The 117,692-nt window shown below is 38.1% G+C and overlaps 5 protein-coding genes across 8 annotated transcripts in view; 4 read left to right on the plus strand and 1 right to left on the minus strand.

Annotated features, from left to right (window-relative positions):
• Window positions 1-5, plus strand: part of LOC117599887 (tubulin alpha-1A chain-like) — a 2,605-nt gene extending 2,600 nt beyond the window's left edge. The window contains exon 4 of the mRNA XM_053227159.1: window positions 1-5. This exon is cut by the window's left edge and continues 1,215 nt beyond it. The gene's annotated coding sequence lies outside the window, so the exon portion shown is untranslated.
• A 7,165-nt stretch (window positions 6-7,170) lies between these two features.
• On the plus strand, window positions 7,171-19,075 carry prph (peripherin). Its single transcript, XM_026932892.3, has 9 exons — window positions 7,171-7,813; window positions 12,190-12,250; window positions 12,620-12,715; window positions 12,943-13,107; window positions 13,894-14,019; window positions 15,654-15,874; window positions 17,040-17,089; window positions 17,248-17,321; window positions 18,291-19,075. Exons 1-9 carry the CDS (start codon window positions 7,296-7,298, stop codon window positions 18,348-18,350), a joined length of 1,371 nt encoding a protein of 456 aa, XP_026788693.1. The 5' UTR covers window positions 7,171-7,295; the 3' UTR covers window positions 18,351-19,075.
• Window positions 19,076-29,487: 10,412 nt separating this feature from the next.
• On the plus strand, window positions 29,488-60,224 carry timeless (timeless circadian clock). Of its 2 annotated transcripts, none has more exons than XM_034314397.2 (30): window positions 29,488-29,796; window positions 29,967-30,101; window positions 31,993-32,146; window positions 32,679-32,793; window positions 32,880-32,942; window positions 33,168-33,269; window positions 35,345-35,500; window positions 35,708-35,841; window positions 37,352-37,439; window positions 38,263-38,439; window positions 39,038-39,255; window positions 39,351-39,454; window positions 40,088-40,257; window positions 41,546-41,668; window positions 42,602-42,753; window positions 43,405-43,502; window positions 43,749-43,872; window positions 44,266-44,467; window positions 45,589-45,728; window positions 46,189-46,274; window positions 46,927-47,047; window positions 47,732-47,814; window positions 48,431-48,579; window positions 48,675-48,900; window positions 49,000-49,068; window positions 49,456-49,574; window positions 51,795-52,038; window positions 52,186-52,231; window positions 57,683-57,762; window positions 59,240-60,224. In XM_034314397.2, exons 2-30 carry the CDS (start codon window positions 30,020-30,022, stop codon window positions 59,365-59,367), a joined length of 3,753 nt encoding a protein of 1,250 aa, XP_034170288.2. In that variant the 5' UTR covers window positions 29,488-29,796; window positions 29,967-30,019; the 3' UTR covers window positions 59,368-60,224. The 2 variants fall into 2 exon arrangements, with proteins under 2 accessions (XP_034170288.2, XP_026788701.3); XM_026932900.3 differs by having other exon boundaries at window positions 29,488-29,727.
• A 641-nt stretch (window positions 60,225-60,865) lies between these two features.
• Window positions 60,866-95,323, plus strand: LOC113538096 (transmembrane protein 198). 3 transcript variants are annotated; one of them, XM_053226953.1, is made up of 6 exons: window positions 60,866-61,319; window positions 84,411-84,628; window positions 86,887-87,161; window positions 89,554-89,857; window positions 90,097-90,245; window positions 92,502-95,323. In XM_053226953.1, the coding sequence occupies exons 2-6, from the start codon at window positions 84,475-84,477 to the stop codon at window positions 92,649-92,651; spliced, it is 1,032 nt and encodes a 343-aa protein (XP_053082928.1). In that variant the 5' UTR covers window positions 60,866-61,319; window positions 84,411-84,474; the 3' UTR covers window positions 92,652-95,323. The 3 variants fall into 3 exon arrangements, with proteins under 3 accessions (XP_053082928.1, XP_026788744.3, XP_026788743.3); XM_026932943.3 differs by lacking the exon at window positions 60,866-61,319 and adding an exon at window positions 66,671-66,956 and having other exon boundaries at window positions 90,097-90,177; XM_026932942.3 differs by lacking the exon at window positions 60,866-61,319 and adding an exon at window positions 66,675-66,956.
• A 1,326-nt stretch (window positions 95,324-96,649) lies between these two features.
• Window positions 96,650-106,871, minus strand: mmp19 (matrix metallopeptidase 19). Its single transcript, XM_026933006.3, has 9 exons — window positions 106,075-106,871; window positions 105,829-105,920; window positions 105,435-105,568; window positions 104,408-104,617; window positions 101,873-102,118; window positions 101,572-101,697; window positions 101,311-101,475; window positions 99,175-99,302; window positions 96,650-98,439 (listed from the first exon to the last, which is right to left on the minus strand). Exons 1-9 carry the CDS (start codon window positions 106,168-106,170, stop codon window positions 98,203-98,205), a joined length of 1,434 nt encoding a protein of 477 aa, XP_026788807.2. The 5' UTR covers window positions 106,171-106,871; the 3' UTR covers window positions 96,650-98,202.
• Window positions 106,872-117,692: the final 10,821 nt, after the last annotated feature.

Consider the following 117,692-nt stretch of genomic DNA (forward strand, 5'->3'; position numbering starts at 1 on the left):
ATTCATCATACATTGCATTATTCTAATTCTAATAAAAAAGCTCTGGTGATCTTTGTCTACATTTCTTTAATCCTACCCCCTTTTTTACCCTGTGTCAGGAAGAAACACACGCTTCTTCTCATGCTTTGTTGTAATACAAAATAGCATATCTGGCTGCTTTATTGCACCCCAGTCTTTATTATCTTAGTAAAATCAGTTTCTCTAACATATGGAAATTGTCTGCTAATCTTAAAGGAAAGGCCAGAAGGGGGTGGAGCCTTAGTACTGTTTCCCTGTTCATGTGTTACAATTGGGCCCAGTTCTAATACTTTCCCTTGCCATTTCCCCTTGGCTGTTAGTCCAAGAGATTAAGAGATTATTGTAGCCTTAGGAGCAGAATGTACCCAGAATGACTTATGACCTGCTGCAATTTCTTTTTAATTTCTTTTTAAACAGCAGTGAAAGAGTGTGTTTATGAATGTTAATAGGACTGATATAATACTTAATATGAAAATACATACATAACTTTCACATTTAATTTTATTCAGAAAGCTCATTGGTCTACTAGGGAACTGGCAAACTAGCAAGTTAGATTTTTATTTTTAGCTCGTTTCATGTTGCCTATTTCTGAAAGTAAAATATACCTTTATATACATAATTCCATATACAGGTATAAAATATACTTGGAATATACACAATGCCAAGGTATTAAACCTTGTTTTTATATTTGTTAACTGTCGTTTTATTAGATTGAATGCAGCCAAACTCATTTCAGTCCTTAAATACTATAGAAGGAAGATGGTTTCATGTTAGTAAAAGGGCAGATATTTTGACTCTCACATACAGATATAAAATCTCTTTTAAAATTAAATAAATAGATACTAATGGAGCATGAAAAGCATAAACAACATACAGTAATATGTATAAATGCAAAACAGATTTCACATTCGGAATTTTCACAGAAACGGAAATATTCATATTTGCGGCAGTCACTGATGTTATATAATTTTCAAATATATATAAGAGAAAAAAGTACTTTTTTGTATTTATGTTCTTTATAGTACTATTTAGTTAGTATCCTCATATTCATTACTTAATAAATCAAAGTATTGGAACAATTTAAACAGATGTATGAGCTGAGGGATCAATGCTCTGCGGTGAGATATATCAGGCTATGTTTTAATGGCTGGTAAAATGGCACACCCTACAATAAGGCATTAGTCCATCATTAATGAACTTCAGTAGCTAGACAATGTCTCCATCTAAATTTTTTGTTGCAACAAACAGTCAGGTCTGGAAGTATTTGGACAATGACAGAGTTTTTGTGATTTTGCCTTTATACACCACCACAATGGACTTGAAATAAAGGTATTTGGACAACTGACTGACAAGAAGTTAATTTACCAAGTGTGGACCATTCCCTCGTTACTTAGCAAAGTAAAGAGACAGCAAAAACCTTAGGTGTGGCCTGAGGTACATTCTTAAAAAGAAAGAAAGCACTGGTGAGCTCAACAACATCGAAAGGCCTGGAAGACCACGGAAGACAACTGAAGTGGATGATTGCAGTATCCTTTCCTTGGTGAAGAAAAACCCCTTCACAACATCAACAGAAGTCAAGAATACTCTGGAGAAGGTAGGCGTATCATTGGCAAACTCTACAATCAAGAGACGCCTTCATGAATGTAAATACAGAGGGTTTACAACAAGGTGCAAACCACTGGTAACGTTCAAGCAGCAGTAGGGCATCAGGATGGATCAGGCAGGTCCGGAGAGCAGAAGGAGACAGGATCACTGGTATCTCAGGAATAGCATGTGTAGCTCGACAGAGAGAAAGAGAAAAAGAGAGAGAGGGGGGAGAAAGAGGTTGGGGGAAGAGAGAGAACACAGATTATTAGGTATGGTCTTGTCATGTAATGGTTAAAGAAAATGTACATTGTGCGCAGAGTGTAAACAGGGACTCCGACAAGACTAGCTATGACAGCATAAATAAAAGGGAGAGCCAGAAGGTAACACAGACATGAGGGTGCCCTGGGACATAAAGCCATTCCACCATCAACAAACCTGAGTGAACGTGTGAGAGTGGCAGGATGGGGGCGGGGGAGGGGCAACAGCATCCACACATCCCAGTTTACCAAAAAAAACCTATGCCCTGAACCCTCCAAATCTGCATCTTTAAAAACTATTAACAAAAGGCTTGACTAAACAAATATGTTTTCAGCCTAGACCTAAACACCAAGACTATGTCCGAGTCCTGAATGCTAATTGGAAGGCTGTTAAATAACTGTGGGGCTTTGTAAGAGAAAGCTCTGCCCCCTGCTGTAGCCTTAATTATACGGGGTACCAACAAAGAGCACAAGACCATTCAGTGCTTTACAGGTCAATAGGAGTATTTTATAATCAATGCAAATTTTGACTGGGAGCCAAAGCAGTGTGGATAAGATAGGGGTGATGTGGTCAGATCTTCTGGTTCTAGTAAGGAATAGTAAGTCCTAATAAGTCTAGCAAGGCTGATGCACTAACTGGAGCTTGTTTACGCACCTACTGGAACATCCAGACAACAAGGCATTACAATAATCCAACCTGGAAATAGCAAAAGCATGAACTAGTTTTTCTGCATCGTGTATTGAGATTATATTTCTTATCTTAGCAGTATGTCTGAGATGAAAGAAGGCTATCCTAGTATCTATCCTAGTATTATTTACGTGAGCTTCAAATGAAAGACTGGAGTCAATAATCACAACAAGGTCTTTTACTGCTGCACACGATGAAACTGAAAGGCCATCTAGAGTTACTATGCAAGTATTTTTAGTTGATTCTTTTTCTAAAATAGCATGATAATATTGTTTTATGACCTGGTAAAAGAATAGGCATTAATCAGGAAATAAGGATGAATATCGCAAGATGCATAATCATGATGTAATGTCTGGATTAAGAACAGCATTATGGTAGACAATGAAATTAATGTACATTCAGGAATAATTATGTGATGGATAAGTATATTGTCTGGGAGCATACATTATATGACATAAAATACATGAATGTATAAGAAAGTAACAGTACCACCTACATAACTGTGATTACTATATTGATCGTTGTCTGCACAGGAAGAAACAGGACCCTCTGCTTGAATTATTGATGTGGAAAGCCGTAAGTGCTGAGCATGCTGCGATTTACTGTTAGTCACTGTAAGCGTTTGCAACATGTATGCCATGAATGCACTTTATACTCTTGCTAAATGAAATGCACCATGATAACCTCACCAACGTCCATAACTTTACAGTGGCCACAAATTAACCTGGAGGAAAGGGAATGATTTCAAGTGAAAAATGGTGTGGGTTTAACACTAAAAAGTGTGTAAACACAATTTTACTGAAAATCACCCAAGACTTATATACCTATAAACCCTTAAAACTATAACAAATGTACAAATCTTCACCTTATAGCTAAACACTGTAATGTTACCGGGCAGCCATCTTGGACAAGAGGAATATTTTCCTTAGCATAGTTTGGGAACAATCCACCACCTAGGCCCCGTCTCCCCAAAAGTTGTATATTATAAGCATGATATAGAATAGTTTAACTCTGGACCTAGATATATAGATTTGTAAATAGTTACTATCCTTTTTGTGCAAGATCTGAGTTGTGATATGCAAAATGTGACATGAAGATTTTGGGTGATTTTGGAAAAGATTTCCATTATTTGTTTTATTCATATACTAGTTTTATTAATATGCCTAATATTACTATATACAGGTACAGTTTGAATTGTCTTTAGGGTATTATTGTTTGTGTCTAAGTAAAACTTTTGTACTTTCCACACATATATAGCTTTGTGACACAACCCATCATTATAAAAGTTGTCATATTAGTTATTATGGAGTACTATACTATGGAGTTATTATAGTTATTGTAACTATAGTATACTAGACTGTAACTTGACCCTTGATCCTTAAATTTATAAGAGAAATGTATAGTGGAAAAGGACAGAGGAATTGGTGTTTGAGGAAATGGTGAGTAACAATCTCATAGGAAGTGTGTAGAAAGGAAGAGCAATGGAGCAGAAGAAGCTCATTTTCGGTAGAGCAGGTTTATTAGATTATAGCGTTGAACCCAGGAAATCAATTATACCACACAGCATAACGTGATCAGCACACTGGAACAGCACAGCTCTAAATGGAACTAAGGCGGACAGAAAGTAACCAAAGTGAAAGAATGGACAGACAATGGAGTCAATGTGTCCAGAAACCAAACAGCAGGAAATTCCAGGTCTAATATGGCTGCATCTAGGTGCATGAGGGCCAGTTTTTGCAATTTCAAATGTATTGTTGTCCAAAAGTCAGCCAAGTATATACATTTTAGTTTTTTTTTTTAAAGATCAATGAGAATTTGGGATAAAAATGGCACAAATGCAACCAATGTTTGTGCAGCATTTTAATTTTTCGCTTAAATGTAGCCTACCTTTATGCATACATTCTTACGAAGCTGGAGTTATGGTTGCATTCTGGCACATTCAGTTAATCATCATCATTCCATGGCAATATGTGAGACGGATGAACTAGGGAAGTGTGGGCCGGCATTAGGCCATTACTCACTTGCAATCAGGGTAGACTGCAACAAGAAGAATGAACTTATATTTATAGTAACATGAGAAGTGTAATAGGAAAGGGAAGATGAGAGAGAAAGATGGTTGGTTTTGTTCAACACTGCACCATTATTACAGCTAAAATTCAATTGTTTTATAAGTCATAAACAATATATTTTTACAACCACTGCAGTTGGTTGGCACACTTTTCATGTCTTTAGTGAAACATTTTAAAGTAATTGTTACAATCAATCCTTTCATGAAGAATGTAATCCTAAAACATTTATATATTTCCTTTTCAATAGTGCAAAAGTGCAACTGTTTTTGCAATGTTTATGCATTTCATATCTCTGCACCTTTGTGAATAAAGGCTTATCCTCAGTGTGCATTTAAATACAAGCATATGAAACGAAATGTATTCAGATAATCTGGGGCACCACAAACATGTCTACAGGTACTGTATATGTACAAAGAAACTGGAAATTAGTTTGCATCTGCTTATGTACAGAAATGTGTAAGAAAGACAGGTGAATAGATATAAGGACAATATAAGTACATATCTCTGTGTGTACAAAGTTGCTAGATAAATATATAAATGCAATATCTTTACAGCACATATAGTAAGGAAGTCAGCATGTCAGCCAGCAGTGTAATCTTCAACATAGTCGTAGCAACATGACAACAGTGATGATGTAAAGGTGCAAACAGTGCATTAGCAGCAGTGATGGTGGACATCCTGTCTACTTCCGTATGTTTTTATTAAAAGCTCTGAGTAACTTAATAAAGATCAGGATGTTTACTGCTGTAATATTAATACAGTGTTAATGATATCCTTAAATCAAAAGTGACCACTTTTATCCTGGGCCTCCTTCTAAGCCTCTTGTGATTTTTGACTGCATTCTCAGTCGAGGAAATAAGAACTGTCATTAAGCAAAAGTTAGTTCCCTTGGAAATATCTTGTGTTAGAAAAGAAAACTTATTATGTTATGATTTCTGTTTCACATCGTCTTTAGCCCAACCTATTTATCATTCCAGCTTAGCAAATCAAATGAGGACAACCTGTGCAAAAGCACCCCATTAGGGACCTTTTTTTTAAAGACTTATTGATGTTATTCATTAACAGTAGCTAATATGTTCCCTGCTCTTTGCTTCAGCTATTAGAAAATGAGACAACAGCTTCATTTCTATTGTAATGTGGATAGTTTTTGTATTGCAACTCATATAATGCTGTTCCATTGTCATTTTATTTGGAGCATGTTGTCTGTAAAACCAGAAGAAACAATATGCATATGATGATGTACAATATGGCATAGAGTATCAGGATGGGTCCTATTTTATAGATGGGCCAAAGAACAAAAGAATAGGTATCTCAAAATCTTGTATTACAAGGTACAAAAAAAACTGTCTTAGCTTTTAGACTTACAAATTCATTTTCCCCATCCCAGTCCTATCTTCCACGCAACCACAACAAGACAATTCTAATAAATCTACTAATTGCTAAGAACACTTTCCTCTTTAAAACCAGAAAAAAATTGCATGTCGTAACTACACACAACAGCATACCTAAATATTAAGTCTCTGCTACAAAAACATCAGAACACCAAGGCTGATGCTGTGCCTTTTTCCCCTGCCCTGTGCTCTGTCATACACATTTCCAGAAAAACACTTGCTCATGTTAAAGCGAATGAGTAAAACAAAGTAACAAAGTATATAACTGTTAAACAAATGATATACAATACAGTATATTTACACAGTATATTTGTAATATACCATGTATCTTTAATAATCCTTTTGCACTGGAAAAATAGTAAGCTAGTGTTTAATCTTGCACTCATTGTCATAAAGTGGGTATCTTAATTTTCATTATTTGCTTGTGATCTTTATCGGTACAGCTGCTTTACATCAGTTTTTGTGACAAGGATGAGACCAGAAAAGAAATGTGATACAGCACTTTGCAATCTGGTGCTCAGGAGTAGGATTGCAGAGTCATGCCTTATGCTGTGCTCTGAGAACGTCAATACTTTTCACTTTCACTCAAAGGAAAAGGAAGGACAAAAAGAGCTGTTTTTCCACAGTTGTTTGATGAATATATTTAATACCAAATGAAAAACAGTTGCTATCATGACTGTATTTCAATAACAAACCTTGCTCTTTATTGTTTTGTCTGGTGTTTTATATATATATATATATATATATATATATATATATATATATATATATATATATATATATATATATATTATTAGACATTAAAAAAGATCACAATTGAAGGAGAAGAGTTTTGTGTTGAATCTGTGGTTGCAGATGCTGTTAAAGCCAGCAGGGTGTGGCAACGGGTTCAGATATGATGTCTTAATCCAGAAGATGTTTAGGACTTGTGCCAGCAGCGCAGGACAAAAGGGAGGGGGTTGATGGAGGAGAAGAGAGAGAGAGAGGAGGTGAGGAGGAGAGCAGTGAGGAAAGAGAGATGAAGAAGAGAAGGGTTGTGGGGAGGGAGTGGCTGAGGCCATGTGGAAGAAAGATGGATGGACAATGGATGGAGAGATCGTGAGGGTTGGAAGGTTGGGGGAGGAGAGATGACTCACTCAGAGGTATAAAAGCCTGTGTGTTCCTCACACGGAGGTCCTATTGCTCCTGCTGCCCAGCTTCGTCCACTGCCAGACATCCCTGCACAGAAGCAGAAAGATCCTTGAGAGGGAGAACGAGAAGTGGTTTTGGAAAAAAGAAAGCCATCATGAGTCAATCGACGATCCGCACGTCCTACCGCCGCACTTTTGGTGGACCTACCCCTATGTCCGCCATGCCCTCCTACACCTCATACTCGTCCCGTTACCTGGGCCCGGCTCCAGCCGCCATGTCCACCCGGACTTTCCGGGTTCGCTCCAGTGCTCCAGCTCCGTCAGTTCCTCGTCTCTCCTATGACAAAGTGGACTTCTCCTTGGCTGATAGCATCAACCAGGAGTTCCTCAGCACGCGCAGCAATGAGAAGCAGGAGCTGCAGGAGCTGAACGACCGCTTCGCAAGCTTCATCGAGAAAGTGCGCTACCTGGAGCAGCAGAATGCCATGCTCACCCACGAGCTCAACCAGTACAAGGGCAAACAGCAGCAGGGCCAGCCAAATCGCGCCAGCCAGCTTTGCCAGCAGGAGATGAGGGAGCTGCGCAGACAGGTTGAGCTCATTGGGAAGGAGCGTGACCAGATCCAGGTGGACAGAGATAACATGGCTGAAGATCTGGCCTTGCTCAAGCAGAGGTGAGAGAGATCTGAGAAAGTTCTCTGATAGATCTGAAAAGCTTTATGGAAGTCACTGGGAATAGAATCATTGAATGGCTGAAGATGGCTCATGAACAATAGAGATTAAAGTATGTAAAATACTTAGTCAAACATAAAAAAAAATAGAGTTAAATAATAATTCTGCATGGTTTTTTCAGCCTTCTTTCAGCCACTTTCATGTACAAGAGTATGTATAAGCCATCCAAAGTATCTTAAAACTTCTATCCAGATTCTAAACAAGAACTCTGTCTTAAAGTAAACTAAAACTAACAAAATGCAACCTTTGAATTAACTTACGTAACCGAAATGTTCTGGCCAGATATTAAATATAATATTGAAATGTAAAACAGAAAAGTAATTTATATGTAACCTTAACCTCAGTTTAGGAGAATAAAAATGGTGTATAGTGTATAACATACATATGTGTTTACAAATAAATTCACCATGAATTCTGGGTAGACACTCGAAAAGCTAGGCAGTTTCCGGCAGGAGAGCAGACGCAGAAGTATTTTTCAGGATGTTTGGGCGTGGTCGTGGGAATTCTAGATGGTTCTGATATCTGCACCTCACATCACTGATATGCTCCCTTCTGATGCTCACACACACAGATGTTTGCAGACATACGAACAAACCCTTGGCGGCATCATATTTCTCAAAAGTCTAATCATTTAGGCTGTGTCTCAGATCAGACCGTGGGGCGGGTGTGGCACTGGGTGGGAACGGCAATGAGACAAAGGGAAGCTGTAACGTGCATCAGTTTCACATTATGGCCACTCTGGGAGTGTGGGTGGCTTTTACAAGTCAGAGGTGCTTAAATCGGTATCTTATGAATATGTGTTTACCATACATTATGCTACACTAACATCCAGCGTCAGCAGTAATCCAAGATAAGCGACAACCAATATGATTTGAATCTTATATACTATTTTAAGGTGCTATATTAGTTCCTATTAAGCACTTAACTGAACACATCATTGCAAAATACTCTGCAATATATTGTCCCTATGTTTCAAAATATAAGTAGAATTGTATATATTGTAAATATATTACATAAAATAAAATATATTACAATATATTTTAGTATATTACATAGTTTACCATGGTAGTATGTTACATACAAGAAAATTAATACAAATATATACTAAAACACCGAACAGCTACAATTCAGCCAGGTTAATCAAGTCCTGATTTAAAAACACCCACAAAGCTTACTTTCTTAACATTCTCTATAACACTATGACAGACTTTAAGGACAATCTAAGAAATTAACCATTGACATTAACTAATTAACTAATATCAAAGAAATACAAATAGATGGAACAAGGATCAAATAATATATCTACAGTCTTTGGGTATAAACTGACTTAAAGCTGTTGTCAGGGGTCAGCGAGGGTGTTTAGGGTGTGGAAAGAGAGAGAGAATGATGGAGACAGTAAAAAAAGGAACCAAAGGAAAAATCAATGTTGTTCGATATATGAGGCGCCATTATAGCTATTGGGTATCCTGGGCTCATGGGCTGCTGCCAGGTACCAAAATGAACAAATGGGCATATTCTTGCAATAATTAAATAAAAGGTCAGCCACAGCCCAGACACACACACACACACACGCACACAGTCTCACACTCACACACACACAGGCCACGCCCGTCTCCATCTCAGGTTTCATAGGATGACTCGGCCTGAGCTAAAAACAGCAGGCACACAGATAGCTCACAATATTAATAACAATAATAACAATAAGAAGAAAAAGAAGAAGAAGAAAAAGAATACAGTCACATGTTCAAAACAGAGAAAGAAAACCTACAGCTTTATATAAGAACTGTTTAAAGACAGAAATAACAGCAATGTCACAGCTAATCTTATTTCCTGTGTGATTTGTCCAGGGTAAGGTTCATGCTGTCTAGCCAGGCTTTCAGGTGTAGTTAACTCACCTTGATTAAATTGCTAAATTCACTTTTACGGGTGTCACCTCCACAGCATTCTTGATTTAGTGCATTAGCTCAGCTGGTGGCTTGACCCCAATTTTATTTCTCTGGGCCCAAATGCTTTTAGTGGCTGCTGCATTAGCTAATTGATCCTCTGGCTCCCGGCCATCTGGGACCTCATTTATTCAGGACAGGGACATGAGACAGCAGGACAGATGTGATATGACAGTCCTATTAAAACCTGAAAAACAACCAACCTGGGACCACCAATTTATTACCAGAAAGGAGGGTAAGTGGGGATTTTGTGCAGTTTTGTCAATGCACTATTTATATGCACACCTAGGTTTTTGGTGTGCATAAATATAGGAACAATTATTCGTCTATGCCACTTTTAACATGCACCACTTTTTTATTTATAGATGAGATGGGCAAATAAGCATTTATGCAATTTGTAAGGAATAAAATACAACATGGCATGCTGTTGAAGGAAAATAACCAACCAAAGCTGATTATTTTCCATTGACAGCATGTCCCAATGTGTTTTATTCGTCTTTATTCTTCTGATGTCTTTTATTCTTTGGCAATTTGCAACACTAACAAGTTTTTATTTATTAAAGAATGACACATCACATTTGTCATGTGGCATATCTAGTTAGTTCCGGTTCTCCATCCATCCATCCATCTTCCATACTGCTTATCCTACACAGGGTCCCGGGGGAGCTTGAGCCTATCCCAGGGGACTTGGGAAACAAACACACCCATTCAAACACTACGAACAATTTGGAAATGCCAATCAGCCTACAGCGCATGTCTTTAGACTGGTGGAGGAAACCAGAGCACCCCCTGGTCCAGTAATGTTATAATAGCTATTAACAGTCATTTCCATACCTGCCACTCTCTCTTGAAGTGAATACGACAAAACCAATGACCGTATACTATATGAGTGGATAACATGGCACAATTCACTCCCATTGTGCAGTTTTGAAGCCTTTTTGGCTTCTTGCGAAAGGTTGGAGGCAGATTCTGTTCAGTAGATACCTTGGAGACTGAGCATACACAGTAGATATGATAGGACAGGCTGTGGGTCCCGCTCTCACCCACCAGTGTTGGTGATGGACATGGTACTTGTACTTAAGTGCTTGTAAAAGATATTACCTATAGAGCAACTTAAGGTGGCACATCAGATAACTCAAAGTGGTGCGTGTTGGAAAGTGCATACACATTAATCAGGCTTGAGTGTCATGTCCAAACCGGTCAATCACCACATCAACCACGCCCCTTTATTTACCATCAAACAACTCCTATAAAACGCGTATATCATATATAAATGCATTCCCAAAATAATTTGTGGAGATGTAACTTAAAATGGAATTCTGTGTCCTTTCCCATTCACTAACATGGGAAGAGGGGGTTTAAAAATTAAACTGCAGCGAACCACTAGATGGCCTCAGAGACATTTTGGCTTCACTTTTGAATCTCTGTTATGACCTCCACCTATATATACAGTCATTGGACAAAACACAGCTTGTCATGTTACCAAGCAAGTGCCCTCTGTCCTGAAGACTTTCCAATGTCAGGTAATGGACAATGCACTGACACTGGAGACTCCTTGTCTTGTATCTCTGCCCCCACACTCTGGAATTCTCTTCCCAAAAACATACGTGATCTTTCTTCATTACAGGATTTCAAAACCCACCTTAAAACAAATCTTTTTCTTTCTTGTTTTTCTGATCTCTGACTGTAAGATCTGACTCATGCCATGGATTTCTTGTTTATTTCCTTTGTTCTTTGTCTGCTGTCATGTTTATCTATTTTCATATTGTAAAGTGACCTTGAGTTTGCAGAAAGGCGCTATATAAAATAAACTTATTATTATTATTATTATTATTATTACTCCTTTCATAAATGCTAAACAAACGTCTTCTTACAGAAAATGTCACCATTTCAACAATTACACTTTTTTTATTTGTGTATGTGGAGTGTCTGCTATACAAATCTCTGTGTAAGTTGTTACTATAGAAATGATAATGTACTAGAACAAGTGCCTTAATATAAACCTGTGACCTTTGATAACTAATATGTTCCCCTTACCACAAATGTAGTTGATTAGACATGAAATATTTGGTTTTCCACTGGACAGATGAATCTGATATGGGAAGTCTTTTTGGTAAACACATGCCCAGATTATTCTGAGTACATTTTTAAAAATTAATTTCTTTTATTAACTATTTAAAAAAAACTAACTATTAAAAAACCAAGAAAAACACCAATTTATATTGACAGTAAACTTCAATGATGGTGTGTCACAAATTATAACTACTAATACAGGTTTATGGCAGACTATAAATAACTAATAATGGCTGTATAATGTGCATATATAGCTGATAACTCTAGAAAATACATTGATTTACTTCCTTTATGTGCTGCAGGTTGGATGAGGAGACTCAGAAAAGACAAGATGCTGAGAACCAACTGGTCCTGTTCCGAAAGGTGATTATGACACACACACACACACACACACACACACACATTTATCTCACTATACTTGTGAGGACTATCAACTGATATAATTATTAATGTAGATATTTAATTCTATGCTACACCTAAAAGTAACCTTAAATCTTACTTTAACCTCAGAAAGCAAAAGAAGGTCAAAATTGTCAGATATTCCTATACCTGTAGGGACATACGGTCCCCGCCAAGACAAACCCCAGCCAACTCACCTCTGCCCCCCACCCCCCGCCCCAAAAAAACAACACATTAATTGCTAATTAGTGTGCTAATTCACTTGTGCAAAAAATGTGAAAAATTAATTTTGGGCTGCACTATTTATTTAATATTATTTGTGTGTACTTGCAGGATGTGGATGATGCCACTCTGGCCCGTTTGGAGCTGGAGCGGAAAATCGAGTCTCTGATGGATGAGATTGAATTTCTCAAGAAGCTGCATGATGAGGTAAAGTCTGAATTGAACGGAACTGAATAAAAGGAAACAATCTGTTACTGGAAAAATAGAGCAACTGAGGAAAAATAATAAATAAGTTAATTTAAAGGTGGAGGACAGAAGAAATGACCTACAATCTCAGCGTGAACAAATCATAATCAAAGCAAAATTAATCATTTATTATGTGAGTCTTGGAAGAAGAATGAAGAATGTTTTTTTTGTGTATCCTACACCCATAGGAAATCCAAGATGTGCAAGTGAGCTATGAAACCCAGCAGATGAAGATGGAGGTTGAGGCCACAGTCCGTCCCGACCTGACTGCAGCTCTGAGGGACATCAGGGCTCAATATGAAAGCATTGCAACAAAGAACATGCAGGAATCCGAGGAGTGGTACAAATCCAAGGTGAGGAGGAAGAAGGCCAACACACACCATGACAGGCAGTGCACAACCTCTTCTGAGGCACCACTAAAGCAGTTATTCAGTGTTTATACATATACAGGATACACACAAAATGCTCATTCATTTACTAGTTTTACCTCTCCCACATATGTAAAAAGGTCTCACATGCTGTCATTTACACACAGACACACACTATGCCCTCACACTTAACAGTCGCTCCAATCACATACACACAAGAAGCTCTCACATGCTCATAACTCTTCACATACAATTGTTTCATATTTCATACTTCTCCAATTCAGGTAAAATACTCTCAGATACACACAATGCTTTCACACAATCTATTTCATGCAAGCATAAAAAAATTCACATTCACATAACAACTATAAACAAACAAAAAATTCAAAATTTACTCCATTGCACATCAGAATGTCATGTACACATGAATCCTGATGTTTTTTTCTCGTGACATTCACATAAATGTGATAGATAAAAGCTAGTAAATGCAATAACATTTGAATAAGTATGGGAGTGTTTTGTACATTTATGAGAGGTTTATAAAATTACCTAAACAGAAGCCTGTCTTTTAGTAATAAGACTATGTAAGTGGGCATTTGTTATAGTTTTGAATCCAACAGGCTTCATAAATTCAAACTTATAACTCAAGACACTTTAATATGTTACTGTTAGACAATTAAAATGGCCTGGGTGACTGAAAACAATATACATAACCAGCGTCTTATACATGCTGGCAGCAGCAATCTAACTCTCTCTGTTCTTGCACTGCAGTTTACTGACCTTACCGACTCAGCCAAGCGCAATGCTGATGCCATGAGACAGGCCAAGCAGGAGGCCAACGAGTTCAGGAGGCAGATTCAGAGCCTCAACTGTGAGATCGACGCCCTGAAGAGCACGGTGAGCTCAGATAAGCTTTATTTCATCTCATGTGTAATTGTTCACTGCAGAGTGACACAGGTAGGCATTTTAAGTTGAGGCTGAACTTTCGAACAGCTTGCATGTGATGTATGCAATGACGTCATGCCAAATCCTATGCTGTTCAGATCATTTTTTTGACACGTGACAGTGTTTGAGCAGTAATTCATCTTATTCTATGTACCCAAATGTAGCACAACAATCATTTGTTGATAACCAAAATTCTTTTTTTTGCAACATCATGAAATGAAATCTGTAGAGGTTGAAAATGTCAGGCTACTAACATTAACTTCAACTGAGCATGACTATCATTAACCACAAATAACTACAAAATATTAGGATTATTTGGCATGTACAATTGCAGTTACACAGTCCTGAACGTAGGAGATCTCTAGTGAACTATGTACTAGCTCTCCCCACATTTGCTTTCTGGTCTCAGTTACTCAGGTGACATTACTCTATGGCTTTACACTATGAGTAGTACAATTTTGTGATGTTAAAAGAATCGATTATTGAAATAATTACACAATGTTCTCCTTATCCCAAACATACTCGATTAGCCAAGATGGTGTCCATGGTTTGCTACAAAGCCAATGTAGCAAACAAGTAAAGGAAGCCTCCAAAAATCCATGCCAAACACTTGCTTCAGATGACATTGTTAGTCTACATAATCTTTGATTCATGTTGTCCAAGATGGCTGGCCTATAACGTTACAGCATTCAGCTACGGAGTGAAGCTTTGTTCATGTTTATAGATTACAGTAAGCCACATTGTGTCCGAAACAACATCAGCACATCTGGGTGACATTACTGAAGAACTGGATATGGGTTGAGACAGACATTTTCTGAATGGGTTTTAGGTGAGCTAGATAGGCAGCTAATTATATATGAGATGCTTCTTTTTTTGTTTTGTTTTGTTTTTCTGCTCCATTGCATAGTAATAGGCTACATTTGCTGTAAAGGGAGATTGTGTAATTGAATTTGTTGTTAGATTATTTTTTTTATTTATTTTTTATTATTTTTGTAAATTTAATATATTTTTGATAAGGGCAGGGATATTATCATTTTGCATTTTGGTTTCTACATAATTATTCAGAAGTGCTAAAAGTTTCTGCCTAGAGATGGGACAGTGCACTGGTATGATGGTATACCATGATAAGGAAGTCTGAATTCTTTATATTATTAACATGCTTTAACAATAGGCATAATGACATCACAAAAATAAAACATTATTTCCAGATAGATTGCATGAAATATGACTATAAAAGAAAACATTGTAATTTTTTAGAGATATATGCTAGGCAAATAGCAGTTCCAATGAGTTGGCTTTTAAATAAAACTGGGTGTATTGTAGCTGTTCATCGCTGTTCTGGCTAGATCAAATGCATAGTAATATTGCTAATTTTGAGGTATCCACACTTTTAAACCATAAACTAAAACCTTAAAGCAGTGAGCAGTGATTCTAAAAAAATTATAAACAAAGAGGGCTAAGAACAAGCTTCTTAATCATCCCACTTTAAAAAAAAAAAAAGCATTTAATATTGTCCTGTAATCAGATATTGTATTGTATCATTTTATGTACTATTTCACAACTAATTCTACATTGGTGTGTCACAGAATGAGGCTCTGCTGAGGCAGATGAGGGAAATGGAGGACCAGTTTGGAGTGGAGGCTGGAAATTACCAGGACAGCATCACCCGTCTGGAGGAAGAGATCCGCCACCTGAAGGACGAAATGTCCCGTCACCTGAGGGAATATCAGGACCTGCTTAATGTCAAGATGGCTCTGGATATTGAGATTGCCACTTACAGGAAGTTACTAGAAGGCGAGGAAAGCAGGTAATTGATTTGAATGAAACTGAATAAACTTTATATATTTACAAGAGGGAAGTTGGATGCTAGAAATATTCACCAGCATCACCAAAAAAATAGAAAAGACCATACACACATAAATTATCGGATAGTTAATGGGTGCACCTTAAATGCTAGGTCTCGTCTAGAAAGTACACTTACTGAAACCAGCCCAAATGCTAGATGCACAGAATCTGTTCTAACAAGATTCCTTAATAATTTGCAGGTTTTCATGTTTGGTCAAGTTTGGTCTTGGTGACCAAGAAATTCCCATAATGCACTGCAAGTATAGGTCAGTTTTAAAAGAATACTTATTTTCAACCTGTTCTCCTCTACTGCATCTGTAGAGGGTATGGACGATTACCACAGACCAGTATTTCGACATGTGTTCTGTGATAAAATGAAAAATCCATGATGGAAGTCCAGTGTAGTTGCTGAGTTTAAAATTCAAGATTATGTAATGCAAATATTGAACTTTTGTTGAAAAAAGGTGAAAAAGGATGAATGACGCAGACATGATAGAGCATCTTACCCAAGTTGTTCCTATGGTATTTTATCCAAATATTTCAACACAAGACCAATATAGTACAAAGGAATTATGGCTACAGTTTTTCGTTATGTTACTACATTGGTAATGCATAACTGCTATTTCTTCTACAAATACTAAAAAAGTGCATAAATAATGCATAAATTATACAGATTTAGAGTTTACAAATTCCTTTGACTGAACAATTCAGGCAAGTGGTCTACAAATGTTTGGCATATGATTAAATAATTCTGTAATTAAATTGATAACATATCACTAGACATTGTATTTGATTGGTGTCTTTTATTAGCGTTCTTTGCTCATTTAGCAAGCAGCCTGTGAACCAGCTACTGAACAGGCTGCAATAGAGCAATGTTATGGCATTCTCTTTTCTAGCAGCTCTTCTTCATGAAAAAAGTATCTTTGTATACAGTGTTGTGCTACATATAATGTACCAAACAACCAGGTTCCTCAAACAGTGATTTGTTATATAGAATTTTAATTGGAACCCCTCTCTTGAACACGTAAGTTTGGGATGTGCCACATGATAGAAAAATGTTCCTCTTACTTTTCATACAGCAAACATGGCATATTTTTGTTATATTTATGCCTATTGTGTTCTTTCAGAATTGCTATTCCTGTCATGAACATAACGTCAATCGGTATGCGCAATGGCGGTAAGTCAGCAAAATTCTCAGCTAAATATTGTCTACAAACTAAGTTTTTTTTTCTTATTGTCTTTCTAAAATACTGCTCATACGAATGTATGATTTAAATGCGGTTAGATGGTTTATTCTTCTAGCTGAACCCCATGACTCTGTTTCTGATTGGATAGATTATGACCTGCCCGCTGATGTTGGACATGGCAAAAAAGTTGTGATCAAAACCGTTGAGACCCGTGATGGAGAGGTAAGACATCTTGTTGTGGATTCTTACTCAGTTTCAGAGAGGTTATGTATTGTAATGTCTGCACAATTCTTCATTAGGGACTTAAATTCCACATTATACAAGTGTCATATAAAGCCAGGTCAATGGATTGATAAAGACATCTTAATATTACTTTATATTACATCTTAATAAACTTTAGCTTTGATATACATCAAGTTTCTAGTTTATTAGGTACACCTTCTTTCCTTGGGCCAGTGATGGCTCAGTGGTTGAGGCTCTAGGTTGTGTGATCTGGGCCCTAGAGCAAGGCCCATAACCCTTTCTGCTCCAGGGATGCTATGCCATGCTATGCTAGGATAGGAAACTCTGACCACATTCCTATCAAGCTAAGATATACGAAGAAAATAATTTCACTGTACTTGTATATGTGACAATGAAGTCTGTCTTGCTTTGTTTTTTGTACCTACAGTATTTGGCCACTTTTTCAGGCAGAGAGGCTGAAACATCTGAAAGAGTGACTCAAAGAAAGGAACTAAGAAAGAGAAAATGAAAGGGAGAAGACAAGACAGAAAGACTCAAATAAACTGAGCTTTACTAGAAAAGAAAGAGAGATACTTATATGGGAGCGACAGATTGAGAGAAATGATTTTGAGCAAGAGAGGGACAGGAACTGCAAAAGAGACTGAAAAGGAAAAGGAGAGAGAGAGACATATTGAAAGAGAGAGACAGACCAAGAGGGAGTGACAGAGAAAAACAGAGAGTGAGAGAGAAGAAGGTGGTCCTGTGGTGGTCCTTTTCCACTGATAGGCAGAGTAGAGGGGGACAAACAAATTGCAAGGTTGATTTGATGACCTGATATAACGACAATTCAATGTGAAAAATGTAAGAAGGAAAATTTATCAGCTTCAGCTTATGAAATGTGGGACCAAACTTTACATTTTTTTCACAGTTTTGTTCAGTACTAATAGCATCATCCTGTTTCCTGTTCAGGTGGTGAAGGAGTCCACGAAGGAGAAAGACACCCCACGAGACTCTAAGGAATCTAACTGAGATGTTCGAGAATTGAGGATCCAAGAATGTGCAGGCTGGAGTGGGACATAAACAAAATATAAAGAATGAAATTTTTAAAGTGTTTAAGCCTTTAATCTGATATTCACTACTGATGGGGAAAAAATTAATATTAAGAAAATATTGGCATTCATTTTGACTCAATACTGTGATTCTGAATGGGGTGCATACTATCACTGCGCAATGGTGCTAACAACATAGCCTTAACCATAACATTTAAGCAAACTGTCAGATGCTTTCTATATCATCTTCATTCACACAATTCAATATATAACCAGTCAATACTCGTCATATACTGATAAAAAACATGGTTTTAGACCAAATGAAGTCAACCAGTCACCTTTTAAACACCAGTGGTGGCCTTTATTTACAGCAAAACTTTTTTACATCTTTCATGCATGTGAAAATTAAACCCATGGCAAGGCGGAAAGATATCCATTTACTCTGCTTTCTCATTTACCTCTATAGCTTAACATTTACCTCTATAGCTTGACATTGTGAGTAGTCATAATTTGGTGATATTATTCGTGTAATGTAAGCACTTTTGGCCTCACCAGGCAGCTTCAAATAGAATGTGATTTACTACTCAAAATCCAGGAGTCTCACCCCATTCACTTCAGTCTGAGCAAATGAATGTGAGTACTGCAGCCTTACTGAGAATGAAAAGAAGCTAATGTTTGTGGAAATAAAGCCAAGTGAAACAAAAAGTCTTGTTTATTTCACATACACTCACATGTCTCCAACATTGAGCAGTTAATAACTTCACTTTGATACTATAGACTTAAAGTTAAAACTCTAATGATTCTAATACTCAAGTTCCCATTACCATAATTAGCACTTTTTGACTTTATAGTAGAATTTCTGAAAGTTGATTTGTGTCACTGTCCATTGTTAAAAGCACTATATAAAGAAAATTGAATTGAACATTAAGGGCATAAAATGACTGTATATATGAATGGACGCAGTAACACTGAGTCAAAAGTGAAGTTAAAATATCTCTGAGGGCCTCTAGTGGCTGGCTGCAGCTGAGAGAAGGTCACCTAAATCAGCTTGTACCAACATCGATTGGCCTCATGTATCAATCCTTTAGTAAAGTTGTGTGTAAAACCCAACCAAAATTTCCACTGGATTTACAAAAGTTTCAGAAATACTGATTTTCTTCATACTTGCATGCATATGTTGATGAATGCCAATCACTCATAAAATTACCAGGCTTGTGCATGGCATACTTGATTTGCATTTAGTGACTTGGTGACATCCACAAAACTCCATAAAAGGCAAAGCTCACACATATGATATGACAAGTAAATACCTAAAAAAAAAAAAAGAAAAAAAAAAGACTTTCTCAGAGGTAGAAGTGAAAATTGTCCAGTTACTTCTGAGCCTGTGAAAATGACTTTTTTGTTAAACCCCATGAATTAAAGCTGAAAGTCTACACTTCAATCACATTGATTGCTTCATTTCAAATCCACTGTGGTGGTGTACAGAGGCAAAATTATGAAAATTGTGTCACTGTCCAAATACTTACAGACCTGACTGTATTTATTCCAGAGCCTTCAGTAAATATTGATTAAAAACCATTAACATATTCAATCACCTTTAGTGTAAAAATACAACATACATCAAGGTCCTCAAGGAGAATTCTGTCCATGGCCCAGGACATGCTCTGAGCAAGTTCACTGTCAAAATACATGTTTGAAAGTTAAAAAAAAAAAAGTCAAGATATTCACTAATTACAGTCAACCTATAAACAGGGATTGTAAAGAGGAACTACCTCACAAACCTATATGAGAGGAGCAAGGACAGAACAGAAAATAGTAAAGGCAGGGTTTAACAGGAACTGTCCCACCTTTACTTTTTCCATGGCTTTCTTCTAATTTCAAGGATGCACAAAATTTTGATCAATATATTGTGTTGTTGCAAGTAAAATGTATTTCTCAAATTGTATAGGATTTCACGAGAACAAAGCCAAAAAGGGGGAAAAAAGAAGACAGAATGTAGAACCAGGCTGAACCATAGACCATTAAAAAAATTTTAACATGCCACTCTGAGCAAAACCTATATATGGCAGTGTACATGCCATCACTAAAATCTGGGCTTCTCAGGGAATTGAGAAAATACAATTCTCTCAATTTTGGCTTCATGATCTGAAAAATTTCCATCATGTGTTAATTGTCAGGAAATAATGTCATAATAAAAACATAATGTCAAGAAATAGGAAGCAAAATGTTGCTGATTTCACTCTAAAATTTATTGTGTAGACAACTGGCATGTTAAAGTAATTCAACATCTAAGCAGACTCACACATAGCACCAGTGGCCTGGCACCCAAGATGGGAAGACCACACCATCCTTGCTGCTAATTTCAGGCTACAGCTGTATATAACATAAACAAAAACAGAGGTGAAAAATTTACTATGTTAGTAGACGTTTAAATTTTTTTTAATTGTATAGATGTTTTAGAAATTACACACTCACCTCCATATTCAACAGCTCTTAGTTTATACCCAGCTATATGGGCAATTATTTGTTGATACTGTGCAGAAGGGGCATGTTAATAAATTAGCATCTGCATTGCAGTGGTGTGGTTAAGGCTCTTGCCCTCTCCTCTTAATTGGGATGAGCTGAATAGACAAAAAAGGAGGAAATGAGGTGAAGAGGTGTCTGGATGTCTGGATACCTGTCTGTCTGCCTGTATATTTGTCCATCTGCCTCTCTCTCTCTCTCTCTCTCTCTCTCTCTCTCTCTAGCTGTCTGTCTGTCAGTCTATGTGAAATTCTCTCTGTCTTGCTGTTTGCCTATATGCCTTACATTCTAACAGAGAAGCCTTGGGCCACATTTGGCCCTGGACACCTGGGAAAGTCTTTAACTATAATAAGCGGAGAGAGGAAAAGTGAAAGGATGTGATGGATGCATGGATAGGTACATGAAACAATGGTAGAGTTTTTTATAAAGCATAATAAGCAGGGGGAAAAGGTAGACGGAAATAGAAAATGTTATACTACTGAGTATGCAGATATTTTTACTTGGTGTATTGTGTTACGTTGTATAATAGATACTGATATTGAGATTAATGTTGATCTTTATTTTTTAATCCTGTGTTATGCTGTTACTGCATGAAATAAATAGATTTTTAAAATCCTGTCACTGAAATGATTTAGCTGTGCCATTTGTAAGTATGCTGTAAATAAATAATGGTTTTGTGGAAGCGGGGGCGTGGTCGAGCACCGGTTTGTGAATGGGAGGCGGAGCCAGAGAAAGTGATCTTTCTGTTGGGATCTGTTGGGATGGGACTTCACCCTCTGTTCTGACCACCCTGCTGAAAAATATCTTATGTAGCTTCTGAAGGGCAGTACTAAATGAAAAAATAAGATCTTTAAACAAAATAATAACAATTTACACCAATCATCCTGTTCAAAAGTTTACATCCCCCTGGCTCTTATTGTATCGTGTTGTCTTCTTGAGCATCAGTGAATGTTTGCACCTTTTGTAATAGTTGTGTACGAATCCCTCAGTTGTTCTCAGTGTGAAAAGATGGATCTCAACATCATATAGCCACTGTTGGAAAGGGGTCAAATATACAGAAGGTGCTGGAAAACCAAATAATGTGCAGGACCTGGAGGATTTTTCTGAAGAACAGTGGGCAGTTTAACTGCTCAGGACAAACAAGGGACTCATAAAAAAAACAAACTTACTGGTTATCGCCATATCAGCAGCCAAAGGAGCAGCTTGTCCCCTGGGCAATGATTAATTTGAAAAACTGATAACCCTGTGCACAGTCTGTTTGTCAGATTGACAGGGTGCCATGGCTACTATTTTGTCTACATTTCACAAATATGAGCATGTTTTGCAAATTTAAATGAAAAACCTGTAACCTTGTTGCTGAAATGTCACTGCATAATTGTAAATCCCACGCTGGCAGGTTTTGGTGGACAGTATCACCGGTCAGTCAGAGATTAGCAGCAATGTTAATCTATAAAACAAATAATCGTGACATTTCAACATGCAAAATTGTATTGTTACTTCATAAAACCTATAGAAATCTATACTGCATCTTCTTACTGTCACCCTCATATTTTGTATTCAATTTCTGTCATTTGTATGCAGGTATGAACTCACCGGATTTTGATAATCAGACGTTGGCTGCATTAAGAGGACGCATGGCATATCTTATGAGATCCAGAGAGGTGATTTTGACACTTTCCTCTCCCTCTGTTAATATATATTTTTTTCCTCTTTCCTTCTTTTAATTTTCTATACAATTTTTATTTTTATTTTCCCTGAACCTATTTTTCTTGACATCTGTTTCCCCCTATGGATTAAGCTTGAATAAAAATTGGCTTAGATTTTGCCTCATTGGTTCTGTAACCACTGAGAAAAATTAAATTGTCTGCCTCCTCTTAGATCACCCTTGGCCGTGCCACCAAGGACAAACAAATAGATGTGGATCTGTCTTTAGAGGGACCAGCATGGAAAATCTGATACTGAGTACGTCTTTCTTTTGTCCAGATTTCAGGGCTTCGATTCGTGTTCCTCATAAACCAGGAGCTGATCTCTCTCATCAAAGCCGAGACAGCCAAGATGAACCAGCAGTGATTCTCAAATGCAGCTGATCAGTCAGCTCAGGCTCAGTTTTTTAAAATGTATTCATTTATCTATTTTATTTTATTTTTGCAACTTTGTAAATGCAGATTAACTGAAAAAATGAGACTGTGTTGTACAAGTATTACACTGTCAATTTTCCGTAAAATTGCTCCACCCTAACTGCCAAAATAGTTTAGATTATAAAGATTTATAATCTTTATAATTTGTCACAGCTGTACAGATCAGGGTGAGGTTACACATTCTAAATGCCTTAAACCTGAAGACGTAGCTCTTAAAATGAAAATGAACTGTAGAAGATTAATAACAGCCACTGAGAGATAAGGGTAGCTTTTAGTTACAGTAATCTCCTTTACACAACAAGCCCTTCAGTTCACACAAGTCAACATCTTTAGATGGCTGAAATGTGTTTCTTTAACCATTTGGCTCATCATCTTGTGGAAATCTCTATCTATGGCCAAGTCTGAACCTCCTGGCAGAGGTAACCAGGTTTTGGGCTGAAATATCCTTGTACGTAGCAGAATTAGTGATGCCACAAATCTTCACAAGAACCCCTGAGCCACCAGCCACAAAACATCCCCAAAGCATCAGTGATACACCTCTAGGGCTTTTATTAACAGTTCAACAGTTTTGAAACTTGACAACAACAAGAATCAAGTAAACTGTACAGTTCTAAAGCTGTGATCTTTGGGCTCTTTTTCCCTCTCCTTTACTGTCCTCAATAATTCTTGAGGTCGCTAGATGTAGTGGTGGTGGATCATTGATTTTTTTTTGGCTCGTGGTTCAACGATTGTTAGCATCATGACTTCTGCTATTTACTTCAGCTATTTTAGCCCAAACACGGTTGCCTGAAAAGGGTCTACATGCACAAACCTAAGAATATAGAAAAGCTTAAAAGGTTCTGCATGAAGGAGTGGACTCGGATCCATCTACAAGTATCTCCAGTTTTGCTTCTTTAATTTTGTTCTGAAGTTACTATTCTAACCTGGCTAAAATATATATAACCACCATTTAACATGAATCCAAACTGCATGCCAAACACCTTTAGATTACATTACTTTAGTGAAGTGAAGTGAAGTGACTTGTGGCCAAGTATGGTGACCCATACTCGGAATTTGTGCTCTGCCTTTAACCCATCCAAGTGCACACACACACACCGTGAACACACACTCGGAGCAGTGGGCAGCCTTTTTTGCTGCGGCGCCCGGGGAGCAGTTGGGGGTTCGGTGCCTTGCTCAAGGGTGGGTGCTCTTTTCAAAAAAAGCAGAATCCTATCCAAGACCAGATCTGAGAAGTGGCATTCTGTAACTTCTGGGATTTACAATTCATCCTTCCAGTTATAGCCTTCAGATGCGTAACTGCTGATAGACAAGTCGTAAAGTAAATGTGAATAGATCTGTCTGGTTTCTGACAGTGTGACTGTGTTATCTCTAAATACAAACTACTAAAATTACTTCTAACATTCGTTTGGTTGGACTTTATCCACTTGAATTTTAAAAAGGGTTTAAAACAAAATGAAAAGATCCACCGGAGTTATTCACATTTCTTACATTCAATAAAATCATTGCTTCTACAGGGTGTCCCAAAAGTCTCCATACATAGGGGAAATTAACACTTTTTAGCAAAATGTCTTCCAAAATTTTTCATACTTAGTTTATATAACATTTTTTCAGATAGCTTTTAAGAATGCCTTTGACAAAAGAAGAACGTATTGAAATCATTCTCATGGCTGGATCAGGAAGCTGTTGCAAGGTTGCGATGGACTTTAACAGTAAACATGGCATTCATGTCACACACGACACTGTTGCCAAACTTATTAACAAATTCCACTGATGAAGGCACAACTGACATGTTGCTGGCAGTCCCCTACATACAGAGACTTTTGGGACACCCTTGTACATTAATACGGCAATACGTAATAGTTATCGGACATTGTGCATTTATCACTGAAGTGTCCACTTATCATAAGCAAACAATGACTTAGAGATAGCCATAAAGCATTTAGTGGCTCATAAATAAGACTTATCTCAGATACAGGGGCACAAACGCCAATCAGGTCCTGCAAATGCACAGTTCCACTACATAAAAAATGGCTGTCTTTCAGTTTTCATACTCTGCTCTGTTTACTATATTCTAGCAAATGCATTTTGCTGGCTTCTGTAGTAACCTTTCAGCAACTGAGCACTCAGTACAGTAATGAAACACACTTCAGGCCAGTGGTTCTTTTAAATTTTAAGCTGTTTTTCCCCCCAGGATCATTTCTGTATACATAACAGTTGTTACTCACGTCTTCTAATAAATTATATAGGATTTAGCTTGTGTGTATTGGGTTTAGTGAATTACTGTAAGCACTACACCGCAAATCCATTTCAGGCTCGTTGGTTTTAAGAACTTCTAGAGATTAATATTGTCATGGCAGTGTTAACCTTCATTAGCTAAGATTGAAGGAATAATAATGTATGTATGAATAAAGCACATAATTTTTAATTTCACAAATTATGTAACAGCCTGTAATATATACATTACCCTCCAAAGGTATTGGAATGGCAAAGCCAATTTTTTTGTTGTTGTTGTTATTTTTGGTGTACACTGAAGATATTTGGGTTAAAGATCAAAAGATGAACATGAGTTAACAGATCAGAATTTCAGTTTTCATTTCCTGATATTTACATCTAGATGCATTAAACAGCTTGACAGAATATGACGCCTTTGGTGGCAGACCACCCAAATTTTAAGTGAGCAAAAGTATTGGAACATTTAGTTGCATATCTCTTGCTTGCAATAACTGCATCAAGCCGGCAACCCACTGCTTTCTTCTTTTGTGATGCTTTTTCAGGCTTGTACTGCAGCTTCTTTCAGTTGTTGTTTGTTTTGGGGTGTTTTTCCCTTCAGTCTCTTCTTTAGGAGGTGAAATGCATGCTCAATTTGGCTAAGGTCTGGTGATCGACTTGGCCAGTCTAAAACCACTTTTCTTCCCCTTTTTTCCCCTGATGAAGTGCTTTGTTGGGTTGCCAGTGTGTTTTGGGTCATTGTCTTGCTGCACGATGAAGGTCTTCCCAATACATTTCTCTGTAAATTGGCAGACGGAATGTTTCTGTAAACATGTGAACTCATTCTGCTGCTACCATCATGGGTTACATCATCAATAAGGATTAGTGAGCCTGTTCCAGAAGCAGCCTTGCAAGTCCAAACCATGACACTACCTCCACGGTGCTTGACCGATGAGCTCTTATGTTTTGGATAATAAGCATATCCTTTATTTCTCCAAACTTTGGCCTTTCCATCACTTTGGTAGAGGTTAATCTTGGTTCTAGAGCTTTTGTGGTTCATCTCTATATTTCTTTGCAAATTCCAATCTGGCCTTCTGATTCTTACAGCTGATGAGTGGTTTGCTTCTTGTGGTATGGTATGTGGAATTTCTCTATGTTTCTGCTGAGTCTTCTTCCAATGGTGGCTTGTGATACTTTAACCCCTGCCCTATGGAGGTTGTTGGTGACGTCGCTGACTGTTCTAAGCTCTCACAATGTTTCTGTCATCAACTGCTGTTGTTTTCCTTGGCCAACCTGTTCGATGTCTGTTTTGTTAGTACACCAGTGGTTTCGTTCTTTTTCATGACATTCCAAATTGTTGTACTGGCTATGCGCAATGGCTATGATTGATTTTCCCTCTTCTCTCAGCTTCAAAATGGCTTGCTTTTCTCCCATAGACACCTCTCTGGTCTTCATGTTGGTTTATTCTTATTAACAACAAATGCTGTCTCCACACTTGAAACACAGGGTTCAAACCAGCCAGTAGACATTCAGAACCATTAATTGTTTAAACAATTAATCTAACAGGGCAAACCAGGGCAACAAGAAACACCTGTTAGTCACATGTACCAGTGTTTTTGAAGTTGTTTAACACATGTAGATGTAAATATGAGGAAACAAATGCTGAAATTCTCATCTCATATTCTTCTTTTGATCTCAAACCAAAAGTCTTCAGTGTGTAGCAAAAACAAAAGAATTTAAAAAAAAAACTTTTTAAAAGTTTGCATATAGATAAGATGAAGGCTTAAGGAAGGGTTTGGGTATGTTTTGTGCACTTTGAAGAACAGCCCTGTGTGGAGCTCAAATCAGGAAACTCCACACTCAGAAGTGTGCCACTAGGTGGATTGACTACTGATGGGGCAGACACAGCTACAACAGCAGAGTCTGGAAAAGGAGACGCCAAAATGGCATACTCAGACAAAAGAATCTTCCTTACTAAATAGGGACAAATAACATATCACAATGGGAATAGGCTCCCGCACTATTCCCTAAGTTTATATATATATATATATATATATAATGTTAATGTTCACATCAAACATCAGATTGCGGTAAAAATGTGATCTCTGTGACTTTAACTGCAGCATTTTTTTTGGTGTGAGATGGGCTGGTTTGAATATTTCATAAACAAACACAACAGCCTCTAGAATTTCCACAGAGCGGTGCAAACAAAAAACATCCAGTGTCTGGAGGGTCTGCAGGCTGAAACACCTTGTTGATGAGAGAGATCAGAGGAGAATGAACAGACTGGGCTGAGCTGACAGGAAGTCTGTAGTAACTCAAATATGCACTCTTTACAACTGCGGTGAGCAGAAAAGCATCTCCAGAACACACAACACATCAAACATTGAGGTGGATGAGCAACAACAGCAGAAGACCACAACAGGTTCCACTGCTGTCAGCCAAGAACAAGCAGCTGTCATAGGCACAGACCCACCAAAACTGGACAACTGAAGATTGGAAAAAGACCAGGTGATTTTTATTCTACTGATCAACTGTCCACTTTGGGTGAGTCTGTGCCCATGTTAGCCTTACTGTGTGCCGCTGCTGCCCTCTGCTGGCTGCCGGCAGTGTAGTATGGCCTCTTACAGCTGTATTGGTTGGACATGTAAGGTTGTAACATGGAGCAACTACAGTAGTTCCAAAGAAAAATACAGTCAGGTCCATAAGTATTTGGCCAGTGACACAATTTTTGTAATTTTTCCTCTGTACACCATCACAATGGATTTGAAATGAAGCAATCAAGAAGTGTAGACTTTCAGCTTTAATTCAAAGGGGTTTAACAAAAATGTTGCATTAACTGTTTAGGAATCACAGCCATTTTTTTACAGAGTCCCTAAGAATCCCAGAGAGGCAAATTTATGAAAATCGTGTCACTGTCCAAATACTTATGGACCTGACTGTATTTTTCTTTGGAACTACTGTAGTTGCTGCATGTGGTCAATTCTTTGCCAAGTACAAATAAAAAAGTCTTCACCTTCTGCAGCCTATAAAAAATCCCTGCTATGTCACGTTCATCATCTTGCCACTTTTGTCAATCCAAGTGACCAAGATGTCATGGCAGGCATCTACTAGACATAGATCCACAGTCACATACTGTATGTAGTCTTCTGTTATGCTTCCTTATGAAGTCACTTTTCTGTAAATAAACAAGTCTTTCACTGTAAAATATACAGGCAAGGAACTATTTAACTGTATTGCAATAAACATTACTACCATACTTTTTACAGTGTGTTCAGAATGTAAGTTCAGTCAGTAAAGATTTTACATAAGCTCAGGGAAACTGAAGTCATTTGTACTACCAATTACTTTGCCCAATTAATCCACCAACATTCCCTAGTTCACTGGAAGCCCGGATCAGTTGAATTTCCTTTAAAAAAAAAAAAGATCTGAAGAAACCAGTAAGCTCAAAAAGATAAAGTAATGAGTAATGACACATTGACCATACAACTAACTAAGAAACACAAAGAGAGCCTGTGGCTTCGTACCTACAGCCAAATCACAGCCGTGCCAATATTCAGTATAACTGCACTCTTGCTTGTACAATGTTGCTTAAACATAACACAACAGTTAAAAGACAGATTTCTTTATTAATCTGATTAAAATTCACAACACACTCCAGGCTTGATTTCCTTTTCCTACCTCTGAGTAACCAGGATGGTAAACAGGATGGCAACATGAATACGGGATTTTGAATATTTGAAAAATGAATTGTTGAACCTGAACAGTGAAAAAAGCTTCATTATAGATGCTTGACTTTCTTCTTGACTTTTTCACATAGAACAATGTATATGAATACAGATGTTTGGTTTTCAACCTAATATATTAAATTCAGTTGTCTTTAATTTTCATTATTATGAATTTAATTGTGTATAATTTTCAATTTTAAGAATTTGATGTCTTTTAAAATTTAAATATTTTTTTAACTTCAAATCTTTTTCACTTTTTTGCTTCCATAGTTTTATATGTACTGTATTTTTGTGTAACATATACACATATATAATATGTATATATTTTTTATCATAATAATGCAAAGATCAACCTGGATATATACAAATATAAAATATAATAAAATTCAGTTCTCTATCATAAATAATAAACCCAAATAATACAGTTTGAATTCACAGTAGTCTGTACTATATATGTAATGTATAAAATTAGACATTTTACATATTATGGATGACGGGCCCTTTAAAACTGCGTCACTTCCGGGTAGCCTGTAGAACGCGCGCGCGTGTATAATATACAGTTTTGCGCGCGAGATATTCTGTAAGCTCGACCTGTTTGTCAGCTAAGCTACGGAAGGGTTATGGCGCTACAAATAACTAATAATTGTCCTTAAAAATTCGGCGGTGCCTCAGAAGTAAACGTTATAAACAAAAAGGAAGGCTGTTCTTTAGAGATATAGTGTTTAAAAGTTAGTTCGTTTTACTGAGCCACTTGTCTGAGGTAAGTTGTAATTCAGAGCTAAATGCTAACTCTGTATTCAGCGAGGCTGCGGTTCTGCTCAACTAGCAGGTGTGCTAATAACAGTCGTTTTTTAAGAGTTGTATTTATGCTCTTGTTCTGTTAAGTCAGTACATTTAACTTAGCGTGCATAAGTATGAGTGTCATTTACTCTACAGAGAAACAGTGATGGTTTTGAAGTCATGCGCTGTGGTTTGTGTTGTGGATGCTCTGCCTCGCAGCTTGAGCCTGACTTTCCCCGGGTGAAGCGCAGTGCTGTGCGGATCTGTGCACGATGAACTGTGAGCTGTTGGCCACATGCAGTGCTCTCGGGTATTTGGAGGGGGATAAATACCACAAAGAGCCTGACTGCTTGGGTGAGTCACATTTTGGAGCATTCATTTATGGGATGAAATTAGTCTCCAAATGCATGCACAATCATTCATGAACTTGATAAATATTGCAAATGCATCTTACTATCCACAAACAAATGCCTTACAATCTGAGTCTGCAAAATTCAGAATTAAATGAATGTGCAAATAGAGAGATATTTGTGAGTACAAATGTTCTCTTTTATACTAATGTATCATAATTTGCGCGTGCAACAGGTAAGATGTGTATTTGTGGATCACGTGACACGCTGGACTTCATTGACATCTTCTTTGAGTCCATTCTGTTCGGTTCATTTGGATTTTGAGACCTTCTTTCCGCAGGTTCAGCACTGCACGATCCACACACAACTGTGCCTAGGAAAAGCAGCTCAGTGGCATTCTCAGTGTTACGGAGTTGGTGGCACCTGCCTACTTGTGATTGATTTGAGAACAAGTGCTACTGGACGTTTTTGGCATCCTTCCAAAGACCCTCAGAAGCATCTAGTAAAAGCACTGGGGCTTATTCAGTGGTAGCTGTTTGTGTGGGTCGTGCGGTGCTGAAACCACGGAAAGAAAGTCTCAAAATCCAAATGAACCGAACAGGATCGACTCAAAGAAGATGTCAGTGATCCACAAATGCACATCTTACTCGTTGTATGCACAGGTTATGATGCATTGATATAAAAGAGAACGATTGTATTCACAAATTCTGTTTCTGTTTGTACAAATTGCTGCACATTCATTTAATTCTGAATTTCACAGACTCAAATTGTAAGGCTTGTGGGTAGTAAGATGCATTTGCAACATTTATCATGGATAACTGTGCATGCGTTTGTTCATAATTTTGAGACTAATTTCATCCCATGTTAAATCACATAATGACTTCCATGACAATCCATAGCAACTTCCTTAAAAGCTATACTTATCATATGTTTTCCTTGGAACACTCGGTATTAAAGAATATAACGATAAGGTTTGCACTGATCCCATTTTCGATTTTCGAGACAATCCTGATATCAAAGCTTTGAATATCGCAGATATCCGACACTGACGTGATCTCAATACCTTTATAGTAATTAATATGCCCCTCTGCAGTTTTGACAAGCATCACAAGTTTAATGGCAAGACAGTTTTCTGTCTTCTCATGCATGATCTGTGAAATGTCAGTCTATGTCATGGCTTAATAAAATAAAATACTCAGAAAAGTCAGACCACAAAACAGCAAATCCAATTAAATTCCAGTCCAGTGTTACATGATATGTGATTGCTGCATCTCAATTAATCATGCAGTAATGCATGATAGTAAAGCAACTATACAGTCTAAAAGGACAGAATATCAGGAACATGCAAAAGAACCACATTAAAATGACATGTCACTGACTTTCCCCATCCTCCTAGCATTGAAAGATGAAATGTGAAAATACGTGCATAGAAAGTATTTTTAGTTTTTATCAAATGTTTAACAACTCTTAAAAGCTCTGAAGCACATCACTGGTTTTGTAACGATAAAGTTGGCTTCTGATGAGGACTGAAGACAGTTAGATTCATCTGAAAGCAGTTTCAATCTGAATTTGACACATTATGTCCTAAAATTGAGGCTATAAGCAACAGTGACACTGTGCTTTCATAAATGGTTTATGATCGTGGCATTCTCCAGAACTCAGGCATTATTAAAAAAAAAAAAACAGCCGAATGAGGTAAATGTAACTTCCATCCAACTCAATCTGGCAGTGATATATAAAATTACTCTTCTCTATGGGAGTTTATGCAAATGCCTTGAAATATAAGTGAAAAATATTTTGGACATGTTTTTGCTAATTTTTGACTAACCTATGGTCTACATACAAAATCATTTCACTGCTTTATTTGTTTCTCAACCATGTGACCTCTCCCTTAGAGAGTGTAAAAGACCTGATTCGCTACCTGAGGCATGAGGATGAGACAAGGGACGTCAGACAGCAGCTGGGAGCTGGCCAGATCCTCCAGAATGACCTTTTACCTATCATAACACAGCATGGACAGGACAAGCCTCTGTTTGATGCCTGCATCAGGTATATTTGCCAAACCTGAGATTAGGGGATGGTGATATAGTGAAATGATCAGAATATGAAATGTCATATGTGCAATGTTGCATCAAAGATCTGACATGAACTTGGGGGTTGGGGAACTGAACAGGAGGCTAGAGGGGTGTCAAGTCCTAGTAGGATTAGTATATATTTTTACAGATGATTCATATGACCTGTAGATATGACATATTAGGGGAAAAAAACACTACATTTACCGTCATACTCTCTCTTCACTTGCAAATCACTACACATTCATTTAATTCTGAATTTCACAGACTCAAATTGTAAGGCTTTTGGATAGTAAGATGCATTTGCAACATTTATCATGGATATCTGTGCATGCATTCGTTCATAATTTTGAGACTAATTTCATCCCATATTATATGTTAAACTAAAGGCAGTTTAAGAGCACTTGATGTGTCTGAATGAAAGTCAATTTAAAATATGGTACCAAGTATGGAACCAGATTAGCCTGCTGAGAAAGTTTTAATATAAACCTGCTTACATTTGGTTACAGGCTCATGGTGAACTTGACCCAGCCTGCACTTCTCTGCTTTGGAAAAATCCCAAGTGACGCCACATTCCGACACCATTTCCTTCAAGTGGTGACTTATCTACAAGGATATAAGGAGGTAAGCCTAATTTCAGTAAAGAGCTCTAAATTAAAGGGTGATTATTTTAGTAGATATGAATGTTTATTAATCTGTTCTGCTTCTAGGCGTTTGCCAATGAGAAAGTGTTTACAGTCCTGAGTGAGACGCTGTATAATCTGCTGCAGCTGGTGAGTGTTGCTGAATGCAACCCAATATGGCCAGTTAACGCTGGCCTCATGTAAGTGAAGGCATCAGCAATTTTCCATCAACCACATAGAATTTATGTAGAATGAATGTTGGTGAAAAAAAGTAGGCTAGTTACTGGTTTTGAATGTACAAGAGAAAAATATCCATACTGCCCTATGTCTTGCTCTATCTCATTTCTTTTCTCTTCTTGTTTCCTGCTCTATCAGGATTGGGAACAGAGACAGGAGGAAGATAACTTGCTGATTGAGAGAATTTTGCTGCTTATCAGGAATGTGCTGCATGTCCCTGCTGACCCCACTGAGGAAAAGGTTAGAGTTAATGTGATTCAACTTGTTCTTGAAACTTTTGTATGTCTATAAGGCTGTATATACACTATATGGCCAAAATTCTGTAGACACCTGACCATAACACCCATATGTGGACCTTCCTCCAAACTGTTGCCGCACAGTTGGAAACAATTGTCCAGAATATCTCTATGCCTTAACATTACAATTTCCCTTCACTGGAACTAGGAGCCCCTACATGTTCCAGCATGACAACCCCTCTGTGGACAAAGTGGGCTCCATGAAGAATTCATCGTTTACCAAGGCAGAACTCAAATGCAGTGTTTCCCAAATAATATATTTCACAGACCCCCCTCCCCATCTATCCACATGGAGAAAAAAAAAAAAAAAAAAACACTCTTTGGTGAGTACAAAGATGGCACTGTTTGTCAGAGCACTTAATCTTTCTGGGTTTTTCAAAGAAGAGCTCCAACGCCTGTGCATATGGGACTGCCTCTGGTGCTGGTCTTTATTGATATACGCAGACATCCAGCCAAGTGTTAATTCTTACACAAATATGTTTCATACCATGCTGGGTGAGATACAGCCAATTCTTGAACTGTGGGATTTTAAGCCAGTCAGCACTCCATCCTGAGTTGTGATACTTGGAATCAGAAAATTATGCATTGGTATTATAGCATTTAAATGGTGGAGTTCTCCTTGCTCTGTCATACTGTGTCTCTCTCTGTGAATGGGATGCTTGGAACGATACTGCTTGGTCACCTGCACCTGCCTGTATCACACTGGTACCTGCTGCTTCTACCAAACTGGAACCTGCTGCTGTTGCCTTTCCCGCAGCACTCTCACTACTTACAGCTTCACTGACTGACTGGAATTGGGAACAAGCTTGAATCTTAGTTTGGTGTCTGCATTTCGTTTCAGTGTTGACTGCAGTTGTAACTCCACATCAAATTAACTGACGCGTAATTATTGAGGCTTATGCATTTATTTATTGCCATTTCACACTAAATGCTAATGTTGGCTAAGTTACCTGTGGCACTGTCTCTCTTCCTCATTCTCATGCCGTATTCTCTTAAAATATTTTTGAATACTCATATCTGCTGAGTAAACGCATGAAAAATTAGTAGTCTAACCTAAAATTAGTCTGTGTCTTTCTACCTGCCATAGCCCCAAAAGAAAACAACTTTGGTGCATGTCGTGCATGTGCATGTTATGTGTGTTGAAAACACTGTCTTGTAGCGACCAATGCAGCATTGCCACTTTCTTTCATAGAATATGAAGCTACTACCAAAGTCAAAACAATTACACAATAAGGAGGGAAAAAAAGGAGTTGCCTTACCTGGTCCGTGCTACTAAAATATCCACTGTGTCCGTGTATTCTAACGTAATACTGGAGAATCTCTCTCTCTGTCTCTCTCTCTCTCCCTCTCTGTGTTTCTCTGCAGCGCTTGTGCGATTGTCAGTAGACCTTTCTTATGATAGCAGAACAAACAGGCATGGGAGGGGTAGCGCGAGGGGAGATTGTCCACTGGTTTATCGATCGCAAATGGCGTTGCTCTCTCAGACAGATAAAGAAAATAAAAATAGAAAATGCAAAAATGGGTCACCAGATATACCTGGGCGGCCCACCCAAGTAAAGTCTATGTGTGGGAAACTAAAGTGGCCTGCACTGGGCCCTGACCTCAACCCCACTGAACACTTTTGGAATGAACTGGAACACCAACTTTGTGCCAAGACTTCTTGACGGACATCAGCTCAACCTCTGCTCAACCTCTTGTGTTCTTATGGCTGAATGGGCACAAATCCCCACAGCCACACTCCAAAATTTAGTGGAATGACTTCTCAGATGAGTTTAGGCTGTTATATGAGCAAAGGGGGGACCAAGTCCATATTAATGCCCATGGGTTTGTGAAGGGATCTTCAGTGGTCAGGTGTCCACATCCCTTCCAGTTTTCTTTGTTAATTCAGTGTGTTGAAATTAAACCTGTAATGATTGTCATTTAGTAGAAACATAAACAGTCAGTTCAAATTATTATCCCAGTTATTACACTTTAAATTGTTGTATCCTAATCCTCTGGCTTGATTACTACCCCATGCAGAATGTGGATGATGATGCCAGTGTACATGACAAGCTGCTGTGGGCGATCCATATGAGCGGGATGGATGACCTGCTGAAGTTCCTGGCCAGTGCACAAAGTGAACAGCTGTGGAGCATGCATGTGCTGGAGATCATCTCGCTCATGTTTAGAGATCAGGTTAGTGTTGTTAGTCGATTTAGTGTGCCAACTTGGTGTCCAGCTCTAAGATTGTTTATTGAATATTTGTTTTACTGAACCAAAGAATGTATGCTTTTGGAAGTTTTAAACTTTTCTGAATATATTTTGTTCTTTACTGCATGTTCTATTACACATTATAATGCTGTTTTGTGTTTGTCCTCTGTGTATCTTCTTTGCTCTCTATAGACTCCTGAGCTGCTGGTGAGTGCAGGACAGAGCCGCTCCACACAGGAGAAACAGAAAGACACACAAGAGCTAGAAGTTCTCAGACAGAAAGAGCAGGCAGAGAAACGGACCCGCACGCTACAGAGAGGAACCAGGTAAATTAGGATGTTTTGATTGAAATTATATTTTGCATCACATAAGCAATAAAATTATGGATTCTCCAGACAATATAGTGCCCTATGTTCAAACTGTAAGCAATTTGGGATTTACCCAAACACAGATAACTTCTGGAATGCAGTAATTTGAGCTCAATTGTCGGCTTCACTTTGTAATGACAATTCTTGATCAAAGAAAGCATCAGTCTGTTGATGTTTCCCTGAATTATTGCCAATGCAATACAATATATGTGTGTGTGTGTGTCCGTGTATAATATAAAATGTTTTTTGTTTTGTTTTGTTTTTTTTACACCAAATGAAATGTGTTGCTGCTTTAGGAAATCTGTTCGTAGTCAGAACAGAAAACACAAATGTATAATGTTGAGTGACATGCAAGGTGAACATCTACAAACTTTATTTTTAGTTTGTGCCTATTTTACTTTAGTCATGGAATAAGTACTGAAATGGGTACAACTCTTAAAAATAGCTTGTGTTTTTTCAAATGCATGGCTGATCTCAGTTCATTTGCCCCATCATCAGTTTACACTATTGATACAGCGCTGCTGCCTACTAGATACTGCAGTAACAAACATGCTTTATGGTTAATTGTAAAACTTCAGTGTTTTAAAGTGGTTTTGTGAACGATAATTCAAGTACTCTTTCAAACATACACTAACTGAACACTTTATTAGGAGCACTATACTAATACTGGGTAGGGCTTCCCTTTGCTCTCAAAACGGCCTCAATTCTTCATGGCATAGATTCCACAAAATGGTGGAAACATTCCTTTGAGATTCTGGTCCTTGTTGACATGATTGCATCACGAAATTCCTGCAGATTTTTCAGGTGCACTTTCATGCTGTGAATCTCTTGTTCTACCACATCCCAAAGGTGTCCTATTGGATTCAGATCCAGTGACTGGGAAGACCACTGAAGAACAGTGAGCCCATTGTCACGTTCACAAATCCAGTTTGAGACGACTTTTGCTTTGTGACATGGTTCATTATCATGCTAACAAGGCAGGTTGGGTCCATGGATTCATGCCGTTGGTGCCAAATTCTCAGCAGAAATCGGGATTCATCAGACCAGGCTGCATTTTTTTCTGTCTTCAGCTGTATAGTTTTGGTGAGCCTGTGACCACTGCAGCCTCAGCTTTCTGTTCTTGGCTGATGGAAGTGGAACCTGACATGGCTTTCTGCTGTTGTAGTCTCAAGGTTTGACATGCTGTGCATACTGAGATGCTTTTCTGCTCACCAAAAATGTACAGTGTGGTTATGAGAGTTACTGTAGCCTTTCTGTCACCTCAGTGAGTGTATCTAAAATATTTATGCAAAATATGCGTGAAGGCAGCAGTTTTCCCTCGAAGGGCTAATGAAGAACATTATAGTGTGGTGAAAAACATACAAGGAATTTACATTTGCTCACCTCTGCTTACATACACTTCTGTGCTGACACGCTGATTGCTGAGCTTTTGTGAATCTCATGAAGAGTCATGTTCCCTCTGTCTCAGGCACTCACGTTTTCGAGGCTCATATGTAGTCCAGGGATTAAAGTCTATTGGTGAGAAGGATGTCATTTTCCACCAAGGACTCCACAATGTGAGTAAATAACAATAAATATAAAGGAGTTGTTTGACCATATAATGAAATTTACGCAATAATCTTCTTTCTCCCAACTGTAGTTAACTAGCCAATACATATAAGAAATAGCTAATAGCTACCAGTTTATCATTGTGTAAACATGTCTTTATTACACACTCACTATAATTGTACATTATTATTGTATTTATTTAGTGTATATGGTATTTATTATTATTATATACATATTGCAGTCATGGATTTTAGGTGAAACTCAAAGTTGTATTACTCGCATGTTTACTACATTGTAACTACTTTTTAGTTTGGCACATTGTAGTCAGGTTTCCCACACAGTAATAGGGATTCTGTATAATAAAGTGTGTAACAGGTGAGATTTGGGGTGTGAGCTGTTTTGAATTATGAAAAACATTCATAATTTATATATTTCATTTTCTTTTTTTAAACTCATTTCTTTCTGCTTTACTGAAATAAATATTGAAAGGAAGAATAAGACAGCATTTATTGCCACATATACAAAAAAAAAAAAAAATTTAATTTTTAATTTGTCATTTTGATGTGAACAGTTACTTCTCCATAGTCTTTTTCAGTGAAAGTGAAACAGAAGGAGCAGCAAGCATGAAACTAAAACTTAAAAAAATCCTTTGGGTTTTTTCAGTGAGAATATTGTATGGGCTTTGGTTAGCATTTCTAACGGTTATGATCTTTAACTAATAAACATGGTTGCAACAGAAACAAAAATGTGTGTAGGATGTGAGAAGAAAAAAATTCACCAAGTATACGTATTATTTTCTTAACCCTAGTGTTTTCCTTTTTCCTCTCTCAGTTTAAGAACTATTCTCATGACTCTGGGAAGGCTGTGAGGCGTGTGCCCAAGCGTAAACAGACGGCTCGAGACACTGAGACCCAGCGCCGCTCTGTCCTGAACGTGCGGATCTTCCTGCGCGAATTCTGCATAGACTTTCTGGAGAACTGCTACAATAGACTTATGTACCTTGTCAAGGTGGCCACCGTTTCCATCCAAATAAAACTTGCTATCCTTTTTGTCTTGAAGTGAAGTACTGAAGTGAAAAGAAGAATGTTGTTTGCTATGAAAAATCTATTATTGAAACATTATAGACAGGAGAAATGTGACTAAACACTTCAGAGCCCAGTTTCGCAAAAGCATGGTAAAGCTTAGATCATCTAAACTGGTAGGGAGAGCGTATAATGTGACTCTCGTTCTACCATTTAGCAAAGATCTTTATGCTGCAAGAGTTTTAGGAAACTCAGCCCACATAAATTGGGACTAATGTTCCTAGTTAGCTAACCATATAAACCCCTGTTTTTTATTATTATTATTATAATACCAGCACATTATTACTTATGTTTGTTCTTTCATTATTTATTCAGCAGAATTGAGGTTTTTTTTTTTTTTGTTTGTTTTTTTTTTTGTTTTTTTTTTAAAATCTAATTGTTGTTCTGTTCAGCACTCATTCTGCCAAGTACACAAGTTTGTTTGACTACTGTCCTATGAAGGACATTTCTCTGTGAGACCTTTGATTCTGACTGTTTTCTCCTTGCCTGTCTCCTTTCTTTTTCCTTTGTACCTCTTTCTTTAGGAGTCATTAATTCGTGAACAGGGCCAGCAGCATGATGAGACTTATTACCTGTGGAGTCTGAACTTCTTCATGGCCTTTAACCGCGGCAATGGCTGCAGGCCTGAGCTGGTCTCTGAGACACTCTCCATCCGTACTTTCCACTTCATAGAGAAGAACATCACCAACTACTATGAGATGATGCTCACTGACCGCAAAGAGGCTACATCATGGTCTCGCAGGTCAGAATGAACACACTGTTCCTGCTCCATCACTTTTTAACGTTTAAATAAATTAGGTCAATTTTATTTATAATTAATATATTTTTATCTTTCAGGATGCATTTGGCTTTGAAGGCCTATCAAGAACTCTTGATGACTTTAAATGAAATGGATCGCTCTAAAGATGAGAACATCCGCCAGAGTGCAAATGTTATAAAGAGTAAGAAACCATAAATGTTAAAACAGAACATTTTAATGACTTTTAAAAGCCCTTTCAAGTGCATATTGTCAAGCACAACTTGGTTAGAAACAAGAAACAACTTGCTTTCACTGCATACCTTAAATCAATGTACTAGCCATGCTAGCTAATGATTACCATTTCAGTAGCATATTTTGCAACATGCAGGATAAATCTGTGTATCTACTTCTCGTGGTTTGTCATACTTACCAGTAACAGTAGTGTGTCTGAGCCAATTCTGCTACATATCTGCTTTCATGCGGAAAGAGAGACGTTAATGTCCAGTGATATAAATAATTTTATCATGATTAGGTGCTTGGACAGAATAATTAACGTCTGACAGGACAGCTACAGAGCAGTGCCTGGTGTATACACAGCGTTTCTTCTCCAGAGCTGTGTGTCTTTCTGGCATGTTAAGAATGTTTGGCTACTTTTTCATGATTTCCGCTTGCCATATATTGCTAGGTTTTATGTTATATCAGCAGGTGAGGTAGAGCAGTCAGGAAAAATAAGTTACTTCCTAATTTTCGCATGGTTCATTGTGTTACTGCAAAGTCCATTTTATGTAACTATATTATTTTGAGTCTCTAATAATCCTACCTTCGCTGCTTACAGGTAATATCTTCTATCTGATGGAGTTCAGGGAGATTTTCCTCACCCTCTTGCGGAAATTTGATGAGAGAATGCAGCCACGCTCCTTTCTGCGTGATCTGGTAGAATCCACGCATCTGTTTTTGCGAATGCTCGAACGTTTCTGCAAGGGCCGAAACAATCTGCTTGTGCAGGTGAGTACAATGAGGGTGGTAAATTCAGGGTGGTAAACTCAGTGGAAATCTCATCGTCCTATTGGCAGTTGAGAGGAATTTCAGAGTGGATAAAATTATCTGCCTTTTGTGGTTATTTCAAAAGAGCTGGGTTGTCATGCAGATACTTATTTCAACTTAATCTCCTGGCAATTAGTTGACATGAGAACTTTAATACTAATATGTATTAGTATACACAACAATTTTAAAATATTCCCAAATGAGTTCCTTTGTGCTTCTGTGTTTGTTGGTCTTCATGAAGGAGCTGTGGCCTCCGTTCTTGACAGTTCTAGTAAAAGAGGTCCATTTTGCAAAGCCAACACATTTTTTTAGTTTAAATCAAACTATTTTCACAGTACTGAATCTTGGCTGTACTGTGTTGACAGCTTTAAATGTATCTTTTATTGGTTCGTTGATGGCTTTACAAGCTATGTATTGTCTCAGATGCATGTACAAATGCAAATGAATGCATTTGTAAAAACTAGGGGTGTACTCACGATACTGGCTTCATGATTTTGAGCCGATTCTCAGAATATTCTGAACAAAATTTGAATGAAGCAAATTATGACTGAAAAGATTCTTTTGTTTTTTAAATTTCTGAAACAAAAACAATGCAAAACAATGTACATTTCTGTTTGTATAAAACTAAATAAATCAAAGAAAACTGTGAACAGAGGTTTAATATGTACTATGTAATATGTACAAAATGTATTACAGGTTCACCATATCTTAAAAATACATAAATTTATAATTTTGATTTTGACTGAATAAACAAGGTCTTTGGCCTGGGGAAAATGATTGACTGAAACATTGACTGAGCAGAAACAGAACTCCAGTGTCAGCTAAAATGCCAGATTTTCGTGTCCTTTGGTTTGAAGTGCTCTTTTTAACTATTATAACGTGGTCGTGTAACTGTATAATGTATAACACGTGTTGGTCATTGCACTCCACAGCTATTGGGCTACTGGATTTCACAAGTGCAGATCTCGCAGGCTCTCTGTGAAAGAATGCAGTCATGTGAGAGCTCTGCTCTCTCTATATTTTTAATTCTGTGTGCCAATTGTGTGTTTGAACACCTCTGGCTAAATCAAAATCAATCTCTGGTGTACAAACAGTGCGACTGCATTACATGCATAATTAACAGAATGCTGATTTCAGCTATGCACATTGTCACATTTTTGCATAGCAAAGCATTCTGTATCACTACACCCCTAGTAAAAACTGACTTGTTGCAGTTACTCATATTCTGTTTTCTCTCTCTCTCTTTTAGAAAAAGAAGACAAAAAGGAAAAAGAAGAAAAAGAATTTAACTGAACATGTAGAGAATACTCCAGAAGCACTGGAGGAAACATGGCAAATCGTGTCTCAGGAGCTCAGGGCCTCTGGCTTTCAGGTATGTCTTTTAAGCTTTGCTTCGTTTCTAAGTGTTAAAGTAGGGTGAACAAGTTTGTATTTAAATGAATGGGATAATGGACCATGATTGCTGATTCCTCTCTAGACATTAAGGTATATTTATTTATTTATTTATTTAAATTAAAAATTCTTCAAACTCACAGATAAACTTGGTTTTATAAGGTTCTTATCTTCTATCCAGTCAATGATCATGCAAGATGAACATGTGAGGAATGCAACATAGGCAGCCTTGCCTGGTCAATGTTCATGTTTTATTTACACTCTGATGGAAAAGAACAGACTTAAAGCCTCATTATAGCATGCTGGAGGAGAGCGTAACTTTTAGCTGCTGATGTTCTACATATACTCCGTGAGAGGTACAGGTACAGTACAGGTCTACTGTACTCACTCCTTTTACAATGTATACATGTTCTGGCATCTTACGCACAGCAGAAAGCTAATGTTGGGGATAACATGAGCATTAAATATTACTCATAAGTGATGTGCTTAATAAAGGGAGGTGTAGAAAGTCAGTTAGCAAACTTGTAAGACTGTTTAGTGTTTGCACAGAAACATGAATTGTTTAGGAACAACTTCAGTTAAAAGGCATTATCTTGTATTTTAGCTCTTAGAGAATACAGTGAGAAAAATAAAACCTATTGAAAAGCCTATATGATTATAATGTAGTCTTAATAGGCCCAAAATCTCTCTACTCAGCTATATCATTTATTAGAGATAAAGAAATTGCTTACTAAGAAACAGTTAGATAGAGCCTTATAAAACCAAACAGTATTTGATCTTACATAATAATTCTAATGGTATTTAGTGGATAAAATTTGGTGTATTTTATATTTAACTGAGTGAATTTCTGAGTGAATTCTGCATGCCCAAACATTCAATTATAACGGATTAAATAAAAAATTTACATATGCAGTTATCAGAAGCTCTGCGAGAAGGTGCTGTGCCCTTTGATGCTACTTCTGAGGTTCCTGTTACTGAGCAGCGGACTGAAGCCATGATTCGTATTCAAGATGCTTTGCTCGCCCGCACTGGGCCAGAAGCACTCGGGTTACTACGGGCTGCACGGTAAACCATGCCACTATCTAAATGACATCATTAAACCTGAGATTTTTTGGCCTGAGCTGCGAAATAAGACGATCTACTAAAAGTTTCTATCACAATTTTGTATTGTGTGTAACATGGACGATGTCCATGTTGGTCAGATTGTGTCTATGCAAGTGCACATGCACAGGTTTTGTGCTGATTCTGTAAACTAGCTAGTGCCTATTTAGCAAGCAAAATAGTAAAGAAAATGTTGCATAGTGGCATTTACCCTAAATCCAGAAATGGTGAATTTGGATTTTCCCTCTGGATGACAGTTCTGATTGTTGTGTTCTTGAAAATTAAAATTTTTGTCCAGTGAACAGAATATTTCTTTTCAAAGAAATCTGCTAAATAAATGTATGCTCCCAAAGTGACTCCACATTAAAAATGCAGCAGGCAGTTTTAATTCTGCGTCACATTCTCTTTGTTCTTCAGTAAGTTTATTGGCAGAGTACAAAGAGACTTTAGAGTTGTGTACATTATGTATTTTGTAAGACGTTATTGATTAATTTATGCATTTATTGACCATGTAAACATACTCCTTGATTACTGACCCATTTTTCTCGTACTCATGCTCTCTATTTGTGTATTGCCCGCTGAATACCTCCTTTACCCCTTTACTCGTATTCTCAGTGAGGTGTGGCCAGAGGGAGACGTGTTTGGTTCTGCTGAGGTAGAACCTGAAGAAGAGCTTGATCTTCTGAAGCAGATTCTCTTCGCTGAACTTCCCAGTAAGCTAATCACTAAATAAACTGTATCATCATTTCAAATCAGCCGGTACAGATAGAATACACAGAATGGTCTAGTAAAAGTTCCTGAAAAGCTTGTGTGGTGAAGTATGCACTTTGTGAAATTAAATATATATTTGATCTGGGACATAAACAGTAATTGGCTCTAACCTTACTAATTAATAAAATAAATTGTTCAGAAATAGCTATATTGAGCCTGCTGAATGTCTGTTCCTTTGTGTTATTCAGGACCAGCTCAGGCAGAGCCTGCAATGGACGAGGATGATGAAGGGGCAGAACTAGATGAGGAAGAAGAACTGGAGACTGTGCGCGTATCTGAAACGGAGTTCAGCTTTTTGGATTTTATCAAGAGGTGAGTGCAGACGCATTCGGAATTAAAGTTCTCAGTCACCATCAGTTCTGAATTTTGCCAAAAGTTATGCCTTTTTTTTTGTTTTTTTTTTTCTCCCCCCAAACTAAAGGACCATGCATGTGATTTGTGGAAAACTCATCTCTGCTTTTAAACACCAGATATGAATTTGTGAATTTTTGGTGTGCTTAGTTTAACGACAGCCTTATTGATTTCCATGATGTTTGGCACATAGAAGAGCAATAGGCAAGGTTAATATTTCCGTTTCAGTCAGTTTACTCAGTATAACACTTACATAATGAAAATACAGGGCTACACTTGCTCATAACTTGTTCTTAACTGCCATAATAATAATAATAATATGAATTTAGAAAGTACTTTTTTTTTTCTCACCAGGTTTGCAAGCCCAAACGTTGTTCAGCCATATTTGGTGTTGCTGCGCTCCTACTCAAAAAACACACCACATACCAACCACTGCATTGCCCGCATGCTTTACCGTATTGCTGTGGACCTGAAGATGGATGCTTTGCTTTTCCAGCTTTCTGTCTTCCACCTCTTCAATAAAATCTTCACTGACCCTGCTGCCTCAGCCTATAAGGTGGTTTACTCTAGAAATGCCTAATATATTTATCATATTTTACACCTTTACATATAACTTTACATTTACCTCATTTGGCTTTATCCAAAGCGACTTACGATTGTGACAGGATACAAATAAACAGTTGAGGGTTAAGGGTCTTGCTCAAGTGGCAGCTTGGTCGTGCCAGGATTTGAAATCATGACTTTCTGATCAGTAGCCCAGTGCCTTAACCACTGAATTTCTGTATGCCTAGCAAAAATCAGTCAGTGGCAATGTTTACATGCATGTCAGTATTCTGATATTGTTATTAGTATTGAGTCATGTAAATGCCACAATCCCATTGCCCGATTCAGATTTAGACAATATTCTGATTCCCCAAATACTGATTCCCACCCCTGGAATATGCCTGTTTTAATCAGAAATTTGTTGCATGTAAACACCTTATTCAGAAAACCCACTGGCACAATTCCCAGTCCGCAAGGAATTGTTGGTGCTAACAGATGCTTAGCTGTAGGCTAGGTATTTAGGAATGGCAACTCGGGCATGCTTACAACAACCATGCATACAGGAGCCTGTGGATCCGATGCCTGTATGCATATAAACCTAGTATTCGGAATATGGCTGCAACCCGAACATAGACCTTAAATGGAATTTGATGTGCATTTAAATGTAGCCAATATGCAGCTGTCTTGTATAAACTGCAATAATGTTTTTTTTTTTAAATAGTGTTGAACTCTGAAAGCTTGTCATTCATTTAATAAGGTTTGTGTTTGTCAGATCACTGCCACTAAAGTTTTCACTGTGGGATTATTGTTAACACAAAGCTAACCCTACTCTGACTGGCCTATCAAAAAAAGCAACAAAAGAGTCTATTAAAATGAGCCTAATGCATAAACTGTATACTTAATTTTCTGTAGAATAGGTCAAAGGACCTGCTAGAGGGCAAAAAAATGTCTTAAAGTCCACAAAAGTATGGTAAAATACTTTACAGGTCTGAATATTCTTTTAAATCATGGAGCCAGCTGATGGGGAGCTACTGAATCCAGAATTATCTTTGCTTAATCTACTTTGTGAAATGGTAGTAATAAGAAGTGTCCTTTCATGTGTCTCTCTCCTCTGTTTTCTCTCCTTTTTGACAGGAGCTGGTTACGTTTGCCAAGTATGTTGTGAACCGGTTCTTCTCTCTCACTGCCCAGAATAGCAAAGCCTTCATCGAGCTACTTTTCTGGAAGAATGTTGGCACTGTGAGACAGATGACTGAGGGCTACAGTGCAGATGAGTGAGTGTGTGTTTTTATGGATTTGTCCTCATCGGTATACAAACTGAACATTCGTAAATCTTTACTCTGTGTAGACCTGCCTTTTTTGCCTGTAATATTCAAAAAAAACTTTATTTCTTAGCATCATTTGACAAGACAAAGGAAAGGATCTCTCAAGCTGTTAGTACTACCTGAAAAAGCTAGTTTATTTTGATAATTTTTGCAAATGCTATTTTATGGCAGATAAGAAATGTTTGTAGAACATTTTGAAGACTGCTTTTGCTGATTATTGATAAGTGGTCTGAACTTTATTTGGACTCTTTTGGCATTTGTATTCCTTTACATAGCTTAAATTCTTATTTTACAAAGTAGTAAGTAATGTTGTATTAAATTATCTCAGTTTCTGTGTCTGTGAATATGACTGTTATTATGAATATGATTGCATAAAGAAATATAGCTTTTTTTTTCTTCTTTATATCAGTGATGGTGCTCAGAAAAAAGCCAAATGGACAGCAGAGGATGAAGAGGAGCTTCGACGGGTATATGAAGAATATAAGGATTCTGGAGGTGAGACTCCTTTTTCTTAATTAAATTACAAACATATTTGTTTTCCCCCCTCTCTATTATGTGCTATGTATTGCACAGCAAAATACCATATATAGTAGGAGCCAAATGTTGTCTGTTTATTTTTATTGTAAATAAATGCAAATAGTAAAAGCAACTGGTAGATAAAGTGACCTGCAACTCTGCCTTTATAAGGGCTCAGCTTTAATTAGCAGGTTCTGATGGTAAAATTGGTTGTTGTTATGGTTCTACAAATTTCTTGAAAAAGACAAATCACGCTGATAAAGCAGCAATAATGCTTATCTAAAATTGCGTTTATACAAGTGATGCTATTTTATAAAAGCAAACCTACAGTAGGCTGCTAGGGGGTGATGATCCTTTATAGAAAGTAATTTTGTGGGTTGAAGAGACAGAGTTTAAATTTACTCCTGTTTAGTGCTATAACAGTTAATAATATATAAACTGGGTCTAATGTAAAGTTATAGAGTTATTAAAAAAGCCTTGATTTAATATGTAGTTCATGGTAAAACTGTAAATAACATTATTGCTGTCTTTAATATTTAGAATTTGTAGCTCCTTAAAATCAGTGTCAATGCCAGTTTTCATATTGGGTCTTTGTTTTTCTGTGTTTATTCTTTGTTCATCTGTGTTTCAGTTCCTGACATTGTGGAGACCCTTCTGCCATTGCTCAGCACAGACCGCACCAGACGACAGGTTGTGATCCAAATGGTGTCTATGGGTTTGGTGGACAGCGTAAAGGACCTGAAGAAAGACAGGTATTTGGGCTTTGACCAGCTCATTCTGACAGAATAAAATATCTGTGTGGTAGTTTAGTTATAGACATCCCAACCTGATGCATTATGTGACAGACGTGACACAGTAACAGTACACGTGACTGCATCTATTACCAGGTTCAGTTATAACATTGCAGTGAGGTTGATTTGATGGTACTATTTTTACTGAGAATGCTTGTTTGATTAAACACAGAAAGTCACTTGCTCATGAGTTGTTACTTTTCAGACTTTTCAAGAACTACAGACAAGATTTTTACTGGTTGAAAGAAAAAAATAACCACTTCATTGATATTTGCTTAAAATATAGTTTGTCTTCAGATTAAACCAGTCCAGCATAATATCAGTGACTTGTATATTAAAAAAAAAAAAAAAAGTCAATATTCTGACATGTTTGTTTTATCACATTCATTTGGTCGTATTTAGAAGGTGTGCATGTCTAGACAACTTAGTTTGTCCTTTTTTCATTTTTCTCAGTTCATTGCTGCTCATATGAGTAATGTCATGTTAGGAAGTGCAGCTCATAAATTTAATTAATGCGCTCGATGAAATGATCAGACAGTCTTCTTCAAAATAGAGTTGATTGCATGAAGACAATTCATTAAAATGAAGACTATGTGATTGGTTGGCCTTGATTAACCACTTTCTCATCTTCTGTCTTTTATAAAGAAAAGGTACTCGTATTGTGCTCTGGACTGAGGAGCAGGAACAGGAGCTGCAGATGCTCTTTGAGGAATACAAGGATTCTGATGGCAAGTTATGAGCTCTTTTACTGTTTCCCCTAAGCTCAATCAGTTAACCCATATTAGCCAGTAAGTTAGTTTTCAAGTCTAATTTTAATTTAGTTTTGCACTGGAGGTCTAAGGCCAATGTTGCCAACAGATAAGGAGAGTTTTTAGGTACCAGTTTAGCACTGTGGTAACTGCATAGCTAAATCATCCTCAAGCCTCTTTTTGAAGTTGTTCAATATCTCAGACTTGATGTATGTGGTTTCTGACACTGACACACTGCTGTAAAACTAAAACATCCTTAAACAAAAGAATGTTAAAAGGAATTAAACATTGAACCTGGAATCAGTGCATTTTGTTAGCCTGTTTGAGATTACTTAACAGCTTGATTTGTGTTTAGATTTACGCATGCCATTTGCACTGTTCTAAACTATAAGCTTCGCTTACTTTCTAGCTACCTTAGCCTTGTAGTTCCAATGAAAAACTAAAGGAACAAACTTCCAACACCAAGAAAGTGTTGGAATAAAGTGAACCATTGGGGAACCATTGGAATAAAGGCGCAAATTTTAATTTTGAAAAAACTATCCAATTTTATTTTTTTATTTTTAAAATAAATTAAATATTTTTATTTTTTCAATAGATGTGCTGGGAAATATACTGAAGCGCCTGACTGCTAAACGCTCAAGAGCACGAGTCATGGATAAAATCATCAGCATGGGCCTGGTTTCTGAGCGCAAAGATCTATATAAGAAACGACAACGTGGTGCTGCTGGGAAAAGCCGGGGAATGGTAGAATCCAAACTAAATTGTTTTTATATTGATCCATATTTCTCCTTATCCACCTGCTTCTAGATAGGATTAACATATTCTTATCATTATGACAGACTGAGGAGGACTTTTTTGCTGACCTGAGTGGAGAACCCAGAGATGATATGATTCACATGGATGAGGAAGAAAATGAAGAATTGGAGGAAGAAGATGATGATGATGATGAAGAAGAAGAAAAAGAAGAGATTAGACCTGTCCGAGAAAGGAAAGTCAACAGGCGAGAGAGTGTTTTGGAAAAAAACCTCAGTGTGGGATCTATGGCTCAGAGCTTACGGGGAGAAGGTGAATACCAATAATGAGGAAAAAAGAACTGTTTGTAATAGGTAAATTTAGTCATCATGACAGTTTGATTTACACTCTGGTGTTTTTCACTGTAAACAGGCATGTCAGGGCCGATCTTGTGGCTTCAGAACTGCCTGAACAGAGCAGCAGATGATCGGGAAGAAGATGGTAATTATAAATTAAGAAATAAATAGTACATCAGTTCATCAGTCAGTCTATTTTAAGTGTTTGTCAAATGGAATTTGAAGTGACAAGACACTCAACGAACAGCAGCATTGTAGAAGAAGGTTTTGACAAGAAGACTATATAACCAAAATTCATGAACAAAAAATCACAAATGGAAAAAAATTAGAGTACAAATGGGTATTTTTTAAAACTATGTTTGATTTCATTTTTGTTCGTATTGTGTCTAGATTTGGATGTGATATTTTGCTTGTGGATCTAATTTTGTTTAATACTTATGGCAGAAAATTTACTCATGAAGCCTTCAGTCATTGATTTAATATTGTTTTTGATTTAAGATTATTGACATGAGTGACTTGTTGAATTCCTCAGGTGTTTCTCACCCTGTGGCACTGGTTCCTCTGACAGAGGAGAACGAAGATGCCATGGAGAACAAAAAATTTCAAAGGCTTCTTCGCAAAGTTGGCATCCGTGCACCAGCTGATGAACAGGTTAAACAGGATTTTAATTAGGATTTGACTGTTAGTTCCAGGTTCAAAACACTCAAGAGGAAGAGGATTGTTGTATACCATCACAGTGTTGTAGCTTTAATTTCTGCTTTTATCTTTTAGAGAATCTCCTCAGTGAAAGCCCAGTTTTAAGCAACACAATCTTTATTTTTTGTCCTGTAGAAATCTTTGGAAAGATACTATATACATTTAAAGCAAGAGAACTAAAAACCGAAAGTATTGGAATGGCAAGGCCAATTCTTTTGTTTTTGCTATACACTGAAGGTATTGAGGTTTGAGATCAAAAGACAAATATGAATTTATAGATCAGAATTTCAGCTTTCATTTCCTGATATTTACAGCTAGATGTGTTAAACACCTTAGAACATGGCACCTTTTGTTGAACCCACCCATTTTTCAAGTGATCAAAAATATTGGAACATGTGACTGACAGGTGTTTCTTGTTGCCCAGTGTTCCCTGATAGATTGATTGTTTAAACAGTTAATATCTCTGAATGTCTACTCTTGGTTTGAGACCTGTGTTTTGCCTGTGAAGACTGCATTTGTTCTTAAAAATGATAAACCAACATAAAGAACAGAGAGCTGTCTATGGCTATCTATTTGAAGCTGAGAAAAGAGGGAAAATTGATCAGAGCCATACAACAATTTTGAATGTCCTGAAAAAAGAAAAAGAAAAAAAAAGAAAGAAACCAGTGGTGTACAAACAACCAGACATCGAACAGGTCGGCTAAGGAAAACAATAGCAGTTGATGACAGAAACTTTGTGAGAGCTGTGAAGAAAAACCCCAAAACAACAGTCATTGACATCACAACAACAACAACAACAACAACACAGGGCAGGGGTGAAGGTATCACAATCCACCAGTCGAAGAAGACTTAGAGATCAGAAATATAGAGGCCATACCACAAGATGCAAACCACTAATCAGCAGTAAGAATCAGAAGGTCTGATTGGAATTCACAAAGAAATATAGAGATGACCCGCAAAAGTTCTGGTACCAAGATTAACCTCTGCTAAAGTGATGGAAAGACCAAAGTGTGGAGAAAGAAAGGATCCACTCATGATCTAAAACATACAGGCTCATTGGTCAAGCATAGTGGAGGTAGTGTCTTGGCTTGGACTTGCATGGCTGCTTCTGGATGGGCTCACTAATCCTTATTGATGAATAACTCTTGATAGTATCAGCAGAATGACATCAGAAGTCTACAGAAACATTCTGTCTGCCAATTTATAGAAAAAGGCATCCAATCTAATTGGGAGGAACTTGCATCATGCAGCAAGACAATGACCCAAAACACACTGCCAACACAACAAAGAATTTCATCAGGTGAAAAAGTGTAAGGTTTAAGGCTGGCCAAGCCATTTACCAGACCTTAATCCAATTGAGCATACATTTCACCATTATTGGTGAATTATCATTATTGCAAGCAAGGGATATGCAAGCAAATATTGTTACTTACTTTAATTTACTTAACTGACAATCTGTTCCAATATTATTGCTCACTCAAAAATTGGGTGGTCTGACACCAAAGGTGTGCCATGTTCCAAGTTGTGTAACACAACTAGATGTAGATATCAGGAAATGAAAGCTGAAATTCTGATCTATCGTCTCATTCATCTTTTGATCTCAAACCCAAATGTCTTGACAAAAACAAAAGAACTGTTAAATTCATAATAAATTCATAATAAATTCAAATAAATTAATTGTTGCTGATCAGCTATAGAATGCCTTTTGTGTGTGTTGTTAGTTTTGCACTGGGGCTATGAAGCTAATTTTGCTGCTGACAAGTAAAGAAAGCTTACAGCATCCATTTAAGGAAACCACTAAACCTGAATCAGTCCTGAATACCTTTTTCCACATATGCTATTATATCAGACTGTCTTACTCCTGTTTGGATTGGTTACACTCTCATTTATTGACTCAATCTCTTCTTGATTGGCTGCTGGCTTTAGGCATTCGTTATCCATCCCAGGTGCAAATATATGATGATGATTGTCAGTTGTTTAGTGTTACAGGCCAAAAATTTACGTTTTCATTGTCTCTCTGTGATTCAACTCCTCCCTCATTTTATAGATTGTCTTTATTAGTTGAGTTTTTTCTTCAACTATAGTCATAAACTTTGCTGAAATTCCCTGGTACAAATATTATGTTGTGTATATACCAGCTATTTTCATGACTGCAACTGCCTTGTGTCCTTCAAGGAGTCTTTCTGGAGGATCCCTGCAACTATGAGCATCTATCAGCTACGGTCAATTGCGGCATCTTTAGACCAGGCAGAGGAAAGCGAGGTCACAGTTCAAGAGGAAACTGATGCAGGGATGACAGTGAATCCTGAATTGGCACAGAACAACGAGGAAGGCCATGACTTACAGGAGCTCAGAGCTCAGGCGCTTCGAGCCCTGCTGCTGGCTCGCCAGAGGAAGCATTCCTCTGAAGACACAAAAAGTAAGTCTTGATTAGGCTTGATGAGTAGACTTTTTAAGATTATTTTAGTTTATTTTTTTTTTATTTATTTTTTTATTACAGTTGATTGTAATAGAATCTTGCCTGTTTAGTGTTTAATTTAACAAACTGTATTTGTCTCCTTTTCAGAAGATTCTTTTGATGTGGAGGCCACTTCTGAAAGTGGAGCACAAAGGTAGGTCCTTTCGTATCCCTTAAAAAATGCCTTTAATTTTCAACACAGTTTTAATAAAGGTCTCCAGAAAAGCCTGTTTTTATTTTAAATAAGTAATTGTATACATTGCTTATTATACAGTCAGAACGCTTTACTAATGTACACTTACTAAATGTACACTTTAATAAAATCCCAAGTTATGGGAAATAGGAAATTACACTCACCATCCACTATGGTGAATTCTAGAGACTGGTGTGTGTGAAAATCCCAGGAGATGAGCAGTTTATGAAACACTCAGACCAGCCCTTCTGGTACCCACATCCATGATATCTGATGCTGAACATTAACTGCAGCTCTTGACCTGTAGCTGCATGATTTTTTGCATTGTGGTGCTGCTACATGATTGGCTGATTAGACAACTACATGAATGTACAGGTGTTCCTAATAAAGTGGATGGTGAGTGTAAGTTATACCATATATTTAGCCATCAATAAAATGACAAGTTATTCACAAATAATGCACTCAGTTTGTACTGTCTAGTTCAGTATTAAGGACAATAGCTCTTTTGCACATACCAGGACAAATCTGATTTGTGTGTCTGCATTGCAAATTGACCAAATCTGATTTGTTTTGTGCTATAATCACATGGCATATCCACATATATTGTCGTTGTAACAACACAGACAACTGTACAATGAGTAATGCAGAGATGACAAATGTTAACTTTACCACAGACTGACACTTCTGAGCATTCTTCTGAAGCGTCTTCTTCAATGTCTACAGCCTCCAGTATCTGCAGCGCCTACTGAGAACACAGCAGTGGATAAGGATGATTTTCAAACTCCACACAATATCAATATCAATCTCTTTCCATGAGAGCGTCCACTTCGCATTTCCATGATGAAGAAATGGTTGATCCTTTGGGCCTTGACAAATTAGCCATTCACCCTGTTCAGCCCAACATGTTTTTCAGGCAGTCCTTTGACACAAATGTGTTTGCGATGCCACCATGTAATAACTTCGCGACAGAGTTCTCCAGTGCACTTACAAGTTCGAATGTGCCTAGAAGGAGATCAAAGACAGCCTGTCCTCTAGCTGATTCCATTGGAGTGGGTCGGGCACCCGAGACTGAACAGCCGCCGGCAGCATTGGTGGTGTCACCTGATGAAGCGCTAAGAGGCAATGTATGCTGTCCAAGTGCACAGCGTGGACGTACCAACACATTACTGATGAAGGCATATGAGACAGTAGCCTCTATAACTCGAGCAAAGGATGCAGTGCAAAGTCGTCAGCTGTAGACTCCTCGGTGCATCAGTTCCTACAGACTGCTCTATTGGCTGTGGATCATGTGACTTGTGAGCTTGGGACACTCTCAACGACCCTTCTAACAATTTGGGTCCAGGTATGGCTTGCTCAGGCAAGACCTTGATGGAACTGCCAATTGTACCAGGACATCTTTTTGGGCCCAATGTCTCCGTGGTGTTGGAGAAGAGAATGAAACTGTCAGAAGCTTCACGACAGCTAACTCAAGTCCAATGGGCAACCACTTTTAGGATGCCACCAGCTACAGCTCACCCACGCTACCCGATTCCGGGGCAGCTATTTCATCACCACACTGCTTACCTTAGGCCCCACAGTGACATAGAGGGGTTGAAGAGGCCCAGAGCCATCGCTCATTTCACAGTCCACCCCAGGTGTGACCACATCAGCGCCCCAAGCGCAGGTACTAAAGGCAGAAGCCAGCAGGATGATTGAGCAGGGGATATACTCTGCAGTTCTGATGCCGACCTCCCAAGTTTTCAGGAATTGTTCTGACATTTGTCAAAGATGTAACCAATTCAATGGCTCTTTCTCTTTTCTAGGAGCCATAGAAAAAGTTCCTCCTCTCAGTCAGTGGGACGGGTTTTACTCTACGTATGTCCTTGTTCCAAAGAACAAGGTTTCGACCAGTTCTACTCTACGTATGTCCTTGTTCCAAAGAACAGGTTTCGACCAGTTCAGGATTTATGACGTTTAAATGTGTTCCTAAAGTTACTTCCTTTTTGAATGTTACACACAGTCGACGTTTTTCTATCTGTGATGGAAGGAAACTGGTTCGCGAGTATGGACTTAAAGGATGCTTGTTTTCATGTTTCCATTGCTACACATCACAGGAAGTTTCTCTGATTCAGCTTTCAGAATCAAGTTTATCAGTTCAAAGCCCTACTGGTTGGTCTATCTCTGGCTCCTTGTGTTTTTACAAGATGAGTGCAGCCCTGTCTCCTCTTTGGACCAAGGGCAGGATTTTGCTGGAGCATATTCAGAGGCTGGGCCAGGGTTGTTTGGTTCCAGTACAGTCCATAACCTTCATACTTCTCTCACGATGTCTGGCACATTGTTGCACACTTGGACAGACAGTATTCATCACTTACTCACTCGGTTCTGACTGGGGACAAAACTTTATGGTGTCCTTCTGTAGCTAATGGCGATGTTGGCTGCTGCCACATCTGTGGTTCCATTGGGGTTGCTTCAACTCAGACCTCTCCAGATTTAGACCAACAGTTTACAGCTAAACTCAGCAAGGCATCGTCATCATATGATTGTTGTTTTTCCTGCTTGTGTCTGCACGCTGGAATAACTTGGCGTTTTTGAGGGCCATAATGCCACTGGGATTTGTGCCTTTCTGTTGGGAAGTGATCACAACCGATGCTTTGCTAACAGGTTGGGGGACAACATGGAACTGAAGGGGGATTGGCAAAAGTTGGTCACCTCCCAGGATCGCACAATCAAGTGGCAGATGCTCTGTCCAGGGATCTACTGCAGCCAGGGGAATGGAGGCTTCAACTGGATGTGGTGCAGTTGATTTGGCAGTGTTTGGCCAGGCAGAGGTGGATCTGTTCGTGTCGGAACTGACCACTCATTGCTGCTGGTGTTTTGCAAGGACCGAGACTTCCGGTCCATTGGGACAGGATGCGTTAGCTCACGAGTGACCGAGTTATCTGTTGTATGCGTTCCCTTCTTTTCCACTGCTGTGGGAGACATTACACTGAATACTCCTTTTTCAAGCACAGAGTACTCCTAGTGTCGCCTCGATGGCCAGCTAGGTGATGGTTTCTTCTGCATCTGAGTCTGTTACAGGGTGAACCATGGCAGCTTCCCATAAGCTGAACGGGTGTGTCTGGCACCCGGATCCGACCTGTCTTCAGCTTTGTGTTTGGCCACTGGGTCCAGTTCACTGTTAGTGGATTGTGAGCCAGCAGTAATCAATATCATTGCTAATGCTAGGGCTACTTCAACATGACAGTTTTATTCTGCTTGTTGGAAGATATTTTCCTCATGGTGTGGGGATCAAGGAATTGGTCCTGTTCTCTGTGCTGTACTGAAAGTATTGAGTTTCTTACAACATCTGTTAAACGACAACAAAGCGGCTTCTACTTTAAAAGTGTATGTTGCTGCGATATCTGCACATCATGTCCCAGTCGATGGTTCTTCTTTGGGGTCTCATAACCTTGTTTGTAGTTTTCTGAAGGGAGCAAGGCATTTAAAGCCTGTTCGTTTAACTCCCTTTCCTGTGTGGGACTTGCCGTTTGTACTTGAATTCCTTAGTACACCACCATTTGAACCATTGGATGTTGCGGATATTAAGTGGTTGTCTTTGAAAGTGGCGTTTGTACTGGCCGTTGCCTCCTCTAAACTTGTGAGTGAGTTTCACCCACATGCTCTGTCAGTGAGTGAGTTGTGCTTACTGTAGCTGCCTGTGGATTCCCTGTCCAAACAGAGACTGTCACGCTGGATTGTTGAGGTGATAAAATAGGCATATGGTAAATCTCATCAGCCCTTGCCAGATGTTATTTGCTATTCTACCAAGGCTGTCTCTTCATCTTGGGCCGCTTTCTGGGGATTTTCCTTGGCGGATGTCTGCGCTGTTGCTACCTGGTCTTCTCCGTGTACTTTTGCATGGATCTACAAGAATAATGTGGCTGCGTCCCATGATGTGAGCCCTGCAGTTGTTCTGGAGCAACCTGGATGTTTTTAGCTTTATGTGTCTTCCACTAGTGCTTAGCACCACCTCTGGCATTCGGGAGGAATGAAACAGAACGCTGGTTATATATGTAACTGTGGTTCTTTGAATTCCAGATGACCGCCAGATGAGTTCTTTGTCATTCGGAATGTGCAAGAAAGCATTCTGAGGCTGGGCACTGAGCTACTGCTGCTTATATCCTTGCGGTTCGGTCTGCATCGTGACGTGATTTTGTTATATTTTCTCGACTTCTCCACTAATGCTTAGCACCACCTCTGGCAGTCATCCGGAATTCACAGAACCACAGTTACATACGTAACCAGCGTTTTGCAGGGGGGAGGGCTCCATTAAAGGGGCCAGTTACTTTACTTTTAAGGTGAAGGCATTAAGAGGCAAAAGTCAGTGTTCTATCTCATTCAACATTCTATTCATACAGCTTTGTTTTCAGTTACATTTTCATTATGTTCTGTATACTACATTTTCTCATGTTTTATACAAATAGATCAACAAATGATCACCATTCAAGGCCTTGTTATTTAAATCACTTGTATTCTCCAGTTTTTATGCTTTTTTGCAAACAGACCAACAAATTCATCCAGGTTCAACGACTTTGGCCTCCTTGATGCAATACTTGGTACACCTAAATTGTTCAGTCTAGTGGACCTGAGATAGGTTTTCACCAGTTTTAGTGCAGAAAAACTCTACTCACAAGAAGCAGTACTAACTGGGATTGAAACAGCTACTTGGCACAGTTTGAAGTGCCAAGAAAAAAAAAAGAAAACTCTTTTTGTAAGCCTCAAAGATGTCAGCTGTACGACAGCTCTAGAGGGTCTAGGCACACCATTCTGTATTTTCCTCAGTCTCACTCCCAGGATCTCCATCTGTCTCTACCTGCTCCACTGTATCCTTGCTGTCTGAATCAGGTTCTCCAACTGACCATTCTTCTTGCTCTTCCTGACGGTCACTTTGGCTCTCTCCCCACCTGGCTCTATCTGACTATCTGGCTGATTGTCTTTGTTTTGTTGGAAGAAGTACGATATCACCTTTCCTTTTCATTTTGGAGAGAACTATAGAGCATTCAAACAAGTGTCACACCACCACCACGATGGGGTTTCTGCGTTAGTTAGCCAATGTTACACATACATGCATACACTTCGTAATGCAACACATTCTCAATAACTTAAATTAATTATTTAAGAGTCAACTCTTTATTTGGGGTGGCTGCAGTGGGGGCCAAGCTTGTTGTCACAGGGGCACTGGCCACCCCCTTTGTGCATAGTGGAGTATTCCTGGTATTTGGTGATACACTGTCTGATTTGCTGGTGGATATACAAATTGTTTGGCATGTTGTTTTGATTTTGCGTGAAGCTCATCCTCTTAGTCTTTATTTAAACCTATTGTGATATATTCATTAACTTTGCTTTTTGCATACTTTGTTCCAGTCTGGATAACAAGACCTTTCTGTGTTCTAGTGCTGCTGCTGTTGAAGGTAAAACATCAGGGAAGAGGAGTCGTGTGTTGGACAGTGATGATGATGATGAGGATGAGACAGGTACTGTAAACTATCTAAAAATCCAACATGCTGACTTTCCATTAGCTTTCAAACCATGACAAATTCTTAATTTTGCACATTATTTTGATTAATATGACATAAGAAAATGTATTGCAGCAGGATAAGGAGATCACAAAAAAAGCCATATGCAGAGCTTTTTTTTTTTTTTTTATTTATTTATTTTTTTTCCCTCCCATCTGTCACTGGCAGTCCTCTAGCAGGTAGCCACTGCTCACACTAGATGATGACTATGATGAGCATGCACAGTACAGTTTGATGTACCAAAAAATTCTCATTAAATGGTTGCTTGGGTGAAAGCAATGGCTAAAAAGTTCTGAATTGAAAAGATCAGATTTATGTGATTTATGGCCAAAGTTTGTGAACACCTGACCAATCACACCCATATGTGCTTGTTGAGCATCCCATTGCAGATTTAGTCCCCTCTTTGGTGTTCTAATAACCTCCACTCTTCTGGCTGTCTAATAGATTTTGGAGGATGGTTGTGGGGGTTTGTCCATTCAGCCACAAGAGCATCAGTGAGTTCAGGCACCGATGTCAGGTGAGGAGGCCTGGCATGTAGTCAGCATCTCAAAAGTGTTCAGTGTTCAGGTGTTCAGAAAGAGCTTTCCCCAAACTGTTGCCATGAAAGCATACTAAAATGTTTCTGTATGCTGTCACATTAACTTTACCCTTCACTGGAACTAAGAGGCCTAGACCAAAGCCTGAAAAACAGCCCCAAAGCATTATCCCTCATCCACCAACCTTTACTGTTGGCACTGTACATTCCGGTAGGTAGCATTCTCCTGGCATCTGCCAAACCCAGATTCGTTCAGAATCAGACTGCCAGCTAGTGACGCATGATCTCAAGAGAACTTGAGCTCTCAAGAGAACACGTTTCCACTGCTCAACAGTCCGGTGGTGGCATGCTTTACACCACGCCAACCGAGACTTGGCATTGCACATAGTAATCTTAGGCTTGTGTGCAGCTGCTCAGCCATGGAAACGCATTTCATGAAGCTCACAGTGTTACAGTTCTTGTGTTAATGTTGCTTCCAGGGGCAGTTTGGAGCTCTGTAAGTGATGCAAGAGAAAGTAGGCAATTTTTATGTGTTAAGTGTTTCAGCACTCAGCGGCCTGGCTCTGTGAGTGTGCATGGTCTACTGCTTCGTGACTGAGCTGTTGTTGCTCCTGCATAATAATAGCACTTACAGGTTTAAAGTTACTGTGCTCTCCAGTATGACCCATTCAACGGCCAATGTTTGTGTATGGAGATTGCATGTCTGTGCTTGGGTTTATGCACCTGTTAGCAATGGGTGTGTCTGAAACACCTGAACTAAGTAATTAGGAGGGGAGTCGACATACTTTTTGGCCATATAATGCACTGAAAAAAAATCAGATCTGTCTTAAAAGCAAAAAAATTTTGGTTCCATCATGTTTTGTGAAATATGTCCTGGTCACAGCTGCTGTTCTTTTGCAGGTGAGGCCTCTCCTTCTAGAATGAACGTTGAAACTGAGGGAGGCAATCAGTCAGACGAGGAAACTCGCTCTGCTCCTGCTAAGCGAAGGCGCCACAGGGTGCTGAGTGATGACGAGGAAGACGACTAGAAGCTTTGAATTTGGACCAGCCAGCCACCCCCCAAGCACTCCCACCACCAACTGCAGAAACACACACAAACACCAACCCCAACAAAATCAGTGACTCCATTCAACCAGTTCACATTACAGTCCACTTTTGCACACGTTTGAACAATTTAAAACTTTTGTTTGTTTGAGCTACTTTGGGTTTTATGTCTGGAGTAAAGCAAAAGTGTGGGCCTGATGCTGCAGATGTAAACAGCTTGGTAATCTTCACGTAAATCAGATTTAGATATTGCTTCTTGAAAGGAAGACGTGGTCTGAAGGAAACATCTAAATATAAGGACTGTTTTCTTTGCTGAGAATATCCACAAGCTGTTTGGAGGTGCAGTTTTTGTACATATAAAATTGTTTCTAGAACGATAATAATTTAGAATTGGGATTCTTGATGGTGTCTTAATTTCAGACTTTGGAAATGTTGGTGGCCACATTTGAGCTCCACCCTCTAGCCTCAACAGAACCATGCAGCTCTGCCCCAGAACACATTCAACGCATTCACATGCACATGTACTATCTGGACTTCAGCAAGTGTAAAGGTTTAATACATTCATGTCATACAATTAGCACTATTCTACATCTCTACATTTTTCCTTGACTTGATTTCATATCCTTGTTTTGCCTCAAGAATTACCACTCTGGGCAGCAGAATCTTTGTTGCAATAAATAATTGTCCCTGGTTTGGTGCTGGTTATAAAAATGGTTAGTGTTGGAGATCTTATCTTTAGTGCTTTTGTTTTCAGATTGTGTTCTGTCACTGTGGGATAGATTATGCTACGGTCTGCATCTGTTGAATAAAGTTTGATTAAATAAATATAATTTACAAATTGTGTACCTAATCATACCATAAAATTCGGACAGTCATTTACAGTGGTGAAATGAACCGGTGTAATGTTTTTGACCCTGGCTAACTGAGTTTTCCTGGTTTTCTGAAGAAACATTACAGGCCTAAAATCATGATCAACATTGTACGGAAGGCCTGAACCACAAAATGTGAAATTAAGTGCTATGTCATTATTTTAATTTGTTATTTTTACTTAACTACTTATTTTGACTTAATATCTTATTATTTAGACTTGACATGTTATTTCACAATTCTCATTATTTTGACTGAATAACTATTTTGACTTTGATATCTTATTTCCACTTATTCATTACTGTGATTTAGTAAGTCAAAGTAACAAGTAATTAACTGGTTATTTCAACTTAATATGTTATTGTGATTTGATAGCTTACATCAGGTTGCTGTCTTGTAATTTTGACTTAAATTGTTAACTTAGTTTAAACTATTATCTCATTATATTTTTATACATTATACATTTTTTGCTTTAATTAAAATATCTCACAATAAGACGATTCAAGGCGTCCACAAAGTTGTACCTATCAGTTCCAATGAAGGACACACGGCCTCTCGTACTTCTCAATACATTTGAAATAAAATCAAAGATTTACATCATATTGTTAAAAAGTTGAAAGTGAGCAGATGTATCTCCTCTTGGCATGTTCTCAAGTTTACACTACAGCAAAGCATTGTGTAGATGCAGAATAGCAGAGAGGAAAAAAGGACAGCTCTGTTTCTAATCAAAGGCGAGGGTCTCCTGCTGGCTCTGCAGCTGTGGTGGGCCGAGTCTCATTCTCCACATCTGGATCCAGTTAAGCACTTCTTACAAACACACATCCGGTCAGACTTTCATCCCACAATTGCGCTGTGGAGCATCCATGAGTGGGTGTGTGAAGTGCCAGAGAGGGAAGGCTCTCTAAAAACACATGTTTGAGTGCCACTGTGAGGGAGCCCCAAGTGCTGGGAATTACTTTCACTGCATTGTTTAGGCTGTTGCTATGTGCACAGGAAAAAACTGGGGACGCCGAGGCTTTTTGAAGACATACCACAATCATGACTCATCTATCTGAGTAGCTTGGCTCTTGTAAGTTGCTTTTTTTGTACTACTCTGGTGTATTACTTGCACCAAGTGTGCTCAGTGTGTTGTCAGGCTATTGTAACTAACAAGTGATCAAAACTGTTTTTTGTAAATACATACTCAAATTTTCACATGGTTGCTTCGAATCATTAAGGTACATCTCATTTTTAATGTATGATTTTGTAAAATAGAATAGCATGTTTCTATGAAATGAAGTATTTCATTTTTATAGTCTGCATCACTTCTGGATTTCTGGTGTAATGCTGTGGAAAAGTTGATTCATTAACCTTAAACTTGCACTCTGAAAGCAGTGTGCATACAATGCCCTCCAGAATTGCAGTAAGTGATTTTTTGAGCTCAAACATACAGGGACATTATATCATTTTATTAATGATATTTTAATGTAAGTAGTGCATTTTTACCCCTATAAAACACTGGTTTCAAAATTCTCCGCACCCTTGCGATTCATATTTTGTAATGCTTGCAACAGAGAGCAGTGGCAGCTGGTGGTTTTTTAAAATAGGGAAAGCATGTGTCTGTTATTGAAGTATATATCTGTATCTGTGTGTTTTCTGTTTTATCGGTTTCATCTGCTGGTCTGGCCTCCTGTTTAATTCTGAGTCTCTCCAGTTACAGGCTTTTCCAGAAATGTATATAGTGGATTTTTAGAGTCAATACTACATTGATCTGTGTGTTTTCTAAGGATTCAAGTCATTTCTCATGTTGATTTTCCAAAATCAAGACTCCATAGACTCCTAAAAAGCAAGGCACATAAATGGATCAAATAAACTAAATTGGTTCTATATGATATTGGAGCTGAAAGTTATTACAGTATGTAGTATGTATGGGTTACATCATTTTGACACGTTTACCTTTGAGACATTGGGGAGAGGCAGGGTTTAAGAAATGTGATGGGAATGAGGAGGGAGGAGAATTCTCTTTGAGCTTAGTCAATGTTGCCTGATTGAGCAAATTTCCTCCTCATTGGGCAATAATTACTTTGCACTGATTAGTTTTGGGGTTGCCAAAAGCTTCCTGCCCTCTGTCTGCTCACTTGGATTTTCAGTGGGAAAATTTTTTTTATGAAAAATTGTTTTTGCCATAATATATACATATAACAGTTGTATATAATATGATTCAATTATGTGATTTGATAGTAGGATCTGGGCCCAGTACCAAATGAAACACACTCATTTTCACTAAGAGGCTTTATCAATGGTCAATCCAGAACTTATCCCAGGAACACTGGGCATGAAGCAGGAATGCGTGCTAGTCTATCACAGGGCACCATGTACACACACCCTAGGGGCAATTTATCTTCACCAGTCTGCCTACTGGCATATTTTTGGGAGCAAACCAGAGATTCCAGAGGAGCTCCACAGGGACATGGGGAGATCATGCTCAGAAACTCCACACGCACACAGTAACCCAACCTCAGGATCAAACCAGGAACCCTGGAACTGTGAGGTAGCAACACTACCTGTTGCACCAACCCACCACCCTGAAACTACCTTCTTTACATAGAAACCAACTCCCTTCTCTTTAATCTACTCTTAAGGTCAAGACTTAACCAGGGTACGTTTGAGACTACTTCTCTAAGATGGTCAATGCTGAACACAAACCGTTAATTTGTCTTTGGCTTCCAGAGAACTTAGATGTTTGCTGCACAAGTGCAAATCCTTTAGCATGGCTCATTAGTTACCATGAAGTGATGAAAGGAAATGATCTGAGTCTATTGCTGGCTTTGGAGCAGGTTGCCATTAGCTCCAGCCGTAGTCACAAGCTATTACACAGATAACCCCAAGGTGTGCATGAGGTGTGATATGTGTATGAGTGGAGAAGAAGGAAGGGAACGTATATTTATCAAATACTTCAACATATGATCAATTTGTGACTTTGTTGATGTTGTCTAAGCAGGTATCGAGGTGAAACAGGAGGGGCAAAACATAATCCAGGCACACACTTGGCCTGAGGATGCTTCCAGACATGTTTTTCTACCATGATTTGTAGATATGGATAGAGCAAAAAAAAAAAAAAGGAAAAAGAAAAGAAGAAGAAGAAGGCATTCTGAAGTTTAGAAAAGCCCTGGCACTTAATTTATAGTTCAGATAACAATGAACCTTGATTATAAAGTAATAAGTAAAGGACTATGGGTTAAATGTGAATGAATAAGATTATTAGTCAATACAATTGCTATAAACAGATGCAGCCTATTGTGGAGTATCCTGTGAGTGGAGTATCCTGTGAGTGTTCTGTTGTTGTTGTTGCTGTTGTTGTTTTTAGCATGTTCCCAGTTACACTATATGGCCAAAGGTTTGCGGACACCTGACCATTACACTCATATGTATGCCTTCCCCAAACTGTTGCCACAAGGTTGGAAGCACAGTATTGTATAGGCTTTGTATTCTGTAGCATTTAAAATTTCCCTAGCTGCAACTAAAGGGGCCTGTGCACAAAGCGAGGCCCATGAAGACATAGTTTGCCAAGGTTGGAGTGGTAGAACTCGAGTGGCCTGCACAGAGCCCTGAGCCCTGAGATGAACTGGAGCGCTGACTACGCACCAGGACTCCTTGCCTGGCATCATCGCCCAGCCTCACAATGCTCTTGTGGCTGAATGTGCATATTCTGACAGCCACGCTCCAAAAACTAGTGGAAAGCCTTCCCAGAAGAGTGGAGATTATTATAAAAGCAAAGGGGGACTAACTTTGGAATGGGATGTTCAAAAAGCACATATGGATGTGATGGTCAGGTGTCCAAAAACGTTTGGCCATATAGTGTACCTTTATTCTTTTTGGAAAGTGTTTTCAAATCACTGCAACACAGAGCACAGAGTAATTCATCAGGATGCAGTAATAGTTGTATTTCATCATTCTGACCACCAGATGTTACTAGCGTGCACTCTGTTGGAAAGCTTCGAATAATAAACCTTTTTAAGTTTGCTCATGTGGCTGACACATTTATCCAAAACGACCTACTAAAAACAAGATACAGCTGAGGATTAAGGATCTTGTGTAAGGACACAGATGGTAGTTTGGTGCTGGGATTTGAATTTGCATCCTTCCAATCAGAAGCCCAAGGCCTTAACCACTGAGCCACCATGTCTCCTTTTTAAGATAAAGTTGGAAGGAAAGCTTCGTTGTTTCAGAAAACCTCATTTTTGCCATCACTAGAGTCTAGCTTAAAGCTTTCCAGAATCCTTATTCACATGATGAATCTGCTCACCATGTGCTGCCGTATGATCTCTCTCTGCTCACTGCTTGTGACTGTTTCTCTGACATTTACATAGATTTGGTATTAAAATTAAAGTCTTCCCCCTTCATGAAACCTTTACCTGGCTAGCGTCACTCCATGGCTGCCCTCATTTGTGTTTACTTGCCACACCCAAAAACAGATGTCCATCATCCAGCCCACCATGCAACTTAGCTAACATTATCATTACATAGTCAACTATTTGCATTAAAGCAAAATTACACCCGGAAACACATTAAATATGTTTATAATGAAATATATGTGATGTGCTTAGTGATTATGGTTGGTGTTGGTGTATTTTTGTTCTTCCAATATGTGCTGTGCGGATCTCACGGAGGATCGAGAAGTTAGCACAGTTACAATGGCATTTAGTAGGGAAAAAAAATTGAATACACAAGAGATAATTATTTCATGTTTTTCATAATTAATAATTATTATTTCATAAATACTTAAATATTGGTTGCATTAGAAAGACAAGTAAAGGCATTATGGATAATGTGTGCATTTATCTTATTTTCAACAACCAGACCATCCTTGTTCCTGAATCTTGGTTAAGTATAAAATGCTGAAATTTATTGTGGTTATAAACTCTACTTTTTGGTCAATAATTAAAAGCTGATTAAAAGTTCAATGCGCTGACTGGACTCACACACTCCATGCTGCTGTAGTAACACATACACTAAACCTCTTTCTCCGTAGGTGCATACCTTTGGGTTGGATGCATATAACCGTTCATTGTGACTGTAATCAGAATGATTTCATACAGATGGCTGAAAATCTTTGCATGTAAGCATAGCCAGTGTTAGAGCATCTCACATCAGATTACACTATGGTCAATAAACTGAATGGTGTCTGAAGGTGAAACATGATTGGCTGTTCCTTTTTTCCTGCAAAATATGTTTAGACCTTACTGTTTCTGTGACGCAGTGACCACAAGTATGGTTCCTGCTGTCCATCACGCCACAGGTACAAGCAGAAAACTAAGGATGATGGAACTCTGATCTGGGCTGTTCCGAAACACTTGAACCCACTTGTACCTCGTTTTGATATGCAAATAATCATGACGATTTTAATGAATATGCAAATTAGGCTGATGAAACATGATGGGCTCTTCTTTTTTCCTGTGAAACATGATTGGGCCTTACTGTTTCTGTGACGCAGTGACCTCAAATTTGGTTCCTGCTGTTCATCATGCCACAGGTACAAGAAATATATATTTTTTTTATTACCCTTTCTAAAGGGGCGGTCACACTAGATTTTGAGCATGCGAAATTTCTGCGAGCAACCGGATATGACATTACAGGGTTGGGGTTTTTTTTGGATTCAGACATGCTTGCACTGTTAGAGCAGTAAATATTTCAGAGGACCCTTGAAGCAATTACAAAATAATTTTGTTAAATTTGTTTCACTGTTAAAATATACCATCTGTTCCTGTATGCAGCAACACCGCAATTCAGGCAGCTTCTCTTCTGATGTTGATTTTGTATTCGTTTAAAGCTGTGTCGTATAAAATGCGATGGTGAACAACCGCTAAAATCAGTGCTTCCTCCATTTTGGATTTTCTGAAATCTTCTATTGGTCACACGTCTTCACGTGATACGAATTCACAGGTCAAAGTTCACCAAACTTGAACTTTGGAACGCAGCGAAAAGTGAAACTTCTTCGCATCGAGATCGTGTTTCCGCTCTCAAGCATTCGCATGCGTATTAATGAAAGTCAGTGGAACTGAAAAGTCTAGTGTGACCGCCGCTTAATTTACAGAGGGTCCCAGAACACTTTAAGCCATGTCTGACATGTTTTGATACGCACATGCTCAGGCTGTGACATCATGTGGTGATTTCTAACGACTTTTTAAGCACGCTAGCTACTTTCCCCTGAAAAGAGTTAGCAATAGCTTACTGCTCAGCAGGAACCCAGTAATGTTTAGTTTTATAAATGCTAAACTCTTTTTTTTTTTTTTTTTTTTTTTTTTTTTTTGGTGTGTAACTAAAATATCATAACAATAAACTATGCATTAGCCATATCCATCTTTCGACAGTATTTCATATATGATATTTTGGGAATGTTTTCCACTTTTGGGTCAAATTTCCAACCCGTCTTGGAGCCGGAGGTGATGAAGGCCAATCTGGCAACCCGGCTGCTGATTAGCTTAGCTGAAGCGCTGCATCCTTTCAAACCCGAAGTGGAGACGCCGAGTGGAAGTCTGTCAAACTTTTCCCACAGCAGACGTGGAGAAGAAATGAAAAGCCAACTATGTTGATTTTTAAACTAGTTCGGTGTCTCCTTGTGCTTTTGTAACAGTGTTTTCAGACTTTTAGCACTCCAGTTCGGGGTTAGAAGTAGCTTTTCGGCGTTTTCTTCCTCTGCTTTATCGATTACAGGAGCTCCACGTCGGTGAGTTTACGTTGCAGCCGTTAAAGTCTCTGAAATGAAGCCTGGACCTTATACTAAACACTTTACCATGTTTTAAATGGAATATTTTCCAAATATTTTAATAGTTACAAAACATTAGTTTTGTAAAATTCACGTGTTCACATATTTCTCTGCAGAAATGTGTGTTTAATTGTTAGAATCTGGCGTTACAGCTGTGTGCTTAAGCTATACAGTAAATATAAAAGCTTCAGTCATGTTTATTTACTTCGACATGTTTGTTTGTTTGTATTTGTATTTGTTTGTATTTTATATAGTTCCAGTCTTGTTTTTCAGCATTACATACACACTTCTTTTTTTTTTTTTTTGTAAACAATTTACTCAAACGTGCTGCTTATGACGTCATACAGCTGGTTTTCATGACTTCATAAGTCTGTTGCCAGCAGGACTGTTGTTTTTTTTTAATAGTAGTTATGCTGATATTATTTGTCTTTGCAACAGCAAAATAAGTGAATTCACTCTCTAACCAGGTTCTCTACACTCTCAGCTGTGTTTAGATGAATCATGACATTCTCGAGATTCAACCCGTGTAAATAATATTGGTGAAAGTAAGGCCATTCTTAATCCATGTGGCATCAGTGGATTGTAATATCATCACAATATGGCATTTTTAGTCATTCATGGTCCTCTAAGTGTGTGTCAGGATACCCTGTTGTGTTGGTCCAGAGATAATTTGGGGTTTTGTGGTAAAGTCACATTGCATCTCCAATTACATCCCCCTCCTTTCTCACACACACACACACACACACACACACACACACACACACACAGATGCAACTTCCACCAGTTGGCTTGGAGCAGATGGTCCTCACTGGAGGACTGTAGGAGAAACGCAGCCAGTCCGTCCCTAGCCGGAGAAAGAGGGAGAGGTCAATGAGGACTTGTAGTCAAAAGCAGATGTTGCTGTCATCCTCTCAGTCCTTTTAGTTTTACGTTTCGTTTAGTAATTATCATTTAAACTTTGATTTAATGGAACTGTCTGTGTACAAATCAAATTTGCACACATTTTCCGTGTATCTCAAATATACTCTCAATCAGCCAAATGCATATTTCCAAGTTCTCCTTTCCTTCCACACATGTGTTTGTGTCACACGTCTAACTGCTGAGATCACACACTCGCCTCATACGATATTTGATCCGCTAAGTAATATAATATTAGCTTTATTAAAACAGCAGTTTCAGGTTTATATATTTAGGATTGAAGGGTTTTCAGGTGTAAAATGGCAGCCCAGTGAAGTTTACAACTCAGTGATGTCGTTTATCCGTTGTTATAAATAAGTGTGTCTTACAGTGTCAGAAGCCATATAAACAGTCTGTTTGAGAACCTGAATAACTTTGAGGTGAATGTGAGTTCGACATTAGCGTCATAATTCCTGAATAGAGCTAATACGGTATGCTTAAGCGGTATGATTTTTTGCCATCGCTGTCATAAAACAATTGTTCATGAGCTCAGATCAGTGGCCTTAGAACACATACTGTGACTGTTTTTGATTAAAATCTGAGTGTGATTGCTGCTGTGACGCCCACTTAAAAGCCACCAACAGGAACACGGCATTACACCAACTTCATGAGACAGCTATAGATACATTAGTGGCAGTGGCAAAAACATGCTGACAGAAAGAAAAATGTCTTTACTACCTCAAGCACACTTTGAAGAATGGTTTTGTTTATGTGATCGGGTTTTCCGAACAAGCCCGGATCACGATGATTGATGATATGAGCAGAATGTAGTCATTTTCTTTAATCGCAGCTCTATTGTTAGAGGATCTTCATATATTGCATATTCTGACATGGAGAACACACAATCACAGTCAGTAATAGTATTTGGCCACGATTTTATTGTGATCATCTTGTATAGTTTTCACAAGTAAGTGTAGAAGACTGCTGAAATCACACAGTGTAAAAGTGGCTCAAGGCAAAATTGGGACACCAAACCTGTTTTCAATGAATGACTGCATATAAGGTGAACCAGAGTTCATTTTGGATCTGAAATGAATTTTTGTTTGTTGGTCACAGAAACTGAACTCACAGTTTTAGTAGAGTTTATACCCATGATATTTTATGATACTGACTTTTGTATTTTCCATGTTGGCCCGTATTTTAAGTGTAAATGATCCTTTGCAGCATTTCGTTCAGAATTAACTTTAGCATTCATCAGCACTTAAAGACCTTCATTTCACAAACATTTCAAGCAGGTTCTAAGAAAAAATACCATTCTCTAATACGAGGCTACCATCAACCCTTTAGTCTAATTCATTTCTCACACAGGAGCTGAAGACAAGCTGTGGCACAGGTTGTTCTCTTTTAAATGCATGGTTCCCATAAATGTGTTGTTATGCAAGACCGTATCCACTTTGCTTATACGCGTTGCGTCACTTTTTGGAAGTTTTGACATTTTAGATCTTGGCTTGGACTGCTTGACAAGGCTCCCATATCTTTGCCGTCATCATTCAAAGTTTGTCTTTGAGATATGTGATTTATTTCACGGTGCATCGGAGCCCAAAGGAAAAGTTGTGGGATGTTTTTGCACAAATGTGGTCGGGATTGAGATAATGTCAGGAGCAGACCGACTCGTGTGTTTGCCTCAATCTCTGCTTGATTTAAAAATAAAAAGCAATGGAAGTGACACTGCCTCCAGCAGATACAACAGTGTCTGCTTTCTGCACGAAAATCAGAAGCCTGTGCTGTCTTGCGTTATAACTGATTTTTTGTTGTTTTTCAAGTAAAGGTAGTGTCGAATATGAGAATCCATGAATTTTCATCAATAGCGTAGTGTGTTTTTCCGACTAATCTTTGCAGCACAAGATTGAGAACTTTAGAAAACAACTGTTGCCATGGTACTTCTGAACGTCTCATCTAAGAAACCTTCTCTCAGATGAAGTGCAGGGAAAGTGACTGGGATTTTGAAGTGTTTTCATTCCCCCGCTGTGTAGCAAGGCAGTTTTATAGGGTTGAGAGAGGCTGCTTTTTGTATTACAATTAGGAATGAAGTGAAAGTCTGGACACCCCACTCATCTGATGAATCAGGGATTCTCCATTGTGTGTGTCAGACGGTACGGGTGGGTGATGCATCCAAAATGTGTGGTAATTGTATCCATCTCATTATTAGGGATGGACTACATGACAAAAATATCATCTCAACACTTGAAGACATTCCTACAATACACAATATGTATCACGATATATAGGTTTGCTAAGAAACTTTCCTCAAAACAGTGATATTGCATTTTTAAAAAACAAACTAAAAAACTGTTTTTAATGACACTTTTCTTAATGTGTAAAATAATTATTGAATATTGAAAAGGAGGAACAAAAAAAAATTCTGTAAAAATCTTAATGATTCAATACAAAATTAACATCGAATCAGCTGTCTCTAATCAGTTTGTAATGATTAGTTAAAAATTATAAAAAGATATCATGATATCTGTCGTATCTCAGAAAAGTGCATCATGACTTGACAATTTATCACAATATCAAAAATGTTCACATCAATGCGAGCTAGCTAGCAAGCTAGTCGATGTGCTATAAAGTGTGTGTGGCTTCTTCAGGATCTATTTCTGTTAGCGGAACATTTGGCCATATTGTGTCTGAAATGTCACTTACTCGATATTAATTGTTGTTTATAGAACTGTTGTATAAAAGCAATATCGCAATTGCAATCATGCAATAGTGTTTAAGAATAGCTGTGCCAAATTAGCTAATGTTTTTATATCCTATTAAAAGATCCATATAAATCACTCCATATTAATTATTTCATTTGATAAAACTGTCTTATTTACACCAGTATATCACCCACCACCTGCAAGGTCTGCCGCAAATTGCATACTTATGTTCTATTCAAGACAATCTTTACTTAACAGATTCATTAGTTACTTTAATTTAAATTATATTAGTGAGCTTGTTAAACGCTTGTTTAGCTCTCTCTTGCTTCGTCACTCTATTGCTGTTAAAATGAGTTGTTTATATTTCCATCCCCGAGAGCACACTGAAAGCTCTAACAGATAAGGTAAGATCATATGCTATGTCAGGGCTGCTCACACTTCTGTGACAAGAGATCTTGTGAAATATGCACATACACTCTAAATTTCAAGTTTGAGAAATTATTTTGAGAGATTTGTTTTTATTCAAATAATGTTATGCAGCTTGAACTCGACAGAGTGAAAGCTGTGAGTCTGGGACGATTTGTTTTGGTTGAGTTGTTTTGGGTTTTTAAGTGTTTGAAAGTGCGCTAAAAAACACGAACTGAATAAACGTGTGCCCGGAGCTCAGCAAAAATTCTGACTGTCTCCCGAGTCTTCCTCCACACTCTCACACATCAGGGTTCTATATTGATCTATTAAGAAGATTGACCAGTGGTTGTCTTGCGATTGAGTAGTCAATCGTGATCGATGTAATGAGCACCACTGTGCTATGTTTTAGGAGTTATTGTGTGCTCTTTGCGGCACAGAGCGCAGGTCTGCATGACTGTTCTATCAGATCCAGGGCTTTGTTGCTTTCTATAACTGAGTCTATTGTTATTTTCTTTGCTAGCTTTGTGTCTATAGATGGACTAAAGGCCTGAGGCAAATATAATAGCTTGCAAGCGAAATATACATTACACAGCTAACATGACTTAACATGCTAACATGGAATAGTCGTTCTGTCAGTTTGCCAGTGTGTAAATGTATCCTGCAGTTGAACATTTGTGAATTCCACATGAACTTTATGTGCAATTAAAATTAAAAAAAAATTAAATACTTTAAGAAATAAGCATTCATGCAGAATAGAATAGTACTTCTGTATTATTAGTCCCCCATTGTTTGCAAACTTATAAGATCTTCAACTTGACTGATTTTCTTAATGTCATGCTGTTGCATCCTAAAAAGTTTTATTCAAATATAAAGTTCTTTGTTTGGAATGCTTCTTCAGTATGCCATGCCAGGTTTATCTGTCACAACCAATTAAAAATATGTTCCACATAGAACAGATAAGATCATTTGAACAAGGAGCCCACAGTATTGTCGATAAGGCCCACAATGCAGCACAGCGTGATGTGGATTCCCAAGCCCTATAGGAACCACAGTAGAATGAGTCAATCAGAACTCGTCAGTAAGTTGCGGTCCATGTCTCCCAACAGACAGTTTTTCCCCCTGGCTGAACAGTGTGGTTTAATTAAACTAGTGGTTTTCTCTCACTGCAGAACTGCTGCTCACTGGAGGTTTTTTGTTTTTTTGGCACCATTCTGTGTAAACCTTTGATTCTGAAATGCGTCTAGCACCAACAACCATCCCACAGTCAAAGTCACAGAGATGAAATTTCTCCCCCATTGTGGTGTTTGATGTGAACATGAACTGAATCTGGTCATCTGTGTCTGCATCATTTTATGCATTGTGCTTCTGCTACATGATTGGCTGATTGAATAATTGCATAAAAGTACAGGTGGACAGGTGTTCCTAATGCAGTGGTTGGTGAGAGTATATATTTATGTATTCATGTATATACATATGTATCCTTAACTATACCAAAGATTACTGCATAGTAAATATTGCGTTAGGTTATAGCATGTAATTTGTGTAACAGCTCTCATTCTCCTACTTATCGTTGTTGCTCACTTGAGTCCAGATAACTGAATCTTTCGATAAGTTTCTCCTGTCTTCCTGTTCTATATGATCAGTGTGATAGTTTTATTGCCACTGCATTGATTCAGAACAGTGTGTATTGGGCAGTCGTTATTCAATGGAGCCGGGTGTCTGTTGCGAAAGGGATCACAAAAGACTGAAGTCCCAGTGAAGTAGGTGTGGCCTCTGTCTGTGTCAGTCCCAGTGAAGTAGGTGTGGCCTATGGTGCTGTCAGTCCCAGTGAAGTAGGTGTGGCCTATGGTGCTGTCAGTCCCAGTGAAGTAGGTGTGGCCTATGGTGCTGTCAGTCCCAGTGAAGTAGGTGTGGCCTCTGTCTGTGTCAGTCCCAGTGAAGTAGGTGTGGCCTCTGTCTGTGTCAGTCCCAGTGAAGTAGATTTGGCCTATGGCCCTGACTGTCCCAGTGAAGTAGGTGTGGCCTATGGCCCTGACTGTCCCAGTGAAGTAGGTGTGGCCTATGGCCCTGACTGTCCCAGTGAAGTAGGTGTGGCCTATGGCCCTGACTGTCCCAGTGAAGTAGGTGTGGCCTATGGCCCTGTCATTCCTAGTGAAGTAGGTGTGGCCTATGGCCCTGTCATTCCTAGTGAAGTAGGTGTGGCCTATGGCCCTGTCATTCCTAGTGAAGTAGGTGTGGCCTATGGCCCTCTCAGTCCCAGTGATAGTCCCAGAGTTATTGAAAGCGCTAACACCTGATAATAATTATGGCACCTAAAAGGTGTATCATGATGTTATTTCATGGTATTGATATTATATCTTCATATTACCCAGCCCTACCAAGGACCACATGACCAGGTGATATTTGAATGGTAGACCGTCCTCAGCACAGCAATGAAACTAACATGGTAGTGTCCAAGTCTATTAATCATGTAGTTCATTTATAGGTTTATATGTATTTTAGTGAATTCTACACCACATAGCTTGCCAAATCTCAAAAACAAGCATGACTATCCATGTTCTGGTTGGAGTAGCGTGTGTTGCTTCCCTATCCAGTAACACTACCTGGTAAAATAGGTTATTCTAAAGTTACTCTGGAGGTTATTGGTGGTGCCTTGATGGGCATAATTAGTAAAATACTACTTGAAATTATTTTTTGGATATTGTTATGTATGTATTTGTTACCCATATTTTTAGGTTTACAGCATTCCATGATGATCATTATATAGCCTTTTTATCACAGTATAATATAACAATATTGTAATAAAATGAACTTGTGTTGTAGTTATAACTGGATTGATAGTTCTGCCGCATGTTTTTCAAATTTTTTGTTCATGCTTAACCGGTAAAAAGAATTATACTGTTCTCTCTCAGAAGGACAAATGAATAAATGAGTAAATAACCTTAGAAGATTTCTTGGGATTTGGAAGCATAGCCTCAAAATGACCCCTACCTAGGCAGCCTAATCCTGAATGAAATAGTGTTGTGGAGCGTGGGGTCATTTCCCCTGCCGAGCTCTTTCACTCTGATGCCTTAGATTTTAGGGTGTGGATGCCATCAGGCAAGACCACCAAAATGATATTACAAATGATCCACAATAACAATATTGTTTTAAATATTTCTGTATAACCAAAATGCCTAGCATATATGGGCTTGTAGTTTCTAACTGTGCAGGCAGCATTTGGTTTCATTGGTTCTTTGCCTCCTCTTTAGTGAATTATTTGAACGGATTAATTTCAGATGTACTTTATGTAAGGCATAAAGCTTTTACAGGTGTCAAAGGTTTTTATACACCCATAACCTGCTCATCGTGGATGGTAGTCACGTCAGTGCATCTTTTCACCTCGACTCCTTTAGTTTCCTCTGTAACTGGTGTAGCTCAGCATGTCCGCACACTCACAGGTGTGTTTCAGACTGCTGAGCTTTTATACCTGAAAGTACAGTTAAATTCTGCATTCTGCTTGTGTGTTGAACATGTGAGTAAAGAACAAAACACCCTTTATTGTGTGACGTGTTTTGTTTCCTCTCATTTGCAGTAAGAAGCTCTCCAGTCTCCTCACAGAAAGGCCACTATTGTTCAGTGCTTTAGCTGCCGGGGGAATCGGGGAGATTGTGTGTGCGTGTGTGTGTGTGTGTGTGTGTGTGTGTGTGTGTGTGTGTGTGTGTGTGTGTGCGCGCGCATGTGAGAGAGAGAAGGGGGTGGACGCGTCCGGTCAGATTCAGCGCCCTTTACAGCGTATGACTCATTTGCATAATCGTTGTACAGTAAATACAATGTGAGGTTTTTTGGACTAAATGGAAATAAATGTTAAATATGTTGGGGTCGTATCACCCGACACCTGCGTAGGCCACAGGAATGTGGCCAAAGGAAAGTCAGTAAATTTTTGACTTTGAAATAGGTTGGTACAGTCAAAAGAATATGGACATGCGTGAATAATCGCTCGTACAGTACATTGAGATCTGCACCCTAGACCAGGTTGCTTCTTCAAATATTGTAACAATCATTTCAGTTGTTGACATTTGTAGCAGTGTGAGAAAGAGATACCTGTCCCATTCAGATCAGCATAAGAACAGCTATCTTCTAAGCTGTCCCTGCCTCTCCCTCTCTTTCCATTCTTCTCTTCTCTTTTCTAAAACAGTTTGTCACAGTGTCCTCAGATCACAGTCCAAGTAGTGGAGCTCTCTCTCTCACTCTCTCTTGCTCTCTCTCTCTCTCTCTCTCTCTCTCACACGCTCTGTCTTTCTGTCTGTCTGTCTCTCTTTCTGTCTGTCTCCCTCCCTATGCGTCTGTCTCTTTTCCTTTCTTCTGAAAAGGTTTATTCAGCAGTCATGGCCAGAGCCAAACTTTGTCTGTCTGTCTCTTTCCCTCTTTGTCTGTCTCTTCTTTCCTCTCTCTCTCTCTCTCTCTCTCTCTCTCTCTCTCTCTCTCTGTCTTACTCTCTCTCTGTCTCACTCTCTCTGTCTGTGTGCTTCTGTCTTTCTGTATGTTTGTGAACGAGTGATGGAAGAGGCAGTTGGAGTGTGTGCCAGCTCCTCAGTAGGTTTTCTCTATTCACTCTGAGGAACAATAGTGGCGATTCAGCGTTTCCTCCAGTCTGTAATAAACACAGCAGACAGCACAGCTCGTGAGGACACTCTCAAAAACATCTCCACTTCACACCATAGGCCAAATCCAGGACACACCATTAACACACCAAAGTTCTTCGTAGCACCAAGAGCACCAAGAGTATGCATTCACTTGTCCAATCCCATGTCCAGAACCCTAATACAGCTAAAGTAATGTAATATGGTGAGCTAGTTTGCTAGTTAAGAACATTTAATACTGACTAAAGGAAAACGAACGAGTATATTATCATTATCTTCTAACAAAGTTTTTAACGTACCACATAATGTTTGTGCCCTTGACAGAAAGACAGTCCATCGTTGGCCATGTATCAGCTATGAGTTGTTGTATTCTGTCCTTGTGAAGGAGATTTTCAAATCTACAAACTTTTTCCCTTGATATTTTTAACTTTATTTTTGCTGTTGTTTTTTTTTTTTTTTAGTGTTTCAACATACCTGCATTTAAGAAGGCATTTCTGATTCTGAAAAGCTTGACTGTTAGCTGTTATGCACTAATAAATTGGCCCAGTAAAAATCATTCTACTGTCAACCAGGTCATTCCTCAGCTGATTCAAAATGTTTTTTACTTGCTGTAGTTACAGCGTTAATGTGCTTCACATCACAGTGAACATTAGGTTTAAACATGGCTAAATATCAAATGAAAAAGTTTGTTTTGCAAAAATCAGTGAGAACTTTTGTTGAGCCAACTTTTCTGCCAGTCAACTGTAAATGAAAAATGAATAGCCCTCCACATGAAATCTGCTTGTCCTTGGTGTCTGGGCCACTGTTTTGTTTGCCACAAATGATACACCCTCTCAGTCCCTTTGGTGCCAGCTGTTGGAAAACCGTTTTCCCACCTGTTACAAACACAACCATCGTTTACTTGAACAATGACCAAGACCCTGACATTTTTCAGGACCAGTATTCAGTTGTTTAACATGCAGCCAGGTAGAGGTGGAGTGTTCACATCTATCAACTAAAGAAAAAGCTTGAACTTTGATGGGACTAAATGTACATGGGGTCTGTATCTTCTTACAGATGCTACTCTGGGATTTTATCTCCATCCAGATCGGTCTCCGAAAATTACAGGCCAAATAACCTACTGTTTTTCGCCAAACTCAGCAGTTGTCTCATAATTTTAATCCCTTCCGGATGCACGTCCGTGATTTTCTGTGCAGATATCACCTCTCTTTGGGAAAAAAGATGTTTGATAGCTGCTCCTTGTCATATTTAGTCTCTTAGAGTGAGAGAGTTTTATCACTGAAGAGACATGAAAAAAAAAGGAGTACAATAACCTGTTTGCATAAGTGTACACACCCCTTAACTAATATGTTGATACTAATACTTGAAGCAACTTTTGATTTTATCACAGCATTCCATCTTTTTGGGTAAGAGTCAATCAGTTTGGCACATCTTGACTTAGCAATAGTTTGCCATTCTTCCTCGCAGAAGTATTCTTACTCTGTCACATTGACTGGGCATCTCCTGTGCACAGCCCTCTTCAGGTCAGTCCACAGATTTTGATCTGGACTCTGGCTAATTCATTCCAAAACCTTAATCTTGTTTTGGTGAAGTCATCCCTTTGTTGATTTGGAGGTGTGCATCAGGTTGTTGTCATGCGGGAAGGAGAATTAGTGTTTTAGCAGAAGCCTGAAGATATTGTGCCAAAATTGAAAAATTGACTGGTATGTGGAGTTATTCATTATTCCCTCCACCCTGATTAAAGCTTAAAGCCCCAGTTCCAGCTGAAGAAAAGCAGCCCCAAGCATGATGCTGCCACCTCCATGCTTCACCGTGGGGATGGTGTTCTTTTGGTGATGTGCTGTTTTTTTGTTTGTTTGTTTTTTGTTGTTTTTGTTTTGTTTTTTTTCCCTGTGCCAAACATACCTTTTGGTATTATGTCCAAAAAGTTCAACTATTCCACATAGTTTTGGGAGAATGAATGTGGGTGTTTTTTTTTTTTTTTTTTGCACACTTTAGCCAGGCTTGGATGTTTTTTTTTTTTTTTTTTTTTTTTTTGTTAAAAAAAATGCTTCCATCTTGCCATCCTACCCTATAGCCCAGATATATGAAGAATTTGGGAGATTGTTGTCACATACAGGGAGCAACCAGTACTTGGCAAAAATTGCTGCAATTCTTTTAATGTTGCTGTAGGTCTCTTGGCAGCCTCCCTGAGCAGTTTTCTCCTGGTCTTCTCATCAATTTTTAGAGGGACGTCCTGTTCTTAGTAATGTCACTGCTGTGCCATATTTTCTTCATTTGTTGATTATTGCCTTTACAGTGTTTCATGGTATATCTAATGCCTTGGAAATTTTTTTTAACCCTCTCCTGATTGATATTTTTCAACAGTGAGATGCCGTACCTGCTTTGTACGCTCTTTGTGGCCCATGGCTTTTCCAGTTGGATGTTAACAAGTAGGTATCAGTGAAATCTTATAGGAACAGCTGTACTTTATTTGGGGTTAATCAGCCACTTTAATTGATGACAGGTGTATACTAATTAGTATTTAACATGAGTTTCAATGTGGTTGATTCTGAACACTGCCACATCCCCAATTATAAAAGGGTGTGCACACTTATGTAAATTGGATATTGGATTTTTTTGTTTGTTTGTTTTTCTTTTTTTCCCTAAAATGTTTGTTTGTTTGTCACTTGATTTTTATATGTTGCAATTTCACGAGGTGAAAAAGATTCTGACATGGTTTAACTTGCTTTTTTTTTTTACAACACAAAAACCTGCTGTTTTAACAGGGGTATGTAGACTTTTTATATCTACTGTAACTGGCTTCTTTTAGTTGCTGTGTGAGTGCTTATCAGAAGCAGTGTGTGAGTGATTCCAGGGTATGAAGTTTTCCCTCGCATGGTCCTCTCTTCCTGTTTAACTTCCTATGTCTGAGGGGAAAGGTTACGCAGAGCTGACCTGCTTCCTGCTTAGTGTATCCTGGGATCAGGAGAGGAGGGTCAGGGGTCACAATCAAAGTCACCTTCCTGATTATAGGTCAGAAAGGGTTAACGGAAACGTTCATTAACTATGTACCGTTTTAGACATTTTCCTGCCTTGGTTTCCACATCACATGTTGTAGCAGTATTAATATCCTGATGTTCGTGCAGTGCAGTGTTTGGGTAGCTGGTCATTCTTGCTAAACTCTTGATTAAAACAAGTATTTTATGCCAATCAGAATGAGGTGTAGCAAAAAACTAGTAGTGATGTCATGATCATGTTTGTGATTGGAAGTTAAAGGCTGAAGGCATTATAGCATTTTTTTTTATCTTAAAATTTCTTGCAATCTTGATATTGTTGGCTGTGGAGATGGCTTGGGGATCACATATGGGGAGCTGTACTGTGATGGCTTGGGACTGCGATTGCTGTAGTGGCTTTGGGGCTGCAGTTGCCACGAGCACCTTCGTACTCAGGACTCCATCAGTGGACAGTGGATAGATTTAAACCAACCAGACTTCTTGCGAAAACTGTGATGAATTTACTGGTTGCACATTTGCACTATTTGTCCAAACAGTACATAATAGAAGGGATTTATTTATAATCGCACTATCCGTTGCACCGAGATGAGGATGGGTTCCCTTTTGAGCCTGGTTCCTCTCAAGGTTTCTTCCTCTTATTGTCTCAGGGAGTTTTTCCTTGCCACCGTCGCCTCTGGCTTGCTCCTTAGGGATAAATTCACATATTTACAATATATTTTTTGAATCCATTTATTTCTGTAAAGCTGCTTTGTGACAATGTCCATTGTTAAAAGTGCTATACAAATAAAATTTAATTGAACTGAATATTAGCTGCAAAATTATGAACAGTCTTGGACATTCATATAGATACTCTGCTGACAGCTTAGTGAACCACTAGATAATGTAGCTGTAAAGATAAAATTAATTGACATTAGCTAGCTGACACATTTTCTGTGTAGTTTGAAATTATTGACTACCTCCCTGTTTCTGATTATTAGGTAGTTTTTAAATGTTGCCTTGTCTTTACGTGTTGTCTTTTGGCCAGCTTTCACAAAAAGAGTCTAATGATGTAAACTCAAATGTGCTGCTGCATAATGCATCTATGAACGTGATTCAGTTCATCTGAATAAACTAACTACATTTTTAACATCGAACACTCTTCAGTGGGACAGGGGACAAAAAAAAATTTTAGAAATGGAACTTCCTTGAATACCCCTGTGCATGTCAGCCCAATTTTGAAGGCTGCTGGTACTGCTGTACGGTCCTTCTATACCATGCCATTTGGATGAAAAGAGTTTCCGGAAACAAGCCATGCCAGATTTAAATTAAAGCCTATGGAGATGAAACAACTAAAAACGACATGTGGCTACACTCAGCCGCTCCCCTACGGCCTCCTCATGCACAAAACAAGATTTGAGCTAGACGGGAAATCTGTCAGCCAGCTGTTACTCTGATCCTGATTCTCAGGTGACTGTGTGCGCACTTCCTTTAGCCCCCGCAATACACAAACATCTACACATATATAAAAAGGTTACTCCAAAATAATAATGAATATGGGGTAAGTGGGCTCTGCAAGTTTTTGAACAGACTTTCAGTAAGTTTTGTTATGTTTGATCAGTCAGTTTTGTCTGGATCTCTGTGATAAACTCAAAATGGCTATAAATATACAGTTTGTCTGTGCAACTTAGTAAAATATATTTATTGGTAAAGTTGTTCAGAATAATGTTTTTCATTCAGGGTATGAATAATGGAGTCGAAAGTCCAGTTGGTTTTAATGGTTGCGGTATATTTCTGAAACAGCTAATCTGAACAGCCAGACTCTATAAATATATGGATTTGTACCACTACATTGTGTATTTGGGGATCTTGGGTAGGAGATGGCATTATCTTAGTGTCAGAGAATTTCCAGATTTAAAGCAATATGCCACAAAAAATGCCCTTAATGAGCTCATGTGCAAATGGAACATCTGATAAGCCAGCAAGAGCCAGATCTCAACCCGGCAGAACAAGACGCACAATGGATCAAGTTGCATGTAAACACTGTGAGTGAGTGGGGGTTAAAAGGGCTCTCTCTCTTTTTGTAGGGCTTGATGATCTCATCCTGTCATGATCCGATTACAATAAATTCATGTTTTCCTCAAAGAATGAACGGCCAACGCCTGGCTTTAATCTCTTTATTTCTCTCAGTTCCTCTTTCACTCCCTCTCCTTTAGTGTTCGCTCTCTTCGTGATTTGTATAAGAATGAGGGCTGAGTGGAAAATGAGAGCCTTTTTCTGGAAATGGAGGCGAGCTCTGAGTCAGACTCTGCTATCTTTTAGTCTCTCAACAATTTTTTTTTTCCCCACTACCATCTGGTTTTTATCCTTTGCTAGCAAAGGTGCTGCCATGAAGCTCGTACTAAACAATTGGGTACTTCTCAGTGGTGAAGAATTTGTTCATAGAGTATCCAGAACTTTCACATAAGCCAGATTGTTTAGTATGAGCTCTATGACTCCATCAGTGCCTGCATGTTTGGATGCAAAGTAAACAGTTATGAGAATCAACACTATTTTATTAAATGGCGTAATGCAGAAAACACACATACACCCCTGGACAAGTTCCTACTCCCTGGCTTTGCCTTACAAAGCAAGCCATGTGTGTCTCTCTCTCTATATATGGAGGAGAATGAAGCCATTATAGGGTGATACAAAGGCTTTGATCGCCGCCCATGACCCCGTCAGTTCGTTAAGCTGGATGCCTGCTGAGAAAGTGTGAGGAATGATTATGATTGGACAAGTGCACAGTGTTCAAAAAATGCCTGCCTCTCCTACTTCCTGATTGGCTGAAAGACATAATTCACTCGTATTTGAATTGGAAATGTGCACATTTTCCTAAATGGGTTGATTCAGTGGAGCAACTGTTTTATCTTTGATTTCCAAGAAGACATTGCAATTATTTAATTGTGGGCAAAAAAGTATCTCCCTCACCCCCAACTTTTCCCTACAATTTTACAGAATATGTGCAGCTGTTTAGAGAGCATCCACTGTCAGAAAATAGCTACCCATTGGCTGCCGTTATGTGTGCTTGTTGCTATGGTTACATCTCTAAGGGCATTATCTCACACTGTTCTTATTTCTCTTTATTCTTTTTACATTTCTATACACTGTACTTTATGAATGCTTCCTTCATGTATGCACTGATTTCTCTAATCTTTCTTATTTTTCTCTTGGTGTGTGATAACAATGTCAGTAGAAAAAGTGTAAAAACTGACTTGCCTTAAATTGTTTCTTGTAATAGTTACCAGGAGTATTGATTTATAACTGCGATTGAATATATCCATATGTAGGGAAATAATGGTGCAAGGAAACAAGAATCAGAAACAAGACTTTTTTGGGCCTTAACTTTTACTACTATGTTTATTGTCTTGCTGGTACTTTATTGGCAATCTCAAATATCACGATGCATAATGTATATATTGAAAATGCTGTCAAGCGTGGTATATATTTGCCATATGACCAGCCCCTAATTCCATAAATATTTCTCTAATCACTTCAATTAAATAAACGATTTGTAATAAACTGTGATGATGAACAGGACTGGTCAGGCTGGAGGTCATTTCATGGCATCAAGGTCAGTTGGTCAAGTTGGCATGACTTAAGCTTAGTAGTGGGTAGGTTGAGAGATTTCCTAGTGTTTAATGCAATTGGACATGAATATTTCCTGTTTAAAGTTTTAACCACATAAAGTATGTTGCCTGTTTCTTAATATTTTAAACAGTATGAAGGGTATTAAAAGCTTTTGAATTTGTGTTCTGCAGTTTAAAATATAAACCAAAGCAGTTAATCTTTGACAAACCTTACAAATTCAACCCTCTTTTTCGTTTCCTTGCAGATATTATCCATGTTCTTCCTGCTTCATTTTCTTATAAAGTCATTTTCACCCCAATTTGGACACCTGCCAATTCCTAACAGTCAGCTCTTGCCTAATCATGACAGCTGCCAAACAGTGAGGAGGAAGTCTAACATGTGCTTCCTCTGAGACACATGAAGCCAGCTAACTGCATCTTCTCAAACTGCTGATCATGCTGGTCATGACCTCCATGCTGTCACAGGGCAGTGTAACACACCTGCAGGAGAGCACTAACTGCCCTCACTGGCATAAATGAGCTCACAGACGCCTTTGATTGCCTAATGTCGCTATGATTTGACAGTAGAAAGACAATATGCCACTGGTATATAGAGTTGTGGAAAAGAGTGAGGTGTTTAGATGAGTTGTCCTTCATCATATTCTCAACAAGTGGGCGAGTGCCTGTGCAGCAACATAAGGAGTACCATACATGCCTGAATGCTCGACCCCTACGGTGAGGGGTTCACTGACTGTTATACTGCGGAGGCCATTTGCATGGTCTGGGTCACGGTTTGTCTCCTTAGAGTGAGAATAGAAAATACTTCTGACTGATCACTTTTATGAAGCATTTTTATCCTGATAGGCATGGTCTCTTCCAGGATAACTCCGCCCCATCCAAAGGAGACAAGGGCTCACTGACTGGTTTGATGAGGATGAAAATGATATAAATCATATACTATGGCCAGTGCAGTCAAAGGATCTCAACCCAGCTGAAGACCTTTGTGAGATTTTGGATGGGTGTGTTTTGCTGGTGGTGGAGAGAGTTGTTTAACATCAGTTGAGGGAATTGCTTGTGTTCATCCCTCCGGTACAGTTTTGGAGAATCTGTGCCTGTGCTCTTTGAAGCTGGTCTGGTGGTTTGTGGTGGCCCAGCACATTTCAGTGACTTAAATTTAGTGTTCAACTTTTTAAAATATTAATTGGGTGGAAAAAATTTGTGTGAAGTTTTTACTTCCTCCAGACAAGCAAAAGTTTAAGTTCCTGTTACATAAAACACAGCTGGTAACGACATTCAGGTGAAGACATTAAAACCATAAACTTCAACATTTGAGTTTTAACATTGTTCATGAAAATGAAATTGTAAATAAATGTGTTGCAATTTAATTTGAATTGTGTACTGAAATTAAGTGCACACGCACAGGAAATGCTGTTGAAAATACGTTTGATTTAGCAGTTTGTAATTAGCATTTGAATTTGAGTGAGTAAAATCTGTAATTCTGTGGCATTGTGGTGCGTGATGGGTAATCCATGTGTGGATGTGGGAGAGAAATACGTTATAAGGTGGCATTGTTTAGAATAGTCTCTCTGACTCATCAGCTGACTATAGCTGGCCAGGACGCAGAGTAAGCAAATATGTCCTCAAATTGCTTGTGGTAGAATGATGTCGGGTTCTGCAGACCACCATTGTTTTGTTTATACAACAACATCAGAAAAGTTTCCAAACTTCTCAGGAATTCTGGACTTAAGATTACACCTTTTTATTATTTTAATTAAATAATTTACTAGTTGTCCTTATGTTGGGAGTTCCCAATGATTTAGCATGCTATCAAGCTGGAAAAATCATGCTAATTGTTCTGGACTAGTGACATATCCTTATACTGACTCCCGCTGATAGGCCTCTCTTCCTACATGTGTGTGCGTGTGTGTATATGTATATATATGTATGTGTGTGTATATATATATATATATATATATATATATATATATATATGTATGTGTGTGTGTGTATGTATGTGAATATATATATATATATATATATATATATATATATATATATATATATATATATATATATATATATATATACACACACACACAACAAACACACACGTATATACATATATATATATATATATATATATATATATACATACTTATGTACACATACAAGTCTAATACACTAACAAAATTCTTTTTGTCTTCAGTCCCAATGACTTCAGGTCCATAAACGATCTCCTGCTTCGTTTTGGACACCCTTCTCCTGCGAAAATGGCCGACATGGCCGGGCTTGTCTCTGATGAGACAGTGAAGGGCCCAGGAGAGCTGGATCCGTGTCTGTCGGAAATCGACAGGAAGTATGAAATTGTCCCTGCTGTTATCTCCTCTACATGCTGCCTCTTTGGAATTATCTACTGTTTCTTTGGTAAGTTGAGATTCAAATATTTTTTAAGTTACTTTCAAGGTTTCCGAAAGTGCTACTGAAATCTGTTTAAAGTGGTGTTCACAGTTAGAGGTGTGCTGATGATTGCTTACAGTATATTCTGGATACTACCAGTACTGTGTTTTATTTGGAACAAGGGTCTCTGGGTAGTCAGCATTTTTAGGCAGTATTTGGGCTGCACTCCTGAAAAGGTGACATAAGGACAACTGTCTTCTAAAGTCTCTTATTTTCGGCAAACCTGCATTAAACTGCATTATTTGAGAAGGATATTCAGTTCACTTTGACCACTAATCTCGTTTTAAATGGCTAATGTGACATAAAAAGCATTTAACCAGCTCATGTTATTCAAACATATGTAACTGGCTGGTTAGCATTAGTAACATAGTAGCTTAAAGCCACCTGTTATGAGCATGTTTGCCATGCGGGCAGCTGTTTTCTTCTATTCACATGTGCATAACTGTTAAATGTAAAAACCGCATTCCGCATACAGTGCATGAGTGTATGGGGGACTGAAGGTGCCAGTATGAAATAAATTATATGAATAGATTAATAATTAAAATGTGAATTCTTTTGTGAATAATGAATCAAATTCTTAAATAAACAAATAAATATATTCCAATTTATTTATTTTTCAGCATTTAATTATTTCTGTTTTTATTTCACTATTTCATTCTGAGGCGTTGGCGTATGCCATGAAATAATTCAATCTGTCAACGTTATCCATGAGAGCTAATGGAAGGGCCTAAAGCTATAGTATTTTGTATTGTAGCTTTGTTTCTTCTCCCACATGCTTACTCTCACTCTCTCTCCTGCGACTGACTGCTGGCTTAAAATAGCTGGACTTTTGTCGAGATGTTGAGACCTGATGTTTTCTGTTGTATGTGAGTTGTTATATAAATACACATTCTGCCTAATTTTAATATTCGATTATCCAAAACAGTTCATTAATGAATATTAAAAGAAGGGAAAAGAAGAAAATAGAGTCTTCAGTTTGGCATAATGATTTTTCCACTGCAATTAAACTTTCCTCATGTTGATGGAAGCACTTGTGCAATATAGAGAAATAATGAACCTAAAAATTAACACAGCAAAAGCTTTAATGAATGTCAGCTTAGTATTTCAGCCTGTAGGCTTGCCGTAACAGCACACACTCTGATGATGGTTAAAATTCAAACTTTGTGTAAATTCAGTGTAGTAGTGAAAATCTCATTGGATTAATGAAGTTTGTACTCAATACCTGTTTATTGTAATCTGACAGCAGATATTTGCATATTATATTCACTAATAATGAATGATGACAGAAAAGAATGCTCTGTACTAAAGGAGCGGACGGTGTGCAGTGTCGCTTCTAGTGTAAAATGGGCTTAATCTGCCAACTTGAAGTAGCTAATTTGTCTCCATTGTAGTTTAATATGTTAATGGAGTCGTATTAAATGTTATTGTAAATGACTTGTCTCTCTTTAATCCCATGACAGTAAAAGAGGCACGCTTGAAAGACTTGTTTGTACACCCTGTTAGGACTGCTTTTTTTTTTTTATGTTTATCCATGTGGTTTTAGGGCATAAGGAATACCCAAATAGTGCTGTGCATCATTTAAATACTCAAATAATTAAATAAGAGTTTTGTTTATTACATTTAATATTTATTTATACATTTAAAATAACTTTCACATTGTAAGTAATGCACATAATTAATAGATATAGTTTATTTCATATTGACATATCTCAGCTCTGTGTGTGTGTGTGTGTGTGTGTGTGTGTGTGTGTGTGTTTATAAATACAGTTTTTGTGCTTTATGGGAACTAGTGCTGTTATTTCAGGGCAGTCACTTTTGTTTGACCTCAGCCACTCCCATTCATTTCAGTTAAATGAATGTGGTGTTAAACTCTCATGCAACTGGAGAACATCAAACCATGAACCATCAAACCAGAACTCAACTTTAGTTATTTTAAGTTGAGACTTGGATGAAAATGAGATGTTGTTTTACTGTTATGATGCAGTGCTTTGTTCATGTTGGCCTTTTCAGCCCTTAAGACACACAATTCTGCTGCAGTTCAAGGAAAAATCCATACCGTTATATTAATAACAACACTCATATTAATATACCAAATGTACAGAATACACAGGAACTGGACTTGAGAATATACAGCCAACATTTAGAATACAACGTAGCATATGCTTATATTTCGACCAAGCCTAAAATATTTTTTTCCAGCCATTAATATCAAATGTCTCTTGCAGGTTACCGCTGCTTCAAAGCCATCATGTTCCTGTCGGGTCTGTTGTTTGGCTCGGTGATTATCTTCCTGCTGTGCTATAAGGAGCGAGTGTTAGACACACAGTTGAGCATAGAGGCAAGTGCTGGCATTGGCCTGGGCATCGGACTTCTGTGTGGCCTCGTCACTATGCTAGTGCGCAGTGTCGGCCTCTTTATGACGGGCATCCTGCTCGGCCTGCTCCTCGCCATCGCTGGCCTTTTGCTCACACACCAGTTATTCACACCCAGCACCCCATGGGTAAGCACACAGTACACCTCGTGAAATATGCCAACACACTCTATACAGTATTTTCAACTAAGAACACACCTTAAGGAAAACTCAGCAGCCTACACACCCAGCACTCTGTAGGAATGGGCACGCTGTTCCTGTTGATAAGGATTGATGATTTAGTTTCAAAATTCGTGCCAAGCCTCTAGCTGTAGCTTGCTTACTATATTTTACACTTTAAATGACTCTCAGCGCTACACACCCAGAACTTTGTGGGTATGCATACACACTATACGTCCTAAAATATATTAACATAAATGTTGTTTTTTTTTTTAAATGAATTTGCTGCATACCCAGCTTTTCAGCTGAAAATAGTTCATTTGCTTATTTACATATAACTGAAATATGTAATTATCAATTTTATTAACTGTATACACTATTTCAGATATGTATTATCCTTAAAAATCAGCAGCTCTAAACACCCAGCACCCTGTGGGTGCAAGCACTATCCGCCTCCTGAAATATGTCAATGTTTATTTCAAGAAAAAAGTGTTACGTGTGTGATTTTGAGCTAAACATAAAGATACATACACCCAGCTCAGTGTAGGTTTTTTTAAACTAAAATAGGATAACATAAATTGTCTGCGTACATGATTTTCAGTTACAAATATAAATAACAATATATACTTTTCTGTTATATGCCAGTATAAAATTCTGTAGATACGTTAATATGAACAGAATGAACTGCATGCACTCTTTTCAGCTATGAATCCACCTTAAATAAATCTCAGCAGCTCAACACACCCATCACCCTGTGGGAACAGACACAATACACTTCCTGAAATGTGATCATGCCCTGAATGTACTGCAGATCATGTTTTTAGCTAAAATTACACTCTGGATGGGATGCCAGACCATCACAGGGCACACAAAGGGCGCACATAGACGCACACAGACGCACAATCAAAGGCAATTTAGTGTAGCCAATCTGCTTATCAGCATGTTTTGGAAGGTGGGAGGAAACCTGCACAGACACAGGGATAACATGTGAACCTCCACACAGAGAGTAATCTGAGCTCAGGCTTGAACCAGGGACCCTGTAGCTGTGAGGTGGCAACACTACCCATATGTGAGTGTATGTAGTTCCTTTTGGGCTGTTTGGAACTGTTTTCATTCAGCTTAAAACTGGTAAAACTGTTATGTTAATGTAGTTGCACTTTATTGGTGCTAACTAAAACGTAATTACATGCAAGTGTCCTGCAAATGTCTTCCAGTATGCAACTATAAATTCCTGAAATATACTGACGGTGCATGCAGCACTGTTGATTTCTATTTTAAGCGGCAAGTGTGTATGGAGACATTTGGCATATTCTTTGACTCCAAGATAGTTTTGTGTCTCATAGCTGAACAGGGTGGTTAGACCAGCCATTTCAAAAGGATTTTGGCCTCACATGTTTTGGAGATACACGTTAGGCCTTAGCTACATTCATTATTAATTGCTAAATTGACCTCGCTCTCTGGGTGACAGGGGTGGCATACTCACTCTCCCCTGTCAGTCACAACAAGACTAGCCAATCACCAGTGTCTGTGAGCTCATGTATGTGCTCAAGGGCAGATAGCACTTTCCTTTGAGTGTGTTACACTGCCCTGTGACCTAGCATGAGCAGCAGTTCAAAAGGATGCTGTTGGCTGGCTTCACTTGTCTTGGCAGGAGCATGTGTTAGCCTATACCTTCCCTGGTTGGTAGCCATGGTAGGGTGAGAACTGGCCAAGACCAAATTAGGGAGAAAATAGGGGAAATGTATACATCTACAATACCCAGGTGATTGTGGACACCACGTATATCACACAGGGAAACCAGTGTTGGGAAAAGCATGGAGGCATGTGAGTGTCATAGCAAGCCTGATGATGGCACACTTGGGAGTATATAGCATATTGCAGCTTGAGAAATACCAGATCGATCACTTATCAGTCACTTAGTGCTGGCTCTAATAAAGTTTCAAGTAATGTGTTGCACAACATTAAAAGAAGATGCCTTGGAAAATGAATAAATCCATTCATAACCAGCTTGATAAATGAGGCCCATTGATTTCCGACACATGTTAATGTAAACGGATTAATATAAACATGTTTCTATATGTACGCTTGAAAGGATTTGTTTACATTTTCCGTCATCGCACCTTTGTGTATGTTTCCAGCTCCACCTGTTCCCACATGGCCCTTAATAAATATTTTTAGCATTTTGGTTGATTTAAATATATACAGTATGAAACTGAATCAGACCAAATGGCAAATAAACTAAAAGTATAATGATAGGTGAGAAAGTTCCCAATGCCTCATTGTTATATAGTTACATATGATGTCCCACGCCTGATGTTTCTGTGTGTATTTAACATGGAATGTGTGTATGTGTGTGTAACAGGTGCCTGTAGGTGTCCTCCTCGGCACTGGCATGCTGTGTGCCGTTTTAACTCTTCAGTGGCAGAAGTTTTTCACCATCATCTCCACAGCTGTGTTTGGTGCTGCCATCATGACAGTGTGTGCTGATTACTTTGTGGAGTTGCTGATGCTGGTCACACACATTTATGATTGTCTGCGCCTCGTCCCTGCTCCAGAGCCACTCTGCTGGTACAGCTGGGTCATCCTGGGCATCTGGCCTATGCTCAGCATTATGGGAGCATTAGTGCAGTGGAAGCTCACAGCTGAAGGTTTTTCACACACTGAAGGTATTGTATGATACTACTGAAATATAATATAGTGTTAGATTATTGATTATAATCTTTATTATTTGATTATTAATTATAATTATAGATTACTGAATAGAAATTACTATTCCTGTATTAGATTACTGTATATTATTGCACTGTTTTTACCCACACTAAAATACTACAGCTCTTTTATTTTCAGCTCATTCTGTTACCTCATACTTGTTTGCTTATTGTTTTACTCTTCCTCTCTTTCTCAGTGATCATCAGCAGGAGGCAGAAGCGATTGCAGCTGATGAGAATAAGACAGAAAGATGTGAAAAAGGTGCAGCTGTCTGCAGGTCAGGAGGGGACGTATCGCCGTAAACCCACTCCTGTAAAACGCTACGCTGGAGATCTTCTAGCTCCAGTTAGTTTCAATAGAGCTAGACTGATTTATTTATTCTCTTAAAATGTGAATGTGTGAATAGTTTCCAGATGTTGGACCGTAAATGACCAAACTGGGTGTTCAGAATGTTCTGTGGTTGAGTTCATTTCAACCACCATAGCAGCGTTTAGCACTGAAACATTGTCATTCACTTTTATTTGTCCAGTTACTGCTACTCCATTAACATTAATTTCTGTATGTTACAAAATCTGTTAGAGGGCAACAAAAAGTGTTTGCACTTTTGTATGGCTAATGCAAAATCCTTTATCCAAACAACATGGTTTGGTATGTTAATCAGAGATTTGGTGGCAAGGGAAGAGATTTGTACACTGGCATTATTCAGAGGCTTAGGAGGATCAGAGCAGTCAAGGCCCACAACTGGCCAGTCAGGAGACCCATACTGTTAAAGAGATGGTTAAGTCAGAAAGGAAATGTAGAATGTAACCCTTTAGCCAAAATGTGGGTGATCAGACATCAAACAGGTTATGGCTGAGGTTTGCCATATATGGCTTCTTTAGTTTTGCACTAGAGTGACCAGGCTAATGTCATGAATAAGACAGGTTTATAGCATTCAGTGTAGCATAGTCCAAACTGGATGTTTAAATTATCTCTCTCTCAAAGACATTGTTTGGCTTATTAATAGTATTTGTACATATTCACTCACTGAGCACTTTATTATTAACACCTGTACACCTACTCACTCATGTGGCAGCAGTGCAATGCATTAAATCATGCAGATACGGGCCAGCAACTTCCAGTAATCTACACATCAACCATCAGAAAAATGTGATCTCAGTGATTTTGAGCTGGTTTGAGTACTTCTATAACTGCTAATCTCCTGAGATTTTCACACACAACAGTTTCTATAGTTTACTCAGATTTGTGAAATTAAGGAAAAACATCCAGTGAGTGGCAGTTCTCCTGATGGAAACGCCTTGTTGATGAGAGAGGTCAACAGAGAATGGCTGTTTCGAGCTGACAGAAAGGCTACAGCAACTCAGATAACCACACTGTACAGTTGTGCTGAGCAGAAAAGTGTCTCAATGCACAACACGTCAAACCTTGAGGCAGATGGGCTACAACAGCGGGAGACCACATCGGCTTTCACTTCTGTCAGCCAAGAACAGAAAGCTGAGGCTGCAGTGGGCTCACCAAAACTGGACAGTTGAAGACTGGAAAAGTGTAGCCTGGTCTCATGAATCTCGATTTCTGCTGAGGCACACAGATAGTTGGTTCAGAATCTGGTGCCAACGGCATGAATCCATGGACCCAACCTGCCTTGTGTCAACAGTCCACGCTGGTGGAGGTGCTGTAATGGTGTGGGGAAGATTTTCTTGGCACACTTTGGGCCAGTTAATACCAATCCATCATCGCTTGAATGCCACAGCCTATTTGAGTATTGTTGCTGACCATGTGCATCCCTTCATGGCCGCAATTTACCCATCTTCTAATGGCTACTTCCAGCATGTTAACGCACCGTGACACAAAGCAAAAGTCGTCTCAAACTGGTTTCAAGAACGTGACAATGGGTTCACTGTTCTTCAGTGGCCTTCCCAGTCACTGGATCTGAATCCAATAGGACACCTTTGGGATGCAGTAGAACGGGAGATTCACAGCATGAAAGTGCACCTGAAAAATGTGCAGGAATTGCATGATGCAATCATGTCAACATGGACCAGAATCTCAAAGAATGTTTTCAACATCTTGTGGAATCCATGCCATGAAGAGTTGAGGTTGTTTTGAGAGCAAAGGGAGGCCCTACCCAGTAATAGTATAGTGTTCCTAATAAAATGTTTGGTGAGTGCATATATTTTCATATAATAAGCAGAATAAATCTTTTTAGGCATTTGATACTATATTCTCATCCATATCACAACCAATGTACAAGTCCATCTTTGGGTTAAAACTCCTATTTGAGTCTGTTCAGAGTAAAACCAAATTATATGCTGAGGAAGAAAGTGTTTCTGGGTTCAGGATGGCTGCTTCTGGTGTTTGTTTGTTTGTTTGTTTATTTAATAGATAACTGTGTGTCGTGGAGTCTCAGAAACCACATAAGCAGATATGTTAATGTAACACAGAAAACAGGTCCAGGAAATTTAAAAAAAACAAAACAAAAAAAAAAACACAGTGGCCCAAACCGTCACTATTATCATAATAATAAATGTCCAGTTGCTTGTTTGTGTGTTTTGCACCAATTTTAACTCTCCTTGTTTGCCTTTGTCTGATTTAACCCTTTAGAGTTACCTGCAGAGTCTCCGGGAGCGTCAGATGGGCACAGGCACATCCCTGAGCAGCCTGAGTACCGCCAACCATACCATGGTGGATATGGATTATGATACTGGATCCACAGTTCCACTCACACACACCACAGCAGCAGCACGCACCTGAATATGAGCTGCATTCACCAGTGGTTAAAGAACTAACTGTCCAGATAAGGAGAAAACAAGATGGTACTTCGTAGTAAAGTCAGACGGTATGACTGAGCTTTTGTTCAGGTCCAAACGTCCACTGCCACGAACTGTTATTTCATCACTTTTAAAATCTTAATACAGCTCTGTCTGATTCAAATTAAGACTCAGTCATTCACTAATATTAGACAGTTAAAGTCATATTAATTGAAACCCGTAGGAGTGGTGAGCATTGAAGGATAAATTATATATCAATAAAAAGTGTATGTGAACAGGACATTTATATGTAGATTTTAATTTTACACAATGGATTTTTCAGACAGCTACACATCGGATCTGTCCCAGTTTTAAGGCTGCAATTTGAAGTTGTATACTTCAAATCTAGAAACCCTTAAAAATTTCCTAAAAACACTGTTATTTCCAATAGTTGCCATGCAGTGAAACTTAGTTTTAGGTGTGTATATGCGTCTTTCCATTTTGAAAATTGGCTCTGCCCACAGCCAAAGCAGAACTGCTCAGCTCTGCCCCTTTTCAGCAGGCATATGTTCCTGTGATTTCAATAGAGTGCGTGGAGTTACTTGTGGGAAAGGGTACAACTGCAATTCACCTTACAGACAACAGAGGGCTCTAAAACATCAAATGACTGAAATAAGTATCTGTTCTTGAACACGTAGGGCCCTCGGTATAAAATTGTGTGACAGTTATTTATAGCCTATGGGGGAAAAAGCGGTTCTGGATGGACCTGAACTCCGGACCTGACTGTATGGAGATATAAATTGTCTAATTCCAATCATTAGGACTTCAGTAGATCACTGTATATGGGTGTAAATGGACTTGGTAGGCCTTTAACATTAGTTGGCTCTTCAGTTGCCAACTAATAACCAGCAAACTGATTAAACAGTATTTATTTTTATAATGGCCTGCCCTGTCTTGTCACTTGGCCTCAAAATCTTCACTTGTAACCTGCCACTACATGCTGTTGTCTTTTTAGGTTTACTAAAACTCTTCCTGTGTTTCCCAGACTACAAGATGCTTTTTTGATCCCTGTAGTAGATACTGTGATTTATACAGTGAAATGACATAGTCTTCAAAGGTAGTTGGCCAAATTGTAGCCAAATGAGAAACCCCATTCTTTGCATGGATGAGAGAATGTTAGTGAAGTGCTGATTATTAGCGTGTTCATGTAATTTCAGCAAATACTACCAAAAAAAAAAAAAAAGTGTGACTTAAAGATCACTGGCCTTACTCTTAAGTGTGAAAGTCGTTTTTTTTTCCCTCCATTCCTTTTTTTTTTTTTAGTCATGTTAGTTTACAAAGTGATGTCATACAGTCAAGTTTCCAGCTCATGATTTACAAAAAACATGATCAGCTTTTACAAGTAGGATACTTACATTTATGTTGACGTGCCTTGTGCGTGATTTACTTCAGCCACTGATATGGACATCCTATCAAAATTTAAGGTACATCATCGTGCTTTATACAACAAAGCAACTTTGCAGTAGACAATACAATATTTTAAAAAATCTTTAATGTAGCATAAAATGATGTGAATGTGGGAAAAGACAAAGAGCATGGACATCCAGTATTTCTCTTTTTTTTTTTTTCCCCTCCTGCCTGAAAGGCCCACCTTATTGGTAATGTTTTACTATTTTGTTGTCGAACAGCAAGTTTTTCTATAGAGGCGTCTGAGAGAATGTTTATGGCTCTGCTTCAAAATCAATCAGAGCATTGTGAAATGACTCAAAAAGCATTTTGTGTGTCTGTATTTTAATTTGTTTTTAAACTATGGGGTTGTACAATAGTGTGTAATTGATTTACTCATGTCCGTAGCGTTTATCAGATGCATGTGTATAGTTTTCCACAATAGTGGTTCTGTGAACACGCTGGCAGTTTGATCAGCAGTTTTATTCTTCCAGTGCATTTTTGTATTAAGGGGAATGTCTGGACATGAGTGCAAGAGAAATGTGGAATCTGCAGTACGATTACTGTTAATACTTGCTAGAACATTTGTCGTACTAATTTCTCATATTTCTTTTTTACCATAAGATTTCTCCTAGGAGCTGCAGCTTGTCTCATTCATATCGCTGTTTATAATGTAATGAGCCTTTAGAGACTGTTAGTGGGATGGTGAGTTTCTGCACTTAAACCTGTGTTAATCAGTGCCTTTAGGTCAGATGAAGCTAAATGACCAGTCTATGCGCTTTCTGTTTACTGTGTTGTGTTCATCTTGTGTATAAGATGCTTCTGTGACCCATCTAGAAAGTGACAATTTGATGATTGTCACCCCACGTTTGTCTCTTGTAGGTGGGACCTGTTCAATATCCATGAACATGTCATTTTAAAACCATTAAAAATAATCTGTACAGAATAATCGATTGTTTGCTATACTAGACAAAACAACTAAATATACTACAGACATCTTTAACACATTTCTCTTGGGTTAGTTACAGGTACACACTAATGTAAATTCAGTATCTGAGTCTTGATTTGTACTGTGATTTGTATCTGTATTATTTAATTTTTAACAAGCTGTATTTGTTCATCACAAACATCATCTAAGTTAGTTAGGTTAGCATGTATATTCTTCATGTAAATCAGTCATTCAAGAGAAGATAACCTTTAAAACATTACATGTTTTGAATGCAGAAAATATTTTCTGATTATTCTGAAAATCTTATTTCTTATTCTTAAATCTTTCTCTGATAACAAAATGGTAGAAATTGAGACTAGAAACCTACTAAAACTGAGAGAGTACAATCAGAATTTAGATTTGTCACTTTACAGTCATAACTAATTAATGTAAGAATTTAGGAAAATCTCAGTTTGCTTTTTGCCCAATATTGTTACTGTCGCTCCACATGAACTTTGGAAGAATGGTTTCCTGTGGTTTTGCTACTTGCTAGAATGAACACCCAAACACTTTACAGCTTTACAGCTTGGACTGTCATTAAGAGTAGCCAATGTGGTTTTTTTTTTGTTGTTGTTTTTTTCATTGCTCAGTTCAGACAATCTAAGTCTGTATAAGTTTGTTTATAAGAGATTATAAACTTCCTAAGTGTTGCTGAGTCTCACTTTTGATGAGGAACTATACTGAGGAAGTCAGTATAGTTTATATCAAGTTTTGTTTCACTTAAAGCTTTCTGTGAATAAAAGTATGTGTAAAATGAAGAAATGTAGAAAGGAAAATATTCCTGCCAGACAGACACTGAAAGCTCCACAGCACTGTGGCTTTGGAGGTCTTATGGTTTGAGTTTATGTCGCTGTATGAAAAGGTCCGAAGTCCTCAAGCATACAACACTCACATTTTATCTGTTATTTCCTATTGGCCATTACAATGACCTCATGCTCTGACTAATTTTTGGGAGTGAGTAGGAGTGTGCAGTCAAAGAATGAAAGAAAAAACAAGTTAAAAAAAAAATAAAAATTAATGACATTAATATTAGCAACTGCTAACCATACTGTTAATAGTAAAGTACTAATAGTTCAAAAAATAAAAGCTATATAAAACATACCAACTTTTGTGTTTAAAGTTAAAAGATGGACATCATAAACTCACAAGGGAACCCCTTCCACTTACATTAAAAAAACTTGAATAATGGATAAATGAAACTTAAGCCAAACTCAAGCCAAACTTTAAAATCAGTATTTCATTGGACAATTAAGTATATTTATCTTACCAATTGCTCATGATAAATATTTAATTAGATAACAGTCTAATTAAGCAAGATGTAGAATGAACCATAAAGATAAAATCTAAATCAAATAGAATAATTTGTGCTCTTATGTTAAAATTTATTAGTAATATAAATGAAATCCTTAGGAAAACCGTCTGATTTCAAATCAAACTTGAAACAGTTCATTACAAGTCAGAAGCACAAAATTGGTCCATACAGTCAAACTTGTCTGGAAAGGAGCATGCTTTTTTTCCACCTACAAACATGAACATGTATGAACTAAGAAACATGGTCTGACATCAAATCAAACTGAAATGATTTATTACAGGACAGAATGACTAATCACTAAATTCCTAAAAGAAAAAAAACAAATGAAGCTTCATAGATAATGAAATGAAGAAAACCTCCCACCACCAATTTCATACACCTGTACAAGATATGCACATATCTGTAGATTTGTTGCATGTCCAAAAATGTGTACATTTATATAAGAAATTATAGGTCACAGATTCTTATGGACTCAGATGGCAAGACTTTTTTTTTTTTTTAAATAGAAGTCAGATGATTATCTCTGCAGAAAAGAGAAACAAAAAAAAAATAGCTTTTATACTGACATATCTTACTCCTGAGAAGTATGCGCAGCAGTAGTGGCCTCAGTAGTGCCTGCACTGTTGCTTATCAAAGTCTTTAAAATGTATTGCTATTTGTCCATTTTGGCTTCAGATGTGTGCATTGCTACATGATCTCATGGCACTTAAATGTAAAGTAAAGTTCTTCACTCTCTCAGTGCATTGACAGTACAGTACAGTCCCTGCAATTAGCAAAAGTGAGACTTCAAACTGAGCAAATAAACCCCTGCAACTGAAATATTCATTAATAATTATATTCTCACAAATCTAAGCAGGAACACAAGGAGCAGATATATACGCCTCCTCCTCCCCTCAAGCACCAGACCAAACATCAAACCCATGTATGATGGATGTTTCTTATATAACACTCTTTTGTGACTATAAAGAGCAATCTTTACATTTTCAAATGGGGAAAGAAGAAAGCTAGAAAGAAAGCTTAACACCCGTATGTAAACTGCTAAGAATAGACCATAATTGACTGAACCTAGCTCTTTATACACTACTGCAAGAATAAATGAAAAAAGTTGCTCATCAACTAAACATAAGTTCGTTATTGAGATAGTTTATAAGATATAAATTTGTCACACCTAACCTCCCTGATGATTTGCTACAACATTTATCACAACTCTCCAGTAGACATGTGCCAATAAACTGTAATAAGATATAACACAATAATTAACTTACACGACATTGCTAGCACTGACACTTCAAAATGTGGTCACTATATTCACATTTGATTTTGGAAAAGGCTGTCAACAGTGGCAGGTTTTTTGTTTTTGTTGTATTCAGGCATGTTTTCCACTAAAATGACTAACAAATGGGCAAACTGCCGTAACATCTGGAGCAGCTTGCCTACCATAAAAACAATGGGAAATGTTACAGTTAGAATGCAGAAGTTATACACATGCTAGATGATTTGTCCTGGAATTTGAATGACGATAATTTTTTAAAACACAGTATTGTGAACTATAATAGTTAGGCAAAATTTAATATTGGCACATGTCTACTCTCTAGTCTACTCAACAGACTGCAAGAGCGGGAAAGAAAGAGCACATACACAAAAGTGGACACACTCTTCCTCTGTGAAATTATTGAAAGTAAATCATGACAACATGGCTACACATCACACAACGTGTTTCAACAATGCTCATGTCCCTGACTCCTCTGCAGTTTAAAGCCTTAAGGTGTTAAAAGTCCTCTTTAACTCTTCATTCAACTCTCCACACCCTCAGTGGGTGCATTTCATCCAACGCACTCTTTTACTGAGTGGGTAACCCGAATCCACCATCAGCTGCTTGTTCATGCGCCAGTATTTATCATCTTTAAAGAAGTACACCTTGCCGTTGGTCCAAGTAAAGGCGGCGTCCAGGTTGACTGGAATGCCAGTAAATAGGTGGGAAATGGGTTTGGGGTAAATGCTCAGGTCGTTATACACCATTTCATCCCACTGCCAAAAACCTGAGCCCTGGGGAAAGACGTATAGTAATAAACCTTTAGTACAAAAGAACCTAGTACATAGGCTAGTGTTTAGTGAAGAAAATAAATGGAAAAATTGCACAAATGTTGATGAATGAAACAAGCTGAAAAAATGAAAAAAGCATAGCAACCAGAAGTAAGCACATGCTTGTATTAGCATCTTATATGAGCATTAGATAAATACTGTTTCCAAAATCTAAAATAGTTTGCATGAATATTCCTATTTACTAAAAAAGAAATACTGATAGGCTATAGTGATGCATTTCTGAGCACAAGTGAAAATTGGTTTTATGTATTTCACTCTAAAAGTAATAAAAGAGTATATGCTGAGCTATGTAGGAAAATGCTACAACTATGCATTATTCAATGAATAGGTTTTTGGGAAAAAGATGACTAAAATATCACACTACTAGGAAACTTATGCTTTTTTTAAAAAAAAAAAATTGCTCTGATACATCAGCGGCATGAAAACTCAATAGTGAATTGTATAGACAAATACCTAGCAGTGTGTTTGGGGGGAAATGAGCAATAAAACACTACCCTAACTTCACTCTGTAAATAATCACACTGAGTGGAGCTCAGACTCAGCTGAAGGCTCAAAGCCAGGGTGATTTTTTTTTTCCTGCCTGTAACATGACTGTCCCCTTGTGGTCATGGGTTTTATTTAATCAGATAAATCAGGAAGGAACTAAAAGAGACACATTTGCATGTTGCTTCACATTACCTTGAAGAAGACAATCTTTTTGTTCTTCTCAAAGTACAAGGCAGCATCAATGTTAGGTGGAATTCTGGTCAACTGTTTGGGGTAGCCGAAGTCGAGCCGGAAGTTTGTGTAGCGCCAAACTTTATCACCTGCAGAGGAGCAGAGAATAATCAGAAACCTGAGGAGTTGAGATACAGTTGTGCAATACAGCTCTGACTGTATATATGATTAATTTATCATAACTGTGCAGAACAATAACAAAAATGTGATATAAATTTTTTTCAACCAAAAGTTTATGTCTGTAAATCTGTATGTCAGTCTGTCTCTGTACCTACCTGCCTGTCTATATCTGTCCTATATCTGTCTCTTTATGCTTTTCTTTATCTATCTATCTGACTCTATATTTACCTATACTGTATATCTGTCTGTCTGTCTACATGTCTGTCTGCCTATCTCTCTCTATACTGGTCTGTGTATCTGTCTGTCTCTATCTGTCTGTCATCATCATGATCATCTTTCTTTCTGTTTACTTGTCCATCTATTTCTATTTGTCTGGCTGTCTGTGTCTTTCTACAGAGAGACAAAAAACTACATACAGTGTCTTAGTAAGGTTTTGGGCCACCACAAGCTGCAAGAACAGCTTCAATGCACCATAGTACAGATTCTTTAAATACATCTATCTATCTATTGGTATGTCTTGATCCGTCTGTCTGTCTGTCTGTCTGTCTGTCGTTCCGTGTGTCTATCTGCATGTTGTTCATTTTTCTAATCCATCTACTTGTATGGTTCTCTCTCTCTATCTGCCTATATATCTTTTGGACTTTCTTTTTAGTTCTTTGCCCTTTTTACCAGTTGCTCTATAAATCTGTCTATCTATGAAGGAAGCCCCTGGATCTTGCATTAGGATTTAACTCCGCTGTCTGAGTGTCCATGTTTATTCATTTTCCAATATAAATATTTCTGTTGCAATAAATGAGACCCAGCGCACTACAATCTGCCATCTCCGGATATTTAGTCAGTTATGAGATTCACGTTTTCTGTACTGACACATCTCTGAGTCATTACAGAGTTTACAACTGAGCATCCAGAAACACAGGATGACTCACATCTGTTAGTCATTATGCAGCTAAATTATAATGATATAAACTTCCTGAGATGCAGAGTTTGGGGAACACAGCCTGGCCATGTTTCCCATGGTACAAGAATTATTGACAACATCCCGTTTTATAGTTAAGCTGATCGGAACATTACTATACTTCCGCGTATATTTTTATATTTTCTGGCAGATTTTCTAAGAAAATAACAAAGATTTCTTTCTTGGTGAAAACATGTGAATGCCAGCGTACACTTACCACTAACAGCAATTCTTAAGTTATCACTGTAAAAAGATTTCTGTAATAATGAAACTGACAATATGTCATCCATGTACCAGTTTTTGATGAACGGCCAGACAGATATAACTAGGTTACACAAACAATAATATAGCTTTCTATCTTGTCTGACATCCCCTTCCAATGTATCCATCCATTTCCATCTTTCTGTCTACCTATCTATCTATCGACAGAAACACTAAAGTTCACAGGGAACGAAGGCTCACTGAATGGTTTGATGACTATAAAAATGATGTAAATCGTATGCTATGGCCTTCGCAATCACCAGATCTCCACCCAAATGAACGCCTGTGGGAAATTTTGGAATGGTGTGTTAGACAGCTCTATCATCAAAATACCAACTAAGTGAAAATCTTTTGGAAGAATGACGTTCATTCATCGAGTGGCCTGCAAAGAGCCCTGACTTCAACCCCACTGAACACCTCTGGGATGAACTGTTAATGTTGACTATGTCCCAGACCTCCCCGCCAGACATCAGTGCCTGACCTCACTAATGCTCTTGTGGCTGAATGGGCAAATCCCCACAGCTACGCTCAAAAATCTAGTGGAAAGCTTTCTCAGAAGAGTAAAGGTTATTATAACAGCAAAAGGGGGACTAAATCTGGAATGGGATGTTCAAAAACCACATTTGGGTGTGATGGTCATGTATCCACAAACTTGCGGCCATATACTATATCTGTCTGTCTGTCTCTAACTGCTGTTTGAATTATGCTATATTATAATTTCACTCTAAATGCAGTTATAAACAGCAGTGAGTATGTGGTACCTTTGAAGAAGTAAGTCTTGTTGGTTCTCGGTGAGTACACAGCGGCATTCAGGTTCCCTGGCAGGTCTTTCCACAGCTGCTTGATCTTTATTGGAGCATTATGTCCCATATCTGTGATTGTCCACATGTAATCCCCACTAAAAGCAAAGGTCTTCCGCCAAGGACCTGACAGAAACCAAGATGATATTTAACTGTCATTAGATCAGACTTCTGAACTGTAAATTTAAAATTGACAGTGTAATTGAGGGTTCAATTTCCTACCTAGCATTATGGCATCAAGTTTGGCATCACATGGATCTGGAACATTAACTTGTGGGAAAGGTGAGATGGTTGTGGGGCCCAAGCCATTAATGTCCTCGTCCGTGGTGGTACTGGAGATTCTTTTACCTTAATGGACAAAGTGGAATTTAGTCAGATTTGCCAGAAATTTGCAAATCTACTAAATGATAAAGATGCTGTACAAATGTCTGGGATTATTGTGGAAGAAATGACCATATGGATCTGAAGGTTTGAATTAATTAAATTTGCATTTATATGACAAAACGTACAATATTAACCTTACCATATAATGCCTGGATGCCTCTGATGTCGTCAGGGTGCAGTCTGAAGTTGACTTTGTAGCCAGAGTAGTATGAAGCCATTAACGCATCACTGTATTGAGAGTGACCCAAACCGAGCACATGGCCAATCTCATGAGCTGCCACAATTCGCAGGTTAGAGCCGTAATATTTTCCTTCAGTCCAGAGCTCGTCCTCGTCAAAATGTATGAGCCCTGATGGAGGGGCTTCAGCATGAGCAAGTACATTACCTACAGTCGGGATGAGATTAAATTGATTAACCTCAGGTTATGTTCAGGTCAGACTGAGCAGTTGCATTACATTGTTAGCCTTGATGATTTAGTTATACGGTGTTTACGGTAGTAAAATTCATTAAACAGGACTGTAATGCTTTGGGTTTACCAGTTTAAGAGCTCAGTTAATGTGGGAGATCACTAATGCACAGCCAGAACAATAAAATTTTCCAAAGTATGATGTATGTTCACACAGCGCAAAGACATCTCCATAGAAAACAACTATGTGCAAGATGACAGCTACACTTTTTTTTTTTTTTTAGCTAGTTGCACCACAGAAATTTTATAATTCTATTTTGTTGCAAATTCCAATAATATCCAGTAAAATTTCAATAAAAAATTTCTTCCACATGCTCACATTGATTTACAGTTGCAATTTCGCTATATTATTCAACTGTAATCTTCAAAACTCCTCGCACTGTTTACATCTCATTTTGAATTGCTTGAGTCGTTGTCATGGCAACAACATAACCCTGTCTTCATGCTCCCGATAGGGCTGGTTCTTGGCTCCAGCCCAGCAGCATATTGATCCTAGAACCAAACCTAATTTGCGAGAAATGAGTCGACGGCTGTGTAAATAACCACCTTGTGGTCATCAAGGTTAAATCAACAATAATAATTTGTATCAACCTAAGAACTAGTTTTCACTGAGAGTGTTGGGTTACAAATGTTGCCTATGTACTAGTTCTAGTCATCGTCGTGGTGAATCAAGTAAATCAAAACAGTCCACTTAACAATGGGTTTCCTTGAATGAGCTGAATCATTAAAAATTGAGTCACTGAATCAATGACTCTAAGGATTGAAAAATACTTGAGTAATTGTACTTCATTACTTTACTTAAGTATTATTTTGCTGTATTTCCAAGAACAAAAATACTTTTTTCTCCTTACATTTTTAGACTTTTAAAGTAATCATTACAAATCACGAAGAGTACATTTAAAAGTAGCAACATTTTGACTTTCACTTTGTACATTTCACTGTACTTTTTTTGCTGGATACTTCTACTTTTAAATGAGTAAGATTTTGATACCTTATCTATACTTTAACTTTCACAAGTATAATTTCTCAGTACTTTTTACACCTCTGATGACTCATGAAACTCATCACTACTGTGCACAAAGCTACCAGGAGCATGGGAAGGACTTTTGAGGCTCCATTTCCATTGGAATTGTTCATATTAATCATCACTGAGATTAAAAAAAAAAAAAAAAAGAATACGATTATACACTATCTAGGTTTGCGATGGGACTGACAGCTGCCAAGAAGTGAATTCGATGAATTAGACTATTGGACCTGTTGAGACTGTTGTGGTTAAAGGCCTTAAACAAGTGACTTTTTCCCTCAGGTAAGTTAATAGTACCCTTGTATGAAATGGCTTTGCTCTCTTATCCCTGGTCCTTTAATAGAGAATCTCAGAGGTTAGCCACTGGCACTAGCTTACTGTCTGAGCTCATCGTTTAAGAAACACTGGTTTTGTGGAAAGCAGCTAACTCTGGTGCTTTTGCATTTTCCAACCAAGACGTCTGACCGACTCTGAAATAATATAGTGCTACTTCTCTAAATCTTTGGTCAAATGGTTTTGTAAAATAAACCCATTTCAGAGACTTGTAAAACAACACCCTGTACCATTAAATTATGTTTTATTCCTCTTCCAGTGTGACATTTTTATGCAATCCCTAAAAAGAAGAGTTATATAAGATCCTCCAAAACATATGCGAGTCTCAGCAAAATTACCGCTTGTCTATGCATTTGCAAATTATATACAGAAAAATGTGGAAATTTTAATATATAGCATGAATGCACTTTCTAAAGGCCATGTGTACAGTTTAATGAAAAATAAAATAGTGAAATAAAATTTACACAATATTTCCCTTACAACAAATATAGCAGATCAGCTAATGTTGAGGTTTGCTAATGTAGCTTAAAAGTAAGATGTAACATTGTGTAAACTGCAGGTCTGAATCATCATATATTGCACATATTCTGCTATTATATTAACTGTTAATGTGCAAATGGTATCACTGAGTCAACCTGTGTCTTTTGAGGCAAGTGCGTAGCAATTTAAACATCTCAACTAGTAGTTATAAGCTTTCCTTACTTATTGTCTAGGTTAGCCTCATGGCTCCAGTGCGAAACTAATTAATTAAACTTTGTATTCAAAATATTTAACCAGCTGATCAATTTCAGTTAGGGCCAAATTGTTACTTTAAGTATGATGTATTGAGTTGGTTATATTCTGGGACATACCTCGTCCATCAAAAGGTGATAGGCAGCCGCTTCTGGCATGGAATGAGATCCTAATATCTGCACGCCCGTATTCAATCTCCTTAAAGCTTAATGGTGTGACATCACTCCAGTACTTAAAAGCCAATCTAATGGCCCTCTGGGTTGCAGCCTTCCCCAGATCAGGTGTGTAGTTATAGATACGATATGTCAGACTCCTTTTTCTCCAAATTCCTGAAAGATTAAAACAGCAAAAACTGACACTGTGGAAAAACTCCTGAAACACTGTGTTCTCTTTTTGGCAACTTCATAACTGCAGTTTTACAGTGCTCAGCTTCAAATGGACAAATCTGCCATCTTGAAAAATGTCAACAGATTAAAAAAAAAAAAAAGAAAAAGAAAAAGAAAAAGGCTCACATTTTTCTGCATGAGTCATTTTCATGGAATCTAGCATAGAGTGCTTCCCTAAATAGCTGTTTTATATACATGCCAAGATTTCACTAGCTGAGGGTGAATCTTGCTTTGAGAAAAAAAAACAGGCACACTTCAGCAACACTTTACATCCTCATAATATTTCATAAACACTTGTTTTTTTCTATCATATAAAGGTCTATATATACTATTATCAAAGACACTCCATATTTTAAGAGCCAAAAATGTTCTACCCTTGCACCTTTGATTAAAAGGTGTAAAATGCCATTTACCTCACTGACATGAATGTTATTTCTATCTCTCAGTGAAATACAAAGTAGTCTATTAACATTCATGTGGTGTTTTAATTTCTACAGGGAAGAATTGAGTGGCCATTTAAGACACCCATCACCTTACTTGTCCAAGGTTTCTTCTTTCATTAAAATGAAACGATTGCTCGTAACAAATATTTTATGTAGGCACCCTTCACAGGAAATGTTACAGAACATTCAAGATTCAGGTTAAAAAATGCAACCTATGTAAGAATCTACCAGTTAGGTGCCTTTTTTCTGTAGAAATGGCATGGGCCAGTTATAAAGAGAATCAACAAGCTACATAATCGACAGAAGATAATGCTTACCTCCAAATCGCCTGTATTTATTGGATTTTTGATTGAAAGGATCCTCAACCCCACAGCGTGGCTGCCTCATTTTCGTCACTGTGGCGTCGTCAACCTTTCCAGTAACTGCCAAACCTGACACTCTCTGAAAAAGACTGGCATGAACACAAAAAGATTTAGATAATTACTGACATCTGATATAATAAAAGCAAATTTTATGACTGAGTATTTTGTCAAATACAGGCTTTATTTATTATTTAATTTTCTACTATAATATCTTAACAAAATGCTCTGTTTAAATACTATAATGGTATTTTATTGATTCATTATGTGTCAATATTTTTTACGCTTCAATGCTAATTACTGTTATATTTATTAACTTCACTGGGAAATTCATACATGTTTGGTGTGTTACCTCAGGGCTTCTGTTATAGCCTCTTCACTCATGTCTACCTGTGAATCCTTGTCCAGTGGAGTGTCGAGGTAGCCAAACCGCCTTAGGTAAGTCTGGATTGCATAAACACATACAAGAGAGATTCTTATCCATGACATTCTAAGCATAACTGCTTGCGCAACTCATCCTCCAACACTCATGCAAACATTCTGATAATCATGTAGTAATGATATCCAAAATATTACATCTCTAAAATGATGTTCTCACCATTGCCTCAACGAATTCCATCTGTCTCTGCAGTAAAGAAGAGGAAACTGCATAGAACACAGTAAAAAGCAATAATGGTAAATGCAAGTTTTTCATTTTTTCAATACTCCAAAGTTGGACAATACTCCAGAGTTTTTTCGGTGGACCCAGAGAGCCCGTGAGAATGTGCAGCCCCAAGAAGTGAGCGGTTCCTCCAGAGGTTTATATGTTAAAGAGCGCAGTGACTCATCGCCAATCTGCTGAGCTGCAGTGATGCATTTCCTATGACTACAAGCGGTTATCCACTCCAAGGCATGAACAGCTGCAAAATGTTACAATCTCCTCGGTTCACTCCTCCACACGCTGCCTGACCAGCTGGAGAGAGCAGAAGTAAAAATGTTTTCTTGCAACACTTCCTGAAACCCAGAACCAACACAGCAACTGAGTTACGCATAGACTCTCTGAGCATAAAGCTGGTTTTGCACTGATTTACGCAAATGGTCCATTTCTCTTTGACGGAATCTTTTGTAGATCAGTTCCAGGAAACCTGAGCCAATGTTTTTTTTTCTGGCAGAGAAAAGGCAGGAAGACTATAGCGCCAGAGAGCTCTGAGAGAGATTTACTAGGGTTTGTGTCCACATGTTAGGACTTGCAGAAACATGGAATGGAAGTTCTTCTGTTGTCTGTTGCCAACTGAAGAAGTTATTTCCACACATTAAGCTCAGTCCACTGTGACTTCAGCTAAAGTAGCTGCCTTCACGTTGCTTGTTTGAGTTGGTCTTCAAAGCTGTCATTTCCATAAAGCACAGCTCCAGCTTCCAGCATGGAAATCGACAAGAAAGCCCATACTTAAACAAACTGAACTACCCAAGCGTCGTTGTTAAATGGGTTCCATATGTGACTTGTGCTATTATTTAAACTTCTCTGTATGTTAAGACCTGCAGAATAGCCGCCATAAAACCATAGCTGGGTTCGATCCACCTGTTCAACCCCCAAAAATCTGTGCTACTGCTCTAACAGAGTATAAACAGAAGCTTCTAGACTTCTGTTTCTGCTTCTAGAAGCTTCTTCTTCTCTTCTGTTTCTCTCATACAGTGCATGTTTTACTGTTATTCCTACTCAAATACCCTGGACTTAACTCATTAACAAGTCATGATTGAGTGTGTTAGTGTGAGGTAGAGCAGGAAAACACTAAAATGTGCAGGGGGACTAGATGAGCAGAATCTGAAGACCTATATTAACTTCCTGAAAGGTATGGTACAATTACCCAAAATTATATAATTATATAATTATATAGTATTATATAATTAGCTTTGTGGCAGATCCAGTTAAAATGTAATCAGACAGTTTAGATTTAAACCTCATCAAAAACAAAATCCAAATTTTATTTTGCAAATATGAAATGCCCCCAACCCTATACCCCTTCCCATGGTAATTTTGGTACACTGTAGACTAACAGGCCATTACATTTTATGTCAAAATAGCACACACATACACTGGGCACTCACAATGTGCATTGGCTCACCTATATCTTTCTCTGCCCCTATTATCCTGTCTCTGTGTCTTCTCCTCTCTCTTCCCCAGGGTGCCACAGCCAATGCCCAAAGAGCTGAAATGGGACCCAGGCATGTTTGTGGGGCACTTCCAGGCCAACTGCCCCTAAATGGAGGTGGATAAAATGCTCTGGGTCTCTGTCTTCCATGGCCCTCCCCTAATCTGGCAGCAACGTACAGAGTGCCGTTCAGTACAGTAAGGGGATATGTGGTGATCTGCTCACTTATTCGTTGGTGCCACTCGGAATATATGTGCCAAAGTCATCTTTTTAAAAAGGTGGTGATTAGTCCTCACCTTTTGCTGTAATTGATAGATGAGACTTATAGAGGAGTCACACAGTGACTGGAACAGCACTATTGTTCTTGTGCATAAGCCAGATGGGGTGATCTGTTTCTGTGTGGACTTCCACAAGAGGAATGCTGAATGTTTCCAAAGTTGAAGCCTGTACAACACCTCATACTGACAGACTCCTGGATCAGCTGGAGGCAGCTTGCGTATTAGACCCTGGATTTGACCACAGACTATTGGCAGTTCTCTTGACACCAAAGTCCAAGGAAAAAAGACTTTCTCCACAGTTAATGGTTTACAACAACTTATCACTCTTTTGTCCTGGGTGCTGGCTATGCTACTAGCAATGCTACCAGTTGGCCATCTGCATCTTAAGAAATTTTTGAAATGAATCACTGCTACTAAATTTGCCAGCCTCAGCATCCATTTTTCCTCAAACCCCGTGAGTCCACATTGCTACCGTCACACAATGAATCTAACAGGAAACTGGCCTGACTCACAGGGATGAACTCTCACCAATACACAGATAGGTCACTTTAAAACCACAGATTAAACATCTTTATTGTGTAGGAACAGAAGTGTATTTGAGAGCTTGATTTATTCCTGCTGATGGAATAAATGATGTATGTGGGGTGCATGAGTCACAGAGTGTTTCAACTTGAGCTGATTTTCCTGTGCAGAAAATAAGAGTGGTAATCACAAACAGGCAAGTCAATTAATTATGTCAAAAATCAAAATCCTTCTGCCCAAACAAATCAACTTTTGTGACCGTTTTTGGAAAACACGCATCTACGTTCCAACTGTAAAGCTGCTAAATCCTGTTAGATCATCAGATTCAACCTGGATAGGATGTCAGTAAAGAGAGCAAGATGTTACATAACAGACCACTTTTCAGTTTTTTTCACTTTTCTCTTGAGTTTTGCATGCCAAAAAAGGAAGCAAGTGCGACGGTGAGAATCTCCAGAATAACTTTGGTAGCTTCTCCAAGATGCTCAGTGAAACTCACCAGCCAAAACTGCACCTGAGACCTGAGAGATGTTTTTATTTAAAAGCCAAAGGGTTGTCACACCAAATATTGACATAATTTAGTTTATTACTGCTTTATGCAGTAAATTTATTTAGTAAAAGTTTTTTTTTTTATGTAGAAGCTTTTCATTTCATGATTTTTGAAGGCAACTTGGCTTTATAGTATTTCTTTGCATGTGCCTAAGACTATTGCACAGTACAGTAAGTCTTTTTACAGATGAAATATCTTGTACAGATGTTCTAGGGCCTTCATCTTAATGAATGATTACATACTGCCCATTTAGCTATAATATCAGTGCAGTGACATTGTTCTTTAATATATTATAAATAATAAACATTTTCCATGGTCTTAAAAATACTTATATACCCATCTGGCTGCAATCCTGGTCTAATGACAAGCATATTATGAATAATGTGCTGTTTGATTTTTTCCGTGAACTTCATAAACTTGGTAACAACCAACAAAGTAACCTGGATATGAAACTGTTTCTGTGTTTGAGGGAACCATATTTTAGAATTTTTTTTTTTTCTTGGCACAGGCAACTCTCATCTAATTCTGCACTCTTAAAAGTGCTTACTTAACAGCCTAAAAAATTGAAGATAACTTTTCTTCTGAAGATAATTTTCTTCACTTGTTTTGTTCTTTATGTTTCATAAGGATTATGACCTGTTTTCAAGTATTTACAGACCCTGATACAATCTAAAACATGGCCAGATACTAAAGAACATTGTTACTAGCAAATTTAAAAATCTACTGCAAAATACAGTAGATATACAATATACCATAAATGGCCAAATAGCTCAATCTATAGTAGAGGGTGATGGATCCTCTTTCTGAGAAATATGTTCAGGTCAGTTGAATAATGTCAATGTCTGTTTGTTATTTCTGTATATGTAATAAAATAACATGTAAGTTTGAAATTGACTGTACTGTATTGTTATATTTGGGTATGTGGAGCATATGTGGTAACTACTCTTCCGGTTTAGACTCAGAAAATTTTGGAAAAGCTGTTGGAGCTTGGAGATGAGTTGGAGAATAAGAATAGATTTTTAATCCAGCATGACAAGTCAACTGCCATCCCACACTCAGAAACATCATTCAGTTGCACCTACTGTAGGATGAGATCTTTGTCCATATACACTATACGGCCAAAAATCTGAACTTTCTCTTGGTACTTACTTATCCTCTATTTATTTTTGTCATAGTGAGATTTCATGCTGTGGCTTACTTTTTCATAATTAGGTTGATGCTAATTTATGAAAGCACATTACTGCCACACAAGAAAAAAAAAAATCCTCATCAGCATCTTATTATTACAAGAAAAGCATCTTGTCATTATGAGATAAATATGCTATAAAAACAACGTAACTGATTATGTTTTACAAAATTTGACAGAGTTTGTTCAAATTTATTTAATGCTTGGCTTAAACCACAGTGAGATTTTACTGTCGCTGAGCAGTAGAGCTACACTATATTGTCATTAGTATATACACATTAAAAGAATTCTCAAATTCCAACATTTACACCAGTGCAAAAACTGGTAAGTAGACATTGCTCTTAGACATTGCTTTATTTCTATCTTTATTCCTATCTGAATAAAACAGAACTTGCACAAAATCAAAAAGTCCATGGTTACAAATTACTGAATATTAAATGACTACAGTTTAGAACAGTTTACACAAAACACTGTTAGGCTTTAATTAAATCTTTCGGCCAAGAAACAACAATAAGATCTCTCATATACACACATTGAGCCTGGACCCTATTATCAATATTCTACACGGGATTTATATTACAGTTTTTATAGTATGCTTAATCCATATTACACACACACACGTGAGGGCAGGCCTCTTTTTGAACTGCTGCTCATGCTGTGTCACAGGGCAGCGTAACACACTCAGAGGAAAGCACAATCTGTCCTGTATACATGAGCTCACAGACGCCCATGATTGGCTCGTATCACTCTTACTGACAGGTGAGAGAGATTATGGCCGTTTGTTCACAATGCAAATTTGCAGACGGTTGTGGCATCATTGGGATTTTTGAATTTGATTCTTTTTTCTTATTTTTTAACAGAGAAGTAGGATAATGTTGATCTGAGTTTATTAATAGCAATCTATCTCAGTCTATCTAAAAGTGAATGACCTGTGTCACATTCGACATGCTGTGTTTGATTGATGTAAATGTCATTCTGTTAGCACAGGTTGGCCATGTATGTCATCTTGTGGCTCTGCAAAAAAGTACTATCTTGGAATGAGGAACATCTTAAGCTTAAATACAGTATATGGAGATGCTGTATAGTTTTATTTTAATTATTTTTTATTTTTATTTTATTTTTTATTTTTCAAATAAGTTTTTTAGTGTAGTTTATTAGACATATTACAGAGCATGGCAGAGAATGACTGGTACACATATTTTGTCATGTACTCACCAATATCACACACACATTGAACTGCATACTGCAGACAATTTTTATTTTTTTAAAGTTTTGGCATTTCCGTGTTGGTCAATTGTTCTAAGCAAAATGATTGAGGTATGCAAACTGAATAACTGTAAATGAACTGAAAAAATGATAACGTATAGGGAGAAATGAGGTCATGGGTATGAATCTAAACTAAACTCAGATTGTGCTACAATAAATTTGCAACTACTGTACTGTGACACTGGATTTGATTATTACACTGAATCAGCAGAGGTTTTGACCTGAATTTCTACAACTAGTAGATTACTGTATACTGCCCTACAAAGGCAGACCTTGGCAAATGCACAAACACTGAAACTGGCTACAAAATGTTTTTGAGCTTCGTGCCAAAACTGCATGTTTAAACCTGGTCACTTTATCACAAGAAAAAAAAAAAAACAGTCTTGGTGCTTTACAGTCATAACTTTTTGTCCAGTCATAACAATTTTCTTGTTTCATTGTTGTTGCTAGTTTTAGCTGGAGTACTCTGCTGTTTCTGTGTGCCTGTGTTTTGACTCCAGAGTTCATTTTTTATTTTTAGGGTGTACTTGTGTTCTTTAGTCGTTGTTGCTAATGTTTATAATAAATTGGGTAACCTGTATTTGAACTGTAACAAAAATGCAGTTATGGACTGTATGAAATCATCCGTGTGGGGTTGGGGTTGATGAGTTTGTACAGGAAATTATACTGGGATATTGAGCACTCAAGCTGTAGCTAATGACATTCACAATCCAATCCAGGCATTTTTCCTCAGAGTTGTTTTTCACTGCAATTTACAACCCTAGTCTGTCTATACTCTTTCAACTGGATGATAAACATTTGACCCAAAACCTTTTGCAATCAGATGTATTTAAAAAAAATTTATATTTGCATATTATTTTTATTCGCATATTTGCTCTTTACAGCTTTTCTCCAGGTTCTACATTTTCCTCCCATTCAGGTAGGGGGATTGGCTACACTAAATTGCCCTAGGTGTGAATCAGTGTGTGAATGGATTGGCATCCCATTCAGGGTGTGTCCTCACCTTGCGTCCAGTGTTTGCAGAATAGGCTTCAGTTCCACCATGATTCTGACCAGGATAAAGAGTTTACTGAAGATGAATAAATAATATGTCCATGTAAAAATTGCATGTTCAGTCTGAAACATCAATTTCATCAAAAGAATTTATTAGACATACACTTTACATTAACTGGTCAACTTGGGGTCACATGATGTATTTGAGGCATTCCAAGTGGGTGAACTCACATGCTGTTTGGTTAGCTATGTGTGTGTGAGAGAGAGAGAGTGCACATGTGAGTGTGTGTGTCACAGTGTGTGTGGGAGTGTGTGTGACTGTGTGTGGGGTTGATCAGGTGCCTTACAGGGTGAATGGAGAGGGCAAGACAAACTGTCCTGATCAGCACATGAACAGTCACATGTGCAGCTAATGACTCTGTGAAGTGTGTGTGTGTGTGTTTTAAACCCTTTCCTTAACATGCAAAATTGCTTCATTATGTTAATTATGATTTAATTGCACTATTATGTATGTCTCTTGGTGGTTTCAAATATGTGTCAATTATGTGATGATGAGCCAATTAATAATGGATATGATTATATATATTGACAATTTATGAATGTTTGTTTGCAAATTTTATTTTATAGAATTGTTAAAACAGATTTGCTATGGAATGTGTGAATATGCCATGCAGATTATCATCACTCAAATCGTTATTTACCAAAGACAGATTCAAAATATAATTTATCTACAAAGACTGCTAATTAAAGTAAAACTAGTATCTTTCAACCTATCCTTTATCCACTAAATCTATGCGATTCCTAGAAAAGACCTGTTTAGGTATAATCAATATAAAAAATATTAATAAGCACTAACAATTAAAAGGGAGGAGCATCTTCACTGTGCCTGAATAAGGAGTCTTTATTGCAAAACTTAGATTAAGCTTAACTCAAGATTAACTGTGCACTAAAGCAGGCTGAGAATAAGCAACCTTTGGGATGTAAAATAAAATATTTCATTCAAAAAAAGAGATAATTAACAGTAAATACAATCATAGATAAAAGAGGGATCATAAAAACATCCATACAGGTTTTCTCTTTTACAGTTATATACATACATAAAACCTACATCAGGAGGCCATATATCCATAAAGTCCATATAAGTAAGTTACACATTTTGGTTATTTATGTTGCAGTACATTATGTATACTTTATGTATCTATGAATATTTAAGCTAAACTATGTCAGAGTAGGAAGTGTCTGTATAGTGTAATGTATATACACTATATGGCCAAATATATGTGGGCATCAGACCACCACACCCATATGTGGGCCTTTTCCAAGCTGTTGCTATTGAATCACACAGTTTTATATAATGTCTTTGTATGCTGTAGCTTAAACAATTCTCTTTTCCTGGAACTAACAGGCCTAAACCTGTGACAGTATCCCTGTGCACAAAGCAAGATCCATGAAGACATGGTTCACCAAGGTTGATGTAGAAGAACTTGAGTAGCCTGCACAGAGCCCTGACCTCAAACCCACTGAACATCTTTGGGATGAACGGAAATGCTGACATCCTTCTCAACCAACATCAGTGCCTGAACTCACTAATGCTCCCCATGACCATGCTCCAAAATCTAGCGAAAAGCCTTCTCAGAAGAGTGGAAGTTATTATAACAACGAAGGGGGACTAAATCTATAATGAGATATTCAACAAGCACACATGGCTGTGATGGTCAGGTGCCCACATACTTTTGGCCATTTAATGTATGTGAGATGTATTTTCCAGTATGATGATTATGTGATATAATGTTATAGGATGTGAAATATAATAGGTACTAAAGCAAGTTAAAAGGAAAGTGAAGCATGAGAAAGCCACACAGAGTAAAATGTGAGATGATGAAAGAAGATCATTGATGGGCCTCCACACTCTCATCTCATGACCTGCATCCATTCAGCCTCAAGGGTTTTTACAGCAAATCTTCTCAAAGCAGCATGACGCAGAGGCACATATCCTGCATATCCCACATTCCTCACTCTCTATAATGACTTCATTCATTTCAAAACCAAACAGATGCAGCTCTCTAACATACAGCATTTAGAATAGTTAGTATGAACAGGATAAGTGTGTATATATTACTAGGTATAATGTACATGGTTACATGTATATATTACTGGACATAGAGTAACAGGGTAAAAATACTGTATGAGGCACGTGGTACTGAACTTGATTCTCCTGGATAAAGAAGCAAGATAAACTAAAGAAGCAAGATACATAGATGTCTGCATAGTATTGCATTTTAGTTGCTGTTTAGGCTTATCTGATTGAATTGAAGGTGCAAGTAAACTATGGGTGTATAATACCCATTACATTGTATATTTTATATACTATGGGTTTTAACCTCACCCAATCACACTTTTTTGCAATCTCTGTTGAATTTATACACTATATGGCCAAAAGTTTGTTGACACATGACCAACACCGCCATATGTGCTTGCTGAACATCCCATTCCATTCCAGATTTAGTCCCCCTTTTGCTGTTATAATAACCTCCACTCTTCTGGGAAGGTTTTCCACTAGGTTTTGGAGCATGGCTGTGGGGATTTATCCATTCAGCCACAAGAGCATTAGTGAGGTCAGGCACTGATGTCGGGTGAGGAGGTCTGGGGTGCAGTCGGAGTTCCAGTTCATCTCAAAGGTGTTCAGTGGGGTTGAGGTTAGGACTCTGTGCAGAACACTCGAGGTCTTCTACTCCAACCTTAGCCAGCCATGCCTTCATGGACCTCACTTTGTTCACAGGGAAATTGTGATGCTGGAACATGTTTGAGCCCGTTACTTCCAGTGAAGTGAAACTGTAATGCTACACTTTACAAAGACACCCTAGACAATTGTGTGCTTCCGACTTTGTGCCAACAGTTTGGGGAAGACCGCCATATGCGTGTGATGGTCAGGTGTCCACTAACTATAGTGTGGCATATAGTGTACAATACTGAGACAACAAACTACAATAAGGGCAATTATCATTATTGTATATTACCAAATGTATGTGTTAATTTACAAACTTTATGCCAAATAGGCAAGAAATCAAACACTATAACTCAAACTCTGCTGGACTATTTGACGCCAAGTGAGTGAAAATCTTACTTTTACTTCTTATTCAATCCAGGAGTCAACATTAACGCCAAAGATAATCTCACAAGATAAAATATTCCGCATGTTTATTTACATTCATAGCTCCATGTCCAGTCATAACAATTTCCTTGTTTTGTCTTTGTTCTTAGTTACCTTTCTAAAGCTTGTATCCAGTTAAACACATTTTGCACTTGCACTTGCACTTTTCCACACCCACATTAGACTTTGTAGGGCAGTGTAAAAGTCTCCCCACTGTATCAGTGTGTTACACATACGTGGTTGTTGTTACTGATGTGTATAGTAACTAGGGTGACCTGTGTTTAAACTGTAAGAAACATATTACTCATGCAGTTAAGGACTGTATAAAATCATCTATGGGGACTTGGAGCTTTCTACTCCCTAACTGGAATTAGAGTAATAGTTTCCATTAATAGACACTATTCCATCAAGATCTAATAGTTTCAGTAGTGTATGGATGGTCCACTCATTCTTGATTCAGCTACAGTACATATTCAGCGTGCTATTGGTTCATTTCATATTCAAAATTAACTACAACTATTAAAATATCAATAAACACATCTCAAAAGAAACTCTTTTATCAAAACACCAGTGTGCCTGTCTGAAACCTACCTATTGCTCCATTATCATAGTGCACTGTAGTGTTATTATGTGGTTTTAGCCTGCACCTGTGAAGTGGGACTGGCAGCAGATAGACTCTTTCAATTTCCAGAAATTTAGTGAAATTACATCTCAGTGGTCTGTTCTTTTGTACAAACACAATGCTTACTGTAAATAATAAAATAGAGTTTTATGGATTGCATGCCAATTTTAGTGTTTTACAAAATGTGATTTAGTGTTTGCATTGTGCATGAATACTGTGAAAATTGTGATGTGTCCAGTCGTGTTAACAGTGTGTGGTTTTGAAACAATATTTTGATAATGATATTAGCATCTGAGCAATTTAGAAAAAAGCTATATGCAACACTGTTATCCATTTGGTTTTGAACTTGAACCTAGTCAGAATTCAAGGGGCCTTGGTTTGACCCTGAGGCTCAAGTTACTGTCTGTGTGGAGTTTGGGGTTTTTTTGGTTTCCCAAAAACCCACCCAAAAAAACGTCAGAAGATGATGAAAACGTTATGGGATAGACACTGGATCCACTGTGATCCTGACCAGGAAAAAAGGTAACTGAAAACAATGAATGAATGAATGAATGAATATGTTCACTGAATACATTTTGTAATGAAATTGTCTTTACAGTTTGGACATTGATTTGCTAAGTGTGTGAAGAGTTTTGAAAAAGTGAGAAAGAGCAGGGGAAACACTAAAATGGGCAGGACAGGGGAGCAGGACCAGGAATGGTAAGCTGTGCTTTATCCTGTGATTACAGTGAGGGGAAATAAGTACTATGACACTTTTAATATACTTTCAGCACATTGTATATCCACTTCAAATGTTCATGCACAATGTCTTTCAACTTTGTACTTAGAAATATGACTGAAGCACAAAAAAAAGATGTTTAAAAAACATAATTCATGGGGAAAAAGTATTCAGAGACCACAAGTTACCATCATTAGTACTTTGTAGCAAAGCTGTTGTTGGCAGTTACAGCTTTGAGACATCTAGGGTAAGAAATAATTAGCTTTTTTGCAGCATTGAGGTTCACTTTTGGCCAATTCCTCTCAGGATATTGTCTTCAAATCCCCAAGGTTACGAGGATCCCTCTGACGGACTCGCAGTTTCAAAATCCTGCATAAATTTTCAGTGGGATTCAAGTCAGGAGATTGGCTAGGCCATGTGTGGCCTTCTTATGTTATTTTAGTTGCATATTTGTCTTGCAGAAATGTACATCCCCAGATTCAGTTTCCTGGCTGTTGAGATTAAATTCTCCTGTAATATGTGCCATCTTTCTTCAAACATGACCCGCTGAATTATTGCAGAAGAGTTCTATTTATTTTATTTTTTTTTGTATTGTTCCAAAAGAGTTCTTTTAGACATGTACCGACAAGGATATTTAATGTCTTTGCTATGGCTTTTTCCATTCAATTGTTGTTTAATAATGTTGTCCCTGAGAACTTTAGGAAGCCCCATCACCTTCAACATGATTGCTCATCATTGTGTTAAACCTTCCCAATGAATAGCAATGCCCTTTATAATGACACCAGGTGCAATTTGCAGAATTTG

The sequence above is a fragment of the Pangasianodon hypophthalmus genome, chromosome 20 (genome assembly GCF_027358585.1).
Source record: "Pangasianodon hypophthalmus isolate fPanHyp1 chromosome 20, fPanHyp1.pri, whole genome shotgun sequence".
Taxonomy (NCBI): domain Eukaryota; kingdom Metazoa; phylum Chordata; class Actinopteri; order Siluriformes; family Pangasiidae; genus Pangasianodon; species Pangasianodon hypophthalmus.

Excerpts from the sequence above, each read along its gene's own strand:
- prph (XM_026932892.3), top strand. The coding sequence starts at position 7,296 with ATGAGTCAATCGACGATCCGCACGTCCTACCGCCGCACTTTTGGTGGA. Across the intron at positions 13,108-13,893 it reads AGGAGTGGTACAAATCCAAG|TTTACTGACCTTACCGACTC; the intron begins GTGAGGAGGAAG and ends CTTGCACTGCAG. Across the intron at positions 14,020-15,653 it reads TCGACGCCCTGAAGAGCACG|AATGAGGCTCTGCTGAGGCA; the intron begins GTGAGCTCAGAT and ends GGTGTGTCACAG.
- mmp19 (XM_026933006.3), bottom strand. The coding sequence starts at position 106,170 with ATGAAAAACTTGCATTTACCATTATTGCTTTTTACTGTGTTCTATGCA. Across the intron at positions 101,698-101,872 it reads AGGCATCCAGGCATTATATG|GTAAAAGAATCTCCAGTACC; the intron begins GTAAGGTTAATA and ends TTGTCCATTAAG. Across the intron at positions 99,303-101,310 it reads CAAGACTTACTTCTTCAAAG|GTGATAAAGTTTGGCGCTAC; the intron begins GTACCACATACT and ends GCTCCTCTGCAG.
- LOC113538096 (XM_053226953.1), top strand. The coding sequence starts at position 84,475 with ATGGCCGACATGGCCGGGCTTGTCTCTGATGAGACAGTGAAGGGCCCA. Across the intron at positions 84,629-86,886 it reads AATTATCTACTGTTTCTTTG|GTTACCGCTGCTTCAAAGCC; the intron begins GTAAGTTGAGAT and ends TGTCTCTTGCAG. Across the intron at positions 90,246-92,501 it reads CTGGAGATCTTCTAGCTCCA|AGTTACCTGCAGAGTCTCCG; the intron begins GTTAGTTTCAAT and ends TTAACCCTTTAG.
- timeless (XM_034314397.2), top strand. The coding sequence starts at position 30,020 with ATGAACTGTGAGCTGTTGGCCACATGCAGTGCTCTCGGGTATTTGGAG. Across the intron at positions 32,794-32,879 it reads ATCTACAAGGATATAAGGAG|GCGTTTGCCAATGAGAAAGT; the intron begins GTAAGCCTAATT and ends TTCTGCTTCTAG. Across the intron at positions 52,232-57,682 it reads TCTGAAAGTGGAGCACAAAG|TGCTGCTGCTGTTGAAGGTA; the intron begins GTAGGTCCTTTC and ends TCTGTGTTCTAG.